Below are 142,934 nucleotides of genomic sequence, written 5' to 3' on the forward strand. Positions count from 1 at the left end.
TGGTGTCTTTGTAGATACCATTATAGTGGAAGTTTTAATCAAATATTAAGAAATTTTCAATTATAAGATTAATTCGGTTTATTATATCGTTATATTGCTTTATGTAGCCTTAAACATCAATCAATTGACTACATTCCTTCCTAATCCTAACTTATCGTGTGAATGGAGGGAGGGTTGACCGATTATAATGCCCAACACCGGTCAACATCATGTAGAACATGCAATTGTATATGCTTTCGATAATGAATATCATTGTAGTATAAATAGCAAATGCATCATATAGGAGCCACATAAGTAAGGGAGAACAAACCATGATTGACGTGGAAACAAAGTCTATAATTTGTATCGAAGGAACTACTACCTTAAATCTTGGGCTTCTTACCATTTGATGATGCATAGGAAATAAGTTGATGGAAGTTGCTCAGATAATATAAATTAATTTGATTCAAATGGAAGACCATGTGTTGTCTTACTATCCCATTGAAGTTGAAAACATCCCTAGTATCACATATGGGTGGAGGTTAAATGATGTAAAAAAAATGTATATCAAGAGGGTTGGGCAATGTCTTGGGATAGTAGAGCTCTTGAATGATCACCTAATCCAAGGAGAAGAATGTGTTTACCATCTTTATGGGGGTCATACATCTAATCCAATTCCTTGCCTTTGTGCTCCTCAACTCCACCATTTGGTATCTTCGAGAAGGTAAGATTGGTATGGGAAATTTAGTGAGTCTTCTTTGGTCTCAACAAGGAAAGAGAGTATGATTTACCTCCACTCCCTTTTTGTTGCTTGAAATCATGTATTTTTATGAGAGTGGTCCCTTATAAATAGGTATTTGATTGTTATCGCCACCTAATTGTATGTCTACGTAAAAGATTACCTCTCACTCATTTATACCAAGCAATCTTAGTCAATGCATCCACATCTAGCTCTTACTCGTGAGCATTGATTTGTCCAATCCACTCGTAAACATGGGTGTTTCATCCATACATTATTTAAGTTTATGTTGGTCTGTCATGATAAATAATGTCACCATTCGTACATCCACACCTACCTTGTGCACATTGTGACAAAATTCTCAACCTGACATTTTTTATGCAACATTGCAATTGATCTTTTTATGGATGCTTCACTTACAACACTATCCAAGTATGTGCATGCATGTGCACGTGTGTAAGCACGTCATTTAATGTGACGAAATTATCATACTATTGTTATTAGTTTGTTCACATATTTGCCAAAAAGTATGATAGAGGTGATAAATAACATGCATAACTATTATGCATCATTTTTTAATGTCCACGATAGACTTATATAGAAAGATGATTCGTCAAGTTTTTGATGGTCATAATTATGTCAATGATTCATTGTGAAGGATACTAGAACGTCCGTTGAGTTCAAAGGCTCACCAATTATTGCATCATATTGACCTCTTAAAGTAAGTAAGAGCATTAACCATAACTCTTGAAACATGTAAGGGCTTGCCAATTACGAATAAGGGTTAATTTTGGTAAGGAGTTTTCACTTAAATTGGACCATCACATTACAATATCAAAACAACCATGAATCTATTGGAATATGCTCAGCCTTATTCAAGTGCGTTGATTGTTTATGTATAAGAATTTGATATATGGGAACTCATGGAGTTTTATGTATTGTGATTCTAGTCATAATATCATAGTTTTACACGAGTAGTGATAAACAATTGTTATCAAACAAAATTAACAAGCTAAACACTCATCCTTGATCAAGTTTTTGTTTATAACTAAAAAGGATTTTTCTTTGACAATGTTTCAACATCTCATATTCAACGTGATTTTTGAGACACAATATGATAATAGTAAGTGTTGTGGAAACATTTTGGGATGGCTCAATTCATAAGTATTTGAGCTAGGTTATCAAATAACCATATCCATTGTTGATGTTGTTAGGCACCTTCATGTCCATCGTCGTTATGGCCTTTGTGTTTATCATTGCCACATCAATCATATCAATCTAATGAAGTTGGCCTTAACAATCTACATCCATGTTTTCTTTGATATTTTGCATATGTTTTTTATAGATTGCATATTGTATTGTTGATCATGCATTTCATGTTATATCAAATATTTCAACAAATGATTATTGTCTATTTGTTCAATATACACTACCCGATAAATTGCATGATCAAAGCTCCATATGGGAAACCACCATTCCATCTACAATTGGAATTTGGAGGCAATCTCAATCCTATAATGTTTGAAGCTCCCTAAGCTTTAAAGTGGCTCATAATTGTACACAATGTACGATTTGTTCTTGTTTTGAGTCTTCACAAGCACAAGCTTTGTTTCAAAGCCATCTTTTGAAGTGTTTAGAAAACAAACCACGCCATTTGCTAAAATCAAAAGCACAATAGCTACAGTCCCAATGGTAAATTCTTCAATGCATTCTTACTATACACAATTGTTGATTGTTTGTTCCCACTCATAAATGCACGAACCAAGTAGAGTTTGTGAGAATGGACACCCTTTGTCCATAACAATTGTGCTATGGAAAAACTTTGGATGTGAACTCCATCTTCGATACACACATGACATATCACTTTCTCATAGATTCGAGAATTTGCAAACATATATTAAGACCCGAGTTATTCCATGTGTTTCCAAATATGTGGCACCATATCAAATACTTTCCCGAGGGATATATATAAAGAGATTTAATTATCATCCTCAAAGGTTGATTATGATGCACGAGACCATGAATGAAACATTTTTACATGGTATGTGGGGAATTTCGTAAAGATTCTTGATGTTCACAATTTTTTCTAATAAACATTGTGTGTGTGTGTGTGTGTGTGTGTGTGTGAGAGAGAGAGAGAGAGAGAGAGAGAGAGAGAGAGAGAGAGAGAGAGAGAGAGAGAGAAAATAAACATCGAGTGCAATCTCGAGTGAAACACATGTAATCTTGAGTGCAACCCACACTGAACATATTGAGGAAAAACAAAAAATAGTAAGATGATCTCCTATATATATTATTCTCCTTTTGGTTGGGCCCAACTTCACATGTATCGGTTTTGTATGCACGCATGCCGTTACTCGAGTAACAATAATCATACATTCAAATTCATATCAGAACAGTTAGATTGTAGCTAATGACGAGTCAAACTAGATATGATAATTAGCTCTCACGATCTTAATTATTGATATCTCTCGTTATCTCCAATATACAACTTTTTTATGACTCTATTGATGCATTTTGTATGTTCTCAATCATGTTTCTTCGTGAAACGAGCATGAAATGCAACCCATTACCAAATTTGGACATTTTTCAACTGATTGTCATCATAAGCAAAAGTTAGGATGTTGATGGTTTTTTGTCCATCCGATAGATAGGGAAAACGTTGCCTTTATTTCTATCATCTAAGTATATTTTGGTTGAACAACTTCTATGGTGCCCAAAGAAGCTAAAAAATCTTTCATGTGGGGAACACTCTTTAGAATATGGATCACAATGTGATTTGCATGTGTTCTTTTGATATCAAACAAAACTAACAAGCATTCATGATGTTCAACGAAATGTTTATGGGGAAAAACTTATGTCCTTGTTTTGCGGTAATGCATACATACATACATACATACATACATATATATATATACGTGAAAAGTGCACATATATATGCAACTTATCTCGTTGAAAATTATATCCAACTTACCTCATTGTAAAGTGTGTATCAACTTATACAGTTACAAGTACATACATGCATATAAGGAAGAACAAGTGGTTCTTATCTCGTAAACACATTGATCACGTTTGTTTTATATTCATTTTCTTTAATAGAAACAGAAAGGGCTTAACTCTATTGAAGTTTCTCATCTATAATGCATGTCCTTGTAGAAACCGAGTGAACAAAATAATAAATTGTTGACCACAATATGAAACCAATTTTTGTTTTAAATAATATATAACTCTTTTGAGATTCTCAAGCTTTAAATGGTTGTGTATTGTAAAGCTCATTTTTCACAAAGTCAAGGTTTTAGGTTTGATGTGACGACTTTCATGTTATTTATATGATAAAAACATTGGTTTACACATATGCATGCTAATCATTCAATATAAGAGCTTTCTTCAAAGTAGAGGTGTGCAAGTGTATTTTCTATGGTATATGCACCCCCATCTTTTGGGGTACTAGGACCGTTTTATCAGAGTTGAGCACCTCCTTTGTATCCCAGTATAGTTTGCCTCTTTTTAGAATGTTGCTACCGAGTGTGGCGAAGTGGGACGCGTTGCTTTTATCTATCACTGCAAGAAACTTGTCTCGAAGAATATATATGTAAAAATGTAGGTACCAAAATGTTCATGTATACACTGAATATATAGAAGAATCTTGACATATTCACGAGGAAGGTGAAGGAAAACCCATACCAAGAACACATCCATCACTCTCACACTCTTGCAAAGATAGTCTATGTGGAACACTTTGTAGAGATTTTAAGAACTTCAATATACAATCGAAGAAGAATGTGACAAAAACACTATCTAGTAAGATAAGAACCATAGTAATATAATTGAGAGTAGGATGCTTTGCTATGTGATAATGAAATGGGTTAAGTCAACAATCTTGATTTCTCTCTTTGATTAAGAGTTGTGTTGATTTTCATTTCTTACGCGAAAAAAATGGCTATAAGACTATATTGCTTTTGTCTCATGGGTTTCAAAACTAACCTCATCAGAGTTGTTAAAGACATTTCTCGTTTGATTCTCCTTTAAACTTGAACAATAACCATATTCCATTTAGCATGTTATTGAGAACGTTGAATGCTCATCCAAACTAGTTTGCAAGGGCTTGGATGAGAATAAAAATGTAATGTATCGAACATATTATCCAGAACAATCAGTATATTGATGAAAGTATTGTGCATTATAATTACATTGCATGCTTCAAACACGAAATTAAGCATGGTATTAAAAAATTGAGCACCTCGATCAGATCATCCACTTTGATTCAACAATAATATGAATATGACTAGGTTATTTGAAACATTAAGTAGCCTAATAGATAGACAGTCAAGCTTTGTCAATTTAAAGAGGGGAAAATCATGTGTTATTCGACAATGAATTGAAGGAGAAACTAGTGTTATGAATTAGATTTTTACCAAGGTTATATCTTGATATTATTGAATATAGGAGGGGTACCGTTTACCATATGTATATTCATTTTTTTGTTTTTTTCCCTAATTAATGATTGTAATGCATTAATATTGTACGTGTTAACAATTCCTAGTATGCTCGAAGGAAATATAGATAGATTTTATTATCGTCCTCGCAAGTCAATATGTGACCAATGGGACCTCCTCCATTCACCTTAAATAAAGTATGTGCAAGCAAAAGAGAGAGAGAGTCAAAATAAAGTGAGAACTTGGGATGGACTGATAAATTATTTACTAATGGAGCAAGTTACACGTCCATTCATTGGGATGATAGGGGAAAACCATATACTTATAGTTGAAAATTGGGTCCCCGATGAACATTTCTAACTAGCATGTCAAGAAGAATTTGACTGTGGGAGATTACAACATCAACTGTCGGATTCTGGGGCCCATCAGCAATAGTTCCAAACCGGCAAGTAAAAGAAAAAAAAACATTCGGTCGACAAATTTACCGAACGAGGACCCGTGAGTGGGTTGGTGGGTAGGGCATCCTTTTCCCCGACGGATCTTCACTCACTCCTTGAGAGGAGGCACTATAAAAACAATAATGTTATTGGAGGGACATTTAGTTGTAAAGAGAGAGACAGAAAGAGAGCATTGATTTTTGATATATATATATATATATATAATATGTATATACATATTTTTTATATTTTTCTTTCCCGTGTTAAAAGGGCTTTTCTAAGGAATCAAATAGAGTTAAAAAATAAATAAAAATCAAAAGAGCAAAAGAAAGGAAAAAGAAGGGAGGAAAGAAAGAAAAAAAGTGGGAACAAAAAGAGAAGAAGAAACAAGGTGTTAAAGATAACAATGAAAATAAAAACATCACTTTCTAGCGCACGTGAAAAAATGGTGTGTGCTGATTTGGGTGGATGTCCGGCGTGGCACAAACCAACGCATTGTTCGACATGGCATAAAAGTTGGAGCGGACACGCCATCGTCCCCTGTGACCTTCCCCATGGACAAGCTAAGACCACACACTCTTGTATATCAAAATCCTCGGACGGCCTGACCCGAGGTCACATGTGATGACTCGCTCAAACAAGGTCAGTTGCCTCCGTCACGTGGCCCATACTTGTAAGGTTAACACGACCACAAACGATGTGAACTTGTCTTTGCATCTAGCATGTCAATATATAGAATGATTTGGGCGGATGTCCGGCGTGGCACAAACCAACGCATTGTTCGACATGGCATAAAAGCTGGAGCGGACACGCCATCGTCCCCTGTGACCTTCCCCATGGACAAGCTAAGAGACGGCTTGACATGAGGTCACATGTGATGACTCGCTCAAACAAGGTTAGTTGCCTCTGTCATGTGCCCCATACTTGTAAGGTTAACACGACCACAAACGATGTGAACTTGTCTTTGCATCTAGCATGTCAATATATAGAATGATGTGTGTGTGCATGTGTGCGAGGGGAGGGCATGCAGAGTGTCTTGCACGCTCTTTTTAGCCGATATGGGCAATGGAGACAGAAATGGGCTTGATAGATAGACGGGGGAGTGGTTCGAAACTTGTTTGGCGAACAAAACCCAAGTGGCTAGTGGCCAGGAAACCAGATATATACATACATTATATATATACAGAGACAGAAGAGTTGGGAGGGACGATGGTTGTGGGCACGAATCCGTCGATCTCCGTTCCACTACACTTAATTAAAAACAAAAAGAACACGAGACCTTGCGACACGTCAGCTGCCACGTCAGATAGCCACGTAAGATGCCACGTGAGCTCTTGCTCTTCGTATTCTCTCTCCCCCTTCTCTTCTCTCTCTTCCCTTTCTCTCTCCCTCTCTCACTCTCTCGCTCCCCCCCCCCCCCCCCCCCTCTCTCTCTCTCTTCTCTTTTCTTCTTCTCTGTCTCTGTCTCTGTCTCTGCCTCTCTCCCTCGAGCATATAGCTATGGTGGGCTCTGCAGCTGGTTAACCTGTCAGCTTTCCTTCTTTCTTCTTAATCTCTGCTATGGCTTTGGCTATGGCGGAACTTCACCTCCCTCCATTCCCTCCTTTTTCTTCTCCTTTAATTACCTTTCACGGTTGCGTATAGATTTCTTTCCATCGTCTCCCTCGCTGCTTTCCTTCTCCTTCTCCGGCTCCTCTTCTTCCATAGCCTCTTTCAGATCAGTACTCTATTTCTGTTATCTCATTCCTTTTACAGAACTAAATATTCCTTCCACAATGGATAGCGGCATAGAAGCTCATAATAATGTAGCCGAAAAGGAGCAGAAGATCATACATGGACATGGAGAGTTAAAGGAAGCAAATGCAGGTATATTTCCAGCTAATGGAAATGGTAAACATGTACTAGTAGAAGAAGAAGAACAATCTGAAGTAGGAAAAGTTGAAGAAAAATCAGAATCAGAAGGAAGAGGAGGAGAACGACTAGACATGTTGGATTTGATCAGCTATGTCGACGGATCTGAATCAATTGAAGTAGCGCATGCTGAAGGAGAGGGAGGAGGAGGAGGAGGAGAAGAAGAAGATGATGATAACGAAGAAGAAGAAGTTATTACAGCTAGGGTTAACACACTAGATTCCCGATCTTCAAGTACGCTAAATTTCAAAGAAACAACTGCAGAAGAAGAAGCCATTATCATGAACGATCCGTCACAAAAAGAGCAAGACTTTGCATCATTCAATCCAGCTATGGAGAAGAAGAACAGCAGCAACAGTAACAGTAGCAATGACGATAACAACAGTAACAATAACAATAAGTCATCTTTGGTGAGGGAAAAGTCATTTCAAAGGAAAGCTATGGCCATGTCCATCCCTCCTCTAGTTGTCAATAGAACTCCAAAGCCTTCAATAAGTCTGAGCAAACTCTCTTCTGCTCCCACGAACAAACACGTTACGCCCTGCTCCCTCGACCCCGCTCACTCCCATGGCCATAGCCATCGATCCCCGCCACCGGTCCTCTTTCGGAACTTCTTGAAGTCTTCTTCTCCTCAAGCCCTAGCAAGACAAACTGAAGACCATGAACATGATGCCTTGAACCCTTCTACTGCTCAACCACCTAAGCGCCGCCATAGTCTTGGCAGCAATACCACCACCAATAGTGTCGCTCTACAAACCTCTAGTACGAAGATTACTACTAAAACTACTAGTCCTAGTGGTTTTTCACCACTGCCTAATCCTCGCCGTGCTTCACTCGACTCAACCAAAACCCGAGTACTCCCTTCTTCTTCTTCTTTAGAAAAACCCAAATCTCGTAAAGCTTCCCGCCCTTCTTCGCCTTCAGAGCTACCTAAAGCATCGCCGACCAATTCTGTCTCTATCCGAGGTTTCTCTTTTGGGAAAGCGTCTCCTAAAGCTTCATTTTCATCCCCGACAACTCCGGATAGCTCGAAGGCTACAACTCCAAGAGGGATTTCTTTAATAAAGCCCATCTCACCAAGAACTCCGGCTTCTTCTTCTTCATCATCTCGAGTTCGAACTCCAGCCAGCAATGGATCTACTAGCACTGATACCACTAGCTATCAGCGGAAGAAAGTTAGCCCTGTTTTTACCCATGGTAATGTTAAACGCTTATCGAGCTTGGGGGACAGTTCTGGGACAAATGGGACCCTCTCAGATCGGCAGTCACCAAGATGCTCTCCTTCACCTGATCATCATGCTGTCAGTAGAAGGAAATCGTTGACATCAGAAAGTCGAGATTCACGGTTCATTGCTCTTCCTTCTGTGGATGTGAAGGCAGGGGATGATGTGGTATGCATACCAGACCTTAAATTCGAAGCCCAATGTACGGATTTGACATGGAAATTTGGATTAACTCATGACGTGTCAAATTTGAATATAGACCCTCTAATCTACTCTTGCTAGTATGATTTGCAATTCTGACTTTTGATCTCGCCCTCAATGGCCTTAACTCTTCAGTTTTTATGGAAGATTTTGTTTTTAATGCAGAGATTGGATTTGCGTGGCCAGAGAGTTAGGAGCTTGGATTGCAATCTAGTCCATTTGACACCAAAGCTAGAGGTATACACTTGTAGAAACATTTGCTTGAATGTTGTGGATATATAGGATCAGAAGAGTCAGCTTTTGAAACACATATGAGCTAATTTTTACTAAGCTTACATGGTAGAGTACCAATCACAAAGCTGTAGAGATCACACTGCTCAAATTTCAACTAGAAGAAATCCCTTGTGGATATTGTATATCATCTTTCAATCTTTGTCTTTCATGGAGCATTATATAGTGGAGTGATGGGGGAAGCATTATATATGGCTTGGCTATGACCTGATTGAATCAACAAGGGGCTTGTGCAAAAGTAGAAATTTCTGAAATTTTAGCAAAAGTTGAATAGGATGGAATTATTTGGATCAATCAAAATGAGAGAAAGAATGGATGCAGGAAGAAAAACTATGCTTTGTGAGGGGATATTGTAATGTTTTTTAATACATGTATTGATATCCACCTTGCAATTGGACATTCTGGCTTCCAAGTGAGTGCAGAGTCTACTATATAAGTGCATGTACATTGGTGTCTTATAATGGAAGCATGTGTATATTGGTTTGAAACACTCTTCTGTTGATATATGCTGCATAACGAGCTGATTTAATAATCTGGATGTGTTCTTCGCAGTTTGTATACCTCAGAGATAATAAGCTCGCAAATTTAGCTGGAATAGAGATCCTGAAGCGTGTCAAGGTAGATGTTGATGGTAAGCTTGAAATATCTAAGAAAATGTATTCTCTAACTACCATGACCATTTAATCGCAGGTTTTGGATCTTAGCTTTAATGAATTCAAAGGGCCTGGTTTTGAGCCCTTAGCAAACTGTAAAGCCCTCCAGGTAAGCTTTTGTTTTGTTTTGCCTCGTAAGAAAGAGGGTTGAAATTAAGTGCAGCTAATTGATCTCATTGAATAACTCCATTTTTCTTCACAGCAACTTTATCTTGCTGGTAACCAAATCACATCTTTAAGTGGCTTGCCACAGCTTCCCAATCTAGAGGTATACATCTTGATAAGCAAGAGGGCAATTGGTTTTTAGTCCCTTTTGGTAATTGATTACGTGTGTTTCCAGTTCCTATCAGTTGCCCAGAATAGGCTGAAATCATTATCGATGGCAACACAACCGAGACTCCAGGTATGCACGGCACAATAGTATGAAATTTACAATTGGCCACAGTAATTAATAAAACTACTTAATGTGTCCTTGAATATTGTTTCTAGTTTCACTACTTTGTTTTGTTTTGCCTACCATGTGAAGGTCCTCGCTGCAAGCAAGAACAAAATCTCTACATTCAAAGGGTTTCCTCAATTGCCATTGCTTGAGGTTCTTGATGCACATCCCACTTAAGTTTCAACTTATAAGATTTTATGCACATTCATTGTGCAGTGTTGAAGATATTAAGATATCTTCAAAGTGTCCTTGTGAAGCTTGGTTTGAAATAAGACTGTTGTTTCATCATGGCTTACAGCATTTGCGATTGGAAGAGAACCCAATACTAGAAATGCAACATGTTGAGGCGGCTGCAATATTGTTGGGTGGTCCAACATTAAAGAAGTTTAATGATAAAGGTGGGATGTATGCTCTTAAGAATTTTTGGTAAGGAAATCTAGCCTCCCAAAGACTACAAATAGAGAACATTGCAGTAAAAGGGACTACTATACATTACTCCTCGTTGCAATGGCTGTAGAAAAAAATGGTCAATAATTGTTATCAATGACTCTTAACTGATTGAATTTCAGAGCATGCTGTAGTAGTGGTCCTCACGAAATTTATGAACAAGCTAGTTGGATACTTACTCTGCTTATTTATGGCCATTTTTTCATAGAAAGTTTGTTCTCCATAACTCTATTTTTAATGTTATCACAGATCTACCTCTGGAGGAGCAAGATCTTGCCCGTTTGTATCCTGCACATACAGCACTATGCATTAGGGATGGCTGGGATTTCTGTGATGTCCATGAAGCTTTTGGTAAGTGAATGTTGATAAACTTTATGACAGTGTGAGCATTGATTTTCTCATTAGTACTAATGGAACAGAATCAAGCATGAGATTCCTTAAAGCACAATGGTCTGAAAAAATCCCTCCTGGATATGCCATCGAGCAAGCCTTGATTGAGAAACCTTCTGAAGAGGATCCTTGCAGCTGTCACTTCACGTTTACTAAGCACAACAGTGAGCTTGAGGACCTGACTTTGAGATATCAATGGTATATTGGGGGTAAAACACCTACGAACTTTGTGCCTATTGAAGGTGCAACAGATGAGGTTAGCTTGCATTTTTGTCAACCATAATGTTGCTACTTTGGATATCTGCTTCTTGTTGTTTGTCTAAACCCTCCCTCTATGATTGTGGACATTTTTCTCTTTTACATGGTGAATCCTTATTGTCTTTGATCAGATACTATTCATTCATGCACTTATAGTTCACATGGAATGACGGATATGTTCTGTATTGTTTATGGAAGATCTACTGGCCAAAGCATGATGATGTCGGTCGCTGCCTGAAGGTGGAATGTACTCCGGTGCTTGGACAAACTGAATATCCTTCAATATTTGCTGTTTCATTTCCCGTCTTACCAGGTACTGTCTTGAATCCTTACATTAGACTCTAATTGATTATCTGAGGATGGGTGGCTAGTTTTTGTGATTAATGTGTTTTTCTGCATAGCAGGTAGTGGATGTCCCAAGGTTATGAGTCTTACAGTGAAGGGAGAATTGGAAGAGGGCCATGTTATCAGAGGGCATGCAAATGTAGCATGGTGTGGTGGGACACCTAGTAAAGGGATTGTAAGGTAGTAATGTCTATGGGGGACATTTTCATTTGCTTACAGTATTGAAACGGGGCAGGCTAACAGTCTCTATTATGTCAGTTGGCTGAGGCGATATGATAATCGAAGCCCGGTTGTAATTGTCGGAGCTGAGGAGTTGGACTATCAACTCACCTTAGATGATGTCGAAGCTAATCTACTACTGATGTACACACCTGTGACACAAGAAGGTGTAAAGGGAGAACCTCACTTTGCTACCACTGCAGTGGTACATGCAGGTGACTGACTACTTTTGACAGATGCTGCTTTCATATTCATTAACTTATTAAGCAAGTACCTAGTTTTAGGTATCATCCTTCGCTGTAAAATAACTGTTGGTACATAAGCAAATGCGTTTGTTACGTATAGTCCAAAGATGAGGGCATTTCATTCATTTTGTACGCGACTTTTAAATAGTTCTAGCCTTGCAGTATTTGGAATAGACTTAGAACTGTAAAATGACACTTGAATTTCTAAACCATGTAGTTCATTGACTTGCTTCTTTTTTTTCCAGCGAATCCTTCTGTCAGCAATGTGCATATTCTTGGAAATCTAGAGGAAGGTAACACTATCAAGGGTGTTGGAACATATTTTGGGGGTAAAGAGGGGCAGAGCAAACTTGAATGGTTACAAGAAGACATCGAGCTAGGGTAAATCTCTACAAAAAGCATGGTTGTGTATTTCAACATCAAATCATTGTGCATGTGAATGTACTTGTCTGGAATCATCCATGGATGTATCTGTTGGAAGCTTTTCCTTGTGTGAGATTTTGTGTAGATCTGTTCCATTATACTTTTCATATTTCCTCAGGGAGTTCAAGCTCGTAGCTAAGGGAACTTATGAATACACTTTGAGTGAAGAAGATATCGGCTCAAGGATCATGTTTTCATACACTCCTGTAAATTCTGAAGGTTAATGCTAAAATCCATAACTATGTATACATATGTTCTATTTGGCGTCGTGATCGTAAGATATCAGTTTAACATCTTCATCAGGTATTCAAGGCGATTCTGTCTCAACAATATCTGCAAAAGTATCTCTAGGTATGGTTTATCTATCTTCAATGCATGTGATCATCCACTCGATACATCTTTTTTGTAAGTTGATAAATTTCTACAAATGCAGCCACTCCAAAGGTCTCTCAGCTGAGAATAGTTGGAAACATATGTGAGGGTAGTAAAGTTGCAATCAGTGCTGTGGTATCTGGTGGAGTTGAGGGTGCTAGTCGTGTACAATGGTTCAAAACTAATATTCCAGATGAATCCCTAGGTGATGCAAACCTAGAAGCAATAAGCACATCAAAAGTATCAAAGGTGGGTGTACATACTTCTACTATTTGTTCTTGTACATAAAAATCCTTGTCTTGTCCAGGCCCTCTAGGCTAAATCAATTGCATTATGTATACTTCTCTTCAGGCATTTCGCATCCCACTTGGCGCTGTTGGGTTTTATTTGGTGGCCAAATATACACCAGTTCGTACAGACGGTGAAACTGGAGAACCTGCACTAGCCTTTTCTGACGTTCCTGTTAAAAGTATGCATTGATTCTTATTCGCAAGTATTTCAGACTAAATACTCATGGTGAACTTGTTTGGATGCATTCATAAAAGCTATTAATGGCGCTCTTCAATATGAGTTTCACAGTTTGTTCTTTCTTCTGAAAACCAGTGCTATCTCCAAGTCTTAGCTTCTTATCGATAACGGGAGACTATGTAGAGGGAGAAATCTTGACAGCATCCTATGGTTATGTTGGAGGCCATGAAGGCAGAAGTCAATATAGTTGGTATCTGCATGAGGTACAACAAAGCTATTGTTAGAATCGTAGAATCTTATATATTTCATGGGAGTTTGTGCAATTTTGTGATGGTAAGATACATTTCCTAGAATGAAAGTGATTCTGGAGAGCCAATCCTGGAATCAGCAGGCCTTTTGCAGTATCACATCACAAAAGAAGCTGTCAATAAATTTGTGTCTTTTAAGTGTATACCTGTACGCGACGATGGTTCAGTTGGGGAAGAGAAAACTGTGATGGGGCAAGAATGTATACAACCAGGTATATTTTGAATGAGCAACTTTCATGCTGAGGTCAAGTTCATGCGAATCACATCACATAATTAAATTCTTGCTGTTTTCTTTTGCCCTTAGGCTTCCCAAAATTGCTATCATTGCAAATACTAGGAGATCCTATCGAGGGTGGTAAACTGCATGTGGAGAAAACATATTGGGGTGGAATTGAAGGGTTTTCAAAACTCCAATGGTTTCTGGTGAGCTCATTTGTCTTCTTTTTTCACTAAGTCGACACTGATTCTTACACCATTTGCACATGTGAAGCAATGTTGATATAATAGTTACTCTTACCACTATTTACAGATGAGTCCTGATGGGATGCAACAAGAGATCAGTAGAGCAACGGACTATACATATACATGCTGTACTGAAGATATTGATGGCCATCTTTGTGTCTCTTGTGAACCTACACGTTCTGATGGTGTAAAGGGTTCAGTTGTAATATCTCAGAATGTTGGGCCTGTTCGATCGGGTGAGTTTCTACTTCGTTAATATTCCTTTGAGTTGAATTAAACGTTTCTTTGACCTATAAATGGTTACATTGTAACAATCTGATGTATATTAAGCAGTTTGTACAGCTGGAATAGGTTTACCTTATATCAGTTTGTTTAGAAAACCTCAAATATTATGGATTCCTAAAGGTATATGTTATTAGTTAGATCTAGAGCAGCTGAGAAGCGAGGGTTGAACTTTTTGCAGCTTTACCATCTTGTAATTCTCTGGAGCTGTATGGTGATCCTATTGAAGGAGAAACCCTCAGCTTTATTGCATCTTACAGTGGAGGGTGAGTTTTTATCTATCTAGAAGAGTGCGACATAAGTTTCCAAGCTAAGTAAAGGTTGTTTTTCCAGGGAGAGAGGAGCATGTGCTTGTGAATGGATTAGATTAACAAAGAGTGGAATAGAAGAATGGCTAAGCTTTGGAGGTATAATCTGTCGTTTCACGACAAGACAAACATGAATTTATGATTATTCTAAAGCCCTCTTGTTTTTCTTGGTAGATGGCTTGAATTTGACACTTGATGATGTTGGCTGTCGAATCAAACTTGTTTACACACCTGTTCGGAAAGATGGGGCCACTGGGACTCCCAAGCTTGTTGTATCTGATGTTATTGAGGATGGTATATTTGATCAAACTACTCTCTTAAACATTATCTGTTTTTTGGGTAATACCATTGCATGTAATATCATGAACTCTCATATAGCCACCTGCAATGAAGATGATACAAAGGATTCAACATTGTGTATGCTTTGCAGCCGATCCGGTTGGTATTAGCTTGGTAATACCAGATTGTTGTGAAGACATAGAAGTGGTGCCTCAAAGATCCTATTTTGGAGGCATTGAAGGCATTGGAAGTTTTGCTTGGTTTAGGTTGCAGAATGAGCTGCAAGGACATAAACTCCCACCTGATGCTGAGTTTCTCGGAGACTCAGAGTAAGCAGTTTTTAAACATCACATCTTTAAGTTCTAGTGGTATATTTCTAATCAGTTTTTCTAATTTCATTGTTCTCCAAGATGAGGCAGCATTGCAGATGTAATTTCATGATGGGAAGGCCTCATTGTCCTTTTGGTCTATTAGAGATCCTAATGCATTTCTCTCTCTCTCTCTCTCTCTTGTAGGACATATACCCCGATGCTGGAAGATGTAGGTTCTTATTTGGCTCTTCACTGGATCCCAACCCGATTGGATGGACAGGAAGGAAGTCCTTGTTTTGCATGTAGCAGTTCCAGGGTAGTGGCAGGTATAATAAACAACCCTATAGATGGGGCTTCATTAGGCTATTATGTAGTTCCTGACATAATGATTTGAATTGACTTCATCTTTGGACTTTTGGTGCGGGGGTTTATAATTCATCAGAATATGGTAATGTGCTTGAGGTAACTTGTAAATAAGCTGCTGAAGTATTGATATTTCCTTTTTCAGCTCCTCCCTCCGTACACAATGTTACTGTCAAAGAGGTGTCACAAGAAAGTTACGTTGGTGAAGGAACTTACTATGGAGGTTTTGAAGGGGAGAGTAAATTTAGCTGGTACAGACAAAAGCCAGATGGTACAATGATTTTGATTGCCAGAGCTAATTCAAAGACCTATGCTGTCCAACATGATGATTATACATGTTGTTTGGTTTTTGGGTAGGTCAAACAATCATTGAATTAAAACATTTTTCTAATTGGTGGTAAACCTTTTGTTTTTCACATTATACATGAGGTTTTGGCTATAGGTCCATGATCTTCATAGAACTTTCTCTTCTATTGTAACTGTTATTCTCAGGTATTCTCCTTTTCGACAAGATGGAATTGCTGGAAACCTTGTATTGTCAGAGCCAACTGCTGTAATTTTACCTGGTGAGCACATACATATTCCAGACTAGATTGAAACAGCCTTTTAATGCTGAAAGTGTTTGTGCAACTTGACTAATGAAATGAACTGAGTTGTGGGGTAAAATGCTAAAAATCTTGTCACAGAAATACCAAGAGTTGAAAAGCTGGTACTGAATGGAAAATTTGTGGAGGGAGATGTCTTGACCGCTTCAGAAGTTATACCTAATTGTGAAAGACAGAAACATGTTTGGGAGCACTTCAAGAAAGAAGTCAAATATCAATGGTTGTTATTTGAAATTCTCAACCCATTTCTATTTCCATTGGGTTACATGAGGGCACATATAATGTTTTGTATTATTGCAGGTCCCGTTCGACTGATCCTGGTAATGCTCACTCGTTTGAATCGCTTTCTACACAGCGGGGTTGCTCATACAAAATTCGAACTGAGGATATTGGATACACTCTGCATTGTGAATGTGTTGTTACTGACATGTTTGATAGATCATCTGCACCAATCTCAGCTTTATCAGCAATTATAGCACCAGGCAAGCATAGTGTTTACATATTTAGATGGTTTCAAAGACTAGAGAAATCATCCAGATACTCTTGAGGGCATGCTCAAGACTGATGTTTTTGGTTTGTGATGAAGAATAATCATTACAATTTGCATTTTCTTTTCGTTTCCCAATTAGGGCTGCCAAAGATAAACAAGCTGGAAATTGAAGGTCAAGGCTATCACACAAATACTTATTCCATTCAAGGCTTCTATTTTGGAGGCAAAGAAGGGAGAAGCACAATCCAGTGGTTTAGAGCTATGGCTGGCTCGCCTGATCTAATTCCCATCGCTGGTAGGATTCCAATTAGGATTCTGAGAGATCCAAGGTGATAGAGAATGATGATGAGATGTATGACATTGTGCTTCTTTGTTATGCTACTTGTACAGGTGAAGTGGGCCGAATGTATGAAGCACATGTTGATGATGTTGGGTATAGGCTTGTAGCTATCTATACACCAGTCCGCGAAGACGGTGTCGAAGGGGCACCGGTTTCAGCTTCTACTGAGCCTATAGCAGTCGGTATGCATAAAATATTACCACGCTTAAAATCATTTTTTTTATTTGCATTGTTATGATCAAGAGTTTCATTTAAGTAAAGAGGTATTTCAGCAAGCTTATGGTATTACATTTTTACTTGAATCATTATGACCACAATTTCTGATTCCAACGAAGAGATTCTACCAATCCAAAATTCTGAACTCTTACTTTCTTCATTCCCTTGCATCCCTACCCCTCCATTGAACACTAGAACCTGAAATTGCGAAAGAGGTGAAAGAAAAGTTGGAGCTAGGAGTGATAAAATTCGAGGTGAGCATTAGCGATCAAACCAAATGTTGTTTTGAACTGATTGATTAACTGATCTTTAGGTTAACAAAGTTATTTCTTGCTTGTTTTTCAGGTTTTGCGGGATCGTGATATGAAGGTAGAATATAGTACTAGAACAAATAATCTCCATGATTTGCATCTTTGCATTACGATTTAGGTTATAAGGATTTATTTTACTATAGTGAGAGAAGACAATTTTATGTCCAGGTACAACAACAGCAGGGTCTAGGAAGCTACGAACGGCGGGTTGTAGATGTAAATCGGAAGAGAGTAAAAGTAATCAAGCCTGGTTCAAAGACGTCATTTCCTAGTACTGAAATCCGTGGCACATACGCTCCTCCCTTCCATGTGAGAGCTTTATTTAAAAACTTTCAGTTTTGCTTTCAAAGGTAAAAATATATGTATACATTTTGACATTGATTCTTACCGAAGCCTATTTCACTGTCTTCATTTATGACCAGATGGAGGTGTTTCGAAATGATCCACATAGGTTCAAGATAGTGGTTGATACTGATAGTGAGGTTGATTTGATGGTGCAATCCGGTCATCTGAGGGATGTCATAGTGCTTGTCATTAGAGGGTTGGCTCAGAGATTCAATAGTACTCCCTTGAACTTGCTTCTTAAGATGTGACCCAAATACCTTTTTTCGGATTTTTAAAATGGTTATTTTGGGGTTCTTTATTTAGTTTTTTGGGCGTTGTTTTTTTATTTTTCTGTTAATTTTTTTATTGTTTTCGAGTTTTAAAATTGCTTTTTTTGGGTTCTGTTATTTTGTTTACAGTATTTTTTTAGGATTTTTTTGTCTTTATATTCATATTCCAAATCCTTAATATTTTTTTTTGTATTATATATATATAAATACATATGATTTTGTAGGCACCCTTTATAAAGAGGTTTGGGTTGTCCATATAAGAAAACAAAACAGAGTATTTTCTTCTTCATATTATTATTCATTCATACTTCCCATTGAAAAATGCCCCTCACTCATCTCTTGTGTGAGCTTTTTTCTTTTGGTTATCCATTCATGCCCTTTGAATTGATCATTTCCCTTGTATACACCACCACCATCACCCCAACAAACTAACAAGCAAGAGACAACTGGAATTGCAACAAAGGCCTTGTCCCCATCTTCAAGTCGATCGAATGATAATCATCTCATCTGTTTTTCTCCTTCAATTTGATCGAAGCACAAGCCCTGTTCGTCTGGCTCGTAGCAGTGTGTTTCTTCATACTGATTTGGTCAGAGAACGAGAGTCCACTTAACTAACAGTCATGGTGAGGAGTATTTTGGTAAATCATTAGAAAGATCGTGGTATTCTCCCATTCATATGTCTTGGAATAGTCTGGTTCTTTGTACTTTTTACTGACACATTCTTGTAAGTTGCTAGAATGTTTTCCTTCCATTTATAATGTGAAAGCATTGCCTTTAAACACTGTATATGATGTGGTCCCATCAAACTATAATGAATCCACTGTTCCCTAATGGATCAAGTCTTTTTATCTTGTGCTTTTGAAGCTTATTATGAATCGACTGTTATCTAATGGATCAAACCTTTCTATCTCCCTTATATATTGCAAAGAAAATCCAAAAAATACTTTTTAGCTTTTCTTTATTGTTGCTTGCAAGTTTTTGTTATTTCCCTTGTACCCTTGGTGAAACACTTGAAAGAGAAATCATATGGTCAATTCACCTCCTTTTTCTTGATTATATATGTTTTGTCAGCTATTATTTTATTTCTAATTCATTGATTTTTATACCATTTCGTTACCTTGTACTTTCTTTAGGGGATGAATTCATGGTGTTTCTTGAGAAATGGAGCAATAAAAAACATGTATGTTTTTTGAAGTGTTTCGAAATATATACATATCTTAATTTTTCTTGAGAAAAGAGCCTTGTTTGGTCATATTCTTTAGAGTTGTCTTTCTTGAGTACATATAGGGGCAAAACATTTGTCTGAGTATAGTGGAATGTGCCATGTTGAGAGGAGCAAGTTGAAATTGTATCAACAGTGGTATACTCTCAAAGAGTGTTAATGCATTAATGTCCCTGTTGACAGAAATCCTAGCCCAAGTCTCAAACATAGGAATATGGTTCTAATTTCACTACTCACTCCCTCTGATGGATCGGTCATTAATTGATCATAAAAACAGACAAAATTATAACATTGGAGTAAAGATCATATATGTTGTATTGGTCGTCAAGAATGGGCATTGTGAACATTTCAATGGGGCGTAATCACCATTTCTGGTTTTCTCATGCTATATCCATCATCTTCCATCCAATGCATTTTTAACATTTTGCTTCAAAATGGTTTTTGCTTATAGGATGCCAAAACAATCAAAGAGTATGTATAAGAGTAATGTGTCTTTTTAGTCTATCAAAAACTTTATTAACAATGGATGGTTGGTGACATGTGCCAATCAGCTAGGTCCATGGCAATGGCAATTCATGAGAAGCTTTTGTTGCATGTTGTGTCAATACAGTTATAGTACGTTAAAGATTCCCTAGGTTTTCTTAAACATTACACTAGAATAGCTGTATTTCAGAAATATCAATATTTTATAATATACATAATTTTCAAATACCATGAAAGGTAGCTAAAGTTCAGTGTGTGCACTATCTCAATTGAAGTTTTATTGAAAGCACCAAACAGGAATAGCTATAGTAATATTCAATATAATTTTGATTATCTGCTTTTCTATTGATGATCAAAGATGAGAGTAATAAAGAAAATGGGCTCGCTAATCCAGATAATGAAACATGAATATAATACTAATAAGACACTTTTAGACTTGAACCCAAAAGGGCTTTGAAACGAAAATTTAATATTATGCATTGAGTTATTATTACAAGCCCTTAAAACCACTTTGATGGACTTATTTTACATGATATAAAATGGGGTATTCCACATTGAAAAATATTTATAAGATGTTGTATCAAAACAAGCAAAATATCTAAGCTTACATATATGTGCATATAATTTTTTGTGTATAACAAAGTCAATTCAGTGCATTCACTGAAGTTTTCAAATACTTATTATGAATAAAGGAAAGGTTCATATTTCTATTATTTTGTATTTACTTGTATTTGAACGTGCAACTTTTTGTTGATCAATCACAATCATTAACCAATACACAAAAGTTCTCTTTATCAAAGTTATCTTTGATAGATATGCATGTGACCCTCAACATATAGACACAAAAGAACAATTGAGTTATTTTAGGTTATTGTCACATGATTCCTTTTTTACACAATTTTAGGCTCAAGATAAGCCCTCAAGTTTTATACTAGAATTTATGATAAGCTATATGTATAACCAAACATTAAACAGATAAGTATATAAATGAAAACCCTCATCAACTTTGTAAGAGCATTTTGAACATTGCCATCTACCTTAATAGCAAATGATGGATCAAATTGGGTCTTAAATCTGGATTCGCAAACGTTGAATTCCTTTTGGAGGATTTGGATTATGGAAAGGAGACCAACATCTAGATTAACTTGGGATCCTGGAGAACTGTATTGGAAGGTGTGGATTCAAGATCAAATAAAACATGTGCCTTTTTTTAAATATATTTGTGAAGGTTGGTAGGAAAATATTAGGTGCAAGATCTCAACATCTCAAACAATTTTGGAAATGGTTGTCGGGCATAAAAATTATTTGTGTTGGTTGTTGGTTCATAGAGCTATTCCAATTAATGGTTAGCGAAAGAGGAATGTAGACAACATGTGCTCTTTTTGTACGGATCAAGTAGAGACTACTAACAATTGTTTGTAGAGTTGGGATTTTGTGATGGAAATATGGAAAAGAACCATAACATTGTTATTGCCAATATATCCTCGACCAATGTATACATGGGGAGCGGTATTATGGGTGACGGTACAAGATAAACCAATGGTATATGAACAAGAGGATGTTGAAGATGTTATTGCTATGAGACATGATTTGATGCAAAAAACATTGATACTTTTGAATCCACAAATAAAGATTAATACACCTAAAATATGGCAATTGGTAAGTAGTATCACAATTTGGTATATCTGGAAGGCTCGATGTTTGAAGGTAATTCAAAATGCAACTGAAAGACCTGCCCAAATAATTTCTAGGATTGTGCATAATCACAAAGGTTCTTTGGATAACATAAAAGCTGATATGCACATGTGGAGCTCAAATGATTGGAGTTTCATGCCACTTGAGACAGAGCCATATTTTATAGACAGATTTCTGATGAGGTGGAGTGGTTCTACTCTACACCAAAGTATTTATTTAGGTTGACAGTTAGAATTTTGAAAAGGGGCTCATTACCGAAAGGTACATCTTATATGTATAGCCTTAGGGCGTTTCTTAATATTGATGTAGTATCGTTTTTTTTGGAAAAAAAATCACTTACATCTACCTTCCATGACAAGGTATTCTAATGAACTAGACATTTGTGAACATGATAAAGTAGCAATGACTCCTTTATTTTCCCCCATGGTGGCATTGTTCAGTAAGGTTTTTGGAGAGCACGTGTACCACTTGTTTATTAGAGAGGTGGATGATTTTGTACAGGATTTATAATCACTTGTTAGCTTCTCTGCATTTGCAGAGTTCAAGGAATTTTTATCTCTATGGGATGCACATTGATATATAGCTTCTAGGGGATTTATCTCTCTTAGTTCAAGGCATTTTTCCAACAAATGGAACAATATGTCAAAAAAGAACTTGGAGTGGATGATAAATACATGAGGCCATTCAATCGATTACCAACATTGTTATTTTTAGGCCATTTGTTAGAGTTGGGGAAGGAACTTCATAAAGTCATAATAGTCGGTTAGTAAAGTATTTGGATATTGTAATGAGTTCATGTAAAGATGCTAAATTTAATTTTTAACAACTAGTTTACATCACTAGTGATTTTGGTTAATAAACCCCTAGGGATGTCCTCTGTTAACCTAAGAAGATGTTGAAATTACGTGTGCACAAAAACAATGGCTATTCTGGAATTACTTTGCACTAACAAGATTTGCCCTCCTCACTTCTTCCAAATGAAATATTTTATTTTTATCCACCAACTAAAATAGTCTTATCTTAAACCAATGGTATATGAACAAGAGGAGGTTGCATATGCTATTATGATGAGACATGGTTTGATGGAAAAAAATTTGACCCCTCTGAATCCACAAATACAAACTGATAAACCTCAAATATGGCAATTGGTAAGTAGTATTACAATTTGGTATATTTGGAAGGCTCGATGTTTGAAGGTATTTCCAAATGTGACAGAAAGACCTACCCAAATAATTCTGGGAATTCGAATAGAGATTGTGCATAATCTCAGAGAGATTTTGGATAGTATAAAAGACGCATCAAGCGGAGCTTAGGCGTGTGGAGTTTCATGCCATTTGGGACATAGGTATATTTTATAGATGGCGTTTTGATAAGGTGGAGTGGTTCTACTCAACACCAATGTGTTTATTTAAGCCGATGGTTAGAATTTAGAAAAACATAGGGGATCGGTGGTATATCTTGTATGTTTAGCCTTATGGCGTTTTCTAATACTAATGTAGTATCTTTTTTTGGAAAAAAAAGGCTTATCTTATATAACATTTATTTAGACAAAACTAAATGTTGTAGTGATTAGTGCGGTTCATGAAAGTAGTCCAATGATGATGCTCATGTAAAATCTTTGTGAATAGGAAAGGGTAAAACCATGGATTGTCTACACATATGTAGTTTTATGGAAAACCATATGGAAAGTTTATTAAAGAAAGGAGTCATATAAGGGTACAAGAGAGTGGGTTTTTTTGCAACATGAAAATAGCTCATTCATCTTCGTCATCTCCTCTAGCATGAGATACTTCTTGCACATCATCATCGACATCAACAACATCATCATCATCATTGTCTTCGTCATCATCATCAAGTTCACGATGTTGTTCCTCGTGACCAGTCTCCACATGCGGAGCTTCCTCTTGCTCTTTGAGCTCTTTTTCCTCATCACCTTCATGTACATCCCCTATAGTTTCCTTCGGTACTTCCTCCACAATTTCCTCTGGAATGTCTTCCTAAAAAAGTTTACTTGTACACAGTTAATAATTAGCTGAAAGTTGTGTCCAACATTTTAGACTCCAAAAAAAGAACTATATATGCTTGATCAAAATTGTGGCTCCTAATAACATTGAAAATTAAGATTCACTACATAAAAAAAAGCAACATTGATCATCACATTAGATCAATATTGTGCATTAATATATCTCATAATCCTAATTAGGCTAACAACTACTGAATTGACCTTCATTGATAGTGAAATCTTGATTGCTATGTCTCTCATTACTAAATGGAATTACAAGAACGTCGATTCTTGAGAATAACAAAAGTGCTTTACTAATGTACTAATAAAACATATTGGAACACAACAAAAGGGTGGTGAAATACCTAGTTACATATTGTCATCCCTATACTAGTAAAAATGAAGATGACTAATTACCCTCCTCTATACTCATCACCATGATCTTGAAATTGGGAATGGTTAATGGAAATGTGTAGGTAGACCAAACCACATCTGCACACTTTTCCCAAGTAAGAATCACCTTGAAACTTTGATGTGGAGTAATATTCAAGGTCTTATATCCTAGGCTCTAACACAACTTTAGTCTTTAAGACTAATGAACGACACTCATCATCATTGACATATATATAATTTTTATCTAGGTATAGGAGAGACCTTAAAAACAAATACACGAGCCTTAGGATGACAATAATGCATCACCACCATCTCATTAAGATTGGTTATCCCTTGTCTAGTTGGTTTTCTAAACCTATATTTTATACTTAAGTTATCTTAATGTTCCATTCTCGAATTTGTTGTTTCTAGTGATTGAAATTAGACAAAAGAAAATTACCTTAGAATTAATAAAAGTTCATAATCAAATCAATCAAGTGTTTACTCACGACACTACTTGGATTAGCATGAATATTAATACCTTTTCATGGGTTGACATTGCTCTTACTTATTAGCTTCCCCTCTTGCAATAATTAAGGATAGCTTACACCATGTGAAATATGTGCCTTATATATAGGTCTTCCAGGTAGTCCATCAATAATTCAAAACCCTATAGTGTATGATAAAAACTACTACTTTTGTGGCCTTTTGATTTCCTTATTCTTGGTTAAGACTCTCCACTAACTTTGTTAAGCCCGATTCAATGATTTTATCACCTTCGCATTGTCCTTTTTGTTCCATAGACAACACAAAACAAGAATAACCATAATGAAGCATCTTTCTTTGCAAAGAAGTGGGATGATATTATTCTCATTTGTGCCTTTCTTACATGTTCTGTACATAAATTGCTTCGACATAAATCACACTTCAATTTCATTGTATGCTAAAGCTCACATGTTGTGGTCAAGCAACATGGAAGTTATTATTAAATATCTAATTGGTAAGGATTTCAATGATGAAAACAATAAACAAATAAATATTGATGACAGATCGATTTGAAATAACTAAATGAAGAGTTGTTGTTTTGTTACATTGTGCATAAAATGGAAAGGCACATAGTTTAAACATTGCATCGTAAAATATTCATTCGCTTACTATGGAACATGTAGTCAATCATTTCTCATTTTGGTTACTATCTTAATTACATTTAACTTTTTGCACCTCATAAAGCTAATACATGGATTCGCAACAACACTGTCACTCATAAAACTTCTCAATCCCGAGTCATATCTCATTGGCAAGCCAACATCACTTCAAATGGATTTCTACTGCATAACTTAAAACATTGCAACATCTATATTAGATTCATTAAAACCTAAGAAGGAAATTCATTTTTTTTTAATAATATATCTTGTAGGTTTTAGGAGCCTTTGCCAAATGTCAATAGCTAAGGTAGGTCCATTTTCATGTAGAGATGGGCATTGCAATTCATCTTGTAGATTCCAAAATGTATTTGAGTGATCATTATGAAATATAGTGTCGTCACACATTGTAGATTGACATTCACATATCAACTAGCGTATGATGTAGAAAGCATATTGGCATTTAACATTATTACGTTACATTTTGTTTAACTTCGTAAGAAGACCTAGCAAGAAATAAAGCATCAATGTGATATCCATCAATCTTGGATCATGAAGAGGCTATTGAGTCTCAAAGCCATTTGACGAGGTAAGGAAAACATGATCGAGTTGTGACCCAAGGATGGCACTAGGGAACCTACCATTTTAGTTCCCATTCATGATTGCCAAGTGCAACAAACTACCCCTTTGACCCCCAAATGGAAAAAAGGAAGTGATTAAATTGAAGCACAGACTCATCCAAACCCTAACCCTGACCAATGTAGACGTACACCCAATAACCGGTCTTTACAATTTGTATCGAGTAAGACAAGACCATACCAAGGTCCAAATCAATGTCCTGGCAAATTGCATTGAGCATGGCGGACGCAAACCAATGCCGACAATTTGTTTCAAGCAAGAGACAAAGCTTGAATAGATCGAATAACACCTCGAATCGACAGCGTGTCTTGAGCAAGACGAAACCTTGACCCCGAACCAAATAAGACCCCGAAGCGAGAGACGTAGGCAAGTGACTAATTCACTTGCGCACTCACTTACGGGATGGCCACGTTTAACATGTCTATGTACATACATACATTACATATGCACATACATTATTCCATACATACATATATGATATGTACATACATTACATACATACATACGTTAATTGAATGCTAAAACCCTCGCAGAGTTTCCCCGACTCTGTTACCAGGCACGGCCATGGCGAAGCTACTGCTCTCGTTGTCATCCAGAGGCAAATCCTTCTCCATGCAGATGTCTTGGAGTGGCGCTTTAGGTTTCCAAAGAGCGTCTTTCCGGCCGGAGAAAACCCTCCCTTTTCATACCTCTGTTTCTTCTCTGCAAGCACGCCAGCGGCAGCGCAATCCTCCTCCTCCTCCTCCTCCTCCTCCTGCCGATTCTTCTTCTTCATCATCATCATCATCATCAGATAGTGATCCTGATTATGATGCGGATTTCTTTGACGACAGTGACGATATCCCGATACCAATCTTCACAAGTAGTGACGATGACACCGAGGAAATTAAAAGAACAAGAACAAGTAAAAAGAAGTAGATTTTCTACACCCTTTGACTCTCTCTCTCTCTCTCTCTCTCTCTCTCTCTCTCTCTCTCTCTCTCTCTCGTTGTGTCTCTGTGTCTATGTCGGATGTATACTGGTTCAAGTCTCATTTTGGCCAAAAAAGAGAAGAAGAAGAAGAAGACATATGCAATTATATATTGGCGTATGTGAAAACGAAGTCTTTTACACAATTGTATCCCATATATTTAATGAAGATTTTTGTTGTTTTCTTGAATGCTGGTTATTCTAGACAAGTAATTGCATATGCGCATACACATGCACATGTATATACACGTACACATACACATACACATACATGTGCTTACAGGTTAGATTCATTCATGCATTATTCTAGACCAAAGCAATAAACCCAAAATGCAGAATAAGCTTGTGAAATCTTGACGTTATTGGCAGAGAACATGTAGCCCCACAAAGGGAAACTTAAAGCCTCACCTGCAGCAAGCTGGTATTTTACAGCTGGTAGATTAGGTTGATATCTCCAACATTGTAGATTATTGGCCAATCTCGTGTCAACATTGGTCGTGCAATGACCTTCACCACCCTCTTGACAAGGGGATAGAATATGAGAATGAAGAAGAGATTTCCAAGGAACTTCTTTATAGTCATTTGGGATGCATTACATTGATTGACCCATCATGTACTTGTTCCTTACATGCTAAACCATTTTTATTTTTTTTTCTGAGAATATATCCTCCATTGGTATTAGAATTGCAATGGCCAGAGGCCTTATACAAAATAGTCCAATATTACATATGACCGTAGTCAATCTTTGTAGGTAAATAAAGTAAGAAACAGACGTAGGCAATCTTTAGACACAAAGAAAATACAATGAAGCCATATCCGTCTCCAAGTCAACAAGATGACTAGTCCAACCTCCAGACAAAAACAAGCAAAGGAGTCTCAATATACATGAAGCATTGAACCAAATCAAGGTCATCAGCCTCAATGCCTCTTTTTACCTTACCTTGCAGTTAAAATCCAACTTCATGAAAGAGCATAGTTACATGCTAAACCATTCACACGTATATGTTATGCTTTTGACATACTCTGTCATATCTCGCTTGCTTATTTGGCACACACTCCTAACACATAGCACACGGTCACTGCATTGGAAATAAAGGAGTACGTGTATCCCATTTCTCTTCTATTTTAGGTTTCAATTGTGATGTGTGACTTTTATGACTCTCCTATTGGTTGGGTTCTTGTCCCAATATTATATTTAGTTGTATTTCAGTGTAATGCAACCTATGTACAAGCCTGTCTTGTGAAGTCTTGCTAGGCGTAAGAGGTGGAAATCCTACATTTAATAGATAATAAGAGGAGAGGAACACGGATAGAAAACGAAAGACCAATAACCATGGATGTGCCTATATCAAATCAACAAAAGGGACAAGTGCCAAGGTCTAATGTAGGGCTTGTTGCATCTTGATCAATCTGGGGGTCACCAATTGCAAAGGTCAAGAAGAGACCCAAGTTTAGTTAAGGAAGTTGTGGGGAAGACAATTAAGCACAGTAGGAAAGAACTTAGTGAATGACCTGCTATTCTCTTCTATTTTCATTTGGAATCCAGACATTTTTACAACTCTTTCCTCCATCCCATGAGTCTTCCAATTATCTTATGATAAACATCATTTATTGATGTTTTGGCAAGACTGCCATTCCCAACAAATATCCCATCAAGCTTTTCTGATCCTAAATCCAAATCTGGGATCAAACCTTGTAATATCAAGAAACCTTGTAACTTATCCCACATATATCTATAACCTCTTGGAATACCAAATGTTGGTTGTGAACTTTAATTGTTTTTGTGTGACTAGTATGACATATTGTACAATAATCAATCCTAATTGAACCATTCGATAAAATTGAAAATGAAGAGCTTCCTTCCCATCCCCTCCATTTGTGAAGAATTAACACACTCTATTCGTAGAAGTACCAATAGTCTCTCCCTCTCTCTCGGATTGTGTGCAGAAGATTCACAATAAATTGTGTCTGATTTGTTATTGCTCTTGACATTCTTAATAGTTGAATCAAGTTTTTTTAATGCGAATTAAATTTAAAAGGTTTTAATAGTTATGTTGCCTTTGGGAGAATAATTGGCTTAATTTACTAATTTGTTAAAAATATCAAGAGTGAAACCATCCACTGATGTTTTATGAGATAAAACCTAGTGAACCTTACAGGGACACTTGGGACATGACTCATGAAGATTATAATGCAGCTGAAACTTTTCCCTAAATCACTTCATTTGATGACTTTCAACCATGTTTATCATCGAGAATTTGCTCAATGAAGTCAAATTGATCTATAAAGGATGTGCTGCATATCCTACCGCCAACATATTGAAACGTATAGTAAACTCTTCTAAGGAATTGTTAGTCTTGCTTTGCTTTAATTGGAAGTGAGGAACTGAAGATTTTATTGTGGGGATTACTAATATGGCCAGAGCATAACTATAGACAGAAACTTTTCATAAAACTAATCAACTCTTAAAGGCATTTTAATTTAACCCCAAGGTTAACCATTGAAACATATAGAAAATGTGAATTATAGATGAATTAAAAAAAAGCCGCCTTGCTCTGCTTAATTTGGAGAGGAACTTCAATATTTTCTTTGTGTTGATTATTGATACAGCAAGATCATGGCTAGTGGCAGACGAGAAAAGTCATAAGTATAATTTACTTATTATCTAAACTTTTCAAAAATCTAACTAAATCTGAAAAATAATTGGCTGTCTCCGTAGTGGTTGACATTTAACTCACAACTTAACCATTTCCTGTTCTTCAATTGTAACTCTTAACGTCCTTTTGTTAGTCCATTTCGTTCACTCTTCATTAACAATAAAACCCAAGTTTAAAGATTTGTTAACACATTTTGTTCTGTCCACATTCCTTTACTTGAAAGACATCAAAATAACTTCTTTTATGTTATTCCATTTAGTTCACTCGTAACTAGCAATGCTCCCCAATAGTTGCAAAAAACTTTTGAAGGATATTGAGAAAACATGCCTCATATCATTTTGCAACTATTGGGGAGCATTTGATTTAACAATCGTAAGTTTAAGCGCTTTGAACAACTTGCAAAATAGACTATTCTAATACCCGATACCTACGCCCAAGCTAAAAATTTCATGTTGAATTTGGTAACACAAAAGATGTGCCATTTTCCCTAAAATGCAAGAAGAGACAGGGTACAAAATAATTTACATGTCAAACATTGGAGACCATGTACAAAGTCTTTTTGAGGGTTTTCATTTAATTTATATATAGAGAATAATCATCACAAGTACTTTCTAGAAAGATGAGAACCAAGCTCAAGGATGCTTCCTTTTTTTGTCTTTCTTGGACAAACTATACAAAGTTGTGATGATATGAGGACAGATTCATGCTATCTGGAGCCAGCAGGTTTGGCTTTACTCAAATCATTTAGTTCTTCAATTAACCTTCTCTCTTCAGCACTAACCCTTTTTGGAATTTCAACTTCCACCTTCACCAACTGATCCCCTCTTATGTTTGTCTTTCCAAGATAAGGCACACCTCGTTTTGCCATCACTAAAGTTGTCCCAGGTTGAGTACCTGATGGAATCTTCAAGTCAACAGCACCATCCACTGTCATAACCTTCACACTAGTTCCCAAAATGGCATCAATGTAGGAGACCTTGCAAGTAACTAAGATGTTATTTCCATCTCTCTTTAACTCTGGGTCTGGACGAACACTTACAAACACATAAAGGTCGCCCGGGGGGCCTCCGCGCTTCCCAGCATTACCTTCTGACCTAACTCTAAGCTTGCTTCCAGTATCAACTCCGGCAGGGACCTTGAGGCTTATTTTCTTAGTCTTTCTAACTCGTCCATCTCCACTACAAGTATTGCATGGTGTGGAAGTCTCCCCAGTTCCTCCACAGGCTGAGCAAGTCGATATTTGTCGGATTTGACCTAATGGTGTGTTTGCGATCATTGTCACTTGTCCCCGGCCACCACATGTAGTGCAAGTAACTGGTGATGTGCCTGGCTTCACACCAGATCCATCACATGTTGCACATACTTCGAGCCGCCTCACTTCAATGTCCTTCTCGGTGCCAAACACTGCATCTTTGAAGTTGAGCAGTAAATCATATCTTTCATCATCGCCTTGAATCGGTCTATTGCGAGCCCCTTTGCCAGCCATACCACCCATACCACCCATGCCTCCCATCCCACCAAAGAATGTTTCAAACAAATCGAATGGATTTGAATAACCCTAGCATCATCATCAACAGCAACAGCAACATCCACATCCACATCAATATCAGTGTCAGTGCCAACAACTTCAACATCAACATCAAAATTAGCATCCACATCAATATCAATGCCAACGTCAATGTGGTTAACTTTAGAATCAAATATATCAAAACAACAAAATTAGGCCAAGAAAATGGCATATAAGCTTTACCGATGGGCCACCAGCACCAGCTCCTTTCAAACCAGCTTCACCGAATTTATCATATATCGATCTCTTTTCATCATCCGACAATACCTATTACATCCATTTCTTCTTTTTAAGATAAAAAAGAAAAAAAATTTATCAATCCCTCCAAACGATCACAAGAACACAGCATGTAATGGTACCTCATAAGCATTGCTTATTTCTTTGAATTTTGCCTCAGCCCCTTGCTCTCTACCAAAACCAAGAAAAGGTAATCTGAGCATTTTAAGTGGCATATAATGTATTTATAAACCCATGAGTTCTAACTAAAAGAAGGCAGAAGGGTATGATTTAAAGTGTGTAAACGTACATAGATTCAAAAGAGGAGAATGGGGAACATTTTGCTCATGAAAACCCTCTCATAAAATCAAAAGACATGTCTGTTACAGAATAAAACATTCCATTGAAATCAAAATATTGATCGTAGACTCACTTATTGACATCAGGATGATATTGTCTTGCCAATTTCCGATATGCTGAAGATCAAATCAACAAAATCAAATCACATCTTTTAACAGACCAAATAGAACATAAAAACGAAATATATTTCACAAAGAAAAACCAACCGCTCTTGATATCAGATTTGTCAGCACTTTTAGAGACCCCGAGGATGCTGTAATAATCCTAGGAAGAAAGAAAACAAAACAAAACACATTCTATTTTTTGTGAGTGTCCAAGACAAAAAAGCAAAAGGTAAGGGTGACTTTTCTCTCTGAGTGCAAAAGCAATTGATCCATGTAAAAATAAGAAGAAAGGAACAAACTCTCGATTAAACATACAGAATCTGCTTGGATGAAGAGTCTGGCACGCCGATTCCTCGACCTTTGTTTTGCACAGATTGAGAATCGCAATGGAGTCGAAGCAAAAAAACCACCGAATGACAAATTGTGACTGTCATCATTTGTCCTGCTTATGAGAAATCCAAGAATTATACCATTATCTATTTCTTCTGATACACAACAAAGAACCTTGCCAACCTTCATGAAAGTCTCACTTAAACGACTCATTCGCTAGTCAAAATGTGCAAAATAAAAGATGGTGTGTTTCAAAAGTATTGGCTCAGATAATCTTTATTGAAAACATGTCTTATTTCCAACCGATTTGGATAGCCTTATTTAAAAGATACGACATCAAATTAATCTTGATTTAAGAACATTAAAGTCAAGTCCACCGCGGAGACATTCATAAACAGCTCTACCATAATTCTTAGCAGATAAGCCCAATTTTGGCTTTATCATGCATCCTAGTAGAGGACGAAGGTGAATTCGTCAAGGTCGATCAGCCTTTGACTAATAATCCTAATGTGGGTGGTTTCGGTCAGGGGGAAGTGGAAATCGTACTCCAAGACCCATTACGTATTCAAGGTCTTCTAGTCTTTTTTGCATCAGTTGCTCTGGCACAGGTTTTTCTCATCCCTTCTAATCTTAACTTTACGCTGAGGACTCTTTCCGCCGCCATGGCTTGAGACCAGGAGAATCTCTATCCCAACCAGTGAGATGTTGCACATCGGAAATTAAGGCATAGCTCGTCACCAAAGTATAAATTCCCTATTTGTGGGTTATGATAAAATGTTAATAAACAAAGTAAAATATAATCGTAGAGTGGATACCCAAAATTAGTATTAAGTATTAGATAAAAACGTACTTAGAAGTGGGTAGGGGCTTGTTGGTGGATCAACTTGTTAAGTGGAAGGGTCAACATAACATGTTTCATTTCGTTTCACTGAAAATGGGTTTCAGAGTTTCATGTTTCATGTTTCAAGTTTCTGTGGTCGAAGAAAGAAGAAATGCCCAAAGCTCTGTCTTTATAAAATCATCAATGCATGCACAAATACCTACATACATGTATATGTGCATGTATGTATGCATGAGTGGGACTATAGGTTATGTAGATATCCAAACAATTCAAGGACGAAACCCATCCATATGCAAATGTGGCACATGTCTCGCGTTATCATCGATTCCTAATTATGGTTAACTCAATTTCAAATAGTGTCAAGACCGTAGCATTGAGTAACTTTCTTCATTTCCTTCACGGATAAAAATTTAAATCACTTTCTGGCATTCCCTTATTTCTAGCTGAATTGCTTTTTAATTGTGTTGAAAATATGTCTTCCAAGGTTTCAATCATGCTGCATATAATAAGAATCATGCTACGCCTAAGACTATATACTTTGTGGTGCAGCTTGAAGGTACAGCTAAAAATATGCAGCCCACCATGCATAAATAGGGAGAAAGTGTTAAAGAAACTATCAAGAAATTTAACTGGAAATGAAGTTGGAGACAGTGAATAAAAGCCAGAGTACAGAGCAAATGGAGGTCATAAGAAACAAGGAGGTCCACAGAGTTGTCAGCAGTCTCGTGTTCCATCTCGGCAAGAGGATTAAGTTCAAGGCCAGAGTGGGGTCTATCATATGAATCAGCATGGTTTGTGGTGGCACTGGTTCACAGAGTTGTCAGCAGTCTCGTGTTCCATCTCGACAAGATGATTAAGTTCAAGGCCCGAGTGGGGTCTATCATATGAATCAGCATGTTTTGTGGTGGCACTAGTCCAATAACCCAGCTTATGTGACATCCTCTCTGTAATATATTGTTTTTAGTGTTATAATTATGTTATTCACTTTGCATAACTTCCGTAACTCTCACTAATTGCATTCTTTTCTCTTAGTCATTGTCAACAAAGAATTGTTTCTTGAAAAAAGTGCTATCTGTTAACGTTCCTCGTTAACAACAATGAATTAGGTATGTCTTGCAAATTGGTAAATGTATGCAATGCAAAAGAGAATATCAGATTGGCATTGAAGGAATTTTGACTGAAAAAATAGCATACAGTATAACTTATACACACCTTAACTACACAAACTAACAGGACTATGCCTCTACTAATACAAGAGGAAAGACAACATGTACATCTCAACATATATATTATGAGCACACACATATAACATTGAAGAGTTATTGACCCATTATATTTGTGGGTGGCCACGTGGACAGACAAAGTCTGGATAGCTATGAGCTGGACATAAACCTAGGGTTTTTCATGCTTAAAAAAGGTCTGCCTGCCCTTATATGAATTACTTTCTTCTCCTTTGTTCCCTCAATGATTAAAACATCCAATCTCTCCATAGAATCACAAGCCACCTCTTATCTTCATCGTGCCCAAAACACATACAATGGATAATGTCATCAATTTTTTCTTGAACCAAAAGTCATTAATTCTGACAATAAATGAATTCCATCTCTTCACAAAAGTCACAAACAAACCTTTTATTGCAATAAAATGTATTCAATCTCTCCAAAGAAACACAAATATACAGCTCATCTTTATCAAACTCAGATATGCATACATTCAGACAAGGGATTATTTCATTAATTTCTTTTCAGTGCTCTGTTGAACCCAAAAGGTCTTCCATCCCAACAATAAATGCATCCAATATCTTAGAAGGATCACCTCTTGTCTTCATTCATATACGGGAAAAAAATGTATTCAATCTCTAAGCTCTGCGATCCCAAGGACACGTGCATTCAATCTCGTCAAAGACCCACAAAAAATCACGTCTTGTCTTCATTCATAAACAACAAGCATTAAAACTCTCCGAGGAATAATAACAAATCCAAGTCTTATCTTCGTCATGGTTACACGATATAGACAAATGGATCGACCTAAAGAAGAAGAAGAATAGGAAGACATGAGGCTAACCTAGAAAACAAAAAAAAAAAAAACAGGGTACTTACCTTCTGTGTAGTACAGAATTGGATGTAGAAGAACAGGAGATTTGTTGATGATTTAGGGGTTGAGATGTTGTAAGAGCCATGGATGGATGCAAGAAGAAAAGAAAGGTTGTATAGCCCTGAGGGCAAGCAAGATGGGTTAAAGAGGGCCAAAAAAAAGGACACTATTCAGGAACATATAAACCAACCATTTGGCCTCTCTAAGACTTGGGAGGGGGTCTCCGTTTGTGGTGGTAGATGATAAGGGTTCCCTGGCCCATATCTTTTTACTCGCGCTTGCTTGTTGGTTTATTATTTACACTCTCGCGTTCATGTGCTTTCTGCACATCCCAATGTCACACATACATGACTGAATGTAGGTTTCATCCTTCAATGGTTCCACCTCATTCATCCATTCTTCATTCTTTCCTTTTGTAAATCATTCGTGGCTTCGAGAACTTCTACTATATTGTCAGCCTCACCTGCCTGGCATATGTTAACTATGCAATATCGAAGTAGATGAAAAAATCGTGAAGAATAGCACTTCATTGATGCTTCCACATCCTTGAAAACAATACTTCAGCCTTGGGAGAAAAAGGTACAAATTTCCATGGAACCTTATGGGTTTGTCGAGTCTTCGATGTTTATGTCTTGCTTCAATTGCATGCCCTCGATTCGAGTGTTCTTCATAATTCATGATATCATATCACTGAGATGCGTATGATTTCATTTTCTTACTAATCGTAATTACCTTACCCTTGTTAGATTGCTAATCCTAAGCCTTGGGTTCGAGGCTCGATTATCACACTTCTCTATTACACCATACATACATGTTCTCTCCCTCTCTCTTTCACGCGCCCACACACAAACAAACAATTGTGTCATCATTGCCAATCACAGAGTCCCTAGATGTTAAGTCATTTATGTCAGAAACGAATGCTAGTTAGGGCTTGTTTAACACGAATACGAGAGTACACATTGCGAAGATATGACACCATTACTCATGTGTTTGGACACTCACGATTGGGTGTGAGCATGGAAGAGTTATATTATATGTAGATATGGTTGGTAAATTAAATAGTCTCATATGGTCTTTTACATATGTTTGTTGACCATACATCCTTGTGAGATTGAGATATTGGTAGGGAGGATATAGCATTGCGTAGAAGCTCTTGGCCATGGCGCAAAGTGAGAACACGGCAAAGCAACAAAACATACAACAGAGAAAAATATGATTTCAAACGCGTGATGAAACTATGGTTAGTTAGTGAGGAACTTTATGCACATGAGGTAAAAAGTCAACCGATATGGATAAACAGCTTCCCAAAAAAACACGCCGCTATTTATAGGTAGCACCAAAAAGGAAGACATATTTGGGACATAAAAAAAAGCATCCGACATTCTTTTGCTTTTTCTCTTTTTGTTTTGCCGTGTTTTAACTATTTCTAGGTAATACAAATATATACTGTATGTATTAACTTATTTAGTATGTAAACAAATTAAAATTCTGTCTTTTCGTGCCTGTAGTCTGGAGTAAATAAATAAAAAATGTCAAAAAATAAGATAAAGTAGCAATACATGAATTAAAAAAAACCGAGTAAGATAAAAAAAAAAATTTTAAAAATTAGAAATGAAACAAAAGATTTAAAAACCGTGACAACCCATTTTTATATTTATTTTTATATTTGCAGTCTTGCGTTTCGCTTTTCGCTTTTTGGTGGGCGTTTTGGGTATATATATGTATGTATGTATGTATGTATGTATATGGGTAGAGAGAGTTACATACATATGTCCGTATTTTTTAACATATGTACATACATACATACAGACTGATACACATACATACGTAGAGCAGCCAGGCGAGGCGGGTTTTAGAAAGAAAGACAGAAAAGAGAAGGATGGAAACAGCTATGGAGGAGGAGGAGGAGGAGGCGATGAAGGTGAGGCGCGAGGGGAAGCAGCAGAAGAAGGAGAAGGAGAAGGAGAAGGAGAAGGAGGAGAAGGTGGTGGGGAGCAGGTATGTCCTGCTGTGCACCATCCTGGCAACAGTGAGCTCGGTGCTGTTGGGCTACGACATCGGCATCATGAGTGGTGCCCTCCTCTTCGTCAGCAAGGAGCTAAGCCTCTCCTTAATCCAGCAGGAGATCATCGTGGGTTCCCTGAATCTGGTGTCCATATTGGGGGCGGCGTGCGCGGGGCGGCTGGCGGACGCGATCGGGCGGCGGCACACCATGCTGATGGCGTCCGCCATCTTCTTCGCAGGCGCCGTGGTGCTGGCGTCGGCGCGCTCCTTCGCCACGCTCCTGGCGGGCCGCCTCGTGGAGGGCGTCGGCGTCGGCTTCGCCATGATGATCGCCCCCGTCTACTCCTCGGAGCTCGCCCCCGCCCGCGTCCGCGGCTGCCTCGTCTCCCTCACCGAGGTCTTCATCAACGCCGGCATCTTGCTGGGCTACCTCGTCAGCTTCGCCCTGGAGTCCCTCCCGCCGCACCTCAACTGGCGCCTCATGCTCGGCTTCGGCGCCATCCCCGCCGTCGTGCTCGCCCTGGGCGTCGGCGTCATGCCCGAGTCCCCCCGCTGGCTCGTCACCCAGCGCCGCGCCAAAGAAGCCCGCAAGGTCCTCTTGGCCTCCTCCGCCGGGGACGAAGCCGAGGCCGACCGCCGCCTGTCCGACATCATGCGCGCCGTCGTCGGCTTCAACGACTACGACGCCGCGCTCGGGGACCACGCCAAGAAGAAGCAGCAAGGACACGGCGTCTGGCGCGAGCTCCTCTTCTTCCAAGCATCGCCCTTCGTCCGACGAATGCTCCTCTGCTCCCTCTGCATACACTTCTTCCAGCAGGCCAGCGGCATCGACGCCGCCGTTTACTACAGCCCCGTTGTCTTCGGGGAGGCCGGCATCACCAGCAAGATCGGTCGCCTCGGGGCCACCGTCGGAGTCGGCTTCACCAAGCTCCTCTTCATCTTCGTCGCCACCGCGTTGCTCGACAAGGTCGGCAGGAGACCCCTCCTCGCAATGTCGGCATGCGGCGTCGTGTTCTGTCTCTTTGCGCTCGCAATCTCCTTCATAATGCTCGGGATCAATACCGCTCAGGGAGACACTCTCATATCCGCCAAAACGATGCCACATGCGGGCTCATCGTCGAGATTCGGGGCCGGGATCACGATCTTCTTCATATGTGCATATGTCGGGAGCTTTTCTATAGGAATGGGGCCGATACCATGGGTGTTTGTCTCCGAAACGTTTCCAGTTAGGCTAAGAGCTCAAGCCATGGGTATGTGTGTGTTTTTGAATAGACTTATTAGTGGCATCGTCTCTCTCACGTTTTTAAGCATCTCCAAGGCCATCACACCTGCGGGTATCTTCTTCTTGTATGGGGGTATAGTAGTGGTTGCCATCGTTTTCATCATGTGTATCATGCCTGAGACCAAGGGTAAGAGCTTAGAAGAACTCAGTGCCTTGTTTGAAGAACCAACCAATGAATTACATAATAATATTGACAACGATAATGTTCCTTCTCGTCCACATGGTGGTCGTAGTAATTGTATTTGTTTTCCTTAAAAGCCTCTATGGACAAGCAAATACACGTAGAGTTATTCTTAACACTTACAAAATGCATACATATCATGGTGTCCCTTTCACAATATTTTCCTTCCTTTTCACAGCTATTTCTTAACAATAACACACATCCATATAATTTATCCTTCCCAACTTTGAGACCATGTAATATATTCTTGTATTCATTTTAAAAGTTCACTATATAATAAGAAAGTGTTAATGTTTTATTCTAAAAAAAACTCCCAAATTTCTTGTTCCATATGAGCTTGTTTCTTTGCAAAACCCCCCAACATCTTTGGTTATGAAGTATATCAAAGTGGCATGATATAATCTCCCATAACATGTCTATGATGAGTTTTTTTATCACGACTATAGGACGTGTGCATTATGGCAAAATATCAAAAATCAAGTTACAACCTAATGCATATGAGTTGGTATTGAATAGGAACCGGCAACGGCTCGACTCAAGCCTAAACCATTTTGCTAAACCGGTTAAAACGACTTAGTAGGTCGGCTCGGCTTGAGCCTTGCCAAACCGGCTCAAACTGGTTAAGTCGTTTATGTGATTTAATTAGGTTAAATACGGGCAGAGGGGTCGTGAGATGTGGATAAACGAGCAACATAGGTAGACCATAGAAGGGAGGGGGGATCCTCATAAGAGTATCTTCATCATTGCTAGAGAGTGAAGGCTCTTGGCCGTGACTATGTGTTTTCCTTCGTCATCATCACTCAGTGTTTGTGAGGAAAATGTGTGTGTAAAAATGGAACGAACACCTAATAAGAAGAATATAGTTTGTTAGAATGAGTGTGAGTTGTGACCTAGGGTCACCGCCAGACAAGGCTCAAGCTCAGGGTTGGGATTGGGCCAGGGATTGGGCTCAGGTTTAGGCTTAGGCTCAAGGCCGAGATCGAGACTCCTTTCCAAACTAATTATTGGCTTCCTCTAGCTCCTGCTTACATATTTTTGTACACAACAGAAACCAGTTCACAAACCAGTTTAGCCTAAACCAGTTTAGGGTTTGGTTTGGTTTAGGTTTGCACAACCCCCGAACGGTTTAGGCTTAACCGGTTTGGCTCGAATAAGGCCAAACTAGTTAAGCCCAAACCAAATTGTTGCCGATCCCTAGTATTGAAGTTGAAAATGGTGTACTTACCATCTCTGAATCGTTCAACACAAACAATGGATGTGATATACATGTCAAATTAATCGAAATAATGATGAGCAATTAGAAGTAATATGTACTTATATCGTAAAGCAATTCCCAAATAAGAACCACAAGATGATTACATAGCCCAATTAAAGAAAGGTAAAGGAATAATTTTGCACATTCAAAAAAGAGAAAGGGAACCCTAACACATCAAACATCTCAAGGTTTCAATAATGGAACAATGCATTGGCATTTGAGAAATCCGCCATGACAGACATTGTACCCCATGTAGTTAGGACAAAGGGCCAAACCATATGTTCATTGCAAAATGGGAACCCCAAACCAGGCCGAATACATGTAAGGGGCAAAACATGTTCTCAACAAACTGGGAACCCCAAACTGGGCCGGATACATGTAAGGGCCAAAACATGTTCTCGAGAAACCGGGAACTCCAAAGCGGGCCGGATATACTGGGCAAGCCATGGTCTCCGGATAGAAACTCTGGGTCGAGTGGGTCCAAAACGGAGGGGCATGTGGTGCAAATATGCAAAACCAGAAGAATGCTAGAAGAGACACCACAACATGGCATTTCTGTTGAGGAGCCTTTGCTCACAGCGATGGAGGAGGTATGCACACTCAGAGTCTCTGCATATGATGACTGAGAAGAAGCTCGATGATCCTTCTTACTTTGGTCTCTTTGATCCACAAAGAGAACAAAACACGATGGCCCAACAAGGAGGTCACGATGTAGAAGAAGAAGAAAGAGGAGGAGGAGGAGGAGGAGGAGAAAGTATTAAATGCAAGGATACAAACATTCCGTGGCAAGTATGTATGGCCTTTCGTGATACATTCAAAGAATGGTCCCGAACTGTCCCGCCTGAGTTTATTTCTCGTCCACCTGCCTCTCCAAAGCTCTTCCATAGAAAAGGAGAACGTAAGACAACCCATCATGGCAAGGGTGACATTTCAAGTGATGATATTGACGACACTGATGATTCTGAGGACATTGATGATGATAGCGATGATGATGTCGAGGACATTGAAGATGATAATGATGATGATGTCGAGGACATTGAAGATGATGATAATGATGATGATGATGTTGGGGACATTGATGATGATGACAACTTGTCTAATGATGAAGATGAACAAGAAAATGTCTCCAGTGATGATGACGTTTTTTCTGATGGCCACCATGATGATCCCATAATTGCTCATAAAGATGATGGTCCAAATGATGAATATGTGGGAAGATCCATTGATGGCATGCCTGATAGAGATAATGAGAGCATGTTTGAGGACATGAACTGGGACAATCTTGAGGGCATTGATGACGAATATGACGATAGCCACACTTACTACATCACTGATTCTGGAAAAGTCAAGTACAAGCACCTTGAAATCCATGCACCAAAAGACGAGATTTATGAGAAGCTCAGTGAAGGTGGCCTTATTTCTCCCAAATTCAAGAAACCCTTGCCTGTACAGAAGTTGTTGAAGAAATCCGATGCTGAGATAGTCGGATGGTTTTACTATTGTAGCATTGAGCTATTGCAATTTTTCCGTATCTGTCACAATCTCAAAGAGGTCAAAGCTATCGTGGAGTATCACATCAGGTACACATATTTTCATACTTGGCAGTATTTTTTTACCGTTCTTGGGGGTCTTGTGGGATTGGAGCACCATCAGCTCTTCACTAATCACGTGCTTAAATAAGGGAATGGACGACAATATTAATTGATTTAAATTAAAATGGGCATTAATACAATCTTAGCAATGTAGATGCTCTTGGATTACTAGAGTAGCTATACTTTTCCATTTTCTTCACTATATATTGAAACCTAAGAACTTACATGTTATATTAGCTTGATTTTAGATGGTGTCTTATATATCTGGATCGTTTCAGATCACCAATAATGTAAACTTGGAATGATATGATCGAACATGTTGTGCCAGGTGGTCAGCGATCTGTACACTCGCAAAGAAGTACAACTGCAATGCGAGGGAAATAGTTAAAAAGTATGGAAGGGACTTAGAATGTGAAGACAAAAAGGGGAAAAAGGTGAGATTGATGTCTAGGCAGGAGATCAAACAAGTGACTAGAGGTGTAAATAAGAGAGTTCAGATGACTCATAGATTTCGGGCTCTTCGGATCTTGGCAGAAATGGATTAATATATATTATGTGCTTTATTCACTTTTCTCTGAACCACAGCAAACTATGGAAGGATTCCTTTTACATCTTTGGAAACTTTTGTATGTTTTGGATAATTGGGTATTGTCAATTTGTCTGTGTTGTACATATGCATGCCTGCGTATATTTTTTGTTTTACAAAGTATTGAAGAGTTTTATTTACTTCTCTAGATATCTTGGTCCCGGCAGGCATGTAAGTTTTAAATTAAAGTTGGTTACAATTTCATCACCCTACACTAGGCTTGTCCATGAGCCCTATTCATCTCGCCTGAAACATTTCTTCTATTTGTTCATTCTTGTTTATCTCATTATTAGCTGAAGATTGTGCTGGCATAATCCGATCCATGAATTTAGGTCACTGAGTATGGAAACATCACCTTTCTCTATGTGGTTTATAAAAACTTGCCACAAAGACGGATGTGGCTTCGGTATCAATTTATATCCATATATATACTTTATGTATCCACTTTCTTTATGGTAATTAGGTATACTGATTGCCCGATGTAGATAAGCCACGCCATTGTGACTCTGAAAGCCTGTTGAGTTTTGGTAAGCTGATTGTACAATGTATCAGAGTATATATCTGCTATACTACACATCTCCCATTTCTATGTTTTGCCCAACAATATAACATCTCCATTTGCAAATAGTGCATCCGAGCTTCCAAAGCATCTACAACTCCGACACGTAACATGCAAGGATCTTATTGTCATCCTACTAGCCGTTTATACCTGTGTTGATTGCCTTTTAGTTGATTCATATTTACTTTTATACTGTGTATACATGTGCTTTCTCTAGTCTTTGTTGTAGTGGAGTACATCCTCTCTTCTCGTTGTGGACTCTGGAGTATGATCCATCTACAATCAATAGATTGTGCATTTAAGATGATGCTCCATTTGAATGCAATGACGGCCTACGATACTTCTTTGATCTCCCAACCTCTGTTAAGGCTGTGCCAATTGCATTTTTTGCATAGTTTTGTTCATGCAAACTATTGTTGACTACATGGAGGATTTGTGTGAGCAGTTTTGTGTCATCTAATTCTGTAATCTCCTTTTAGTGTCCTTGTAATTTTTCAGCTCTTCTGACAAGTTGTCCCTTTTGCGCAGTGATGCCATTTGTCATAATTTCTTTTCCATGTTCAATGTCATTGCACTTTAGTGACAACATCACAATAATTTCTTTCTACATGACAACTAAATTTTATGGTAGGGTCAAAGAACTCTAAATACCACTAGCATGCAATATTGCTATATTGTTAGGTATCATGATGTCAATGGCACTTGGTTGTGGTGAGGATGCAACTTTTGGCTTGGTGTTGCAGATGCATTCTTTTGTGGTGGTCTTTGAGTGCTTTGTCAAAGATACCTTCAGAGAAGCATATACTTGTTGGATCCATGAATTCAAATGAAATAACAAATAATGAATAATTATTGTGTGGATAAGAGAGAGCATGTTTTTGCACTTGAGCACATCCAGGTTGGGGTGCTAGGTTGCAAGTCTCTAAGGCTTATCAACTTGGTAGTTCCAACACTAGGTCATGCAAAGTTTAGTGGGTTATACACAAAGTGGGAATAGATAGATGGATTTCATTACCCTCCTTAGAGGTAAAACATGAAAAAGTAAGCAAAGTGAAACATTTGTGTAGTCTATGTGGAGTTTGTACATGACTCTCAAAGTTTAAGATTTTTACTAATGAATGTTGTAATGGAGAGGTTATGAGAGAGAAGTTTGTGTAGGGATAACTTGGAACTTTGAATGGAAAAGGTTTGGAAAAGAAGTGTGAATGTGATCTAAGCCTTAAGGTGGAGGAACATTACACGAATTTTGAAATTATACATTGAAATATGACTTGTCAATTACACATGACAAAACCCAATCTAGTGTGAACAATGTAGGTTTTGTCACAAGAAGATGTTGACTCTCGTGCCATCCATTGAATAGAGAATCATATTAGGGCACCATGGTCCTCAAATGTTGTCTCGATTTTACAAGCACCCAACATCTCATATGTCACTCACACAACATATTGTATGTTTAATTAATTAACATAACTTGAATGTGCCAACCAACTATGTCATTGTTCATCAAATAATCGACTCTGCTAATAAAAAAAAGATTTACTCAGGAGAGAGGTGTAGGTTTGCAAGTACATCATGAGAAAATTTACATGTAAGAAAGGATACAGAAAACCCCTTGAGAATGATGGATTCAAACTCCATGTTATGCTTTTTGGGTGGAATAAATGAAGTCCAAGCGCAATGGAATACGTCCAAGGGCTTGGACGAAAAATAGAGTGTATAAAAATGAGCATAGAAAGAAAAAAAGATATATTGTTATCAATGGAAACCTTTATCAATGAAAGGTTTTGCCGAAGAGTCCAAGCTTGCTGCCATGGATGGTGAAAATTAACATTGCATTTGAAACATTGTCTACATGTCTGAAAAGAGCTCATGATATTTCTTAGGCTTCGTCCATTGCTTAACATTTGGAGGAGCTGCTTCTTCTGTTGGAGGGGTTCCGAAAACCGGGTTCAGAGCCTATGTAAATGAGTGGAGTGGAGGAGGTTTCCATCATGTTCTACCTACGGAAACGGTTCCCAGTGTGCAGAATGGCTCGGGACGTGAGGTTTCGAATCCATGATGGGATGAGACATACCATCCGAAGGCCGAAACCCGACGGACAAAGAAAATTTAGATGGTACTTGTCGGATGGACGGACGGACGGATGGACGGACAAGAAGCCCATGCGCATGCGCATTCACACATCACCCCCACCCCCCCTCATTTACTTCCTTACTTCTGTTTGCGTTACCCCGATCAAGGATTAGGGTTTCTCTTCTGCCCCTACTTCCTACGTCTTCATCTCTGTCACCCCCCGAGCAGCAGAATCGCCATGGCTATGGTAAGCTCCTCTCTCTCTCTCTCTCGTCGATGTTCTTTTCCTTCCTCATCTCTCTCATGCAGTAGCTTTAACAGATCCGTCATGGCTATGATAATCTCTCTCTTTCTCGGAAATGGTATCATTCATTCCTCCCATCCGTTCGTTTCTACTAACCTAATCATGCGCTTGAGATCCCTGAAATGGCAAGGAAAACCAGTGCTGTAGATTCTCGAGAATCCAATAAGCATTTCCCAAGACTAGATTAAGCATAGTCTTGGAAGGGGCAGATTAAGGAAATTTTGCAAATGTTACACCAAGAATTGACTTAGATTTGCAACCATAAATGATGGGTTTCCTAATATCTTACAATTGTTGTGTATGTTATAAAGACATCTGAAATCACACTAAACATGTCTTCAAATGAGACTAAATTAAGTATGCTTATTATAATTTAAATCAACCCTTACTTTTATTGCATAGATCTCAAAAATGCATAAGATGTGCATACATACAATAACTTTGTTATGAAGTCTATTATAATTTAAGGCAACCCTTACTTTTATTGCATAGATCTCAGAAATGCTTGTTCTAACCCGGGATATGCTTAAATGCAATCGTTTAATACATTCGTATATGGTCTATGCTTATTCTAGCATAAGATGTGCATACATGCAATAACTTTGTTATGAAGTCTATACGTAATCTAACTTTCGTATTAGACATGCTCAACTGTTCATCTATCGAACTGTGATGTCTATGTGATGAATAGAAGGATATATTTTATTTTTTTGATTTACCTAACTGTGACATAAATTGGTCATCTTCAATTATGGGGATACTTGTCTAAAGAAGAAAAGGATTTTGTTGCAGATTATGCACATGTATGGAAACAACAAGAATGGATTCAAAGCTCTAATCGTGGCTGATTACGTTGGAGTGGCAGTGGATGTCATCAAGAACTTCGAGTTTGGTGTGTCCAATAGAACACCTGAATTCCTGAAGATGAATCCGTTTGGAAAGGTTTACTAGAAAAGTTTTTGGTCAATTTTTTTGCTGCTCTAGAATTCATTGCTGACATTTCTCGATTTCCTTTTCTGGACTGCATTTAGGTTCCCACTTTGGAAACGCCTGATGGTCCTCTCTTTGAAAGCAATGCGATTGCACGCTATGGTATATCATTCTTTAAAACATTTTGCGGTTGTTCCTTCTTAAGTATAAATATCTCTTTCTCATTGTACATTATGTAATGCACTTTGATGTTCCTTTCAAGGAATATTCTTAAATATTTCTTGCAGTTTTTTTTTAAGTATACGGGAACTTTTGTTTCTTGTACCTTTTATAAATGCAATCTGCAGCCCCTTTTAATGCGTATATAGTTTCCTCTTCTTTGGTCAACATTTTTCAACTTGTTTTGTATTGTTTTTTGAGTATAAAGGCCTCCCTATTATTTTGAATGAAATTTTCAGTTTCTTTTCTTTTAAATCTTAAGGTCTTATTCTATTGCTCTACTGGGATGCTAAATTTTGACAGTTGCCAGGCTGGATAAGGAGAAGTCCCTCCTTGGAAACAGTCCATATGAATTGGTAAAACACTTCTTTGTTTCCTCCTCCAATATGCACTTATGCTTACAGAAAACACACTGATGCCATTTTATTTTGTTGTATTATATAGGCTCTCATTGAACAGTGGATTGATGTTGCCACCACTGAGATCGATGTCAATCTGGGCAGATGGTTATATCCCTTGCTTGGGTATGGGCGATACGATACTGAGGTTTGTCATCTGTACATTTTACATTTCGATGTGATGTAACCAAGGGGCTGACTTAAAGCACTTGGGGAAATAAATAAAAAACTTGAGGTATTTGGGTGTTAGTTCCTATAATCAGCAAACTGTGTATGATTTTGTCTTCAGTATGTTTTTATTTTGATAAACCCTAAACCCAGGGGCATTCAGGGAAATAAATAAAAAACTTGAGGTATTTGGGTGTTAGTTCCTATAATCAGCAAACTGTGTATGATTTTGTCTTCAGTATGTTTTTATTTTGATATTCAGGTGATAAAATCAGCTCTGGCAGATTTGAAGAAGACATTAGGTGTAATAAATTCTTACCTTGCATCAAACACATATTTTGTTGGAGATTCGATAACGCTTGCAGATATCATCGTAGCCTGTAACTTATTTGTAGGTTTTAAGTATGCTTTTACAAAGGAATTCCTGGCAGAGTTTCCGCATGTTGAGAGGTTCTTTAGGACTATAGAGAATCAACCTTTTGTGAAAAAGTATTTTGGAGACTTGCCAACTGTTGAGAAGGTTCCGACCCCTCCGAAGAAGCAAGCAGTCGAAGCACCAAAGACCAACGAAAACAAGTCAAAAGACGTCACTGTGAAACCAAAAGAATCTCCAAAGGAAGAATCACCTGTTGATGATGAAGAGGAAGAGAAACCGAAGCCTAAGCCAAAGAATCCTCTTGACCTTCTACCTCCGAGCACTATGATCTTGGATGAGTGGAAGCGGTTATATTCTAACACAAAGGCAAAAGACTTCAGAGAGGTAGCAATTGCAGGTATTATATTATTCGATTAGTGTATTTTCTATTGTTCAAAAACTATCTTTGTAGGTAGATTGTTTTCTGTTTGTTGATAGACATTCTCTCTTTCAGTATGCGGACTTGAAAACCAAGAGCAAAGATAAAATGTGAAAAAAGAAAAAGGATAACAAATCAAATATTAAAAGCTATTGAACTTAACAATGTATAGATGTTTCAGTTCGTTGAAAGAGTGCCGATGTATGTGGATGGATTTGAAAAGCAAGAGTAATTTTTTATTTGTTAATATTTTCCTGAGCAAATTATGAAACCAAAAACAAGACTAAGAAACAATCATATGCTTTTTTTGTATTCAGGATTTTGGAAGATGTTTGATCCTGAAGGATACTCCCTTTGGTTTTGTGATTACAAGTATAATGACGAGAACACGGTTACTTATGTGACGATGAACAAGGTGAGTGGGTTTCTACAACGCATGGATTTGGTAAGGAAGTATGCGTTTGCAAAAATATGCATTTTCGGTGATTCGGCTCCATTCAAAATCAAAGGGGTGTGGCTCTTCCGTGGTCAAGAGATTCCGAAGATGGTTCTTGAAGAATGCTATGATGCTGAGCTATATGAATGGACAAAAGTTGATATCACAGACGAGGCCCAGAAAGAGCGAGTTAATGCATATTTTGAGGAGCCCGATGAGTATGATGGTGAGAAACTTCTAGAGGCGAAATGTTTCAAGTGAAAAGGCCAAGTTGGGTTATATCTGTGGGCAGTGGTTGAATAAATGGCATATATTGTTTTTTTGTCACTTTCTCACGCGTTTCACCCAAGATGAGAAGCAAATTTGTTGTATTTGTGGTGCCTTTTGTCGTATTTCAAACTTCGTAAATCTGTATATATGGAAATATGATATGATATATGATTAAAGTTAGTGGGAAATTGATTTATTTGACTCATATGATCCTCGACATCTGTTTGTTGACACTCATTTCTTTAGTTTTGGATGGATTGTGAGTGAGCTCTTCTTGTTTTAAAATGCTATGTTTGATTTCATCGCTAGTACTCAAATTTTAGGATTTGACATGCAACCTCTAGTATCATGGGATCTGTACTTTTTAAAACAGAATGATTTTGTTGGCATGACATTGTAAAATTTTGGGTTATTGCCCAGCATGTATGTAAGATGGTTTTATGAATCTGCATGATTATAGAAAATCTTATGTTTCTCATAGCTTGTTGTAAAGAAGTGTAATGTGCACTGAAATCCCACGTAACATTGTTGAAAAATGATACACGTCATCATGAAAACAAAGATCGAAGCATATGCGCCCATGTGATTTTTATATGTATGTCATGACATATTCATCGATCAACATTATGCTGTTACCAATCATCACTTTCTTTTATTTCGCTAAAGCTTCTAGGCATTTGTACCATGTAGTATGTTTTAAATTTATCTTCTTGGGTGTACTGATGACTACAGACATCGTTGAAATCTGTTGGTTTTGATTGTATTAATTGAAACCATTCTTGTCCAAATCTTTTTGGTGGTACCTCAGGAAAAAAATAACTTTGCAACTTAAAATATATCAAGAGTGATTCTTATAGTGATTACATAATACACTAATAAAACTTCCTATGCATCTTTGATATAAATGAATCTGTGGACACTTGGCATGTCATAGGTTTGTATATTAAAAAAGAGTCAGGAATCCATTCTCCATAAATGTATTCCCAAGGAATGCCAAATGGAGAGTTCCAATAATTGATTTGATATGTTCCTTAATGACAGTAATTTTGAGGTGATTGGATAATCAATTAGGTGATTATTAATTAAGTATGAACTCCCAAATGAAGGGCTATCATAGTTTGTGATCTATTTGGAATAACTTATACAAAAGCTTCCCTATTTCCCCTTTAAAAATTAACTATTTAACATGTTAGGCTCTTTGCACACATGAATAAAATGATTGTTACAACTTATAATGAGTCAATATTCAAGTAAGCTATTGTAACTACTTATATTATCAATAACAAATGAGCCATTAGTAAATAAAATGCTTGGTCGATATGAACAAACAAATCATGAGAATTGTCATTATTAATTAATATTATTCAGAAACCTACATTATATGTTAATATCAATTATGAGATATATCACACTTAATTTTGGATAGACACTTTACAATTACTTCTCTACGGACGATTAAGGTATCCCCTTGATTTACGTTGACGGGCCAACTTTTTTCCATTCAAAGGCTCTATTCTGTAGTGCTATGCCTTAGTGGCTTTAGTGACATGTGAGGTGGTGATAGATTCTGGTGCTTTGGACATACCATTCCTTAGTGGCTTTAGTGACATGTGAATTGGTGATAGGTTCTCATGATGTGGAGGAATTTTGTGAACTCATTGGAGGATTATTCTCCATCGGCATCAACTCTTAAGACATTGGGTCTTTTGCCTAGTCTCTTTTTCACCAAGCTCTAATATACTACGAAAATGTGCAAACACTTCACCCTTTCCATGCATATAGGATAGCCCTACATGTACGAAGGTAATATACTACCGACCTACAACCACCTAGCCCCAAGAAAACCTCAATTATGGTGTGGCAGGGGGAGGTCTGAAAGGGTTGCTTGTCACACTCTGACAGATCACCCAGACCTCTTACCTCTCGGTTAACTGTCCTAACACTGTTCCAACTCAACGTTTTACTTAGCATGTTAGCCAAAAGAAAGAACGAACAATCAATCGTCAAAGAATGGGAAGATGCTCCTTGAGGCACCTTTTTTACTCCTTAATTTTGGTCCCTACCTACTAACTACAACTACTACTTAATACACATTATGGCTTTTTGGCCGCGCTTACACCTGGCCTTGTCAAACTGCCAATAGGCGGCGACATTACCTTCCAATCCCGGCATTTTCTTCATATGCACTCTACGCTTCTGGTTTCGTTTGACTACCACGACTCCCTTGATCACTCCTCCTGATTGCATGGTCCACAACATTTGTTTGTAGAGATCATAGTATGAAGCATACGCAGCATTCGTGCATTCGCATTCGCTAACATTCTTATCATTCGAACATGAAAAACACCCTATAAGTATGGTAAATATCATATTTTTGCATTCATTATTTACATACTATACGGTGATTTTGTTTTAGGGTAAGAAAGTTAAGGTAAAATGTGTTAAAAAAAACTCAAGAATGTTTTGATATCATACGCATTCGTTTTCAAACGTATGAACTCACACCCTATAAGTATGGTAAATATCATACTTTTGCATTCATTATTTTCATATTATACGGTAATTTGTTGTTTAGGGTAAGAAAGTTAAGGTAAAATGTGTTTAAAAAAAACTCAAGAATGTTTTAATAACATACGCATTAGTTTTCAAACGTATGAACTCATACCTGAATGTTTGGGCTAACGAACACGAATATTACGTACCTTAGGTAGAGATGGCCTATCCACTTGTGCCACACATTTCAAAGTCCGACATGACCTTTCGCCCTTTGCCAAATATAGTGGATTTGACCTAGTTGTCGTTGAGGATGGACATTTTTCCCTTCTCTTTGTCAAATATAGGCTACCAATCGACCCTTGTCTTCTAAGGGCTTCCATTCTTTTAGAGCTACCTGTTGACCTTTGTGGTCATATAGGAAATAATCTTGATTCTTGAATGGGGCTTACATTCCTCGCTCTACTATTTGTTTGAAGAACATTTGAGTTAAGTGGGGATGTGCAAGATGTTCTTGATGATCTTTTGATGCCTTTTATTTTTTATGAATTGCACATATTTGACTAGTCATATGTTTGGATGCCTTTGAGCCATCGAATGACATATTGTCACGCTCGCTTGTAGTTGCCAACGTGGAGTTTTGCTTTATGATTAATTGCAAACAATCATTTATTGGAATTTGGATTCATTCTTGGAGTTGGTATAGTTTGTGAGTTGCAATTTCCCATTGATAACATCACGTTTCTTTTTCCTGTAATTTGTCTTTAAGTGGCTTAGCCTTTTGTAGTACGAACACTCGATTCGGTGAATGTTTCCATGACTTTGGAACCTCTCCAAGTTTTCCTTTTCCACTTTCTTGACAGATTAGAAGATCCCCACATTGTGGATGCTAATTCAGCCCTTCGTTATTAATTGGTTTAAGGGAATTGAGATTGCGACATTATAGTCCTGACTCAAATATCTTTGGCATGATAGTGGACATCTTTGTAGGGTTTTGGGTGGCGTTATGAGCTCTTCGTATCACTTTAAAATCTGGTTTTCAATGGCATTTTATTGTTCATGAACTACTACAACTCAATTACATGCAAAAATCTGGTTTTCAATGGCATTTTATTGTTCATGAACTACTACAACTCAATTACATGCAAAATCCTGGTGTGTCAATTGAATCATGAAAATTTTGGACTCAAAATTCGACCTCGTAAGACATGTTATATTATTGCTATGTTTTTGGGCAAAAATGTTTTTGTCAACCAATAAAGAGACATGCTAATGCTAACTTGCTTCCTATGTTTTTAATTTATTGGTCTTGAAAGCTTTTTACTCATTGTAAATGATATTATAAGAGTTCATTTTCTTCAACCTCTTTGACGTACATGTGGATACATGATATAATTACAATAATATATTATTGGTATTGCTAAAGTAGGGGGAACAATAAATTTTGTTCATTTTAAAAAATGTCACCAGTTTTGTAGTTGTAACCAATATGTATAAACATCATACCTGATTTTAGCGAGCTCTCCTAGTGTTCATAAAGTGACCACAACATACTAGAATTTTAATTTACTACATGTAGCTTTTATTTGCCCTGGTTTTCATGAGCTCCACTTGTCTCCATAAAGTGACTACAACCTATTGGAATTTTAACTGGCTATATATAACTATTATATGTTATGTATGAATTTCACTTGAGTAATCCCTTCACACCAAAATATTTACAGCTTGTATGTATTCATAGTTGTACCAATTTAACACTGGGCTTGCTATTTACTACTTTTTTAAAGCTTTACACCCTGTAGACATTTTATCTCTATGTCACTACCAACCTTCAAATAGATATAGCTAAAACATAGAGGCCTCCTTTGTAGTGGAACAAATAATCTTACAATATACTCATAAGAACCCTAAATACTTAGCTTTCTAATTGGTTATAAACATAAATTATTAATGTAAGGTGATACTTTTAGAAACACTCAAGGTACCATCAATGGTAACCCGAGGGCTACTATTGATAGTTTCAATATAATTTACAACATAGTTATAGAATACTCAGCATAGAATATATGTAGAATATGTATGCTAAGTATTCTACCTTTTTCAAAAAAAAATACTTAGGATATATATTCTACCAACAAAATATGTTAAAAATGTATAATATGTTTGTAGAATACGTTAAATATGCATACTACGTGTAGAATATGTTAAATATCTATGATATGTGTAGAATACATTAAATATGTATAATACGTTAAATACTTTGAATATGTGTAAAATCCATTAAATTCTTCTTAAAATTCTAAGTTTAAAAACAATTTAATTTCAAATTTTGTTAAACTTTTTGCTTAAGTTAAATGCTTCAAATACACGTAGAATACTTCAGAGTATTCCAAACATAAAATACACCTCTTTAACAACTATGATTCACAACTTCCCATTTGCCCCGTATGATATACAATATGTTCGGCCCACTTTAATGTAATTTGGAAATTATGGTCATATCATGTTGGTTGCATCGATACATATCATATCAAGTCGCTTCTCAGTTATTCAATTGATAATATATGCTATGAAGTGTGTCTCTTTCTATCGAAAGGTGTGACTGTCTAAGAGACAAGTATACAACACGAGACATTTTATTTCATCTCTCTTTTCTCTAACGCTTCTAATAGACAACATCTAGAAAAGTACATCTCGAGCAGTTCATGGAGGTTAAAAAGTGGAGTAATCACTGACTTTGAACCTTAATTCATTTCTTTGAAGTTCATTGAAAAAACAAAGAGAAAAAAAATCTTATAATTTGTAACAAAAGGAAATAAATAAATAAACGAATATAGAATCCAAAGAATACACATCCAACACAAGCTACATTGCACGTTGTCACCATGTCACATTTAATTCGCTACTATATGATAGTCACATGTTGAGGGGGTTTTGGTGGTGAGACGTACAAAAGTTATTGTGAAGTGCTCCACATACTACCTACCCATTTGACGGGTAGAAAGAAGTTAACAAGTTGATTAGTCCTAATTTCTAAATATAATATAGTTTATCTTGATATGTTTAAAAATAATGGAGGCCTTATTTGTCAATCCATGATCTATATCCAATCTATTCAAATGAAAAGAGTTTGCAGGGGTTAACCTTAGTGGTATGTTTTTTGACCTCTTGTGATGATTAAGGTGTTCTTTTGCAAAGAAATTTATATCAACATCAAGGAAAGGTTCAATTTAACAAACACCAATACTACCAACTCATACTAGAGATGATACTCTAGGAGAGTTCAATCAAGCTGTAAATGAAATAAAATGTGCTACGTTTTGATGCAATTCATTTTATGCAAAACTTAAATATAAATAGAATGTGGCATGTGTAATAACTTTAAATGAATATGCCTCATGATGCCCAAGGCATTTGTGTGCCCACTCCACAAGTATATAATTTGTTTAGAAATATAGAAGCAACATCCATCAAGGAATGAATAAACCTACTCAACCATTGGAAGCTTCAAAATGATGTAATAATTCAAGGAGGTCAAATTGTTCACTGAATATTGACCATAAGTTATAATGTAGTTCACTATTACCTAGAACTTGATTCTCATCAAGAACTTTTACATTGAGTGAGAACTTCAATTGTATATGCCAATTAAATAGAATAGAACATAAACTTCTATAATAATATTGTTGGAATTCGTATAGAAGAGTCATGTGCATTATGAAACTACAAAGCTTCTAATGGTTGATGGAAAACAAATCATTCATCATAGTGCGCTTTTGGTATGTGTTTTGGTAACCTTACTGATCGCTACTTCTTATTCATGCGTTCTTCTTGATAATTGCTTCGATGTTCATGTGCAATAACATACTAGTGTCTATTATTTGATTGACAAGAAGGGCGAGAGTGAGTGTCAATCACCATTAAGTTACTAAAATGTACGTTAACTACTACAACAAACTCTAATCTTAATTTATAACTTAATCACTTAAACAAGATTAATTCGACACTTGACTCATCACATGAGACTTCACTACAATCCAAACTATAGCTAAGATAGTGGCAAGGCAAGAAATCACCAATATGGTTTAACTTCTATTAGTCTAAGCTTACAAGATTTAAAAGGTTATAATGATTACAATGGCTAGTACATTTATAACTTATAATTAACAAATTATTAAGGAATACAATGGATTCTTTATCATCCATGAGAAGACCAAATTTGACCTATGGGACCAAATAAACATATGTGCTCAACCTTTTTGGTGGGGATTTTAGTATGACACTTAAATCATCATGCCAATCTAACAAGTCATCATCCTTCTCACAAATTAACTTCTACGTTGAACATGCGAGAAATAAGTTATATTCATCCTCCACTAGGTTTTCATTGCATATCTTTAATATGTTCATGCAAGAGCAATGATTCAATTGGTCTACTTGTTCATACAATTATGCTTCACATTCTCTATACTCTAATAACATTCTCTATACCTTCAAACATCAAGCCTTCCAAATATACCAATTGCCTTCTCTATACTTACGAATTGCCATATTTGAGGTTTATCAGTTTCTATTTGTGAATTCAAAGTTATCAATGTTTTCTGCATCAAACCATGTCTCATAGCAATAGCATCTACAACCTTCTCATGTTCATATACCATTGGTTTATCTTGTACCTCCGCCAATAATGCCGCTCCCCATGTATACACTACTCGAGGGTATACTGGTATTAATAGTGTTATGATTCGTTTCCATATTTCCATCGCAAAACTACAACTCCACAAACAATGCTTAACAGTCTCTACTAGATCCGTAGAGAAAGGGCACATCTTGTCTACATTCCCTTTTCGCCACCCATTAATTGGTATTGGCTCTTCTTTCTCCCTACCATTCTTTAATATTCATACAATGTTACGGTTGTTAAATTTTTATCTTTTGCATCCTTCATCGGTCCAAGCATTAAATGAGAAACTAATCATCCATCTACAAGTGCACTGACATATTGATGCCCTACCTAGAGAATGACATCCTTTAATTGTTCCCAATTTGTTTTCACATCTTTATTACAAAAAGGTTAATGACATAACTCAACCTCATCTGAATATATATTAACTTTTTTATAACAAGGTTAGATAATGTACCTTTTTTTCCATTTGTACTCTAATGCATTGGTAAATGTGTAAGTTTTGTGTTGTAATGTGGTAAGCCCCATAACTTATCACTTATTATGAAATATTTCTTCTTTTGGTTTCATTGGCTTGTCTTCTTTGTTGTTGCTCCGGTAGAACGTAATATTCGTGTTCGTGCAAACATTCAAACGATTGAAAACGAACACGTTTGAAAAGGGAAAAATATCTACTCGTTTTTATGTCTTTTTCTTCATTCATCGTCATTACAAATTCAGCTCACCATAATGGTAAGTAGTCATGTTATTGTTGGCTACGTTTTGGGTTCGATTCCCAATTTTCTCATCTCTCTCTCATTAGTACCATGTCAAAATTTTATGTTAATAGTATAGTACTTTGTATTTTGTATTTTTTCATTATTAGAACTAAGCACAACCTAGTGGTAAGTTGCTGTCGTCTTGGGTTCAACTCCCAACTTTCTCATATCCTCTTGTTAGTGTCATGGAAATTTTTTATGTTAGTGTCATGTTCCTTTTTCTTTCTTTCTTTGTTATTAGAAATTAGCTCACCCTAATGGTAAGTTGTTATGCTACTATTGCCTATGTCATGTTTTCTTCATATTCTCAAATATATGTTTTATGAGTTTTTGAACGTTTGATTATAATTTATAATAACATATTTTGATTCAATCTCTATAGTTCATACTAATTTTTTTGTAAAGTTCTAAAGTGAGGATGATAGAGATGTCTTGATTCTTAAAAAGTGTCCCAAAGTATGCATGTGATACAATGCAAATATTGCAACGATACTTATGTTGGTAGTTCACAATGGATTAGAGTCCACTTATTGGGATTGAGAGTGAATCAATACATATACAATATAGACCATAGTCAATCCAATCCAACTTTGAAATGATTTACCATACACGTTTGATTGAATCATTCTCGAATGTGAATGCACGTATGGTTCATTCTATGGTTGCTCCTTTGGGCTCCAATCTCCTTTCGCAAGGAAATTCATATATTTCATGTAGACCTTGTCACTATCTAAATAGTAGCTCTTTTCGTATCATCAAAAATTGTGCTAACAATGGCTTAACATGATTCTCCTTCTTTCCTATTCCAACTAACTCTATTTAATAGCAACAATTTGCTTCGTTTTTGTCTTTTATGTAACTCTTTGGCATCTAATGCATCCTTTGATGTGAGTTTGGGTGCACAACACTCATTGACATTTTCTTTCAATGTCTTCTCTCCATTTCATCATGATTGCATTTAAGATTGTTATTTTCGCGCTTAAGTTCAAGATTGTTATTTTCTTAAGTTCATGAGAGAGAGAGAGAGGCGTAAAGTTTAGCTCGAGAGAATTGTAAAATGAGGAAGAACCCCAACAAAAGGTTATAGTTTCACCTTTAACAAAATAAAATAAAATTTAACAAAATAAAATTTATGGCCCTTTAACGATTGGCTAGGTAAAGGGTTTATAAATGTTACCTTTATACCCCAATGCAATGTTATGCATTGTGTGTGTGTGTGTGTGTGTGTGTGTGTGTGTGTGTGTGTGATTGTTGCTCTACTTCTACAAGGAGTCTTTAGTGTATACTCGGACCATAGTGTTGACAAAGAGATGTCAAATGGATACTAAACAATGATGTAGAGTGGGGGAAGTTGCAAAGGATTTGTTTTCGAGATTTGTCCAATTTAGAAGAATTGTACCATGGGCGTGCCATGTTTTACAATTTGCAAAATCTGTGTTTGTCCTAATGGTTGAGGTAATGAAAATTACACCATTGAGTTTTGAGGATTATTACACCACCAAGGGGAAACTAAGGATTTTATGCATGTTTGTAGAAGAACATGCAATATTGAGGGAGCGCTTTATCCAATGTCCTCAAATAATCAAGGTTCACACATGGTAGCGCTACTTCAACACTCAAGCTTCCAACCTTATTCAAATGTCATGAAAATGATTGAGAGCATCACTGTCAACATATAGTTCAAGACTCATGATATTCATTGATCTTGTTTTTAATGATATGATACATTGTGAGGGTGTTCCTAACATATTATGGGCTTTGCTTTCTCAATAATATGTAAACTCATCTCGAAATAGAGTTACGTAGTGAAGTTTTATAATGTGAAAGAAATGTAAATATCCATAGATTGTTTGTAGATCCTAGTGTTGGAAGCTGAAAGAATGATTTTCAAGTACAATTGAGGTACATTTTATAAAATACCCTCATTCCTAATATATATTGAAGTGCTAGTATTGAACTTGCTTAAATGCATTGGATATTCAGAAGGTATGAAGTCCACTGGTTATGATGTTATTCAATTTCACTAAAAGAGTCTACAAGTATTCTCCTAAACTTAGCATCTTTATATTACTATCTTTATTTCTACACTACATAAAAGAAGTTTGCCTTGTTATACAAATCACCTGGTGCAAATGAAGAAAATGCCATGATTGCTGAGCAACAATAAAACTTCAGTCAAGTAGTAAATATTGAAAGCATCAATAGTGGGGTACGGCAATTCATGTGATGAAATCATAATATCAACATGTAAAACTTTATATCCACATCATCAAACAAGTAAAAAAAGGTTTTGAAACGGACAAACAAGTTCAACTCACGCCAACAAAATATGAGCACGATTGTATAAAAAGTCTTGTGGAAGATATCTAATAATACTTAGTTGGATTTATTACCCAATGTGCACATGCATAACAAGTAGCCTTTTATTCGTACTTCAAATAAATATGTCGCCTATGTATCAATATTGGTATATTTACACAACAATTTTAAACACCTCTATTAACAAAACAAAATTTTGAAGCTCTCATAAAAACTTCATATATATATATATATATATATATAGTATTTTGAAACATTTGATTCAAGACTATACATGTGTCGAACATTTTTGTTTATTCCCAAACTTTGTTAATTTGATATGAAGTTTTACCAACTTCATATGAAAACATCCTTTCATTAGTAGACATTTGAATAAATAAATACTCATTTATGTCTACATGATGTTTTATCTGTTTCCCCTTATGTAGAATGCACGTGCTACTAGATAGCTTTCAAGAGCTACTGCTGACATGTGTGTACGCATATGTTGTAAGTTGTGACATGTGGCTAAAAATCCATGTGCATATCTATTATGGTTATCTAATATTAGTCAATACTTACAATTTTTCTTATAAGTATGCATTCATTCTACTTTCAAAGTCATTGTCTGGTGACCTAGCAAATACATGTACCCATTCTATGCCATCACAATAGGATCGTCATAATAAAAAAAACTACATAACAGTTACTTGTATAAGTCTGCAACAATTCATGAATAATCAACTAATTAAAGAGAGCCATAAATTTACTCAAAATCAAATTTAGCGATTTTGTAATTTCAATAATCAATCTTCTCAAGTAAACCCATTCCGATCACAATCACAATCGAATCACACTTGCACTTAAAAAATCACAATCTTATTCTTATCGCAGTGGTCATAAACTTTGAATCTCAAGCTTGTTGCAAAGTATGTTTAGATTCTATAATTTTGTTAAGTATGACCACCTCATTCTAGGTGGCAATTTGAAACTCCATTTCAATGTAGAATTAGATATTGAAGAAAATGAATTTGATGACAAGAAGATACGGTTAAAGAGGAAAAGGCTAGATGTGGTACACTATTGCAAAAATAAACTATATTCATAAAGTAAAATTCTCAATGGCATCTTCCTAGGGTAACTTTTTACACTGCAAGGGTATCGTTAGAGGTAACCCTCCATCGTCTATCCCTGAAACAGTCAACTAATTGTCTTGGATTCAGTATGGAAATGCTCAATGCAAGAGAGAATTGTTAGTGTAACCTAATAATAAAATTGAATATGATTTAGATAAAGTCAACTTTTGCATGTAGCTTGAGCACCAAACTTTGAATCTCTCTGGGCATGGACCTATCGATGAATCAACGAAGTCTCAAGTCAATAGTTCCAAGGAAACCACACTGTCACCAATAACATGATTGCAAGAGTTTAATTATAAGGAACAAGGTGTGTATTTGGATAACATAGTACTATATTCAAAGCTTTAATCATTAAGGCATCACAATATTATATTCAAAATAGAAGTATTACAACCTTGAAGGGCCTTCTCGATGATATATGTAGCACCAATTGTAGAAGCCACAATTTGCTCAATTTTAGTGAATACAAATCCTTCAGACCTTTCTAATATTACCAAATCCCATGAACCCAGATGGTTGTTCCCCCCTCCCGTTAGATGAAAGAGGGGTGTGAATGACATGAGATAATAGAGAACAAAAATGTGGGCTATTGAATGTAGGTGATGTGTAAGATAAATAAGTGATGTCACCCATATGGAAGTAGGCAAGGACTACCTGATAAAGTCTAATTAGGAACATGTACATTACCCTAAACATGTTCTTGAATAGGAAAGAAATTAAACTTTGTGTAAGACTTTAACACAACATGATGCCCTCATCTTTCAAACCACCTCACATATAGTTATCTTTCCTTTTGTGCTAGTTTTCTCAACAAATCACAAATGGAGGCTTTCTATTCTCTATTTGAAAGGAGTTGTAATTTGTGTCTGTGGTTGCCTCCTACTTTTGCAATTTTTTTAACATTCATATTCATCAATGCCCAAATACCTCAAATTTGATTATTGAGGCCTTTCACCCCAACACAAGAATTAATATGCCATTGTCCTAATACTACAACATTGCCATATTTAGTGGTTGACTAGGAAGACTTCTCCAACACATGGTTTGGATGGGGACCCTGGTTGTCAACATACAACAAGTGTGAAAATATCATGATGACCAATGGAGTCGTGCGAAACTATTAATTGCCATGCTTAATAATCCTCAATGCAAGAGGGGAAAGAACTACTTGATAGATATTTTAAATATGAATCAAGAAAATTACTATTGTAACTTGATTACAAAACCAAATTTATGATTTGATGCAAGACTTGATACCGATTGGAAGTTAATATGTATGTTTATTGGGTGGGGGGTGGAGCCAAGAACAACTCCACCCCCCTCCCAAGGGGAGTTTTGCGTGAGGAAGAGAGAAACAATGACACAGAAACGAGAGGGAAAAATTCTATATTTCATTACATGCCCCATAGAGGGTTTATATAATGTGACTGTTACATTCTTGTACACATGCAAATAATTGTGCATGTATTCATACACATATTTATCCTCACTCACACTCGTATACATTACACATATACCACAACCCTTTTATCGTGTTTGACCCTTACTTTGCCTTGTACACTCCTATGAGTAAGAATGTATGCAGGGCTTGTATGACTAAACAACATGAATCTTCATGGGCATTGTAGATTGTAGTCCAAGACTCACTACTCATCTTTTGTGTGAAGAGGTTGACTAAATACATAATGTCCTTCTTGAAATTCAACAATTAAAGGAGGCTTGAAATCTTCTAGATCTTGGTGACAATGATGTTGCAATAATATAGCAATAATGAGCTAAAGTTTGAAAATTTTGATGTGGGCCTTTCAAGTTGATAGTATAGTCTCCTAGGGAAGACTTTTTAAATTATCATACACATTTCTAGAGCATTCAAATAAATTCCACTATCTATTTAGAACAATCAAGGACTTACGAAACCTTTACCTATATACTTCCTCAAAACAAAATCTCGATCTTTTTAGAAACTTCTTGGAATCAAGTTATTCCAAGCAAGAATGATATCATGTTCACCACAATTGTTACGAGAAATGCATATAATTAATCGATAAATCTTTCATGAATTTATACATGAACTCCATTTACATATTGATTCTATATTATGCATTTTGTTAGTTGATTTGGTGAAATGAATCCTGCATCCATGCAATTGGAATAAGTAGTCACAAGAAAAGTCAATTTGAGATGCCACCATGATATCTTTGGGAGTTTTAAGCCTTTAGGTTCCACGAAACATAATCATACTAATGTGAGTATGATGCGAAAAATCATTTCATGACTCTATGTTCAATCATTCTCTACTATCATTAGTCAGTGTGTACCTAATGTAATGGAATATGTGGAACTCTTGCTCTTTGCTCTTGTTTAACAACATTAGTTAAGGCCATATTTGATGTTGAGATTGATTTTTGAAACTTGCATTGAGAAATATATCATTGAATGTATATATTATGATTCAACACACATTCGTTTATGAAGCTAGTGTTAGAAGCTCATTGAAGAACGTACATTATCGGCTGGATGTCAAGTTTCGACAAGTTGTATATCTGTATTTATAGAGCCATAATGAAATTTTGTATTTGTGTGTTCATGATGTTATAAGTGGCCCATGGATTGACATAAACTTACATTGTAATAAAATGGCTAGTAGACATAGGTAAGATGCCTCTTACCCTTGCCCCCTGCCCCACTATTTTTCTTACCCTTGATTGGAGTTCACTTCATATGCATGTTTGTCTCTATGTAAAGAAATCTATATGAGAGAAAGATATTGCACTATATTTAGTAACTCTAGAGTATGTGAGGTTGATGGCTCGTGAGTTGTCCTAGGTGTTGGTATTCAAAACAATTTTATGGATGTTCGGATTAATTCCTCCCTTTTTGTGCGAGCCTACCAGTAACTTTACCGAGTGAACCGAAAGTTTTCGACATCCAAATGGTATTATGCATGTTCCAATACAACAATATGCCAGAACACAAGTTTTGACATCAAAGTAGTAGGCATATTCACTCTATGTTGGAAAGTAAATGATCTCAACATGCTTTGTTTCCCTTATGGTAGACAAATGCTATCAATCCATGTGGATAAATAGATTTGCAAATTGCTATCAACCAATATGGATACATAGATTTGCAAAATTCTTTTCTTGACCAGTAATAGTTATAGACCTTTGTTAAGCCGACAACTATTAAGGTCCTCTAGGAAAAAGGGCACTGACAAGAGAAAAAGATGAGTACCTTCTTTCGTTGACTAGATAATAGGTAGGGAATTTTGAGGAAACATTGAAATGTAATAACCGTGCACATACATTACCTTAAGGACCAAGCTAGGTATGAAAATAGGAAAAAGGGGAAAATTTTACTAGGATTCTTTTGTAGAAGTAAAGAAGACACAGTGTTGGCTTCTTGTCTTACCTTTTAAGAGAAAGTAGTGATGGGGTTCCTTGCTCAAGTAAAGACAGAAGTGTCCAAAAAAATGCAAGGGTGGAGAGAGAGTGAGAGAGAGAATTGAGCTCCCCAATACTAATTATTCCTCAATGCCGCATATAAAATTTTACTCACTCTCTATACTCTTAGACGTTATACTATCTAGGTCTTATTAATTTCCTTCGACCCATCCCCAGAGCACATTACATCGAATGACATTGACAAAATTAATTACCTTTTTATATCTTTCTTGGTATCTGAGTGGAGTCCTTAAGCTTGTGTTTGAACATGATCGTTGAAGGCCATGTCTTCATATAAATTATTATTAGTCTTTCTCATGGTTCACATAATCTATACCTATGCGACCTTTGCTAATCTACAGGGTAAGAGTGTATATGAGTCGGCATCTTTACTAATTTTTTTTAACAAATTCGTATCAACATAATCTCTCTTATATGATTTCTTGTTACCGAAGAAAATTAAGAATATTGAAGTGGCCTACACCCACATCCACATTCTCTCGAGAGCGTGGGTGTGGATGTCAATAACTTCACATAAGCAATATTTGTTTCCTTGTTCCCAACAATTGGCCTATACTGATGTAGGCTGCCGTTATTTTCAATTTACTTGTACTAATTCGTATCATACATGCCCAAAATTTTGCAGAATCAAGTTTATCTCATAACTCCGAATCCAATAACATGCAACAAGATATCATTTATCAAGGGAAAACTAAGGTAAGTCATCAATAAGGTATAATCAACGTTCACATGGTCTAATGATGTCTTTATTAAGTGAAATGAAATGTTGAAATGATCGAGCTATGTAATATGAAATGAATTAATATGGACAAGAGTTACCATCAAACAATATTAATTACGTGTCACAATGTTGATGACTGCAAAGAAGGACATCATGTGCCATGGAATTAAGCATTGTCATGAGCGCCATCAAATAATTGACATTAATTACCATGTGAGCATTTGACATAATCTAGATTGACTATAAATGAGCTACATTTCAATTATGCACATAGTTTGCATTTATCATACTTTGTGTCACACAATCTAGATCATCTTTAAATGGTACTCAAAACGAATGCAATGTGAGAATGTTTAAAAAGTAAAGTACATTAGTATATTCAATTAAGCTGTAATAAAGATGACCCATGGATATTAACTTCAACACACACCTCCAAACTACATTACATTGAATGGCAAATGAACATTGGATTTATTGTGCACTCCATGTTAAATTGATACAATCGTGAGGTGACTAAATATGAAAACTACATCAAATTAAAGGTATACTTGTACATATGTCAAAAGATCAAGTATGGACAATCTAGATTGTTCTATTGAAATTGCAATGAACAAGATATGATTAACATGGTTGTTTTGGCGTAGTGTAGCTAAATGCAATGAGGAAGAATATGATGATACCTTTGCAAATTGCTATGGGGGAAAAGATCGGATCACGACCGCCATTATGTTTTGGGAAGTGTAGTGGATGTGTGCCATGCAATCCTGTGCAGGTGACAATGCCGCCTTCTCAACATGGAGGGCCAATAACTAAACCTAGTTTAACTTTTACACAAGAATCGTCAGTGTACCATGTCCAAGGGCCCCCTTATTACAATGTTGCTTGGAGATGTAGATGTAAAGGCAAAGACTATAGCCCTTGATCTAACCTTAATCCCTAAATAAAAAGTCCCATTTAGCCAAACATCCTTGGATAGTATAGATGGGGTCTTCTCCTACTTCACACCCCTATTCAAGCTCACCTAAAGTACATTTTTTACTTCAATCCCTACATCGACAAGTATTCCACACCGTTTTCTTGACATTTTAAACTAATTTATATAACTGAAGCTATGATAATATTAGATTTCTGACTCGCTCTGCCCATGTCCTTTCATGCATCTCTCCTCTAATATATTATAGTACTGAAAGATCCTTATACCATTATATTCTTTATTTCTTTCTCGGATCATGTTTGCCATTAATAGAAAAGACCCTTTAATAACAATTTTATGGGGTTCCATTAGATTATTTTACTAACCTCCCAAGGACAATAATGCATCGAGAGAATGCTACTTCTTTAATATACACCATGTTAACTTGAGATTGTTTGTTGCTATGTGACTTTTATTGGCATATAGAATTGTAAGATTACTTTCCTATCAATTCTTACACTATGGTTTCTCTTGGTCAATAATATCCTTTTGTTCTATTTGTTGTGAATAACCACAAAATGTCTCTAACTTATTCCCTTCATGTACTTGATATTTTCTTATTCTATCAAAGAAACGAGTTTTAATTGGTACCTCTAACTCTGCATGCCCTACATCAATATTTCCTATTTTGTCACCAAGGCCTTAACATCAATAATCACTAAATTACTCTTGATTAATTAGTGTTCCTTTGGGTTATCATTGCTAGCAAAAAAATGAAAAAAAACAGCTATTTAGATAATACAAATAAAGATGGAGCATAAATATACTAGACCAAACCATTGCCTATGTTTAGTTATAGTGTCTTCTTTCTCGGATTCATATAGATTGAGGAACTATACAATCGGTGCTTCACCAATATGTTTGTCTTCACCATCTCAAAGACATCTCAAACACTTGGAGACATTATCGTTAGTTGGATCTCAAAATTCCGTGGGATAGATGATGAGTTACTAAATTCGCAACATACAAACATTTTCTCTTTTTGTCCAACTTTCGTAGAGAGATAGATGATATCCAATGGGATCTGAAATTGACTTACAAATTAATCAAATGACCTAGGACACTTTTACCTTTTTTTACATTTTCTAATAAATCTTTGGAATATGAAGTTCGAACCAAGCTAAACATGGCCAATTAGATGCTTATGATTACTAATAATGTAAATGGAAATCACACTCACAAGTAATCATGAACCACATCTAGAATCTTCGACTATATCTATCAATGAAATAAGATTTTTACCAATGACTATTGCGAACACTAGAGTTGATAGATTATTCAAGAGGATGTTGTGTCAAGGGGAACTCTTGATCCATGAAATAGAGCTCTTGAATATAAGAGAGTGAAGCTTGATGATACCTATATGTACTAAACTTAGCTCATACAGTACAAAGTTTGCAAATAAGATTTAACGGAATAGAAATAATAGTAGGAACTAGCTCTTTATATCCTAGATTGTCCAACCAAAGTTTTAATTTTGGCTGGAGTTATCTATTTAACAAATCTTGTAGTTGGCTCAAACCTTAAAAACTATTGTTGTGGGTTGGGATTGAGGCCTACAAGGATTATGAAAAATAATAAGAGAGATGAAAACATGATTGTCTTTTTTCTTTAGTAATTCTTTGTATTAATGGTGGGAAACCTCAAGATGAGGCAACCCCACAAAAATATACTAATGTCCAAAGTCGCTCTAAAAAGCATTAAAGTAAAATTCAAAAGTTGTCACTATAAATATCATGGGACCAAAGATAATCATACAATTATTGCCTCAAAGAGTGCTTGACAAAACTGAATTCATTAAAAACGAATTGATCAAAGACTGTGGTTGCGTGATAACCATGTAGTGCATAATTCCCAAAATCTTACCCAATTTAGAGATTGGATTTATAACTAGGCAGCTTTGCAACTGAGACCAAATATGTAGAAATACTTACCAAAATGGAGTCCTGGGGGAGAACGAGAGAGGTATTGCCTTAACCCCCTAGGAAATGCTTCGTGCTATGGCTGTTCCATAGAAGATGGTTAACAGATTCTAAACTATGCTTGCATTATTAGTATCTTTGCCATGGCAAAGTTAATATCATGGCACTATGATATGATGTCCATTCTCTACAAAGCTAATTTAAAATTGGACGAATGTCACTTCACCATATACACTGGAATAGAATGTGGCATTCAGCATATACACTGGAATAGAATGGGATCAATATCTACTAGTTCAATGCAAATGGAGAATATTCATTGGAATCATCTTTTTCATTCTACATCTACGACCCATATAGTCTGATTTCCTAGAGTGATTTGCAGCTAAAAAATGCAATAAGATGATAATAGTAAAGGAAATATACATCCATATATTTTAGCTTTAACTTTGTTCCTTCAACAATCTACAAAGTTAAAGAAAGCCTGATCAGCTGCATTCGAGAATTCTTGAACCTCTTGTTAATTGAACCAATGTCCTGACTAACATTAATATTTCATTCCTCTTTAACCAAAAATTTAGGTTCCGAGGCAAATAAAAGAATTCGATGGTCTTTGCTACTATTACCAGCACTACAATACAACTACCTTTATTGCCACCACTACTTGGGTCAAAGCAAAAAAGGCTGCCTAACGTTTTGGGCTTATTGGGCCATGGGAAGAGAGGCTACTTAGCTATTTGGCCTTCTCGGGCTGTGGCAAAATCGGCATAATTGCGATCATTTAAAGAATGGAGAAAAAGGGCCATCTGGCCCTCTTTGTTTTCCATTCCTACAATATGCTCATACACAACCTCGTGCTTGAAGATGCGTATCTCCTCCTGGTATCCTTCCTGAGAAACCTCTTCATGTATTCCAAACCATTTTTCATTATATGTTGAATATATGCACTCATCAAGAAACAATCCAAGCTCTGGTGCCGTGGGAATTGTGACATTCAAATCCCTGGGAAATGTTGGTAAAAACAAATAGAAATGTGTTTTACTGAAAGCTTGACTATTCTTAAATCATTGATATTAAGTCATGGCGCAAATACTTAAAAACATAATATGAAAACAATGTAGATACAAGAAATCATCGAGACTTCACACAATATTTCATTGTGAGCTGAAAATTTTCACAAAGGAAGTAAAAGAACAAGTGACTCCAAAATACCCGAGTTTTTCTTTATTTCACCTCGTGACATTACCCTAAATGCTCTTGGTCCAACACATCTGGAGGAATCAAGCCATTATATTGTCACTTCATCTCCTTCTTTGGTGTTGACCTGGTGTACTGGGGGCCAATGGAGAAAAACTCAGGTATTTTGGAATTTTTTCCCGACTCTTCTTTTTCCATGTGAACTCATACCTATCCATCATCTTTTAATCTCTTCAAATTCTTTCCATTATTCAGATCAGGTGAGTGATACAGTTAAAACAAAGCATACCTTCTCAATGCCATATCTATGATGGACTCAGGAGCGGAGCCTCGGAAGACAGCTATAGCAACACCTATCATTTTCCTTATCTGGTGAAGCATAAAGCTTTGTCCTACTACAACACAGCTTACCAACTCCATATCTCTTACATTCGACACAGTTCCCACCTCAAAAGAGATTACAGAACGCATTGCACGAGGGTCATCTGGCCTTATCCTTGAAGTGAAATTATGGAAATTATGAACACCAACGAATCGATTTAAAATACGATTTAATCTTTTCCTGTCGCATTCTCTGAAATTGAAACTACTTACCTTTTTTCCTTCAACTAAACAGTGAAGTTCTTCCACATTTTCTACTGAAGAAAGGCTAACACTTTCTTGAACGACAACTGACGCCATACCAGGGCTTAAGCTATCATCAACACAATCCGAACGAGAACTATGGTTTCCTTGCTTTTCATTCATAGCTTGTTTACTATCCCATCCATTGGCAAAATCCCTTTGTATTTTCCTGCCTCTCTCACAACACTCCACGCATTTCATAAATGACCCTTCTTTTCCTTCACTAGCTATCACACTCTCTCTATCTCTGTGAGTGGTCGGGTCCAATGCAAAGGATGGAATAACATACTCATACCTTCTTCGATCACAAAACCTTTTTGCACTAAACGATGACGTGACATTCTTATATCCGAGCAATCTAATCTTTTTAGGCAAATAGCTATTTACTCTTTCAACAAATCCAGGCGGATCTACAAAGAAAAGTCCAGATACAACTTGACAAACAGCACTAACACCTTTATCTGTTCTAGCAGCTCGTGTCCAATCAACTCTTCGAGGATTATCACCATAGTTATCAGGCATTGCCCCTGATCTTATAAGGGCCTTTTCTAACTCGCCCTCAATTGTTATAGCCCCAGGATTCTTTTGCATACCTTGAAACCCTCCACCACAATACGATAAAAACATCGCAATCTTCATTCGCTTTTGTGTGCATCTCAAGGTAGTATGTCCATCTTCATCTTGGCTGTCCGTTTTTTCCATTTTTATACCTTGACCACTGCTGCATTGATTATCTTTGTAGCAATTAGCTCCCGTTTCCATGTCTCTCACATGACTGTCTGCGGTTTCCGACTCTATGCCTCGATCATATGCTTCTATGAATTGGCTGTCTATGGACGGACTAGTTACAATTTCCATGTCTATGTCTTGACCAACTATGCATCAACCATCTGTTTTTCCCATGTGCATACCTTGTTCATTGACTCCTTGACCATCTATAGCTTGAGCATACAGGCCATGACCATCTACATCTTGAAAAATTGCAACTTCCATGCTGGCTTTGACTATTTATGCCTTGAAAGTCTATTCCTTGAACATCTAGTATTTCACCATCGATGACTTCACCATATGTCATACATTTCTGCTTTTCACTTCCAGCTTTGTTCTGTTCTGTTCTGTTCCATCATTCTTGTTAGGAAACGGTGATACCCTTCCTCTAACTAGAAGCCGACCTTGAACCCTAGTCTGAGGAGGTTGCTCTTCATTGTTCTCCTTCTCAAATATGATGGGAGCAGCTCCCAGACCATGGTCATTCTCAATGAGAAGAAAAGGGCCATCTACAATTAATTATATCAAGCAGAGGGGAGAACGCTTACTTACTTGATCAATTCGGCCATGGCTGTCTACAGTAGGCTTTGCTCCACCGTTGCAAAGTGGAGGCTGGGCTTCAGCAAAGGAACCTATAAATAGTATGTATAGACCCATTGGAGCCTTCTTTTGGTGGGCGATTTATGAAGATACCCACCCTGACCCTGACCCTGACCCTGGGTTTTCTATAATTCCTAAAATGCCACTCGGGTTCTACGGCATATCTTGACTCTGGGTTTTTACCGAAACTCCTCTTGACACGCCACTACGGTTCACCATGACTATGAGGAATGCATCCCACTCCACCTTAATTCCTCCACTTGCATCTATTACTCTTCTTACTTACATTCATTCGATCACTTCGATAGCACGTGCAGTTCAGAAAAAGGAGGAGGTGCTTGAACCCAGGGCGTTTCAAGAAATGATGAAACACTCTCAAGTGTATCGTGGACATTTTCCATAACCAAATTCGGTTTCTTACCGTTCCTATAAGATTCTTATCATACGTTATTTATCGCATACATTCCATGGGTTGGTAATTTCGAGCAGTTTCATCAACATTGCATCTATGACATTCATAACCTATTTGCATTTCTCGTCCAAATGCAAACTTGTGCATCAAAATACCTTTAGAGCATTAGAGCATCAAATACACCGGTTGACATGCATATTTAATGGAATGTGATGCCAAACTTGTCTTTATAAATAACTAAAAAACTTTGGCAATTCTTGCTTTTTAACATCTTGGGTTGGCAAACTTGTTTCATATGGAGTTTCTCTCAAATTAGTAGTTGTGTAGTGTCTCTTTTTGTATGTTTAACCTTTCCAACAATATTTCCAAGAAACCAATGTTCATGAACACGACTCATCCAAGGGCCACATGCTTCGACATGTTTACTTTCCCAATATGTAATCACTATCACTAGTTTTAGTTAGAAGAGATGTAACTGTAATATATGTAAAATTATGTTGATAACTCCCACATCCAAATTTGAATTATTTGGGATAGGTTAGTCATTTAGAGGGGTTTGAAATCTTTCTAATGCATTAGACATGTCACATTTTATCTAATTATGAGCAAAGCCTTGGCGACACAACCAAAACCTTTTAGTATCAAGGTCGCGCCTTTACTTTATTTTGTTTGACCTCTCCACTTTTGTGAGTTTCAAAAATATCAACGTCTATGACATTCTTGTCGTCAAGAATGGCTCAATTCATCATCACCATGGAATAAATTGTAGAAGATCCAGTCTGGCTTCAAGACAATTTTGTTTGGAGACCTTGCAGGAGCTAAGGAGGCGTGGGATGGCCCTTTGCCAACCAAAGCATTTGTTATTCCAACACACTAACTTGTTGAATCCTTTGGAAGTTTATAAATAAAAAATGCTATTTATTATTCTCTTTTTAATTGGGAGGATGGCAATTAAGTATGTATGTATGTTCAAACTCTAAGAGTATGTAGAGTTCCACTTTGCTACTTGACGCTTTTGTTTTTAGAGTGTAGCTATAAGAATTTGATAAAACAAGACACCATTACTAGAAAATTCGTTTATGCATACATGTAGAGACCGAATGGTTAAAAAATCACCATTAACGAAAAGAAGTGAAAAGGTTTATGCATTGAGCATGCAGATATTAACATAATACAGGATTTATTTCCAAAGAATACAGAAGCAAGAAGAGACAGAAAGAAGAAAAATATCTATCTATATATATATCCTGCTATAATCTATTGTCGCCGGACATATCTCTTTTACCGAGTGAGCATTTCTTTCGGACTCACTGCAAAATATAATAAGCGGGTACTAGAAGGAAACAGAGATAGAAATAGAAACGGGGAATTTATATTTCTAATTCATTAAATTATAATTACGAGTTACTCGTGACAGCACCTTGGATCCGTGGCGCAATGGTAGCGCGTCTGACTCCAGATCAGAAGGTTGCGTGTTCGATTCACGTCGGGTTCAACATTTTTATTAAACTGTAATCCTTTGCATATACCATGATTTTCCCTGGAATGAGGGAACTGAAAAATGTGGCTGCAAAATCAAAAGGTTACACGTTCCATCAACGTTGGCTTCATTTATTAAAAATTTTGCAGTAGTATAATATAAGCATTCCCATATTTGTCCAAGTGTGGCTGCTGGGATTCGAGCCCAGGTCTCCACGGCCACAACGTGGAATTCTAACCACTAAACTACAGCCACTGGATGTTAGAAATGTCTAATATATTATATAAACTCTAGATTATAATGTCCCTCAAAATTCAAATTGCCTGAACTAACCTGAACTGAAACAAAACAAATACTAGAGGAGACTGGAACACGGTCATCATTGTCATGTTTTATTTTGATAAGCAACAACAAATTAAACGAACGCAATGGCAATGGGATTGGAAATTGAACCATTAAAAGAACAAGTGAAATGCTATGAATAGATCAAATTAAACGTGTTTGCCCGACACTCTTACTTCGAACCTATGAAGCAATTGTACCTGAAATTGGAAACTGAAACGTCTCTATCATTACTCTTACCACAAGAAGCGATTAGAGAAGTGAAAGCTAAAGAAATTGACTATGATGGAGAAAACATTGGTGATTAAGATTAATGAAGAATAAATAACCTTCAAATGAGAATTTCATGTGGCACTCAAGTAGTCGCAAGCTCTACTATACTGCAGTAACTTTGTCCATGCTCTGTCTGTTAACTTTAAGAAAATATTTGTGGTTTGCTTTAATAGTCAAAACGGGAATATATTTGCATTATGTATCAAAATGAAGACATATTTGCAGTATATAACAAGTTATTAAATATGGAAACAATGTGCCGAGCTTGCCTCTTCTTGGAATCCTCTTTGCAAATCCTTATGGTACAGGAAAACCCAAACTCTAGAGATTTGTCCATACCAACAATGCTTCCTTCTTTTCTTACTTTAGAGATTGTTTAGAGTGTCTGATCAAGAAATACCAGAAAATAAACAGAAGCAAATGAAATAACTAGTTCAAACTCTCCATTAACATATACCTTCATCAAGTCTATGTACCAGCATAGATATGAGACATTAATACATATGCTGCAGCATCATTCTTATCCACACATATCGCTTGTTCAAAGGCCTGTTCCCCAAGTTGCACGTTTCCAACTTTTCTACAAGAACTTAGTATTGTATGCCAAACCACAGAATCTAGACACAATGGCAACTTCTTCATCCCCATCATCATTATTATGACCTCAGTTAACTGCCCTACGCAACACATGTGATCAATCATTGTGATGTGATGTTTAGGAATAGGAGAAATTCCAAAGTCTTTACTCATTGCTTCAAAGTACATTTGGCCCTTGTGAAAAAGCCCAGCTCTCCTACATGCATTGAGAACAATGATAAAAGTCACTGGACTTGGTTTCACACCTTCTTCCACCATTTTATCAAAAAGATGGAATACATTTTTGGTTTCTCCAATATGACAATATCCAGAGATTAACGTAGTCCATGTAATTAGGTCTCGATACTGTATCTTCTCGAATACATTCCATGCTAGAGAAGGAAACCCACATTTTGCATACATGTCCACCAAAGAAGTACCTAGAAAATGGCTGTTTTCTAACAGCCCTTTACACTGAATATCAGCATGTATTTCTTGGCCTTTTCTGATAGCCCCTACACTTCCACAAGCTTTCAAAATGTGAACAAATGTCCCTTCATTAGGGTGGATACCTTTGAATTGCATTAGTTCAAGACAACTCAAGGCTTCCTCACCATGACTAGATTCCACATATAGAGATAGTAATGCAGTCCAACAAACTATATCCTTGACTGGAAGTTTATCAAAAGCTTCTCGAGCTTCGCAGAGCAATCCACATTTTCCATACATATCTATCAAGCTCGCTTCCACCACAAAATCAGTTCTCAGCAATTCTTGTTCTTTGATTTCTTGATGAATTTGTTTTCCTTTTGCTATAGCTCCTATGCTCGCACAAGCTTTTAGGACACTAATGTATGTGAGAGAATCTGGAAGAACACATTGGAGTTTCATCTGATTAAAGCATTCTAGGACCCTTTGCAAGTTCCCATTTTCAGCATATCCAGTAATCAATGCATTCCATGAGATGACATCCCGAACCATAAGTTTGTCAAAGTTTTCTTGTGCATTAGCGAGTAGATCAAATTTAACATACATTTCAATCAAGGTGCTCCTAACAATGCTTTCTTCCTCAAGACATCCACTCTTTTCTATAAGAGAATGGAGTTCTTTCCCCTTCTCTATGGACACAACGTCACCACAAGCTTTCAAACCACAGACAACTGTAATGACATCAGGAGCAACACCTTCGAATTGCATTTGTTCAAAACATTTTAATGCTTCTTCACCACATCCATTTTCAGTGTATCCCATTATTAATGTTGTCCACGTTGCAACGTCCTGAACCTTAAGCCTATCAAATACTTCTTGTGCTTTCCTAAGCATACCACATTTCGCATACATATCAACCAACGCAGTGGTAATATTAACTTCTACATCGAGAGAACCTTTGCTTTCGAGTATCGCATGCACTTCTCGGCCTCTTTCAATGGCTCCTATGCTGTTACATGCATTCAAGCTTAAAACAAAAACGACTGAATCAGGAAGAATACATTCAGATTGCATCTGTTCTATACACTTGAGAGCTTCTTCACAATGCCCATGTTCGGCATATCCACCTATAAGTGCAGTCCATAATACCACATCTTGAACCATAAACTTGTCGAATATTTCTCGTGCCTTGTTGAGGAAACCACATTTAGCATACAACTTGACTAAACTACTGCCAAGCTCAAGATTTCCTTGAAGAAAACCCCTTCTTTCAACCTCACAATGCATTACTTGGCCTTCATTGATTGATCCTGAGTTACAACATGCTTTGAGAATGCTTATAAATGTAACAATATCAGGGAATATGCCATCAGATTGCATCTTTTCAAAGCATTCAATTGCTTCTTCAGATTTTCCATTCTCAGCATATCCAACAATCAATGAAGTCCAGGAGATTGTATCTCTAACATGTAATTTATCGAAAACCTGTCTAGCTCTCTCAATTGAGCCACATTTTGCATAAGTATCAACCAAAGTGGTAGCCAATGAGATATCACTATGTAGGAAACCTCTCAAATCACATTCTACATGTACATGAAGACTTGTTCTCATGTCTCTTAACCTTATACAAGCCTTAAGCAAAGCAACAAAAGTATGTTCATTTGGATGTGAAGAAGAAACATCAACGTTTCTCATCATTTTGTATAGATCCAATGCTTTCTCTGGTTGACCACAATTGTTGTAACCTGATAGCATGAAATTCCATGAAAGCTCATTGCGAAGAGATATCCGATCGAACTGATAGAGAGCATCAAGCATACATCCAACTTTAACAAACAAAGGAACCAGATAGTTTCCTAATACATTATCACATTCAAGTCCTTTTATACAGATGCACTCAAAGAGTTGCAGAGCATATACTCTGTTTCTGCCATTCCGGCATTTGCATAAAAGCCTTGCAAATTCTTCAGCAGAGGAATGAGCACTCAAAAGAAGAAGGTCAACTTCTAACTTATTATGCATCTCTTATATATACAGATATACCATTTCTTCTTCACGCTCCCCTTCTTCTTCTTTTTCTTCTTCTTGTTTATCAGAGAATAAGTGTGGTATTTCATAGCCAGACTGATAATGTTTTGCATACATTGGAGGGTTGAAACTCACTTCTTCTTCTTCTTCTTCTTCTTCTTCTTCTTCTTCTTCTTCTTCTTCTTCTTCTTCTTCTGCTTCTTCTTCTTCTTTATCGGAGAATAAGTGTGATATTCCATAGCCAGACGGACAAAGGCATGCATACATTAGACAGAATACTCCTGATGTTTTTAGTGTAATATCTAACCCCAAGCATACACCCGGAGCAAAGAATAAGTGCATAGCCAGACGGACAAAGGCATGCATACATTAGACAGAATACTCCTGATGTTTTTAGTGTAATATCTAACCCCAAGCATACACCCGGAGCAAAGCATTGAAGGACGCGGCGAAGCAATGCAAGCTGCTGCTCCTCATGGAGAATTGGAGGTGTTGGCAGAGTTGGAGCAGGAGAAGGTTGTGGCAGAAACTGGAATGTGCAATGCAGGCAGGCAGGCAGGTAGGCTAAGAAGGAAAGAGAAGAGAAGAGAAGCAGGACAGCCCCATTGGTCCAAAAGTCCTGAGGTTCTATGTATGTATGTATGTATGTATGTATGTATGTATGTGTGTATGTATGTGTGTATGTATGCATGCATGCATGCATGCATGTATGTACCTTAGCCTCAGCCTTTAGGTCCCGACTCCCTTCCCATGGAGACAACTCACGAGGCGGTGCGCGCACCAAGGAAGACCATCATCAATCATTGATCCGTAAGTTGTCCTTAGGTGCCTTCGAGCCTACCCTCAGAAAACCGCATCTTTTATTTACGACACAATTGGTTCAACTATTGGCACAAAACTACACCTTTCATTTAGGATATAAGTGGATCAATTGAACATTGTACTTTATACCATGCTCGATAAGCATTCCTTTGAGTAGGATGACGTCATATTCCTTGGCTATCATTTCGCCCCTCATGGCATCAAATGAGGGGCACAACATGAGGTACACACAATCACACATCATTCACAAGAGTTCCATATTATAGAAATCAACTATCCTACTTATGGTAAGGAACTTCTAGCAACTATTAACTCCTTTTGGGAATGGTGATGATTTCTTGAAGGTTCCCCTCGTAAGGTAACAATGTACACGTATCAATGAAATTCTAAGACTTTAGTGTAGACGTCAAGTTAAATTATATAATATCTCAAGTAGATTTTACATTGTAGCCTAAGATAGGGGAACCAACAATTGGTCCAAAATGTCAAGTAATTCTTGGCTTCAATCAATTTCAACTTCTTGCCGCTTGAGTATTCAAGACCTCTCATGATAGCAATCCACTAAGGCAATTAAAATTGCACATGTGATCGATTCCTTGGCATAGGATATTTTTCTCAACCAACTTAGGGTCTTCCTCTCACACTTACCCTTAATGTTCGATCTCTATGTTGCTTTTGATGTTGGTGATGATTTAATTTTCCGGCTCAATTATCTTGTATGTTTCTAACAGTGCTCCTCAACATCTTCTATTGCAATGTCATGATTCCCCTCTTCACTTGGTGTGCGACCATATTGTTGAGAATATGATGATTTTCAAGTTCCTAATGGCTTGATTTTTCGGCATCATATCTTATATGTTCCTATTGATGTTGATCCTTGACCTAGAAGTTCTATAGTGTTTTCATCTCTCGTTGACTTTTTGGAATTGCCAAGATTCTATAACTCAATGTTCAAGAATAATGGTTGAAAATTTTCAAGCATCGCCAATACACTCCACCTTTTGAAGTCAATGACCTTGGTTGGCTCTTACACCAAGAATTGTTGATGGCTCATCCAAATAGCAAGCTTCACAATCAAATCTTGGGAACTTACCAAGTCATTGACCAAGTTGTTGATGTTGCTTTTCATTTGTGGCTTCCACTCTCAATTCAAGTTCACGTAATTCTCTCTTTCTTTCCATCAAATTGGATAGGGAAATTTGCATATGCATTAGATCTAACTACACATGAAAAAAATGGGCTACATTGACAGATCTACATCTAGGTAATTGGAAAAAGCTCAATACAAACTCTCATTCAAGTTAAATTGCAATACTAGTATCAACCCATTAACCATGCATAAACTTGAAATGCTTTCTTGCCCTAGCCCACAATCATACAAACATTGAATGAACCTTCTAGCAGAGACGAATCAACATTCGTGTGTTTCATTATTTCATCAACAATGACATTTCCCAAATAGCAATAAGGTATAATTACAAACAGTAACAAAGGTCTAGAACCACCTTTTTCTACTCTTTTCTGCCTCTCTACAGCACAAGCTTAAATGTGAACAATAACCCATTTGTAACATCGAGCATCAATTCATATTAAAATCTAGAAAAATCTAGAATTTATTTACAATACAAATCTAAAACTTCACTTCTATCACATCTCATGTCTTTAAGCACATATAATGAGTTTTCTTGAAGTGAGCAATGTTCGCTTTAGTAATAATAAGTGTGTGAATTTGCTCTTCGAAAACTCCAACTGCAAGTAACCTTACACAATATAGGCTTTGTCCGAAACAATAAAAGCTCCCATGGAAAAAACTTTATATGCACCACTAATGAAGGCATGAAATCATTTGTGTGGAACCATGACTATAATTCAGTGCAAGAATAATCGCCACTCATCCTTCCAGTTTGATAAAATATCGAAAACAAACCTGTCACACCAAAGAGAACAGGAAAACGTAGGGTGTCCAATAAATATAAATAATAGAGACAACAGTACACAACATTCATAATTATTCTGTTTATTTATTCAATCAGTACCCAACACTAGCTAGGCCTTCCCAGCGAGCTTCTTCAGGTGCTGAAAAGCGCGTTGCTTGATCCACTGCCGATCATAAGGAAGATATGCTTGAATTGAAGGATCGAACCTAAGGAATCTCAAAACAATGCAAAAAGATAAGAAACACTTTTTAGAGATAATGATTACTAGTACAGAACACAATATGGAAAATCATAGAGATACTATACTGGTCTTCAAGGAAAATGATACATACACAAGGGCACTCATGTCCACCTGCCCATCAATGAATTTGTAGAGATCAGTTATGTCATAGCTAATATTCCTGACATTCGGGTTCAACTCTTTAAGTTTCCTCTCAAATAAACCACATATACCTAGTTTGAAAACAACACAATGTTAGTATCAAGTCTTAATTATCATTCTTTAGTTGAAACAATGTGTAAACAACACAACTGCAAAAATGATCCCTAAATGATGGCTTACCATCTATAGCCTGAGCTACAGTGTCAAAGTCCATAAATGTCCGAGTAGCTCTGCTCGGATTAGGCTGTATTAAAATGATAGTGTGCTTGTTTGCCTGAGAGACACTAAGATGCAAATCATTTAGGAAACCAAATCCTCAAAGAGAACTAAAGCAAGTCTAACCTTATTCAAAAGCTACGAGATTAAATCTGTGCTCATACTGGTATAGAGTGGTGCATGCCACTTTTATTACACCATTCACATACCAAATAGCACCCTATCATTTATTTTAAAACGCGCATCTCCATCCTTCAATGCAAACAATATCTTTTAGCAAATATATCAATGTGTAATAAGTAGCCTAGTACCACCCACACTTGTCTAAGATAAGTAGAGCATAGAAGATCATAGCCTAAGGTAAGGAAAGCATGTATGTATATCTGTCAATGCACAACAAATCTCTTTTGCAAATATACCAATACGTACTACTTAGCATACTATGACCTGTACTTGTCATAGACAAGTAGAGCATAGAAGCTCATATGCCCAATGAAACAAAGAGACAACCATATCATCATTCATGATAATGTGATTTCATTGCGTATAGGGATAGGAAACACAATTTTGGTGCCAATAACAACAAACACAATCAACGGGAAACATCCTTTTGTTCAGATAGAATCATAGATATAAACTTAAACGCCAAAATAGAGGGTTGGCACCACTGAGAGTTTCCAATACCAGTGTAAAGGGGCGGGTCGAGCGGACAGCAAGAACCTAGAGTGGCTATCAACGGCATTATAGTCTGACAAGGATCATGAAGCCCACATTTTTTGCGACTAATCTTCAAGTTGCAAAGAACGCATCCTTCTACATAGCTTCCCACTAGATACTTCTCAAGTTCTAGATTTTCTACCCTGGGAGGGAGATGCGTGGAAGATAATGAATGACGGCAGATGCAATAGCATCACCACATAATACATTACCAAATGAGAGGGCACAATACTTGATATTATGAGAGGTAATATAACACAGGATATTCATGCAACAAACAAGGGAAAACAATTGTTTACCTTAGCTTTTCAGAGGTTCTATATAGCCTTCAGGCACAACCGATTTGGGCCAAAACAAAGGGTGGAAGGGGAGAAAGCAAAGGTTAAATCTGGAGGTAAAGTTGGCATAGTAAGATGATGACCTTGTCAAAACATTGACCAATCACCATTTTGCTTAGGGGACATCTCAATGTTAGTGGAAGTAGACTATAAGGCAGCATGCAGTACAAAATGAGAAGCAGCGTGGCTAAGAAAGCTCCCAGCATAAATCAGAGTGCAGATTGAGGTGACCTAGCACAGATCAGGTGTGACAGACAAAGTTGCAACGGTATCACAAAGAATCTTGTATTCCATGATCCAATACCACTTCATGCAAGAACTCATTTCAGATGAGAAGGTGAAGTCGGAGCACGGTTTGATGGAGGACAATCGTGTGGGTATCTTCACAAATTCCATCGAACTTCAGTGGATCAACTACAGATGAGAATACCAGTTGGAAACATCCAATATGGAAGATGCAAAAGTTAGGGCAGCTGAAGAATGCAGGAATGCACTCACAGATGATGTGTAAGTTTGGGCAACGAGCAATGCAGGAACATACAAGCAGACAACATGGCACTTTGGCCAATTGACCAACATGGGAATTTGCAAGCAGACAATGCAGGATTTTACTATACAAATGGAGAAGTCAAATGAATGTGGGAGTCTGTACGGTTGGGCAGTGTGGGAGTCTGCAATGGATGATCTGGAAGACACAGAAGCACGGTGCACAAATAATGGGGCAGAATCTGAACCTGGATCAGTTGACATGACGTGGTCAGTACAGAAAGTGTTTGAGTGGAGTGCTGGTGTGAACACCAACAACACTCATATGTGTGGTTAACAACAGAGAGGGGTGGGTGCATTTAATACGGTAGACGGATCAATCTTTATGTTAAAACAACCTATTGTATAAAAGATAACCTTAGCAGAAATTCTATAGTTTATCCTTCACTGAACCAGGTCAGTTGTATTTGTATCTGCTCATTCAGGGGCACATGAGGTATAGCGATTGTTGTAACATATCCTACCATTGTGTCTGAGTTGTATTCCACCAGATTTAACTTTTGTTATTAATTCATTGAACCAGCTGAGCTGTATTTGTATCTGCTCTTTTAGGGGCACATACAGTATAGCTCTTGTGGTAACAAATCCTACCATTGTAATTGCGTTTGAGCACCCTATTATCGCTATAAAACAGTTTTTCCTCTCTCCATTCTATGCTCTGTTAAAGCAACTATTTCTGCACACCTTATAGTAACACTTCTATTGAGATAATCTTCTCAAAATCACTGAGAATGGATTTACACTATGATCGAGATATAATGGATATCCAACCATTGGACAGTTCACAACTAATATCATCAGGTGGAGATGGAAATACATAGGTTATGGGCATACCTCTTGTTTCAATACCAATAGAATTTAGATGCAAGGGTCACCTCCATCTAGGAAATAGTATGTTTGTGTATGTCTCCAACAATGCAGGCAAAACTAGTAGAGAGAAACTTTGAAACACCCTTGGATTCTCTTTTACTTCCCCGAAACTACAAGATTACTAAATTGAGAAAAAGGGAATGAATTAATAATGCAATTTGCTTGCTTGGATGAGAATGGGGTTGAGAATGTCATTTGGAGGAAATAACAAAAACATAGGAAACTAAAAGAAAAAATCAGACCTTTCGGTGTTTTCCCAGTTATGTCTCACACTTAAATGTGACACAATTTTAGTGAACTTATATGTAACAGAGATTAATTTCTCTACACACATCAGAATGCTTGAAACGATTTTGATCAGTTCAAAAATATTATCAGCCATCTGGAAACATTATCATCCATAGTCTATACGAGAATTGTTCAGCCTCAACACATCAAGTGATTTTTACATCATTCCAAACCATGCGTAAAGTTCCCTAATCATCTGGAAACATTATCATCCATAGTTTATACAAGAATTGTTCAGCCTCAACACATTAAGTGATTTTTACATCATTCCAAACCATGCATAAAGTGATTTTGAGGACGTTCGAATTAATACATATTTATGAAAAGGAAACAAGTTTTTGCTACAGCAGAATTTTATTTAAAAGATCAAGTCCTCAAAATGTTGAGTCATAAACCCTAATCACAGATACCTGAAACCCTAAACAAGGATGAGAATACCATCATTGCATCCTCATCATCTTAGATGACATCCTCCCAATGTTGAATATCATAGAACCTAATCAGGGAAGCCTTAAACTCTAAACAAGCATCCACATAACAGAATACAGACATATTCGTCTTCATCTATCAGAGAACACAGAACTATTTTTCAGAATTTTGAAGTTAAACCCTAATCGCAGAAACCTGAAACCCTAAACAAGGATTGATAGAGCAGAATATCATCGTCATCATCGTCATCAACATGAAAAACATAACAGAGAGAGCACAGGTTTTCATTTTTCACAGAAAGCAGTGGAGAAAAGAAGTAGGGAACACGTACCATGGAAACGAAGCTTTCCCTGCCTCCGCAACAGAGTTCCTCTTATTTGCTCTGTATATTCAAGCCCGAATCAAATAGGCTTGGGTTAAGCGTTAATCGTTAATCGTTAATCGCTAATCGTTTACTGTTTATCGCTAATTGCTAATCGTTAAGTGTTTAATCGCTAATCATTAATTAGGTTCCGGAATTCACCCTTGTTAAGAATGGTTTCCACACCTCATCAGTCGATTGACATGTCGAACACCGTCTAGACTTTAGAAGTCAAACAACAACCTATACTTCTGTTGCATTTTTTCAAATCTTGTTTGATTTCAGCATACCATCGAAAACCACTCATTCATTTTAAGCCATTATGTTTTAATGTCGTCATGTTTGGACTTACACATGATAGTGTTGCATACTAGAGTAACGCCAATACGTGGTATTTGCATGGAACGGTCGAATAAGGTAGATTTTGAGTTTCTCACAAGGAGATAAAGGATACAAACACAAAAGAAGAAGAGAAGACACGAGAAAAGAAACACAAGAAGTAACATTCATCCTCCATTACCGGTAACATTCATCCTCCATTAGGTATTCATTGCATATCTTCATTCTTGGGTGATGGTGCCATGCTCTTTATCTAATTTGTGTAAGTAAGTTCAAAAAAGTGTAAGGGCTCTCCGAGAGCCAAGGGTTATGGGGGTTGTAAGATGCGATTGAATACATTATGAAATGTATACCTTGTATTGGGGTTAACATTTGTAATGTAATATTCCAATTTTGACATTTTAGTATCTTATGACTTCATCTTAGTAGTTACTAGTAATCAATCCCCAATTTCATAGCATCACCTAAGAGCTCCAATGTGTAGTCTACTCTCCCATTTTCAAATCATCTCATGATATCAAAGCACATAACTAGGTGAGTGGATTTTGCTCTTGTTAGTTTCTTGTGTCCTCCAAGCATGTTTTGGCAATATGTGATTGTGCATATTGAATTTCATAATATACTAGTATATGTAGTGCATGGCTAGTCTTCTCTATGGGTTGGGCAAATTTTCTAATAAATAACATGACAAGATAGGAAGTTGAGAATTTAATTCTCAATTGTCTACATATGAATTTTTTAAATTTTTTTTCTATTTCATTCCATACACTAAGTGAGATAGTGTCACCCGTGACCCCACCCTTCCACTCCATAAAGCAACACATGGATCACATTAGCATTGAATAACATCAATCTCACTTCCCATCCTACAGTATCTATCACTTTGGCTGCATTGATTGTCAAACATATGTATAATAACTTTTCCAACATGTTGGAAGTTTATACTCATAGCAAACATTCTTGATAGAAAATTAATACCACCGAATTTGAAGCTTTGCACCACTTTTATATAAGAGTTGGGCAGTTTCTTGCTTGCAGTCTAACGCAACAACCATCAAGTTGTTGTTGCAACCAAATTAGGTGTTAGACAATCACCCCCTGCCTACTCTTGTATTACTTGAAGTCTCAAACCAATGAAAGAACAATAAGCAACGTAAAAGTGTGCTGGAATCCATAGAGATATCCTTTAGAGTTTATCTCTATACTAAAGTACCCATATGCATTGTCATATTCCTTGTATCATTTGCTACATGCATCAATATACAAATCATACCAATTTCTCTACATATTTGACACAAAATTCTATCAAGATTCATTTGCACATCTTTTTTGTGCTATGAGCTAGCTAAAAAAACATTAAATTAAGACTGATTTTAGGGATATTTTCGTGATCACAAATCTCCAGCCAGGTTCATTTTCCCACTGCAATTATTAGCTTGTAAACCATCTCTTTAAATCATGCATTTTCAACCGTTTAATTTGTGTTAATCTCTCTTATGTCAAACAAATATAATATTGATAAGACCATAGAACGATGAACAAAACCATTTCTCTAAATCATTTACTGATAGACCATCTCTTTAAATCATGAGACCAATGTATTATTCACGAAAAATGTTCTAACTTTGTGGCATTCAGACAATCATGATAATATATATTCCTACCAAAACTTCTTCTAGCCATATGTAGCTAGATAGCTAGTAACAAAAGCCTCACACTAGCGGAGAGCAAAATATTGCCATTGAGTAGGACGGCCATTCTTATGTTTACTAATCAGACCTTTATGTCTTTATCCATATGATGCCTTAATGGCTAGTATGGTCATATATATATAATATATGTCTTGATTGAGTGGGATTTTCCGTTCTGTTTTTCTTTCTATGTTGTATTATAGGAATATTTTAGCTATACATTCCAAGTGGGATTTTGCTTGACCTTGTCATTTTTTTCCTCAAATCATGAATATTTTTTGTAGATAAGTTTGGAAGGAATTTCCCCAATCTAACGCTAGATGCAAACCTGTTTTTCATCTCTGTACAGAGGTCTTATAAGCTCACAATAATGCTAGAAAAACCCAGATTTGTATACACTAAACACCTGTGTGTTGTGTTTATAACCATCTTTTTCATTGTTCCTCTGCTCTTTTTGGTAGATTTTGTTGCATTATGCAAACAGCCATCTTTTGGAGTAACAAGTTCCATACTAAGGCTTCCTATGTTTTTGTTTAAGGGCTAGACGATCAACTCTTGTTCCTCAGATAAAGAACTTTTCGTGAAATGCATAATGGTAGAAGTAGCAGCAGCAGCAGCAGTAGTAGTAGTAAACTTCTCAGTGAATAACAAACTAGTACTTAATCTCATTGTTTTTGCTGGATGTGATACAAAAACTTCATTCCTATCCTTCACAACCAACTCATTCTTCTCGGCTTCGGTAGCAATGCATATCTTCAAATGCATCAATTTTTCTATACATTGTTTTGGTCTTGAGTTGATTCGATCTCGATGGCGAGCATTGCTTCCATATCCTCTGGTATTATTTCCGCTTCGATGGTTATTAGTATCTATTGCCAATAATTTCCTCTCAAAAGGGGACATCCATTTAGAAGACATGTATTCAAAGGTTCTCCACGGAGGCAAGGGCATTGAATTCTGTCCAAGAGATAACTTTGCAGCTTCGGCCATCACTTGCAAAACTTTCTTGAGCTTTTCTATTTTTCCGACAAATATCATTGGTAGAAATTTCAAAGCATTTGCATAAGAATGTGTTGGCCGGGCAATCTCAAACTGGCTTTGAAAATCCAGATCTAATATTAAACGTTCAGGGTTGCAGACCATTACATCTTCTTCGAAGAGGAAATCTATATACTCATACTTGCCTACAACAATCCAACAGAGTTTCAAAGTTGTTAAGGTTTACCCACAAAATAACACGTAATAAGCCAAGGAAAACAGATATTACACGTACATTAAGAAAATAATTACTCTTTCTCTACTAAAGTGACGCCTCACATACAATAATCCTACGCGGTTAAAACTAAGTGTAGAAACTGATCCACAAGACATATAATAAGCCAAGATATGCCATGCATATAAGGAATTATCAGTATTTCTCATTCATTTCTTGCATAGACGAGATAGTCTAATGCTTAATGAAACGCAATATGATAATTTACATCCAAAAAATACAAATAATTCCTTTCAGAAGTTTGACATAAAGATCGCAAAACAATCCTTGTGTAATCAATAACTTTCAGAAATGAGCATCTTATAAACACTCTAAACCAGATCGTATTAAGACTTTCTTCTACATTTATGCAAAACATCAACTACTTCCATTCAAAAGTTGAGCGAGAGTCCTCAGTAAACATATACTGATTTCTCTCCAGAGATTGATTGAATAATGCTTACCCCCTGGAACGTTTCCCGAGTTCGACCACTTCGAGCTGCATATGGCAGCATTATATCCCAAGACTCGCATATGTTTGACCAGCAAGCGACGAACACACTCACCTTTGCACCCTGACATAGTGTTGAGACACTCCAAATCCATCTCTTTAATAGAAAGGGAGACTTTGAGAAGAATTGATATTATCTCTCTCTCTAAAGGAGTAGCATTGAGTTTCAAAGCCTGATAATACAAAAAAACGAATGGTACAATATACCATGAGACAGGATTTAAAAAATTGCTTGATTGTTCACGTAATTGGTATGGTTGTTTAGTTCCACGTATATTACAAATGATTGTTCAAGATAATACGCATAATTGCTCCAAAACTTGACGCAAGATTGTTCAACATAATAAGCATCATTGTTTGACAAATTCATGGGAGGAGAAAAAGGATTTGCTTGTTGAATTGCACTCACCTGAAGCATCTCCAAGGGTTTGATACCATTGTTTAGGCCATTTTCACCATCGCTGCTATCATGAAAATCAGATCCATAGCTCCCATTCTCCATGAAATCATGAACCATGGCTGCTAGGTCATGCTCGCTATCAGCACTACCATGACTAACATAACGAGTTATCTGAGATGAAATATGACCACCATGAATCTGTTGATTAGTTGAGACGCAATCTGAAGGACGGACTATATTCGAGCAATTAAAGCAATGACATGCCAAAATGTTGTGGAGAGGTAAGCGTTTGACTCGCTCATTGGATACATTAATGGATGTTAAAACTCTAGGAGGTAGACATGTTCCGTCATGTGCCTCTGAAGAGAAGAGTTTGCCATCACTTCTAAGCTGGTTTAAAGGGAGGCCAGGCATATCTCACAGACAAAGCACAAAGATGAGGGTTTCTTTTCCTTTGGATGAAATGATAGGTTAAGGAATTTATGCGCTGGTGCTGTCACTTTCTACACCTAATAATGATGATCGTTGAAGGTGATCATGATCGTGATGATAATAACCATTACGAACTTTATGTTTGTTCAAGATGATGAAGATAAGATTTTGTTTCCTGTTTGGTTAGGAATTTTGCTGTTGTTGTCCAAATGATCTCAGATAATGATGTTGAAATGGTGTAAATGGTGTGGGAAACAATGATAACGATAACGATAATCTGATATTCTGAGTTTCTTTGACAATGCCAGACGATTCTCACATCTGTACTGCAAAAGCTTAAAGTCTGTGCAATAATGGTCCTTCAAAAAAATCCTGTTGATAACAGACAGAAGCGAAAGGTTCTGAGTAGAGAAAGAAAGATGAAAAGCAAGACAAACACGAAAAGAGATCAGAGAGAGTAAGAGAGAACAAGGTGCGCACGCGCTGATAACACAGTTTACACTCATTCAATGACAGAGAGGCGAGCGCGCAAATATGGACGTACACGCAAAGGAGGAACGAGAGAGTGACACGCTTTAGCTAACTTCTTGAACAAGCCATATTAGCAGAAGAAACCATAGAAGAAATCTCCCTCCCACTCTCAACCTCTCGTTTGATTACATTTCACTCGCATTTACCCAAGATCATCTCGGTCCTTCAGCTTCATCTTCTTCATTACTTCTACTAATATTCTCTGATCTGATGGTGATCAATAATTCCGCATTTTTCTTCTCACTAACTACTGTTTCTGATTGTTCCTTTTTTTTTGTTTTCCTGCAGCGTCTCCAGAGAATCCTAATCCCTGGACCCTAACAAAGCGCGCAAGCCTTTTCTTTAATTTTAGTTACCCGTGCCGTTTAGGATTTGGAAATCAGTCGCGTTCGAATGACAATTCTCTCAGATCTCTTATAGAATTTGAACTGTAAAAAGGCTTTCTCTACCTCTCTAACAGTGGAACCTGAATCGTAGTGACTCCAACAATTGAGTTCGAACAGAATGTCAGAAAAAACATCATATCCGCTTTGCTTCTATCCTACGTCATCTCCTTCTTTCACAATAAAACTGTTCTTTTTTTTCACCTTGCATCTACCTGTTTCACGTTACAGTTCTAGAAAAAGAAAGTTGGTCTTTCTCCAGTGACCCTTCCACTTCTCTAACACCTTCGTTTCATCTTGATCGCAGAGATAACGAGTAAAAATAAGCAAGAAGGAGCAATGCCACTGTCTTCCGTCGCCATATCCAAAATATGATCAGCTTTAATAACATATCGCAAAAGAGAGAACACAACTCATTTTCTGTATACGATCCCAATGTTCTCTAACAAAATTGAATCATTCATTTCGTCTATTCGCAGACAAAGAACATCCAGATTCAAATTCCAATCAAGAAAGAAATCATTTCTCTAGGTTTTCATGACCGAATCCTGAGGTTAAGAAAAAAGAACAGCAAATAGTTGACATAATCTCCAGAAGAAGAAAAAAACTACAAATAAGAATCAAGAAGGAAACTATATACCTCAAGTCCCTTACGATAAAGCAAAAACAAAAAGAATCGTATTGTTTATGATCACATGCTACTGGTAACTGGAATTTTTATATGCGTTCGCTTGAACTTATTCGTGAAAAATAAATGCACGCATTGAGTCAGCCTTAATGACTACAAGACCATGAAGGATTCAGAGTATGATATATCATACACAAAAGGCCTACACGACTACGATCGGAAGCTAGGTATTCATGATCAATGGAGGAATCGAACTCTGCTGAAAATGGCGACAATGACGACGACGACGCAGGAATAGAGAAAGAAAGAACCTGATAAACCAATCAAAAAAGATGAACTGATACCAATACAAATATCATGAATGACCTACAATGACCAAATACTCATCAAACCCAGGAGGAATCCGAACAGTGAACAAAACATATATTGAAAGAATCTGAGAAAAAAATACATGAAACACAAGATACTTCAAAAATGGAATGAATAACTCACCTGTAGTGAAAACGAAGAGAGGTGAGTCACAGAAAAACTCCGTGAAAATCAAATTAATGCAGGAAACAGGTGACAGGTGAGAGCTGAAGAAGGAAGAAAGAAAAATAATTGATGAAAGAAAATGAGGAATGAAACGGAAGAGATATCAGCGATGGTGTCAAGTGTTCAGAAAATGAATAAAGGGCGAGCTTCAGAAAATCCGTTTTTGACCAAAGCAATGTAGGATGCAGGATATAGTTCAGAGACGAAGGAGGACGGCGGGTGAAGGAAAGAAGACGAAGAAAAAGTTCTGACGATAGCGATGGAGATGATTCTGTATAGATAAAATCGACGTATGGAAGAGAGTGGAGGTGGGAGAGAAAGAGAGAGAGAAGAGGGACGGTCTAGCGATGGCGACGGCGATGGCGATAAAGCCGTTTAGATCGATCAAATGAGAGTGACTGGGGGTGAGAGGCGAAGGTGGATGGAAGAGTTCCGGGGATGGCGAAGAAGCCGCTGCTTGGATGAAACGGACGAAGGTAGATACAAAGAAGAAGAAGAAGAAGAAGAAGAAGAAGAGGGAGAAGCTGTGGCGATGGAGAAACACGAAGCAGCAGAGAGAGACTGAGAGAGAGAGAGAGAGAGAGGAGATGAAGCTGGCGGGAGCAAAGCTGAGATAATTAGTTATATATATATATATATATATACACACACACATATAAATAACACAGAAACAGATATGTACATACATATAGGGGATCCACATAATCAGTGGTTTGATAAAAATCTTTGGCCGCTAACTCTAGGTGAGGTTTTGGGCCCCCTCCTTGGTGACCGGCACATATCTCCGTCCCTCTCAACGGACGGACAACAATACATAACCGTGATTTCTCTCTTGCCCTCCTAAATGACAACCCCGAAAGAGAACATGCATCGTCTCGACCGGAAACCCATCTCTCTTTGCTTGGATCCCTTCAATTACTAGTGTAAGTTTCGGTAAAGATTGGTCTTGTGGTAAACCGTTTGGGATATGTGGTATCCAATAGGGATCAATGCCAAGGCGCATTGATGTTCCTTCGTTGGAGATCTCTTTCCAAAATCCGTTAATAAATCTTAACTTCTATCAAGAATGGTGTGGGTGTTAACGATCACCCGTTTGGATATAGGAAATATCCTGTAAGAATCGAGAGAGGGAGTCTTTCGGTCAAGTTTTTGCAAAATAATATTAATGTCCCTTCCTATTCCAAAATAATAAAACATTGGGGGTCATGTTTTTGCCAAGCATCCTTTTTGAGAAACCTTCAATGAATCCTAAGTTTTAACTAGTATGGTCAAGTGGTGACACCTTCCTATAAAATCAAGAATAAGTGTTCATATGTCCCTTCCTCATTTGTTATCCCCTCCCCTCACAAGTGTCTACCTCTTTCATGGCCTTCTGACACCAACAATACTTAATGAAGATCAAATATTAGTAGGGTTATCTCATTTATGTGTGTGTATTGGTAACATAAAGTGAGTCTAGTGCAAATTATGAAGATAGGTATGACTTGATGGAGAAAGATCAGATGCACGTAAAACCATGGACATGGATATCTATGAAGGTATGAATAGGGTGTGGCAAGCCCATTAACGACAAGGAGCATGGGTGAACTTAAACATGCTTCAAGACAATAAGGCATTTGATATACTATGGTGTTTGAAGGAATTGTCTTCAAGCTTAGTCACATGGTGCATGTCATCCAATCAATTCCAGTCTCAGCTTAGGCCATTATACTTATACTACTTCTCTCTTAGTCGAGTATTATGATGTAACCCTATATAATGACCAAGAGAAGGATAATAGAAAATGAAGAAGGTTAACACTTAGTTAATCAAATGAGATATCTTTATTCAAACTATTGGTCATAATAATCACAATCCTCTAACTATAGCAGTTACATTAGTTTATAGGTTGGTCGTGTGGATAACATTTATGTGATTTAAATATGATCTTTGAAATCAAGAAAGTGGAACAACTTAAGCTTGATTGGTCTTCACACCCATTGCGAATTTCACATGCAAGTTAGGAATCCATTTTGATCTATTGACAACATAAGTCACAACTCTATTTGGTAGTGATTGATGGACTTGCAAAAATGAATACATTTATTGCCGCAAAATGATATGCTACAACCTAGGAGGTAAGATGCATTTTTGAGTTGTATCGTTTGCATGTTGTATCTACCAAGGTTGTGAACAAAATCCAATCATTATTTTGATTTGGATGTCAACAGAATTGGACAAAAAAATGTTCAATGCAATGAATCATCTTGAAAATTTTGGTCACACTTACTCATCACTGAAGATTAGAAAATATTATTCGTGCATATGTAAATACCAATAATATGTGTGCATAGGTTTTCATGCATTCATGTAAAATGTTTGGTGTTCAACCTTGATTACCTATCATAGTTGCATTACAAAAACAATGTTTTCTAATTTTAAGGCTTTGAGATTAGATCATAATAATATGTTCGGTATTACACTTCCGATACTCACAACCTCAATATCACATACACAAAGTATGGTGATGAGAAGTGCTCAGAATGTGCCACCTTCCAAGAAAGTGAGCATGTGCACGTCAAGGTTAATATGAAACTCTAAAAGTTTCAAAACCATTCATTTTCACATTATTATAAAAATTGGGGATGGGGAATCAAACAATTTCAATTGACATATGTATAGTCAAGTTCGTCTTGTTTTTGACATTAATTGCCTTAAGGTTTGTTCTCCACGTGATTCACAAGTTACAACCATTATTGTTTGATTTTTTCTTTTTTCTTTTTTTTTCCAAAAAAAAAAACTCCTTCCATTAGTTATAAAATTTTACAAATGAGACGATTATGTACAAATCCCTATAGGGACACGATAGTTCCGTCTTATGTGGATGCCCATTGACTCAAGAAAGGGAGAGGACGACCATTGTTGGATGAAGGTTATTCGTTGTCTTTCAACTCCATCGGAGCCGCCCTTGAGGCCATCATATTGGCTGTTTAGAGTGGCTACAATTTCACTCCATATCTCTTGTAGTAACCTTGTTGGATGCGCGGTTTGGTTGGAGAAGACTCGTCTACACCGTTGTTCCATAGAATCCAAAGAGTTATTGGGATGACTAATTCCAACACATCTTGAGATTTGTTATTAAGAGTGGAGTGGACATTGCCGTTGGAGGAGAAAAAAACCTCTTGTGCTTTTATCACCAAAGTCATCCCCTCCTCTTGATGCTCGTATCTGCCAACTGCGGTCTGCCATGATAGCCAACATATATTTCCCCACTTGATTGAGCCTTGCACCTAGCATAATATCAACAAGCGGCCAACCCCCCGTCATATTCGATGGGACGTTGGGCAGTCCCACAGAGCGTGTCATATTGATTCTTTTAGTCAAGTAGTCTTGAGTTCAGATAATTATTTCTTGAGAGCCACCTGCATGACATAATATGTGTTTTATATTGACACTTAAAACAAATGTAATATGATTACTGGCATAAATACTTATTCAAGTAGTCTAGATTTATGCTCAATGGACTCCAAATCAAAAAGACCATCCAACAATCGACAAAAGATATTCTAAATTTGCGTATGATCATTTAAACCTTTGTCAACATGAACAAAATGTGAGGATTGTGGTATTCTCGTCAAACAAACAGGACAATCTTCTATTTGTACTATGCATTGGAGTTAATGTATAACCCCATGTGGGAATCATAAGAATAAAGCTAGGGCATGATGGATGACTTTGTATTGGATAATTAGGATGTTATTGAGTCTCATGTTAGAGACACTTGAAGTGCAAAGCCGTCATCCCTCCCTCCCCTCCCCCCAACAAGAAATAATAATAATAATAAACATCTCTCCATATATTGTGAATATTGTAATCTTATATTGTATATAAATTTATTGTGTTGCCTTTTAACTATCTCTTCCCTCTTTGAGCTTATCATCTCTACCAAGGACTTTGCTATCCCAATTTGCATACAAATACAACGTTATTTGCCAATATGAAGCATCTCTTAGACTAATGGAACGACCATTGTGAATGTGGTTGTCTTAACTCTTGTTTCACTGGATGGCCCAAACCCAAAATCCTTGAGATTATCTAGAAACTTATTGTTGATGGCTTTAATTTTTTTGACAAAATTTAAGGGAAACATGCAAGCATTCTACGGCTTTGTATTTATCCTCATTGTGCCACATGTTGGTTCGTTCGGTCTATATTGCATGTTGGGAAAACTTTTACGTTATAGAATTTAGCTTTTGCAAGGTAAGATTGAATAATTTAGGTCATGTCTCGATTTCCAATCAAGTAATTGCAATTTAAAACACATGATCAAGTTTCCTATAAATAATACTTAGATGACACTCCATTTCCACCCTTGACTTACACACGTACACTTTCAATGATACATACCCATGCCATAAAATTCCACCTTTAAGGTATGAAATGTGCATTCATGCAAGGCTTTAGTGCCATGAGATTTATGAGGATAAACACTTGTCATTTTGGGTGCAACATAATTAGTCAAATTATGATTTCCTTAATTAGTTACAATTGTCATATCAACATGCTCATAATATAGAAATATATATCATATCGTGTGCATGGAAGCAAGGCCTTTTAAGAAAATTAGCTATTTCACGTAAGCTATGAAAGTGTTGAACTCACGTGGTATATTGACAAACTTATTATCACTTACATCTCGAATTTCAATATGACACTTTATTATGTACATTTCAATATTTCGATAGGTTATGTAGCTTTTCATACGCAATGTTCAACCATGATTTCATACGAAATATTCAACCACGATATGCTAAGTATCACCTTGTTAGAAATCTTTTTGCAAAAAGTGCAAGAAATCCCTATGAAGTTTGAAGTAACATTACTTAAACTTTGTGTTTTTAACTGTTACTTTGAATGTCAAACACTTGTGAAAAGTTTAGTTATATAGCATGGTTTTGAAAATGTTACGCCTCGAAAAGGCCCTTGAAGTATGCTTATTATGAGCATTTGATATAATTTTATATTTAATCACATTAAAAGTTCAAGTGTATAGAGTGTTTCTTAATGTGTATATTTTTATTGTATCATGTGCATTAAAATTAAAAGAAGAAATTGAACAACGCTATATACGGGTCTTCTCCAACCAAATCGCGCATCCGACAATGTTACTGCTATGGAGTGAAATTGTAGCCACTCTAAAGAGCCAATATGATGGCCTCAAGGGCGGCTCCGATGGAGTTGAAAGACAACGAATAGCCTTCATCCAACAATGGCCGTCCTCTCCCTTTCTTGAGTCAGTGGGCATCCACATAAGATGGAACTATTGCATCCCTACAGGGATTTGTACACAATAATCTCATTTGTAAAATTTTATAACTAATGGAAGGAGTTTTTTTTGGAAAAAAAGAAAAAAGAAAAGAAGAAGAAGAAGAAGAAATTGAGAGCCGGCAGCTTCAAAGATCTAGCACACATATCATGCTCCTCAAACAATTATATCCAAGTATTGGCAAAAAATCTGGAAACAACATCATGTGGGGCGAATTACCACGTTCCAATGGCTATTAATATATAAGGCCCTATCGGTTGGAGCATGGGAACCTTAACTCTCCTAATTGTGTAGCGTGCCCAAATGCAACAGAATCAATCTACCATGCTTTGTGGGAATGTCCAGAGACCCATCGAATATGGCGGGGGGTTGGCCGCCTATTGCAATTATGCTAGGTGCAAGGCACAATCAAGTGAGGAAATGTATGTTGGTTATCATGGCAGGCCCCATCTGATAGGTACGAGCATCAGGAGGACGAGATGACTTTGGTGATAAAAGCTCAAGAGGATTTTTTTTCCACCATCGACAATTTCCACTCAACTCTTATTACTTCCAAATCTCAAGTTGTGTAGGAATTGGTCAACCCAATAACTCATTGGACTCTATGGAAACAACAGTGTCGACGAGTCATTTCCAACCAAATAACACATCCAATAATGTTAATGCAAGATATATGGAGTGAAGTTGTTGCCACTGGAGAGAGTTAATATAATGGCCTCAAGGCGGCTTTGATGAAGTTGAAAGACAACGACTAGCCTTCATGCAACAATGGTCGCCCTATCCATTTCTTAAGTCAGTGGGCATCCACATAAGGTGGAACTATCACATCCCTACAGGGATTTGTATATAACACTCTCATCTGTAAATTTTTATAACTAATGGAAGAAGTTTTTATTGGAAAAAAGAGAAAAAAGAAGAAGAAATCACATGCATATAGAAATTTATTAGTGTTTGTCTTTCTAAATATCAAAGTCGTGGAAATTTATAATATTGAGGAGTAAAGATGGTCTAGGTGTGGAATACCCAAATCATACATTTTCTTGTTTGACGTTATACAACATAACCTTGTTACAATGCAATGGAAGAAATCTAGTCTCCCAATAACTTCTTGAATGTTGAACGAAACATAATCTCATGTAATTTTGCAGTTGCATTATCTTGAACTTAAAATCAAGACAAGTTGATGGCATTGTGTAAATCTCTATGGCTCAGAGCTCCATGCATTTGACTGAACTTGTTATTAAAGTAAATATATTGTAATAATTTGATAGAAGGATTGTAAAGAGTGTGAGACGTGGGTGGTGTTGTGCAACAGAAACGAGTTGTGTGTGTGTGTGTGTGAGAGTGCATGTAAGGCAAAACAAAGAGAGAGAGAGAGAGAGAGAGAGAGAGAGAGAGAGAGAGAGCCTGAACAAGAAGTTGTATATGTAAAAAGATAAATTACATCCAACAATAACTAAGTTGCAACGAGTTGGTTTAAATACCAAGTGGTCTAGGGCAATTGCACTTTCTACTAATTACAAAACTAGCCTAGTATGATGTCCACTTACTAGTGTGAACACTTTCTCTAAGGGAAGTTGAGTTTGATTCTGGACAAGGATACAAGATGACCACGAATATTGTAGGATAATGCATTATCATCTTCTACCATCCACAACATATGTACAGTTGTCTTATGTAATGATGTAAGTTAGGTTATTTATTTATTTAAACGTACAATGAAGTACTATAATCCTATTTATTACAACAAAATATTGGTCACCAATACAATGCACTCCCCTTAAACAATATGAGCTTGCATTTTTAACTGTAAAAAGGCATAGAATAGAAAGTTCACATTTAATTATTTTCCTTAACTGTACACATTTTGTCTTCGTCTTATGATGATCATTATAGATTGTATTACTTGTCTTTTAATGTGGATTGTCTTGTGACATTGTTGTAACATTCAACTTAGGAAAATTGTTGAGAGACAAGCTCAACATCGGCCAGATCGGCTGCGCAAGCCAAGGACCGGATCGGTTGGGACCAATCGGTTAGGCCGGACCGGTGCGTAAAACGGATGCGTAAACCGGTACGCAAACCGGTGCGTAGGAAGGTCGTATCGGTGCGTAAACCGGAAGGCCGTTAGAAAGATATTCCTCGTAAGGAATAGTTTTGGGAGTAAGTCGAGGCTCATTTATGAGCAGTCAAGTACTGTCAGTACTTGTGTCAGCCCGATTGTCAGGGCTTGTATAAAAGTGCTCACTGAGCACAGCCTATGTACAGATTGAGTATTATCTTTTTGAATTAAGTTCTTGTGTTTACTCTCTCTCTGTCTCTCCTGTGCGTACTGTGCAAACCTAAGCTATCCATTAAACCTACGTTTTCTGTTGTTCATTTTTTCTATATTGCTTCCGCACGCCATTCTTTTCATGGTATCAGAGCACGAGGGTTGAGAACCTCTACAACCAACTTTGCTCAAAGGAAAAACCAACGAAGAAGAACAAGAAAACCGATGGACAGAGGAATGGCTAGCTCCCTTCCGACGGAGAAGCTCGACAAAAACAACTACGCATCTTGGTCTTACAAGACAGTACCTGCTTGGACACGGTTACTGGAGCTATGTCGATGGTGTCATGATATGGCAAGACTCGAACCCATGACCTTAGGTTATATGGGTCGAGCTCTTGACCATTAGATCATCTATTGTAATACGTAAGATATTATTTTCATTTACATTTTATTATAGGAAATTAGTGTATATTCCAGATTTCTCTGGAACATTCTAGAAGCTTCAGGATTACTCCTGAAAACACTATAAAAGAGGGCACTAGGCATTATGTTGAACCAAATTGGTTCAACGCCAGTCTTAAGCCTTTTAGCCACCATTGTATATTCTCTTCATATAATACATATCTTTCTTATCATCACACACACTCTCTCTCTCTTTCTCTCTGTCTCGCTCACTTCTTCCTTCTCTCGAAGAAGTTCCACACCTCTCATAGTACTAATCCTTCGTTTAGTACTAATTCCTTCTCTGTCTCAGTACTGTTCATGACAGTTTGAACCAATTTCCCCTACCTTCTGTCTCTCTCATTTCCTACTAATCTTTTATTCCTCTTTTCTTTCATCCCATGGCCACTGTTAGCGCTGAAGAATATCAATCTGTTTTCTCGGAATTTCAATGCTTGAAGGAGAAGTTCCATGCTTTGGAACAAGAAAACCAACGGTTGTTAGGGGATCTTCAGCAAATCTCCTTAGAAAAGCAGCAAACGCAACAATAACATGGGGAACTTGCGTTACGCGTGCAACAACTCGAAGCAACCATTGTAGCGATGCAACAACAAGGGCCCGGAACACAAGGGATTCATAAAGAACCCAAGATTGGCCTTCCCACGAAGTTCGATGGAACGCGATCGCAGTTTAGAGGGTTCCTTAACCAGGTACGATTAGTTATTCAAATGCATCCTTCCCGATATCCTACCAATGCATCATGAGTGGGTTTAGTAGGCACTTTGTTAAGTGGCTCAGCGTTGTCATGGTTCGCTCCACTATTAGAAAAGGAATCTCCGTTACTCAACAATTTTGAAGAGTTTCTAGGTGAGTTTAAAGCATGTTTCGGAGATACTGACAACATCAGGACCGCAATCAACAAAATCCGGCGATTACGCCAAGGTGACCGTCCTGCCTCCGCATATGCTGCAGATTTTTGCCTACTCGCCGCCGATATCCTTTGGGATGATCAAGCGTTGATGGAGCAATTCCGTTATGGTTTACGCAATGACGTCAAGGATTTACTATTGACCTTCCCCGAAGAGCCAAAGTCCTTAACAGAAGCAATCAGTCGCGCGGTGAGATGTGACAACCGCCTCTTTGAGCGACGTTCAGAACGACAGCTACAGATGCCGAGGGCAAGATCAGAGCCCACCTACGCCTCAGTGGTAGCAAGACCTTTTCCGAGGGAGTCATATAATGCGCCTCCAACGAATACTCCGACTCCGATGGAGATTGACACTAGACGTCGTCGAGGGCCATTATCCGAATAAGAAAAGCAGCGACGCCGTACAAATCGACTATGTCTTTACTGCGGTGGACCAAGACATATCGCAATAAATTGCCCCCATAGGCCAAGAAAACAGGTAAACCAAATAGTCGCTAGTTCTAATTGTACTAAATCCGAGCCTATTTCAGTAGGGATATCTGATAGTCCTAATAGTACTAATATCCCAGATCTAGCAAACAAATTTGATGTCCTTAGTCAGTTAGAAGAAGAGTTAAACGACTAAGTCCAGCCAAAATAGGAGCCGTTTGGTTGGACAACCCTAGATCTGTGCAGCCCATTAGTGGTTCCATTCCCTCTGAGCAAGTTAGTGATGTGTTCATAGCCCAAGTAATAGTTAGTACTAAAAGTACCCCTCCAGTACAGGTCCTAGCACTCCTAGATTCCGGAGCTAACTCTTGCTTTATGGATAAGAAATTTGCTCAAGCTCATAAGATATCCCTAAGAAAACTCCAGTGTCCAACCTCTGTAGTAGTCATTGATGGACGTTCCATTGCTTCCGGAAATATCATAGAAGAGTCAGTGCCCATTAATATTGTCCTAGATAACTTAGCATGTGTAGTGTCATTTAATATTATTAGTAGCGTGCGGAAGCAGGTATGAAGACGGAATAGAAGGAAGAAAACTCAGGTTTAATGGAGAGCTTGAGCTTACGCAGTATACGCGGGAGAGAGAGAGAGAGTGAGAGAGAACACAAGAACTATATTCAACAACGACAAAATCTCGATTTACTACTCTATACATACGTGTGTTCCATGAACACTTTTATACAAGTCCTCGAAGGACTGACTGAAGTACTGACAGTACTTCAAGGCTCATTAAGAGCTCCTACACTAACTCCCAAATATATTCCTCACGGAATATCTTTCCTAACGGCCTCCCGGTTTACGCACTCGGCCTAACCGATCGGTCCCAACCGATCCAGTCCTCGGCTTCTTCAGCCGATCCGGCTGATGTTGAGCTTGTATCTCAACACTCCCTCTCAAGCTCAACTCGAGGCTCGTCGGGATCCTCGGACTCACAGCTCTGGTTCCTCCTGGCTTCACGCCTCGCTCGCGCTCCTCGACTTGTTCGACTTCGCGCGCTTCGACCCTTCCGGTCGGCTTGTCTGCTCATGCAGCCTTTATCAGCTCTTCTGCTGTTGCGGTGTTGACGCTTCTCTTGCTGCCTTTTCTTCCGCTTGGGCCTCGGTTGATTCAGCATATCTGAATCAAACATCCGAACCGACTCGGCTACCTCCGATCGGTTTTCGCTCTCGTCCGAGTTGGCTATCTCCAACTCGTCTTCGGTCTTCTCGCCCTCGATGGCGTCATCTTCCCAATTCGTGGTTGGCTTCGTCTCTCTCCTTTGGCTGCTCCCCTTCTGTCCACTTCCGGACTTTTCTGCTATCTCGGTGTCGCGGTCTCCGCTCCTTTCCTGCTGCCTTGCTTGGTCGTTCGGGACTGTTCTCCCCCTCAAGTTTGGCACGTCGAGGTGATGCAACCGAGCGCACCGGAGAATTGCCGCAACTTGTCCAAACCAAGAGGCTTAGTGAAGATGTCGGCAGTCTGTCGATCCGTCGGCACGTACTGAAGTTCGACTTCACCGGAAAGGACACGCTCACGGACGAAATGGTAGTGCACCTCAATGTGCTTGGTCCGTGCGTGGAAAACGGGGTTTTTCGTGAGCTGGATGCTGCTGAGGTTGTCACAGTAGATTGTCGTCGGATCTGACACCGCCTCTTGCAGGTCCTTAAGTAGCCGCTTCAACCATATGGCTTCGCATGTCGCGACAGCCGCTCCTCGGTACTCAGCTTCGGTGCTCGACAGTGCAACTGTCGGCTGCTTCTTACTGCTCCACGCGATTGCGGCACTCCCGAGAGAGACCGCGTATCCGGACGTGGATCGGCGATCGGTCGTGTTGCCAGCCCAATCAGCATCGGTGTAGCCGACTAACCGCGCGGCTGCACCGGTCTGATATAGCAGTCCCCGGTCCTTAGTGCCGTTGATATACCGAAGTATCCATTGCGCACACTGAAGGTGCTTCATGTCCCAGATCCTTCATGTCGAACGATGCCGCAAGTTGGAGCTTCACGCGGTCGATTTCACCTAGGTCGGCGCCGGTGATGACCAAATCATCAACATATAGTAAAATACTAACCGGTCTGAGTCGACCTTTCCGGATGAATAGGGAAGAGTTCGATTTTGACGTGACGAAGCCCATCCGACGCAGTTGTTGCGTGATCTTCGTGTTCCAGGCACGCGGGGCTTGCTTCAATCCGTAAAGGGACTTCTTCAGTCGGCATACTGCCGAGGAGTTCGTTCCAGAGTGAAATCCGGGGGGCTGTACCATGTACACCTGTTCCTCAAGGTCACCTTCCAGGAATGCATTCTTTACATCTATCTGATGTAAGTGCCACCCCTTCACGGCAACTACTGCGAGCAAAACACGGACAGTCGTCATTTTCGCGACCGGCGCAAACGTCTCATCGTAGTCGATGCCGTGTTTCTGCGCGTAGCCCTTTGCCACTAGCCGAGCCTTGTACCGGTTGACCGAGTCATCGGTGTTGTACTTGACTTTGTACACCCATCTACACCCGATCGGCTTCACACCCTTCGGTGCGTCAACCAGGTCCCAGGTCTTGTTCTCCGCCAATGCGTGCATCTCTTCCTCCATTGCGGCGCGCTAATTCGCGTCCTTCGCCGCTTCTGCGTAGCTCTCCGGCTCACGTACTTCCGCTACATGGGTCATGTACGCATAATGATGCGCCATGTACTCGTTGTATCCGAACCGCAAAACTGGATTCTTCTGGCGGGTAGATCGGCATAATCTCACATTAGCCGATGTGGAGGCCTTCTCAGTCGACGCGGCCTTCACCTTTAAAGACCCGTCACCGGTTCCCTCGGAGTCGGATTCGCGTCGGTCTGACTCGTTCTTATCCGTGCCGGAATCCGATACCTTCTTCTTCCCTTTCTCTTTGCGCGTAAGCCGTCTCCTCGGCTTCCTTCACGGGGAATGCACGGCCGAGTCTCCACTACTCGTCGGCTCTTCATCAGACTGATCGTACCGACTCAGTCGTCCAATCGGTCCACTTAAACGGAGTGAAATCGGACTCTCTTCGCGGATCTCAATTTCGGGCTCATCCGGAGGCAACTCGGCCTCGCTGACCTCATCGTCAGAACACGGATTGGAGTCGGGGTTCGTAGTCGGGGGCTGGTACCAGGACGCGGACTCGTCAACCACAACGTCGCGGCTAACACGTGCTTGTTTGGTGCGAGGGTTATAACACTTATAACCCTTCTGCTTGTCCGAGTAACTGACCAAGATGCATTTCTCGGCCTTTGCGTCCAACTTCCTCCTTTTCTCCTTCGGTACATGCACATACACAACGCTATCGAACACCCTCAAGTGTCGTAAGTTCGGCTTCGTTCCGAAATATAGCTCGTGCGCCGACACTTTGTCTCCGATTCGGTTCTGGATGTATACCGCGGTCCTTACCGCCTCGGCCCAATAGAACTTGGGCAAGCTCTTCTCCTCCAGCATTGCCCGTGCCGCTTCCACAACTGATCGTATCTACAACTGAATTCGTGGCGAATTCCCATTTGTTGTAGGTAACCGTTGAATTGACCGGAAAAGTACTCTTTCCCGCCATCCGACCGCATGCACTTGATCTTTCGTCCCGTTTCCGTTTCCACAAACCCTTTGAGGTTCTGGAAACAGTCGAAGACTTCGCTCTTCCTCTCAATGAGGTAGATCCACGTGTGCCGCATGTGGTTGTCGATGAAGGAGACGAAATATCGGCTCCCGCCAAGACTAACGTTTTGTGTCGGCCCCCACACATCAGAGTGTATAAGGTCGAGCTTGTTCCGGCTCTGGTTTCGCTTGTTGGGGAAAGGAAGTCGGTGTTGCTTCCCGAGCTGGCAGGCTTCACAAATTTGTGCCTTCCGGCCACTAAATTTGGGCAATCCGAACACTACCTGTTTCGTTTGCAGATCTAGAAGCCGCTGGTAGTTGACGTGGCCTATCCGCTTGTGCCACAAGTCGATGTCCGACTCGGATTTGTGTCCCTTCGCGAACATTGCGGTGCCGCCGTCAGTGGAGTCGAGGATGAACATCCTCCCGTCTCTGCGCCCTTGTGCAATCACACGACCTTCTTCCTCAATGAAGCACCCGAGGTGTGTAAACCGAACCTCCATCCCTTGGTCGACCATCTGTCCGACCGAGACCAAGTTCTTCGTGATTGTCGGAACGTGCAACACGTTGTCGTGAAGAATTTCGGCCAAAGGCGGAAACCGAGAAACATTGTGTACATCGGCGGGGTGCAGCGTGTGTACGCACCCATGTACAATTAGTGTGAATATCGAGGGCGCCTTTATGGCACCGAAGAGTAGTCAAGTCGGGGCAGACGATCCCATGTAAGTCGGGATTTGTCCCACATTGTAATCCATCCCTTTCCTTGTTCTATAAAAGGAAGGGAACGCCCTTTGTAAAAGGGTTGCCCATTTTGCATTAGAGGGTATACCGTTAGGTTTAGAGTTAGTTTCTTCTTCTTCTTCTCCTTTGTGTTCGCTTAGGGTTTGGTTCAGCTCATCTCCTGCGCAAGACCCCGCTCGGTGCGACGAGCCCGTGAGCTCCCCAACGATGATGGAGCGAATGGGCTTACGGAGGATTGGTCAAAGGTCGGAAGGGTGTGCCAACGGCTAGACAACGAGCGAGCCGAGAAGGCTGAGAGGAAGGTATGCGACGGCGTGCCATCACAACGAGAAGAGGCTGAACGGCAAAGAGAGTCGACAAGGGTCGGCGTTGGGGCCAGGATTGCGGAGGCGTACGCAGCTCTCGAGGCGATGCTCGAGGAAGAGGAAAGACGGGGGGCCACAAGCCGAGACTGAGAAGATGGACTTGCCCCACGCGACGGTGGAAGATCGGTACATCGGTACCACGGGAGAGGGTGCGGAACGAAACGCCCTCTCGACTTGCGGAGAAAGAACGGCCAAGGACGAGGCCGAGATACAGATTGCGGAACCGGATCGTTGGGACCAACGGTTTCGGGCGTGTCAGCCCGAGATCCCGGTCATTGGAGAAGCAAGCCCAGACAGGGCTTGCGCGATCGGTAAAAAGACGACCGCCGACCACAAAGAGTCAGTGGCTACGGACAAGGGCGTAAAACGGACGGCCGATTCTTTGTGTCTTCCCACACTTGCTCCCGGGACGATGGTACTCGGGCCCGAGTGCCCACGTGAGTCCCAAGCGGGGGAAGGCGGCGGCGATAGACCAAGAATCACATGCGAGACGATACGGGAAAGGAACGGATGAAAGCCCACGGACCCGATTCCGGAGAACTCGGCATCCGGGCCCGTATGCCCATGTAAGACTGAGGAGATGGATGACGGTACCGAGGAGTCCTGGCACGATGCCAGCGAAGATGGATGGGAAACGGCCTGTGAGGAGGCCGAGGACGGAAACAACACGGTGAGATCGGCATTCCGATACGGGTGGAGCGTAATCCGGTCGTGGATCATTCGATCGGGGCCGGATTCGGCATGAAAGTGCCGATATGGAAGGGGGTGCGGGACGAGCCCCCCTCTTTTACATGGGGAGAAAGACCGACTGAGCGAAGGTCGAGATTTGGAAGGGGAATGAAAGCCGGTCCTATGAGATTCCTTACATCGATCCGGCTGCAGGCCCGAGTGCCGGCGTGAGTCCGACAAGAGAGATCGGTGGCGACAAGAGAACGGGGCTCGGCAATCCGGAGAAAGACGAACAAACCCGAGCGAGAACCGGGCGGAGCGGACTCTCGGATGACCATTCCGGGAGGGAGGAAGAGAGCAGGCCTACGAAGAGGCCGAGGTCACGGTACGTCGGTACCACGGGAGAGGGTGCGGAGTAAACCGCCCTCTCGACATGCGGAAAGGGACGACCTGGGACAGGGTCAGGAAGACAAATCGGAGGCCTACGGAGGATCCTTCACACCGGTTCTAGAGACTTCGGCAGTCGGCAACGCGGTCGACGTAAGACCAAGATACTGACGGTGGCGGCGAGGTGACGAAGGCAAGGGCGGAACGGAGTCCGGTCCTACGGGATCCCCACACTTAACTAGAGACTCCGGCAGTTCGGCCAACGTGGCAACATGAGACCGAGAGAGAAGGTTAGTGGCGGCGGGAAACGGGACCTGACTACGCGGAAGACACGAGGAGAGTCCGGGAGGGACTCAAACAAAAGACACCCGAATTACGGCAGGCATAGAAACGGAGTCCGGTCCTATGGGACCCTCACACCAATCCGGAGACCTCGGCTGATTGGCCAACGCGGCGATGTAAGACCGATGGAGAAGGACGGTGGCGGCAGGGAACGGGACCCGACGACACGAGGTTTCGGAAGGAGCCAGTAGGGGCAAACACGGGGAGGTGTGTCAGGCTGGAAAGGCCCACCTGGGACAGAACAAGGGTCTCGCAAGTGGCCATCGCGGGCCGGATCGAAGTGTGACTATGGGACGGTGTTCGGCGCGGTGTTGTGAAGATTTTCGTCCACAGGTGGAAACCCGAGCAATGAGAGCCAAAGAGCGATGTGCAACGTTGCACACGTACATAATGTATTTGTAATAGTAATAAAGGTATAAAGGTGATGTGGTTGTACGCACATCCACGCGAGAGAGAGAGAGAGAGAGGTACTATGTGGTACATAGGTACCTAGTTGTTTGTGAGGACGTGGGAGTTAAGGGGCCATCAATCTCACCCTCCCCCAAATCAAGGCAAATATCCCCTTTGAATGAAAGGGGATATTTTAGTCTCACTTTTGTAATCGGTCTTCCCTCCTTGTGCTATAAAAGGAGAGAGAAAGCACCATTGTGGGGGTTGCCCATTTTGCATTAGAGGGTATACCGTTAGGTTTAGAGTTAGCTTCTTCTTCTCCTTCGTGTTCGCTTAGGGTTTGCTTCAGCTCATCTCCTGCGCAAGACCCCGCTCGGCACGACGAGCCCGTGAGCTCCCCGACGGCGGCTTGGCAGCTGACGACTACTGTAACCTGCCTTGGAACGGCTCGAAGCCGGGAATGTATTCTTCTTCTATATATGTATATATATATACGTTTGCGTCTGTCTGTGTATATTGGCGTTTTTTTTGGTGTCGGGTGCTCCCCCTTTCTTGCTTTTCCTGTACATGAGGGCGTGAGTTGTGTGTGTGTGGGTGTGTGTGTGCGCGCGTGCGCGTGAGTCGGTGTCAAGCGCGCACTCCCTTTCTTTCTCTCTCTCCCTTCGGTTGCTTCCGGGGTGTTCCCGGGATGCCCCAGAAACAGTGAAGCACGACTTCCTACGCTCCGTTGCTCCCTAGTCCAAGACCCCCTGTGGTCCCGCCTTTCCCCACGCACACACGTAACAACGCGACATATTTGGTGAACCGACGTGAAGGGCGGCAAGGGAGCATGGAGATTGAAGAAGACTTGAACTTCGAGGAGATAATGGCAAAGATCATGATGGATGCACGATGGAAAAAGGCGAGGCGAGATGCGGCTCAACAAGCCGTCGAGAGGGTGGTCGATCGAGTCGGCCGATTCAACGGGGACGATGTCCCGAGGTACTTCGAAGCGTACGATGCCGAGATGGTGAAAGGGGACGTAGACGAGGCGATGCGGCTAGAGTATTTTCCTCGAGTGGCGGCCGTATCGGTGCACAAGGAGGTCAAGGAGCTACGAGAAGCTCATGAGTCGTGGGTGTCCTTTGAGGGAGCCCTATTGGAGGCGTACGGGTACATGGAACCGGAAGGAAGAGGTCGACATGAGTTCGATCGGTGGGGGTGCCGGCAACATGATACGAGGCGGTCGGCCACAACACGGCCCGCGAGCGGCGGAGAAGAGAGAGCGGTGAGTGGGTACGCACTACCGCCGGAAGAGAGCTCAACGCAAAACAGTTTGGAGGAACTCGACTTAGAGGTGCTAATACGGGAGGCTTGCGAGCTTGTGAAGGCGAAAATCGGAGCCGAAGAAGGGCTTGTTATGGAGACGGGCCGGAGGCGATCGGAGGATGCGGAGGATGCGGCCTCCCTAGACGTAGAAGACGGGGCCTATACGGAGGCCGGGAGAGCGTACGATGGTGACATGGGAGAGGGTGCGAAAAGAGCGACTCTCTCGTCTTGTGGCGAATGGACGGCCATGGAGGCCGATAACTACGGATTCGGGACATGGCGGCCCGAAACATCGAGGGAGGAGGAGACAAGCGGCGGTGCCGCGACCTTACACACACCGGCCCTAGAGGCACCGGCGGTCGGCCCGATTGCTAGCGTGAGACCTAGAGCGACGGGCGGTGGCGGCGGCAAGGCGGCAAGCATAATTGATGCTTGCATATACGGAGGCGGGGTAGCCACGGACGACGATGTCCGAATGGAGGTGGCTACGGGCATAGCATCGACGAGCGGCGGCGTTGCTACCTTACACGCACCGGTTCAAGAGACCCCGACGGCCGGCCCGAGTGCCCGCGTGAGACTTAGGGTAATGAACGGTGGCGGCGGCAAGGCGGACGACCACGGCGACGATGTGGGGGAGGGTGCGGAGTGAGCGACCCTCTCGACTTGTGGAAAGAGGACGGCCATGGATGAGGCCGATATCTACGGAGCAATGGACGCCACTTCGAGAGTGGGCGAAAGTTTCGGGACACGGTTGCCCGAAACGTTCTACGAGGATTTCGTGAGCATACTCGAGGCTTGCGAAATCGAGGAAGAAGAGGAGACAAGCGGCGGTGCCGCGACCTTCCACACACCGGTCCTAGAGACTTCGGCAACCGGCCCAAGAGCCGGTGTAAGACCTAGAGAGACGGACGGTGGCGGTGGCAAGGCGCGCAACCGAAATGACGAAGAGGAGGTTTGTAGCGCACGGAGGCGAGATCCCTCGACACTGGGGCCGGAGACTTCGGCGGTTGCGCCTGAGCGCGGACATAAGACCGGGGAGATGGGCGGTGGCCGTGAGGATGAGAGGCCCAGAGTGGGCACGTGCGAAAAGACCGAAGGAGAAGTCCGGAGCGGCATCGAGGAGCGAGTTGGGAACCGACCCGACCGAAAGATGAGTCGGTCGGTAATCTAACTCGACCGGGAGGCGGAGCGGAAGAAGACTGAAGCGGGGGCCGGTCAACCGGGCACAAACCGAAGGAAGCCGGCAAAACCGGGATTGTTTGATCGATTTGTAGCCGGCCGGGTACGGTTACGGTGGGAGCCGGTGAGAGCGAGAAGGAGGCCTAGTGGCCACGGTGATCACGACTTGCTAGAAGACCGAGAGCGAGAGGGACCTTCCACACCCATTCTAGAGACTTCGGCGGTTGCGGATCAACGCGAGACCGGAGAGACGGCGGGTGGCGGCGAGGAGTCGGAGGCCGAAGCGGACAAAGTTATCGGAGTGGGTATCCGGTATGAGATGATGGACGAGCGGGTCCAAGATGGCGAACTCGGGTCGGAACGGGCTACGATGACAAAGGAAGAAGTGGCCAACGCGGAGGTCGGGTCTACGGCGGATGAAGGGCGTCACACGAAGCATGCACTACGGTCGGTGAAGGGCCCAAGAACGAGCATGCATCCGAGAGAGCGTCAACGAGTGACCGGAAACGGTGGACCGATTGAGCCTTTGAGAGGCGAGGACTCGGTGCTGAACCGAGAGTGGGAGGAACCCTCCACACCTACCCGTGAGGCATCGGCGGTCGCAGATCGAAAGGAGAACGAAGAAGCGGTGGGTGGCGGCGAGGAGTTGGAGACCAATGCGGAGGTCGGGTCTACGGCGAAAGCATGACACGAGACGCATGCAATACGGCCGGTGGAGGGCCAAGACACAAGCATGCATACGGCGGATGGGCGACAACGATTGACCGACGATGACGGTCGGGGCAAGCGCGAGACGAAGGACGGCGTGGCGAAACACCAAGATCGACGACATGGGCCGAGCGCGATAGGCATGAGTGGAGAGTCGTATCTAGGAAAACGGAGGAGATGCGCGGAGAACAACGGGGTACATACCGGGAAGAGAAAGCGCGGCGGCTTCCCGGAGGGCATACAAGGCCAAGAGGGCCAAGAGGGTGCAAGTCGAGGCGAGGTGATAACGAGAGCCTCGAGGGACACCGACACGGAGGTCGGGATGACGATACGCTCTACTACGAGAGAGCACGGCGAAAAAGGGGAAAGCGAAAAACGCGTGATGGGGTCATCGAAGGACCGAAGCACGAGCACGCATTTAGAGGGCAACATCGACATACGGGGAAAGCCTACGGAAGGCAAGCGCGGAGCGGAGAGAGTCGGCACACCGAGGTGTGCGGCACACAAAGGGCGGAATCCGGCATGCGACCGGGAGCACATCCGGAGGATATACGAGGCGGATAAAGGAAGAGCAACCGGGTAAGCGACGGCGTTCGGGAGGACCGAACGGGGAGGAAAGCACGGGCATCGGATACGGCGGGTCGGATGTAGTCGGTGGTTCAAGGACCCACGGTGGATGTGGCAGATCGGGTGGAGGCAACGACTCGGCGAACATCGTCGAGTGTGGCGGATCGGATGGCGCCGACGGTTCGAGACCATTCGGCGAGGATGGTGGGCCGGAAGGCGGCGGTGGTTCGTGTGGACGGGGTGGTCTTGCTCGATGTGGAAGACAAAGCCAGGCGGGCCCACGAGGTCGCTAAGGACTCGGTTGGTCGTCGGGGCCGAAAATCTCGTGTTCTCTCCCCTATGTTTTGGCACATACCGGAGGATGTGCGGTTAGGTAGGGGCGGATATCGTGAAGATTTTCGTCCACAAGCGGAAACCCGAGCAACGAGAGCCAAAGAGCGATGTGCAACGTTGCACACGTACATAATGTATTTGTAATAGTAATAAAGGTATAAAGGTGATGTGGTTGTACGCACATCCACGCGAGAGAGAGAGAGAGAGGTACTATGCAGTACATAGGTACCTAGTTGTTTGTGAGGACGTGGGAGTTAAGGGGCCATCAATCTCACCCTCCCCCAAATCAAGGCAAATATCCCCTTTGAATGAAAGGGGATATTTTAGTCTCACTTTTGTAATCGGTCTTCCCTCGTGCTATAAAAGGAGAGAGAAAGCACCATTGTGGGGGTTGCCCATTTTGCATTAGAGGGTATACCGTTAGGTTTAGAGTTAGCTTCTTCTTCTCCTTCGTGTTCGCTTAGGGTTTGCTTCAGCTCATCTCCTGCGCAAGACCCCGCTCGGCGCGACGAGCCCGTGAGCTCCCCGACGGCGGCTTGGCAGCTGACGACTACTGTAACCTACCTTGGAACGGCTCGAAGCCGGGAATGTATTCTTCTTCTATATATATATATACGTTTGCGTCTGTCTGTGTACATTGGCGTCTTTGTTGGTGTCGGGTGCTCCCCCTTTCTTGCTTTTCCTGTACATGAAGGCGTGAGTTGTGTGTGTGTGGGTGTATCTGTGCGCGCGTGCGCGTGAGTCGGTGTCAAGCGCGCACTCCCTTTCTTTCTCTCTCTCCCTTCGGTTGCTTCCAGGGTGTTCCCGGGATGCCCCAGAAACAGTGAAGCACGACTTCCTACGCTCCGTCGCTCCCTAGTCCAAGACCCCCTGTGGTCCCGCCTTTCCCCACGCACACGCGTAACAACGCGACAACGGGCGGGGCCGAACGAAGGAAGCGGAAGACGGCACGAGGGAGGTACCGGGAACGAGGTGACAAGTGCCTAGTGGACTGCACAGGTTCGGAGTCAGGGGATGGCAAGAGAGGCCGGAGGAGGATCCTCCACACTCGCTTCGTAGATCTCGGTAGCTCCTCGAAGTAGCGAAGACTGACACGGCAAGCCGGGATGACAAGCTGGTGGGAGCGAGGGGACGACGGCAAGCGGAAGACTCAAGACCTATCGCGGCAGCACGAAGATGGGAAGGGCCAAGCGGGCTACTACAGGGTGTTCCTCGGATGCAAAGGACACCGGTATGCGGGTGAGCGGCGACGCACGATAAGGCCGGAAAGGGGATCCTCCACACCGTTCCGGAGACCATGGCGGTTCGAGCCGACGCGGCAATGTAAGACCATGGAGAAGGAAGGTGACGGCGAAAGGACGAGGGCAACGCGAAACGACATAGGACGGCATCAAAACGACGCGATTGGACAACGGAGGCCAAGCAGGCCACTACGGGCATGCCTCAAGCACAGGACATCGGGCATACGGCGGGAAGCGGGGCGTTCATACAGCCGAACAAGGGCCAACGGAAGTACGCGTACTACGGAGATCGCGGCAGAGGACCCATCGACGGGTTGAACGAGCCTACGGGGAGGTAAGCGCGAAGGAAGAATCGAAGCCGACGGATTAAACCGGCAGCGAGCCGGGATCCAGATCACGGAAGACCGGTTTCTCACCGGCCGAAATCTCTCACCCTTCTACCAGACTTGGCACATACCGGTGGATGTGCAGTTAGGTGGGGGCGGATGTCGTGAAGAATTTCGGCCAAAGGCGGAAACCGGGAAACATTGTGTACATCGGCGGGGTGCAGCGTGTGTACGCACCCATGTACATTTAGTGTGAATATCGAGGGCGCCTTTATGGCGCCGAAGAGTAGTCAAGTCGGGGCCGACGATCCCATGTAAGTCAGGATTTGTCCCACATTGTAATCCATCCCTTTCCTTGTTCTATAAAAGGAAGGGAACGCCCTTTGTAAAAGGGTTGCCCATTTTGCATTAGAGGGTATACCGTTAGGTTTAGAGTTAGTTTCTGTTTCTTCTTCTCCTTCGTGTTCGCTTAGGGTTTGGTTCAGCTCATCTCCTGCGCAAGACCCCGCTCGGTGCGACGAGCCCGCGAGCTCCCCGACGGCAGCTTGGCAGCTGACGACTACTGTAACCTGCCTTGGAACGGCTCGAAATCGGGAATGTATTCTTCTGTTTATATATATACATTTGCGTCTGTCTGTCTATTCGCGTCTTCGTTGGTGTCGGGTGCTTCCCCTTTCCTACACTTCCTGTACTTAAGGGTGTGAGTCGGGTTGGCCTGTGTGTGTGTGTGTGTGTTTGTGTGTGTGTGTTTGAGTGAGTGTGCGTGAGTCGGTGTTAAGCGCTCTCTCTCTCTCTCTCTCTCTCTCTCTCTCCCTTCGGTTGCTTCCGGTGTGCTTTTGGGATGCCCCGGAACCGGTGAAGCACGACTTCCTACGCTCCATCACTCCCTAGTCCAAGACCCCTGTGGTCCCGCCTTTCTCCACGCACGCGCGTAACAACGCGACAACATTCATGAGTTTCCCTTTTTGCCCGACATGACTAAGGGGAACTTCTCCGACATTCGCGATCGGATGCGGAGTGTCGTCTCCAGTTGCGACTACTCCAGGTTGTATCGGGTTTTCAAGGTACGAGAACCACTCCTTATGGCTCGTCATGTGGTTTGACGCGCTAGAGTCTACGTACCACACCTCGTCCGATCTCGGGGTGGTTTGTTTCATTGAGTTTGCTTCGTGTCTCATCACGAAGGCAAACCCTTCTCCGGCTCTCTCGGAGTCTTCGGTGTAGTGCGATTGCTACCGATTTCCCTTGTCGGTATGTCTAGAGCCGTTTCCAGAACCGGTTCTCTCCGAATCGGCGCGCTTCTTCCAGCACTCACTTTCCCTGTGGCCTTTCTTGCCACAGTACCAGCACTCCGCGATGGCCTTCCCTTGCCGGTTCTCCTCGCTTTGACTCCCCCTGTTTCCGGAAGGTCCGGAGTTGCTGTCGGCATCACTTCGGTGCCTTCTTCCTTGATCTCGTTGGCAGCTTCCATTGCGTACCGACTCGCCTCATCCGCCACGACCACGGGGCCTTTCTCCCTCCGTATACAACATCTTGATGTCGGTGTGCGTGCTCGTCGACGCACCCGCGTGGTTCTCCTCTACCAGGAGCATCGATTGTAAGTCGAGAAAGGACGGCGTATTCTCCTGGGTACACACAGCCGTTCGGAACGCTCCGAACTTCGACGTCAAACCTCCGAGACAGATCTGGACCATCTCGCTCTCCTCGATGTTCACCTCTATGGAGGCGAGGGAGTCGCAGATATCCTTGATCTTCGAGGTATAGTCCGCCACCGACAAGTCGCGTTGTCGTAGGTTGCTCAACTCCTGTCGGAGCTGAAGCTTCCTGGCTGTGGTGCTCGCGGCGAAAATCTTCTTCAGATTTTCCCACGCACCCTTCGGCGTCTTTGCATCCCGAACATAGCTCAATAGTTGTTCGCTCACACACGACGCGAAGAAGTACAATACCCTGCTCGCCGAGTGCTCCCACGACGGGAAGTCTCTGTGTGTCGATTCGGGTGCCGCGTCATTAGCTCCTTCGACATAACTCCAGTAGCCGTGCCCGAGCAGGTACTAGTGCATCTTGTAAGACCAAGACGCGTAGTTGGTTCTGTCGAGCTTCTCTGTTGGAAGCGAGCTCGCCATGCCTCTATCCATCGTTCTTCTTGTTCTTCTTCGTCAAGCTGTGTCGGCTGCAGAGAGGTTCTCAACCCTCGCGCTCTGATACCATGTAGAAAGTAGCGTGCGGAAGCAGGTATGAAGATGGAACAGAAGGAAGAAAACTCAGGTTTAATGGAGAGCTTGAGCTTACGCAGTATACGCAGGAGAGAAAGAGAGAGTGAGAGAGAACACAAGAACTATATTCAACAACGACAAAATCTCGATTCACTACTCTATACATACGTGTGTTCCGTGAACACTTTTATACAAGTCCTCGAAGGACTGACTGAAGTACTGACAGTACTTCAAGGCTCATTAAGAGCTCCTACACTAACTCCCAAATATATTCCTCACGGAATATCTTTCCTAACGGCCTCCCAGTTTACGCACTCGGCCTAACCGATCGGTCCCAACCGATCCAGTCCTCGGCTTCTTCAGCCGATCCGGCCGACGTTGAGCTTGTCTCTCAACAAGTATCCCTGAACATCTTATAGTTTTAGGATTACCGTGGTTCGAGTTACATAACCCAGACATAGATTGGAGAACAAGAGAAATCTGGTGTCGACAAACCCAAGGGTCAACTCAGAAGATGGCAACCATTTCGCTATGTCAGTTGCGTAAAGAAGGGCGCAAGGAGGAAATGTTCCTCTTTGCAATATCAGTAAACCCCTCCAGCACCACTAAAGAAGAATCCACCGTTCAACTTCCCGAGAAGTATCGTCATTACGCCGATGTGTTCGATAAAGTACAAGCCAACACACTTCCTCATCATCGACCGTACGATTGCCCCATTGATTTACAACCGGGAAAAGAGCCGCCATGGGGACCGATCTACAATTTGTCACCAACCAAGCTAGAAGTCCTTCGTGCCTATATAGAGGAGAATTTGGAAACTGGTTTCATTCGGCATTCAAAATCTCCAGCCGGTGCGCCCATTTTCTTCATAAAAAAAAAAAGATGGATCGCTTTGTCTCGTTGTAGATTACCGTGGCTTGAATAAGGTTACAATCAAGAATAGGTATGCTCTTCCCCTTATCTCAAGTCTTTTAGAACGGATCAATGGTGCTAGGTTCTTCACGAAGATCGACTTACGGGGAGCATATAACCTCGTATGGATCCGACCAGGAGACGAATGAAAGACCGCGTTTCGCACCAGATATGGGCACTTCGAGTATACGGTCATGCCGTTCGGCCTAACTAATGCGCCGGCAGTCTTCCAACACATGGCTAATGATATATTCCGAGATCTATTGGATGATTGTTTGATCATCTATTTAGATGATCTACTGGTTTATTCAAAGACCCAAGAAGAACATGATTCTTATGTACTATTAGTACTAAAACGACTTCGAGAACATGGTCTGTATGCAAAGCTGGAAAAATGTAGTTTCGGGTGCAACCAAGTGGAATTTCTTGGCTACATCATTTCGTCAGAAGGCATCTCCATGGACCCAGCTAAGGTCAAAACGGTGGTAGAATGGCAGACTCCGTGTTCGGTGCGGGATGTGCAATGCTTCTTAGGCTTTCCCATTTTTACCGGAAGTTCATACAAGATTACTCAAAGATCGTTCTACCTCTCACACAACTTACCAGGAAGGGACAACCGTTCATCTGGCCTGAAGAAACAGACATGGCTTTCGAGAGTCTTAAAAAGGCATTTACATCGGCTCCAATTCTAGCTCATGTCGATCCGGAAAAACCATTCATTATCGAAGCTGATGCATCGGATTTTGCATTGGGGAGCATTCTGTCACAACAGGGGAATGATGAGAGGCTACATCCTGTGGCTTTTCACTCACCAAGTTTGACGCCGCCGAAATCAACTACGAAATTCATGATAAGGAGCTATTGGCAATAGTGGATTCTTTTATGCAATGGCAGCATTTTCTGGAGGGATCCTCTCATCCAGTCACCGTATTTAGTGACCACAAGAATCTTGCCTACTTTCAGGATGCTCGTGTGTTGAATCGACGTCAAGCTCGGTGGGCCCACTTCCTCACGCGTTTCGACTTCAATATTACATATCGTCCGGGGAGGCACCAAGGGAAGGCAGATGCATTATCACGACGTTCGTATCTAGCACCCCGTCCCGGCGAGCCAGCTTTCGATAACCAAAAGCAAGTCATCTTGGGACCGGCACGACTACAAGCAACACAGATCTTTGACATGCCTATGGATTCCTGCATTATCGATACCATACGTGAAGACTTGAAGACAGATGCGTTCGCCCAAGCTATACTAGCACAAATTGATCCCTCTCGAGCGTCGTGTTCACAGTCGCAACCACCAGGTACGGACTATCGGCAATTCAAATACCATGATGTATTACTCTTCTTTAAAGAACTTTTGTATGTTCCTAATGGTTCTTGCCGCCTTCGAGTAGTACAAAACTGTCATGACACATATACAACTGGGCATTTTGGTAGTACTAAAACATTACATTTAGTACAACGAACATTCTGGTGGCCCTGTATGCGACAATTTGTCGAGGATTTTGTTCGGACTTGTGATACATGTTGCAGAGCGAAAATGCCAAGGCATCATCCATATGGTTTATTAGAACCATTACCAATTCCAAGCAAGCCGTGGCAATCCATTGCTCTAGACTTCATCACAGATCTTCCAGTCTCTAAGGGGTTCAATGCGATTCTAATGGTGGTCGATCGATATACGAAGATGGCTCATTTATTGCCATGTACTAAGGAGATATCCAGTGAAGACACTACCGAAATTGTCATGCGTGAAGTATGTCAGCATCATGGACTTCCCGATAGTATCATCAGCGACCGTGGACCCCAGTTCGTGTCAAAATTCTAGAAGCACCTTTTTAACATGCTCAAGGTCACTTGTAACCTCTCCTCCGGCTACCACCCACAAACCGACGGCCAAGCTGAACGAACAAATCAAACGTTGGAGTAGTATCTGCGGTGCTTTCTCAGCTATCATCAAGATGACTGGGCAGATATTCTCCACTTCGCCGAATTTGCCTATAACAACTCTATCCACGCATCCACTAAAGTTACGCCATTTTATGCTTATACGGGATGTCACCCCCGGTGGAGTGTACTTGAAACCCCAGAGGTGTCCACAAATCCGTGCGCGGAGGATCGTTTGGAGCAGTTACGCAAGATACAAGCGAATTTATCTACTCATCTCCAACAAGCTCAACAAACACACAAGGTCTACGCGGATCGTCATCGGCTTCCATCCAGTTTTAATATTGGAGATCGGGTGTGGCTGCTACGACGACACATCAAGACTACTCGTCCATATGAGAAGTTAGATTATCGGCGATTAGGTCCTTTCCGTATTATTGGACAGATTAATGATGTTGCTTTTCGTCTCGATCTACCTCCTCAACTTCGGGTACATCCGGTGTTTCATAGTTCTCTCCTTGAACCCTACCACGAGAGCACCATCCCAGGACGTCTTATCCAACCTCCACCCCCGATCGAGCTTGAAGATGAGCCGGAGTACGAGGTTGCCGCCATCCTTAATTCCAAGATTGTTCGCAACAAGCTCTACTATCTAGTCGATTGGCTAGGCTATAGCCCCAGCGAACATACTTGGGAACCGATCGAGAATGTGACCAATGCTCGTGCTCTTCTTGAAGACTTCCATCGTCAATATCCACACAAACCAGGTCCTCAATCCAAGACGACTCGTGACACTCGTCGTTTTAAAGGGGGGATAGTGTCATGATATGGCAAGACTCGAACCCATGACCTTAGGTTATATGGGTCGAGCTCTTGACCATTAGATCATCTATTGTAATACGTAGGATATTATTTTCATTTACATTTTATTATAGGAAATTAGTGTATATTCCAAATTTCTCTGGAACATTCTAGAAGCTTCAGGATTACTCCTGAAAACACTATAAAAGAGGGCACTAGGCATTATGTAGAACCAAATTGGTTCAACGCCAGTCTTAAGCCTTTTAGCCACCATTGTATATTCTCTTCATATAATACATATCTTTCTTATCATCACTCTCTCTCTCTCTCTCGATCTCTCTCTTTCTCTCTGTCTCGCTCACTTCTTCCTTCTCTCGAAGAAGTTCCACACCTCTCATAGTACTAATCCTTCGTTTAGTACTAATTCCTTCTCTGTCTAAGTACTGTTCATGACAGATGGTGCAAATGACACAACACCCGATTCGACACACAAAGACTTCCCGGCGTGGGAACAATCGGCGAGCAGAGTGTTGTATTGCTTCGCGTCTTGTGTGGGTGAACAACTATTAAGCTACGTTCGGGATGCAAAAATGCAGAAGGGTGCGTGGGAAAATCTGAAGAAGATTTTCGCCACGAGCACCATAGCTAGGAAGCTTCAGCTCCGACAGGAGTTGAGCAACCTACGACAACGCGATTTGTCGATGGCTGATTATACCTCGAAGATCAAGGACATATGCGACTCCTTAGCTTCCATCGATGTGAACATCAAGGAGAGCGAGATGGATCAGGTCTATCTCGGGGGTTTGGCGTCAAAGTTCGGTGCGTTCCGAACTACTGTGTGTACCCGGGAGAATACGCCGTCCTTTTTTGACTTACAGTCGATGCTCCTGGTAGAGGAGAACCGCGCGGGTGCATCAACGAGCACGCACACCGACAGCAAGATGTTGTACACAGAGGGAGATAGGCCCCGTGGTCGTGGCGGACGAGGCGAGTCGGTACGCAATGGAGGCGGCCGACGGGATCAAGGAAGAAGGCACCGAAGTGATGCTAACAGCAATTCCGGACCCTCCAGAAACAAGGGGAGTTGAGGCGACGAGAACTGGCAAGGGAAATCCGCCGCGGAATGCTGGTATTGTGGCAAGAAAGGCCACAGGGAGAGCGAGTGCTGGAAAAAGTGCGCCGAGTCGCAAAGCACTGGTTCCGGATCTGGTTCCGGACATACCGACAAAGGAAACCGGCAGCGATCGCACTACGCCGAAGGATCCAGAAAAGGGTAAGTCTTTGTGACGAGACACGAAGCAAACTCAATGAAGAAGATCACCCCGAAGTCAGAGGAGGTGTGGTACGTCGACTCTAGCATGTCAAACCACATGACGTGCCACGAGGAGAGGTTCTCATACCTTGAGAAACCGACGCAACCAGGAGTAGTCGCAACCGGAGACGACACTCCGCATCCGATCGCGAATGTCGGTGAAGTTCCCTTGAGCCATGTTGGGCAGAAAGGGAAACTTATGAACGTGTTACACGTCCCGACCATCATGAAGAATCTGGTGTCGGTCGGGCAAATCGTCGACCATGGGATGCAGGTTCGGTTTACACACCTCGGGTGCTTCATTGAGGAAGAAGGCCGTATTATTGCGCAAGGGCGTAGAGATGGGAGGATGTTCATCCTCGACTCTTCTGACGGTGGCACCGCAATGTTCGCGAAGGGACAAAAAGTCGAGTCGGACATCGACTTATGGCACAAGCGGATAGGCCACGTCAACTACCAGCGGCTTCAAGACCTACAATCGAAACAAGTGGTGTTCGGATTGCCCAAATTTATTGGCCGGAAGGCACAAATTTGTGAAGCCTGCCAGCTTGGGAAGCAACACCGACTTCCCTTCCCCAACGAGCGTAACCGGAGCCGGAACAAGCTCGACATGATACCCTTCGATGTGTGGGGGCCGGCACAAAACATTAGTCTTGGCGGGAGCCTATATTTCATCTCCTTCATCGACGACTACACGCGGCACACATGGATCTACCTCATCGAGAGGAAGGGCGAAGTCTTCAACTGTTTCTGGGACCTCAAAGGGTTCGTGGAAATGGAAACGGGAAGTAGCAATGGGCACGGTTTCGGCTCAAACCGAACCGAACCGTTAAACCGTGGCTTAACGGTTTATCGGTTCAAAATTAAATAATGAGTTTGGTTTGGTTTAAAGAATGAAAGTTCGGTTTGGTTTCGGTTCGGTTCGGTTTAACATTTATCGGTTTATCGGTTTTATCGGTTTAACGGTTTCTATTAATTTGGTTCGGTTTATAGGTTTATAGGTTCTTACCCTAGCCCTAAATTTTCAATTTTATAAATTATACCCTTCCTAAATTTTCTATTTTATAAATTATACCCTTCTTATTTTTACTATGGACCTAATACTAGTTAGTAGTAGTAAGTACATACTACAAACTACAGTGTATCTACAGACAGACAGACACAACTATCGAACAGAAAGGATTCAGGAGGCGCACTACACAGGCGGCATTGTGCAGGCTGAGGCGGCAACCACCAATCACCACTTCCAATCACCACTTCATTGCTCTTCAAACTCCAGACTCTCCATAACACAGGTATGATCCATAACACAGGCTAAGTTTTTCCTTTTAGTTAACATGAAAAAATTGCAGTCTTCTCTTTGACTGATGAGTTGAAGATCATTTTAGACATGTATGAGAAGTAAATCATGCTCTTGATGGTGGAATTTATTATCACATCGTTTTTAATAAATTGGATTGAAACCTTATCATTTCTGGGTTTCATCTGCATTACATTTGTATAGTGCACCATAACATATAGTTCCATTGCATTTAATCGGTTTCTCACAAATTGGGCCGAACCCTTATCATTGTTCCCAGTACTTTACTTTATATTTGTATTGTATTGTGCAGCCAGAACTTCAGTGCATGGGATGTTAGTTTCATTGCGATTTACTGCTCTATGGAATTATTTATATATACAAGATTCCTCTTGACATTATCTTTATGCTTATTAGACTCGGGATTTGGCTTATGGTGCTTCATAAAATAGGTCCAAAATTCTCTCTCAGATTTAATTATAACTAAATTTGATTCAATCACATAACTTAACATCTTCCCTCACCTGCTTTTGAAAGGCCATTGGCAAGGAAATTATAAGTGTTTATGTTGGGCACTTCTCCCTTTTCTTTCATCATCTTAAATAATGCAACATCTCCTGGTTTCTCTTCTTGCTAGAAGGAATAAACAAGAAGGTTACATATATACAAGTTTGTTAACAAAACATGCTGAAGCATTTTATCATACATCCCATAAGCTTGCTTTGGAAACCCTGCTTTCACCAATGCATCAATCATTATGTTAAATGTATGGGAATTGGGAATACAGTCATATTTCTCCATCCTTTCAAAGGCTGTGACAGAAGCTTCAAGCATTCCAACATAAGCATAGACCCTGGCAATAGCTGTGAAAGCATTCGGTCTCAAACTAACTTGATCCTTAACTATGTCTTCCATGAGAAATTCTATGGTCTTGAAATCCTTTGCCTCCCCAAGAATCTCAAAAAGCCACCAAGTTGAGCTAACTTAGCAATGTAACAATGTATCTTTCTATGTTAACATGTCTATCTTTCTATGTTTGCCATTAGACATAATGGTTGTTTTACTGTTCTTAGCTAACTTAGCAAACTTTCTACTTCATTTATTTTTCTCATTATAATGTATTTGAAATGTGCTAATTGAGTTAATTGAATTTTATAGGACACCATAAAATGGAATCATCATCTCAAATTGATGCTGCAATGAACTCATCTCAAACTGATGCTGCAATGAACTCATCTTCAATTGATGTTAGTCGTGGGTCAACAAGTAGCTCAAGAAAAAGGCTACGCACATCATGGACAGATGCTCACATCATATTTTATATGGATAATGGCACACCTCGACGACGATGCCATCATTGCCATGTTTGTTGGTCTTCTACAACATCCACAGGCACTATAGCCAAACATTTAGTAGAAAAGCATCGTTTATCAAGCGACCCAGACCAAAATTCCGGTATATCACAGCACATTCAATCTTCAATTGAGTCAGCTAGAGTATCTCATGTTTTAGAGAAGAAAATTGATGCTGCCATCGTGAAGTATATTGTGAAGGGAACATTGCCCCATGCACATGTGGAATCACCTAAATTTAAGGAGTTCATGCAACAAATTGTACCTGGATATCAAGTAAAGTCAAGACGCACAATTAAGCGTTCTATCCTAGAAATGTATGTGGTGTTGCGTCGTCAGGTGATAGATTTGCTATCGAAATGCCAATCAAGATTTTCCATAACATTTGATGGTTGGTCAAATAGTAGTTTGAAGGGCTTTTACTCAGTGACACTTCATTGGGTATGTCATGAAATAGCAAGGTCAAGGTCAATGTTATTGGATTTTGTGCATGTATTTCCAGGTGTTGGATCAGGGAAGCGTTGTGCACATGCCCTTTTTGCTCGACTTCGATCCTTTGATATTTCTAGTGGACACTTAGCTACAATTTTTGATGGAGCGAGTGATGCACAAGTAGCTGCAAAAGAGTTGAGCATGTTGTTACAAGATGAGCATGGTAAGGAAATTTTGGCTCCATCACATATGTTAAGATGTATGGTTCACACTTTTCAGTTGGGTATCAAGGCAGCATTAGAGGTTATCTCACCCTCAACAGAAAAGTTGAGAACAGTGCTCCATACTATTAGATCTAGCAAGGTTCGAAGGGAAGTGTTTAGGAAGTATGCTAGGATGGTTGAGCATCATGAAAGGGAACCCCCAAGGCTCGATGTTGTTACAAGATGGAATTTTACCTTGGAAATGTTTAGGCAATCTATCAAGGATAAAGATGTATTGAACTTTACAATTTCAGATTTAACAATATCAAGTGATTTCAATGGTAATGTCTTGACCAGAGAAGATTGGAGTCACATACATGCCATGGTGGAATGGCTAGATACACCGGCCGAGGTTTCTACTTTTCTGGGAGGCTCAAGATATCCTACATTATCACTAGCATCGCTAGCATATAATTGTTTACTAAATCATTGTAATCAATTTTTAGATTCTTCGCTTCCAGGATCATCTAGATTCACACAAGAGGTGCTTCAAAGAGCATCTGAGAACTACTTGCAATATTTAATTAAGTATCAAGAATCGTTAAAGTCTATTCCATCTCACATAGCAATGTTTCTTGATCCCAGGTAATGCTTACCTTTATATCGTACAATTATCATCATGATTTCTGATTTTTTATTTGAGTTTAAAACCGTTTTATTTGTTTGATAGATTGCCTCTTCCAAATAATCATACAGAAAGAGAGTTAGATATTAAGTTGGTTGAAAGCATGATTGAGTCCCACTATCACTCGTTCTCGAGTGATGTTGAACCACCTTCGGCTTCAACCACAATACATGAAAATGATAAGAATTCTAAATTTTGGACGTTAATGGGTGTAAATAATAAAAGTCTTATTTCCGATTCATAGTCAGAAATTCAGCACTTTATGAGACTTCCTTCGGCTAGCACGGACAAGGATCCTTTACAATGGTGGAATGATAATAAATCGGCAATGCCTTCACTATATAGGATGGCATGTGATTACCTCAGTATACCAGCATCATCAGTACCTGCTGAAGAGGCTAATTCGGCAGCAAAAATGACCTTTGATAATAGGATAAAACTACATTCATGCACTTTCAAAGCTGAAATGTGCGTTCGATCATGGATGAATGTTTTAAAAGAATGTAATGTTCAAATGTTAGATAATTTTCACATCAGTTATGCGGAACTAACAATGAATTTGGATGATCTTGTTGCTGAAGACGAGGTAATAGATTACATATCGCATGATAGTCAAAGGAAAATTAAGGTATGCATACTTGTTACTTTGTTGTTTTTTATTTGAGTCTTTACTTAAAGTATTTTTATTAATAATTACTTACTTGTTTTTATGTATTTTATATGTACAGGAATCATGTTGATTTTTGACATGTTAACGACAATAGTGGTTGCAATTGGAGATCTTCAAAGTCATTGTAATTTTTATTACATGTTGTTTACTATTTTGTTTTTAGTCGATTCTTTAAATTTGTTATTATGAATTACTTAATTCTTTTGTATATTTTATACTTTCAGGAATCCCTTATTCAAATATTGGAAACAAAAAGCTGGATTAAGTTTACATATATGGTCCTATGGATTTGGAAAATTGGAACTCTATTATATGGATTGTTGTTCTTAATTGGAAATTTGGAACTCTATTGTATGGAATTTTGGAACTCTATTGTATGGATTTTTGTTATCATTCCAAAAAACATTTATCTTTTTATGTAATATCTTATCATGTTTCACAAATTAACAATTTTCAAAAAATGTGTTGTGAATTTCTGTTATTTTATAGTGTTCTAGTCTTTGATTTGGTACAATTTATTGTTTCGTGTTGCTTGGATTATGTCAAAACCAATTTGGTTTGGTTTGGTTTTGATGTTTGATACACTGGTTTGGTTTTGATTTTTGGTAAACCGGTTCAGTTTGGTTCTACATTTTACATAAACGGTTTGGTTTTAAATGGTTTGGTTTCTCATACCTATTAAACGGTTTGGCTTAAATGGTTTGGCTTAAATAGTTTGGTTTAAATGGCTTCAAATTTTTTAAATGGTTTGGTTTGGTTTTTATTCTGAATAACCGGTTTGGTTTGGTTTGGTTTGGTTTCAAGGTCAAGAAACCGAACCGAACCGAAACCGAACCGCGCCCATTGCTAACGGGAAGACAGATCAAATGCCTGCGGTCGGATGGCGGAAAAGAATACTTTTCCGGTCAATTCAACGGTTATCTACAACAGATGGGAATTTGGCGCGAATTCAGTTGCAGATACACACTGGAGCAAAACGGCGTGGCCGAGAGGAAAAATTGGTCAATTGTTGAAGCGGCACGGGCAATGCTGGAAGAGAAGAGCCAACCCAAGTTCTACTGGGCCGAGGCAGTAAGGACCGCGGTATACATCCAGAATCGCATCGGAGATAAAGTGTCGGCGCACGAGCTATATTTCGGAACGAAGCCGAACTTGTGACACTTCCGAGTTTTCGGTAGCATTGCGTATGTGCATGTTCCGAAGGAGAAAAAGAGGAAGTTGGACGCAAAAGCCGAGAAGTGTATCTTGGTCGGCTATTCGGACGAGCAGAAGGGTTATAAGTGCTATAACCCGCGTACCAAACAAGCTGACATTGTGTTTGATGAGTCTGCATCCTGGTACTTGCCCCCGACTCCGGACCTCACCTCCAATCCGGGTTCTGACGATGAGATCAGTGAGACTGAGATGTCTCCGGATGAGCCTGAAATCGGGACCCACGAAGAGAGTCCGATTTCGTTTCGGTTAAGTGGACCGAATGGACGACTAAGTCGTTTCGACCAGTCCGATGAAGAGCCGGCGAGTAGTGGAGACTCGTTCGTACATTCGCCGTGCAGGAAGCCGAGGAGACGGCTTACGCGGAAAGAGAAAGGGAAGAAAAAGGTGTCGGATTCCGGCACGGATAGAAACGAGTTAGATCGACGCAAGTCCGACTCTGAGGAAAGAGGTGACGGGTCTTCAAGAGCGAAGTCCGCGTCGGCCGAGAAGACCTCGACATCGGCTAAAGACCGATTACACCGATCTACCCGCTAGAAGAACCCAGTTGTGCGGTTCGGATACAACGAGTACATGGCGCATCATTATGCGTACATGACCCGTGTAGCGGAAGTGCGTGAGCCGGAGAGCTACACAGAAGCGGCTAAGAACGCAAACTGGCGCGCCGTAATGGAGGAAGAGATGCACGCATTGGCGGAAAACGAGACCTGGGACTTGGTTGACACACCAAAGGGTGTGACGTCGATCGGATGTAGGTGGGTGTACAAGGTCAAGTACAACACCGACGGCTTGGTCAACCGATACCAGGCTCGGTTAGTGGCAAAAGGCTACGCGCAAAAACACGGCATCGACTACGATGAGACATTTGCGCCAGTCGCGAAGATGACGACCGTCCATGTTTTGCTCGCGGTAGCTGCGGCAAAGGGGTGGCACTTACATCGGATGGATGTAAAGATTGCGTTCCTGCAAGGTGAGCTTGAGGAACAGGTGTACATGGTACAACCCCCCGGATTTCACTCCGAAACGAACACCTCGGCAGTGTGCCGATTGAAGAAGTCCCTTTAGGGATTGAAGCAAGCCCCCCGTGCCTAGAACGCAAAGATCACGCGGCAACTACATTGGATGGGCTTTGCAACGTCAAAATCGGACTCTTCCTTGTTCATCCGGAAAGGTCGACTTGGGCCGGTTAGTATTTTACTATATGTTGATGACTTGGACATCACCGGCGCCGACTTGGGTGAAATCGACCGCGTGAAGCTCCAGCTTGCGGCATCATTCGACATGAAGGATCTGGGGGACCTTCATTACTTCCTCAGGATCGAAGTGGTCCGCACCCCCAAAGGCATATTGATCAGCCAACATCATTACGCATTGAATATGCTCTTCAAATTCGGGATGGCAGACTGTAAGTCCGTCTCGACTCCTCTTGATAGAACCGTCAAGCTTCGCCCCAATTCCGGAAAGGTGTGCGACCCGACGAGGTTCCGACAAATTGTCGGAAGCCTTATTTACTTGACAATCACCCGACCCGATCTCAGTTATCTGGTCGGGGTGATCAGTCAGTTTATGGCGCGACCTACCGAGGAGCACCTTCAGTGTGCGCAACGCGTACTGCGGTACGTAAGCGGCACTAAGGACCGGGGACTACTATTTCGGACCGGTCTAGCCCCGCAGTTGGTTGGCTACACCGATGCTGATTGGGCTGGCAACGCGGCCGATCGCCGATCCACGTCCGGATACGCGTTCTCTCTTGGGAGTGCCGCGATAGCATGGAGTAGCAAGAAACAGCCGACAGTTGCACTGTCGAGCACCGAAGTCGAATATAGAGGAGCGGTTGTCGCGACATGCGAAGCCATATGGTTGAAGCGGCTACTTAAGGACCTGCAGGTGGAGGTGTTCGATCCGACGACGATCTACTGTGACAACCTCAACAGGATCCAACTCACGAAGAACCCCGTCTTCCACCCACGGACCAAGCACATTGAGGTGCACTACCATTTTGTCCGTGAGCGTGTTCTTTCTGGTGAAGTCGAACTTCAGTATGTTCCGACGGATCGGCAGACCGCCGACATCTTCACCAAGCCTCTTGGTCTGGACAAGTTGCGGCAATTCTCGGGTGCGCTTGGGTTGCATCACCTCGACGTGCCGAACTTGAGGGGGAGAGACATCCCAGATGACCACGAAAGGGAGAGGAAAGGAGTGGAAAAGATCGTGGCGCCGAGTCGGATGACGAATTCGATTTCGGATTGGCTGAAGAAGCCAAGGGCAGATCCGCGGAAGAATCCGAAAGCGGATATAAGGGGAGCAGCCGGAAGAAAGAGCCAAAGCCAAGCAAGCATGGGGGAGATGATGTCGTCAAGGGCGAGAAGACCGAAGACGAGTTGGAGACAACCAACTCGGACAAGAGCAAAAACCGATCGGAGGTAGCCGAGTTGGTTCAAGTGTTTGATTCGGATACACTAAATCAACCGAGGGCCAAGCGGAAAAAAAGGCAGCAAGAGAAGCGCCAACACTGCGACAACAAGGGAGCTGTGAAGGGCCGTACCGACCGAAAGGGTCGAAGCGCACGGAGTCGAAAAGGCTGAGGAGCGCGAGCGAGGCGTGGAGCCAGGAGGAACCGGAGCGGTGATCCGGAAGATCCCGAAGAGCCTCAAGTTGAGCTTGAGGAGGAGTGTTGAGAGACAAGCTCAACATCGGCCGGATTGGCTGAGCAAGCCAAGGACCGGATCGGTTGGGACCGATCGGTTAGGCCAAACCGGTGCGTAAAACAGATGCGTAAACCGGTGCGTAGGAAGGCCGTATTGGTGCGTAAACCGGAAGGCCGTTAGAAAGATATTCCTCGTAAGGAATAGTTTTGGGAGTAAGTCGAGGCTCATTTATGAGCAGTCAAGTACTGTCAGTACTTGTGTCAGCCCGATTGTCAAGGCTTGTATAAAAGTGCTCACTGAGCACATCCTATGTACAGATTGAGTATTACCTTTTTGAATTAAGTTCTTGTGTTTACTCTCTCTCTATCTCTCCCGTGCGTACTGTGCAAACCTAAGCTTTCCATTAAACCTGCGTTTTCTGTTGTTCGTTTTTTCTATATTGCTTCCGCACGCCATTCTTTTCAAAAATGTCCACAATTCAAGTATTCATAGATGTTATGAGTATCAACGCAATGTGTGTATGTGCCATATATTTTGCATGACAACCTACGGATCGTGTAATTATCATAATTGTTGTAACCTATAAAATGAATTGTTGCATTCATAAGGATTTTTCTATTATGCTTTTTGTATGGACCTTTTAGGTTATCATGGAGTGTGTGTGCAATATAGAAAATGCATTATGCCCACATGCAAATAAGTTGGCTAGAATTGGATAATACAAGCGAACTTGTATGAGTTACAAAGTCACATTTTGAAGCTTAACATTTATAGCTGCTTGCAAGTGTTCCTCAAGCCATACACTCTACTCCACAAAGAGTGTCGTGCTTGTTTTCAAACATATTGGTCATCTTGATGAGTTCTTTGATTAGGTTTTGGTGGCCATGTGTGAGTTGTTGCTCCCGAACATTGGAGTTCCACTTGGGTGCTCTCTCTTGCATCATCATATTCTGTTGGTGTTTGAGTTACTCACAATAGAGGTTGGTGGTGGAGAAACTAGCTAGTGCATATGTCAAGATCTCATGTGGTTGCTCGTGCTTCCAATGTAGCAATCATCCCCAATGCAAATTGGATTGCCAATGGGGTGACATTGAATAAGGTTAAAAGTACCTTTGTAGGAGTGATGATTTGTAATCGTGGTTACATGTATGTTTCTAGATGGAGTAGTTTGTACTTCTATTCTCTCTAATTACATTGTAATAATGATTGTAATCGTGTTAGCTTGCTCAAGACAAACTCAATGTTCCTTGACATATCATAACATATAGAGATCCAATACCACTTCATTAATGAGACAGTCCCATCGGATTATTGTCGAGTAGATTATCAAGCTCAAATCAATGAATTCAATCATGATTGAGGTCATATAGCAAATGACTTTAGAACTTTTAAAGTAATAAAGTCATGGGGAATGTAGAGCATTGAAGTTGGTATCATTTTTCATAACCATAGGTTCCTTTTTGTTGGAAGTCAACTATATGAGTGGTGATCACGTGTTTAATCTATGGAATGCAACATCATATGTCAATGATGTCATAAGATTTTTAGAGTGCATGCAAATTCAATAATGGTCATTTTGTCAAAAATATCAAAAATGGTCACCAATGAAAGGCATTTGATTAGTTCCATTTTTGCATGTGCCTATTTTTTATGTTTTCTTATATATCTATGTTTATATATTGCATAAGTGTAGAATAAATCTCCATCATTTTAAAAGGATATGGACCTTTATGCTCATTTTTAGGGAAGATGGAGATCACATAATTTGGATGTATATTGTTCCCGTCATTTTGGGAAACAATGTCTGCTAACTTTGTCTATGGACATTCTGTTGTTACAAATTTAGGATGCTATAGGTTACATTGCATGCTCAATTTCAGTTTGGGAGGAGTAGATGATAAAAACCTTGGAGATATGGTGTACAAATATGACATGTAGTTCTTGTATATACACATCAAATCAGCTATTAGGAATGGCATTGGAACGTTGTTGTTGTTACACAAGTTGCAAGATGGATTATGAAAGAGAGACATCATACAAAGTTTGAAAAGCAGAAATCTAGGAACAACAACAACAAATTGCTTGAAGTTTAGCTAAAAACATTACTAGTTTCTGGCATTCAAGTGAAGCACTTCTTAGAGATGTTGTTAGAATGATAATGTTTCAATGTCAGTTTTATCAAGCAGTAATTCGGAAAAAACAACCATTATAAGGTATCCTCAATGTTGTGGCATTTCTCAAAATTTGTGCTCAAAGGAAGGATCTTTGTGAAGGTTATAGAATACATGCATATATTGTGAGAAAAGGGTTGCTTGAAAAAAACCCGTATCTAGCGACCGATTTGATCAACATGTATGCTAAATGTGGTGCTCTTTTGAAAGCACAAAAAGTGCTTGAAAAGTTGACAACCCGAAATGTTATATCGTGGAATGCGTTAATTTCATGTTATGCACAAGAAGGCCGAGTTTATGAAGATTTAAAAGCTTCGAAACGATACAAAACGACGACATCTCTCCTCATACCATCAACTTTATTTGCATTTTCAAAGCAACATAGCAAGAGATGTAGAAATGGGCATAAAAATTCATTTAAAGATTGTTTCTAAGTGCTTTCCATTAAAAGATATCGCACTTGGAAATGCACTAGTGGATATGTATGCCAAATGTGGTTTGATTATTAAAGCGCAAGATGTACTTGAACAGCTTCCAGTCTGAGATGTAGTTTCTTGGAATATTATGATCAACGGATGTGTGCAAAATGAACAAAATAACAGAGTATTGAGAATCTACGAACGAATGCGAAGTCAAGGTCTTGTTCTAGATTCATGATGAGGTCATGAAAAGGAAATTGTTGGAGAATAAGGTTTTCTTGCCACTACTTTGGTTCATATGTATGTTACCTATGGTATGCTTGAGAAAGAAGAAAAGTATTGGAATACCTTCATCTTCGATATGTGTTTGCTTGATCGGCCCTTATTGTTGGCTATGCTCTACAAATCGGTTATGATGAGAGTACAAGGGAATCGGTTGGTATATTTGTTTATCCAACACAACTTTTGTATTTCTTATGATTTCATAATACCAAGGTGTATCTTTTTAGGGGGAAAAAAAACTCCATCATTTTACTAAGATATTTTTTACATGAAATAATGGAAGTGTGAAAATATTCTTGCCTTGTGACTATGAATATATAAACAAATGCGAAAACACATTTACAGAGGCAATCTTTACAAAATTCACAATTAATGAAAAAACACAAGTAATTAATGAAAAAAATAATGTGTGGATAAAGGGGCATACCAATATGTCTAAGCACATAGTACAATGTCATGTGGAAAGAGAAATTTCATTTAGTTGATTTTTGAAGTTCCAACTTAATGTTGTTCAATAATTTTACAATGAACTATGTATATAGATTTGGGATGCTCTCATTATCATCATAAGAGCTTTGGTCGACATAGATTGAGATTGTTGCTTGCACAGGTGTGTCACTAGTTACCATGATGTTATTTTGAGTGACTAATTCAAGGGCATGGTGGGGATAGGACTTCATACCAAATGGGGTATTGTCATTATGGTTAGTGGTACTAGGTGAAGCAAAGAAAGAATAGTGAACATGAGCAAAAGAGTTAGGAAAGAGAAGTGTTTGCGATAGATCAAATGTCCAGTTAGTACCAAATCCTATTGTGGAAGCTCGTGCTCGAGTAGAACGAAGTGCCATACCTATCACTGAATTGTCAGCAATAGATGTTTGTTTGACTTGAGAAAAATTTCCAATGACTTGAACTATTGGAACCCCATGACCATTCCCAGAGAACATGTTATGGGCAATTGAAAGGCCAAATACAACAGGTTGTGACGAAGAAGGTGGAGCTTTCAATAGAACATATGCATCACCTAAGAAGAAGCTATTAGTGATAGTGATTTGTTTACTCTCTTCGAGAGTGATTCCGGTGTAATCCATGTAGCAACCAAGCATTCTAGTTTGGTCAGCTCCTTGTCTAACAATGATGCCAACACCACCCCATCGTGTTGCTTTATTATAGAAATGTACACCTATTAATATTATACAAGAAAATATGACAGCATGGTTAGTTTTTTTTTTAAGGAAGATACACCTTAGTATATTACTTGAAAAGTCTACATAAGAAAAACAGAAGGAGACATTTCATCTTACTTCTTTTTGTAAGATACAAAACCTAGTACATCTGATGATATAGATGATGTCATATATGAAGACATGGTTAGTTAACTTGTATGGAATGCTTTTCTAGATATTTTAAACATACATGAGTCAATGATCATAATGGACATGATGAATACATAATCTATCATTAGTAAATTCATTTTGGATAAAAGTCTTAAGCTTAATGAAGAACTGCTTGAGGAACCATCGTGATTGTCTATATGTCCTTTTTTCAATGAGGCATTTTGTATTGTGAATTCCAAAAAGGATTCCAAGCTCGATAAGTGAGGTAGTGTAAAGAATATAAATCAAACTTTACTGTATAAAAAAAGCTCCAAAAGTTAGGGAATTGAAAACATAACTTTATTATATTGTGTCAAACTTTTGTTTTGGAGGCTAGTTTAGAGTTTTATGATTTGGAGGCTACTACCCTTACACTCTCATAGGGAATGTCAAATAGTTGCAGGTTCATAGGCTACGATCCTTACACTCTCATAGAGAACGTCAATTAGTTTAAGCAACATGTTGGTGTTAGTGTGCACATGTGTTGAATTTGCCATTCTTGCATCAACATGACAGTCATTGTTCATTTACGATGTCAATATGCATCATGTAACAATAGCATGAATAAGGTGTTAGATATTTGGGATGCCACAACTCCATAATAGAGTCCTCATCCGGATTTCCGATTGATTCCCGAGGGCACTTTAGTTAGATATTTGGGATGCCAAGTAGGTTTGAATATTTCTTCAAAAATTCAGATTACTTCTTTCCTATTGAAAATTAGGAAAAAACTATTGTTTTTGAGTAAAGCTAAACTATCATTTGCAGGTACAATGATAGTAGTTAATCAAGTTTTATTGTCTAGCCTCTGGTATATTATGTCATGTTAGAGTTTTTCCAGATAATGTATGGTACTATTACAAAGATTGATCCATAATTATTTGTGGTCTGGTAATGATGGAAGCCACGCCAAGGCAAAGGTCTCTTCGTCCACAATTGTTAAGCCATTGGATCAGGAAGGATTAGGGATTGATGATCCATTACATCAATCCAAAGCTTTGATTGCAAAATTGGCGATTCGGGGATTGTTGCCAAGATCAGAACCTTGGAAACAATTGTTGTTTTATGAATTGCAAAAGTTTTGTCCCAAAACTGGTGGCGATTGGAGGCCTAGTTTTAGATGGGCTTTTATGGAGCATAATAAGTTGGCTATTGCAACAAACTGGGAAGACATATTTGCTCAATATGTTGTTAATGCATGGAAAGTTGTTTCTCTTAATTTAGTTAAGAGATTGCCAAAAACAGAATCTGAATTCTGTAGACAACCCCTGATTTAGAATTCATGGTTGACTGACCAAAGAGGACAAATGTTGGGAAGACATACTAGATGTGCATGGGCAGAATTAGATCATGGCCCAGCACAGTCTATATGTGCATGGACAACATTTCTATCTAAACCTATAGATCAACAAATGTTACTGATTAGTAATATAAGGGTGGGAAGATAATGTATTATGCAATACAAAATGCCCTTTTTAATATTTAGATGCAAACTGGATCTACTGCACAAAAGTGGATGGGTTTATTTACTCCATTGGATGTTTTAATTGGAGTTAAAGCCTATATTGGGGAACAAGAGTGTATGATTTTTGATGTACAAGATGATGGTAGGTTATCTTAGAGCTAAGGAACATAATTTGTTTAGGTTTTGTTTGCATAAAGAAGTGACGATGATTGCAAATGATGGATCAAATTGGGTCTTAGACCTGGATCCTCAAAAGGTGAATTCTTTTTTGAGGATTTGGATTATGGAAAGGAGACCAATATCTAGATTAACTTGGGATCCTAGAGAACTATATTGGAAAGTGTGGGTGCAAGATCATATAAAATATGTGCCTTTCTTTCAATATTTTGTGAAGATTGGTAGGAAAATATTAGGTGCTAGATCTTGGAAAGAGCTAACTGCAAATGTTTTTTGGAAACAAAATGGACTTTCTCCACAACATCTCAAACAATTTTGGAAATGGCTATGGGGTATAAAAATGAGTAGGAAAATTGTTTGTTTTCGGTGGTTGTTGGTTCATAAAGCTATACTAGTTAATGGGTGACGAAAAGGAAATGTAGACAAGATGTGTCATTTCTATACGGATTTAGTAGAGACTGCTAAACATTGTTTATGGAGTTGTGGTTTTGCTATGGACATATGGAAACGAATAATAAAATTATTAACTCAAGTATATCCTAGAGCACTGTATGCATGGCGTGTAGTATTACGGGCGGTGGTACATGATAAACCTATGGTATATGAATAGGAGGAGGTTGCACATGGTATTGTGATGAGATATGGTTTGATGGAAAAAAATTTATCCCTTTGAATCCACAAATGCAAACAGATAAACCTCAAATATGGCAATTGGTAAGTAGTATTACAAATTGGTATATTTGGAAGGCTCGATGTTTGAAGGTATTTCAAAATATGATTGGAAGACCGTCCCAAATAATTTCGGGAATTTGGATAGAGATTGTGCATAATCTCAAAGGATTGTTGGATAGTATAAAAGGTAATACTCACCAAGCGGAGTTTAAGCGTTTGGAGTTTCATGCCGTTTGGGACATAGGTATATTTTATAGACGGCTTGTTTATAAGGAGCGGTTTTACTCAGCACCAAAGTATTTATTTAAGCTGATGGTTAGAATTTAGAAAAATACAAGGGATTTGTGGTATATCTTGTATTTATAGCCTTATGGCGTTTTCTAATACTAATGTAGTATCTTTTTATCAAAAAAAGAAAAAGAAAAAGGATGAATAAGTTGTTACAATAAATTAGATCCATACTACAATTAGGATTGCAACCTCAAGCCCTTACAAGTGATAAATTGGACCATCGAGAGAGCATAAATCAAGTACGATTCTACCATATCATGCATTCTGCTAATACTCTATTATTTTTGTCCCAAGGTGTATACCAACCTATGAGGGACTAGAGCCTCAAGATACCCATAACAAGAGAAATGTGCCTTAGGATAAAGGAAATGTCCCATAGATTGCCATTAGTGTGAAATTCTCACTAAAATATCGTAAATGTTTCATCTTTATTTAATGATTTTTTTTATTGTTTAGGATAAATAGCCATGTAATAACCTCAAACCATAAATACATTGGCCACTAAAATAGAATAGAAAAAAAAGGTATAGGTTTTATGTCATCATGATAATGGAACTTCATACATCCCATCCCCACCAATGGAAAAGGCAACATGACCACACTAAATTGAGACGGCACATTAGCATAAGATATGCTTAGCACACCTAGATTTTGTGTATCATTGTTGATGAGGAATCATAGGAGCATGGTTCACCATTGAAGAATGTGCCATGTCAATGTACATAGTACACCCTAAACAAAGGTGATACATATGTTGTACTACTATTCTTGGTCAGTGTGAAGGAGATGGAGCTACACTATGCAACATATAGGCCATATCATCAAATATATTTGGCGAATGGAGCTCACATGCTCCATTTAGCCAAGAGGTATATTCAAGATGTGTGCATGTAGCATGTCCATTATCTTATAGAGATATTATTGTAGAGCATGTTTGTAGGTGTATGCTATGGAAATGTTGTACATATATAAGCTAATAGAATAAGATAAATGTTTCGATTGAGGTACAAAACATTCACTACAATGTCTTCTTTTAAAATTGGACATGTGATGGGTTATGTCAAAGTTTTTCTCAAACTGCTTTACATTAGTACGTGTGAGTTAGTGTATGGTTGCATCTCAACAATGCATAATTTCATAATTCTGGAATTGCGGGACAAAAAAGGAATAGGTAACAACCAATGTTCCAAATGTATTGATCACAACTCTACCAACAAGTTTTGTTGACTTGGGTTTCATTAGAGTTCAAGTATCAATAACACTTCAATGGGTTTGTCTATCCAATGAATATAGAGAAGACTTGGCTAAGCCAAAAGAATACACATTATGTGTCGAGAAACAATTGTACACAACAATTTCATTTACAAGTGTTGATGAAGTTGTCATGAAAACAACATAATAATATATATCTATATATTTGATAAAACGTGATGTGAAATGTCTTCAATGTTATCAAATTAAAGGAATATACACATAAGTTAATAATGTGAGCAGTAGTACCTGTTATGATGTTGGCTTGGCCAGCAATTTCAACACCAATAGCAGCTGAGAAGATGACAACATCAGTGACGGCATTATCATTACCTGCAAGGAGGATGGCAGTGCCGGAGAAAGAGGATTCCAAGGGGTCAGCGCCAATTGTGATATGTTGACCCAAAAATGAGTGATGGATGAGTGTCTCATGGCCACCTTGAACGTTGATACCCACACTTGACTTGGCAAAATGCATGAAGTAGCAATTGCTAATGGTCGTGCGTAGTGCATTCAACAACAAGATACCACCTGCACTATAATTTCCATCCAACAATAAGTCCTTGAAGTGTATGTTCTCAAATGCTGCAGGTGTTTGCCATGCTTGTACACCTCCTCCTGTGTTGTCCTTCTTCTTTCTTTCTTCCCACTCTTCCCTCAACTCTGTTGTTGCCACCTCAACTAAATACCCATCTAATGGAAATGTCCCTGATGCCCTTATAGTTCCTCCATGCACCTATATTATTCATGCACAAGGAAATCAACTTCTAGCATTTTTTACATTGACAACATTATGTGCTTCAACCTTGCTAGTGTGTTTAAAGCTTTTTACCTCAATATTGTGTGCAACATTAGAAGCATTTTAAAAAAAGAAGGAATAATGTTTTAACATCATAAACCTCTTAGATCATGCAACATTATACTTTTGTCTTTGTATCCTAGGAAAGGTATTGGCCACCCCTTCCTCCTACCTCTTCCTCCTATGCATATACATAGATACATTGCACACTCATTGTAAGATTATAGATGTAGTTATGTCCCAAAGTGAGTTGCGGGGCAAAGGTATTCGATGTTTCTCGATGTACATCTTCAAAGCTCATAAAATAAAACAATGGTTTAAAATATGTTGAATGTCCTTTTACCCATTGATATTATTATGATGCATTCATCCACATCAAAGATGCAACATGTCTTGCCTACAAATCTTGAGCATTAAAATTATGTTGACTTACCACGACATTTCCTCCCCCAGAATCTGGGAAAGTTAGAGGTTTGCTAATAACATATTGACCCCCTCCTAAGTGAATCTCAACTCCACCAAGGTCTACTATGCCAGGCATGAGGACATGAGTTGATGCAACATCAAATGCTTGATTGATTGTTTGTTGAAGTGCAATTGTGCTATCAGATCCACCAGTTGGATCAGCCCCATTATCTGTAGGGAAGAAAATCCTTGGGTTGTTTGCCAATATCTACCATATAAGCACAATTTGCTATATTAGTAAGGTGTTGATCAAAACATTTTCATCTACATATTAGCACAATTTTTAGAAATTTATTATAATAAAATATAACTACTCTTTTTTATCAAATTTGTGAATTAAATAAATTAAATAAATCATGAACAATGTTTCTTGTTAGCATAACACATAGTAATATCAATTATTGAAGGGTCATTTCATTGAAATATGGGCTTATTTTCTTCTTTATAGAAATGGTATCACTTACGAATGTATCAATTCATGTGGTTTAGGGTTTATTCAATATGATGTGTATAATTCAAACTTCTATTAACTAGTTATAACATTTAATTGATTAGTCTAAATTTTGAGTTTCATATACATACTATCAACCGGAGGTTGGAGCATTAATATGTGCAAGTTGCAACTTAACATCTAGCCTAACATATCACCGAACTATCAAAAACCTAAACCATGAACAAAGGTGGAAAATCAAGCTTAACTCATTTGATTCTCAATTGTATTATAATCACTTAAATTTTCAATGGACCTATTTTTTCATGTTACCTATTTGGCCAATGCAAATGTTGGACATGATTTCCTAAACGGAATTAAATTGCAAATCAACTGTTTATTACATTGTGGTTTTCTAATGGTGTGCTTTCAGTTTCTTTATATTGTTTCACTAATATTTCATTGGATTCTGAATAACGTGGTAGGTAGTGTCTTCAATGAGCATTGACCGAAACTTTTTACATTGGACCGAAATTCAAATGAAGATATGAACCACGATAATTGTATTGTCGTGAAAGAGAACAAAGGGAAGAAAAAAAGGTACATTATACCCTCATGAGTCCTATTTGATTTGTATCAAAACTTCATGGTTAAAAAATGCAACATTGAGATACACACTTTGCTAGGAAAATTAAAGGAAAAGGAAAAGGAAAAGGAAAAGGAAAGTGGAAATATATCATTTTCACTAAGAAAAACAACTAGAGCACGCCGCGTATATGGTGATCCCCTTTGTGTATGACACCACTCCTCAAGTTTGCCAATAAATAAAACCAGCCTAAATTTCAAAATATATTGTTTTTATCGTTACAAAATTGGTCTTAAGTAGACTAATAAAGCAAAACTTTCAAAATAAATTGAAATCTTGTGTCAATACAAAAAATGTTAGCTAAATAAGGTCATACATGTAATTCCTAAGTCAATGAAAAAAGTTAAAAGCACAATAGAATCATGGGTGGGTATATGTCCACATTCAATCAACATTATTCACATGAAATCTAAAAGTATTTTACCATTCAAAGTGAGACTAACATAGGTAAAAGTATTCACATTTACACCACAAAATTATGAAGCTACGAGGAGATACAAGCATGTCGCGATATGATTTTCTTTGTTCCTTACTAACTATGATTTGACTACCCATTGTGTTGGTATTAGAATGATTCCATCAAATGAAAAAAGCCAACCTTTCATTGAAGAGATTAGACCCAAGTTAAATAAAAAGAAACTTCAAAATATATTGAATTTCTTTAATAATATTATGTCTGAGTTGTTGTAAATGTAGGTGCCTAATTTGAAGTTCAATGCTCACCCTCTACTTAAACATCACTATGGATTAACTTGGAGTAACTTGGCCTAGAAGTGTCTGGAAAACTTTGAAGTAGATAATGGTGTTACAACATTTTTCGGAAATGGATATTAAATGTTTCATCCCTAAATACTTACACGATTTATGTTCTTCCAAAATTCTAAGGTATCGAAGACACACATTTGATCATCTTATGTCAATTTCCTAGTGGCATTGAACATTTTACATCTACTAACCACTGAAACAAAGTATATTTATGGGATGAGAGGGAGTTTTTGTGCCCAAACATTCTGACTATTGCAGAGGGGCCACATGTGTGTACTAGCCTAACTAGATTAAATGAATATTGAGTGTGCATGTGTGTACATGCCATGCGAGATTAGGACAGTGACTAATTATCTTAACATAAACATATTTTTGTAATAGATAAGATTGAGGGACAAATATGCATACCTGAGAGCTCTTGGACTGGGTGTGATGCCATTGGGAAGACACGAGGAGTTGAGCATTTTGTATGTTGAGATGTCCATGATGTTTGTTAAGCCAAATACTAGCACAACTAGAATATTCCACCACCACAACCGGCAAAAACAACAATAGCAATGACACAATTCTTGTCATCACTCTTCTTCCCATTTCTCTACTTCTTGATTAATAAGGTTGAGAATAAACGTATCCTTCAATTAATGTGCACCTTGCTTATGTAACCCAAAAAACATAAGAAATCAATCATTAATTAATTATAAATTGATCTAAGTTGGATTACCAATTTAGACCAATAAAGATGAATTAATTAATATTAAACTATGATTAGGGAATTAATTGAATTTGAAACATGGTTAGGGAGCTCCTTATGATTTAAATGCATGATTATAGGGAGTTAATTGGTCTAATAACGTGATTGGAGAAGGTTAACTAGGGAAGAAAGAGTAAGTAAAAGAAAATACCATGGAATTGGAAGAGCAAAAAGAAAGAAGATGAGTCTTTTTGTGTTTTTATGTCATTTTTTTAACCCAAAACAAAGATGGTTATGTTTGGGGACACCTCTCCTCTTTATTTTAAGAGGAAAGGGGGTGGGGAGGTTAAAAAAGAAAAGAAAAGAAAAGAAAGTAAAGTTTTAAAAAAAATTGTCATGCAAAGGGAATGAATCTAACACTTCCAAACTTACTCTCTCTTCGGTGCATATCACAAATCCATCTACTTAGCATGTGGAGGAGGAATGCATAACCAAAACAATAATAGTGACCTAAAACCTACAATACATGCATGATTTTCTCAAATGGACATGTGTATCTAGGGAGAGAAAAAGAGACATACGAAGAGAGGCGGGGTGTGTATGTTGTTCACACGCATGTGTACACCAAGCAACCAATGGGACCATAGTCTCCTCGAGAGTATCATGAGGTTTGACCCACTCATATGTCATGTATGTTGAGAGAGGGACATGTGTCTATATGTTCACATGAACATGCACAAAAGAGAGATATACGTTTCTATTATCTTCTTTACAAGTCAAGCATAACTTGTAATACCAAATTGAAACATTTTGCGTTGAGCTTATAATTGTATTCTCTCTCTCAAACATACAATCATATTAGTTGCATACAAAAAAACAATATAATGACACTACAACTAATTTAGTGTTGTTGTTACATAAGTAACGGGACACATTGAAGCATCAATAAGTAAGAATACTCATACATTAGAGAATTGTTTTCTTGCTCCAATCAACAAATTTGCCACCTCAATCCTCCCTTCAACTTTCATGGATGTGCTCAAACCCCATGCCTACTGTCAAAGCCTGGAAAACATTGAACATATCCCAATTATGTCACAACCTCTAGTAGCTAAAAAACAAAAAAAAGTCATGGATACTCACGGAATGTGTGCATTGGCATATTTCCACCTCAGACTAGAAGTTGTATCCAAAAATAAGTGAAGTCCTTGCGATTGTTTCTTAAAGGCCACTTGACGTTGCCATAGAACATCAATCGATCCCTGCAAATCATCATATTGACCATGTATTGTGTGGACAAATAACATCCAAAATTCAATAAGCATGGTGCGGAGATGTATGCGAGCATTGTTAAAAACAACATCACATCTCGCTTTCCATATTATCCAAAGATGCATAACTTGTAGTTATTGCTCCACTTGTTTCATATATGTCATCATCTGTTTGATCAGATTCTTATACTAGCCTTTGTATCACAATAGAAGTGAGATGAAATGTCTCCTTTTGTTTTCTCCATGTACAGTTCTCAAGTAATATACTAATGTGCATCTTTCTTTTAAAAAAGAAATGTGTGCATTGACATATATGGGATAATCAATGAGCTAGATCTTATACTTGTGTTGAAACTTCAGTGCATTTTTTCCAAAAACATTGAACTTTAAATGCAAATTCACATACTCCCTAAAGGATTCTAGGTTGGAGCATATACAATGTACTCTCCTTGATATGAGCAAAAAGCCAAGACAACGAAGAGGACAAAGGGGGAAGCATGCTTGGATAAGAAGTCATTGGATGATTCTCTATTGTTAAAGATGATGAGCATGAATACTACATGTAGCATAAACTAATGACGCCTGATGATGTCCCCACTTTTATAGTTGAATGAGGCATTCCTCATCATGATTCTATGTTTATGCTTATTTAGATAGAAGCCAATGTTTTGTCGATAAAGAAGATGCTATTTCTTACTTCAAAGACAAGGTAGAGGTCATTATCTTTGGTGACATGAATACTCACACAAGAATTTGGCTACAAAATACACAAAAATCGTTTGTGTCACGTAGATCAAGGATTCAAGAGGATATAAACATGGATTGTTGCTCTTCTATGGATGAGAAGGATCACACTCAATATGGAAAGCTACTTCTACAAATGTGCAAGAACATCGTAATGCTTGGTGTATCAATATGGAATAATATCAACAGTTTTACGTGTGGAAAACATGAAGGTAATAGTATGATTGCTTGTATGATATTCTCATAAGGTATCTCCATGCATAAAATTTTCACTTGGACAAAACTCCAAAACGGGATCATAGGACTTTATATACTGATCTAAATGTATGGAAGGAATTGAGCATATGAAGTTAAACCATAGAAAAAGAAATATATTTCAGCATAGACTTTAGAAGAGCATATATGTATGCCAAGTTTCAAATGAAGGATATATGATAATGAAGGATAGGCTATATAAGGCAAAGTTTCAAATGGTGTTGTTGAACAAAGTTATTTTCAATATTTTATCTATTGGAGCATTTGGAGATGATCTCCTTGACATTGTGTTCTTTTTGCCTCTTGATTCTTCAACATGTCCCATTACCCATGTCACAGTAACACTAAAGTAGTTGTAGTATAAGAGAGTAGTGTTCGCAGAGAGAGAGAGAGAGAGAGAGAGGTGAGATGAAATGTCTCCTTCTATTTTCTATACGTACATTTCTCAAGTAATATACTAAGGCGTATCTTTCTTAGAGAGAGAGAGAGAGAGAGAGTTAGGAAGTTGAAGAAATTAGACGTTTGGAATATATTTTTGTTTGTGCCATTGGAAAAAGTCTTCTTAGTTGGGTGTCCTTGGGTTATATTTGTCTGCTTCCAATACTTGCCCATTTAGCAAGCACCTCAAAGTTACTTTTTGAAGTCTTCTTGCATACAATTGGTATAAGTTTATAACTTAGTGTTTTCATGAAAAAAGAGAGGCAATGACTTGTTGTTTGATAAGTTCTCATAATATATCGACTTGAGAACCATGAGGTAATTGGTACAATGCCCAAAACGTAATCAACGGATGTCTAATATGGTGGTCTATGATAAGTATAACTTTCCTTTCACTGTCATGGAATCCATTCTTGATTACAAATTTGCCGTCCATCACGTGTTATCGAATGATCAAGAATGTTGTACAATTTTTATTTTTATTTTCCAAAAAAAGATACTACATTAGTATTAATGTTGTACAATATTGTTTCATCGACAATAGAAATTGTAGTTCTATGAAAAGTAGAATGCTCAAGGAGCATTACAATGCAAGTAGGGAAGCATGATATTTATCAAATCTCTGTTTGTTAAATTGAGGTATTTGCATGGCTTGCCTAGTATATCACAACTTGTAACATCTATAAGATTGAGGGTTACAAATTGCATATTTATGAAAGGTGGGGACATAGAACTAGGAATTCTCATGTAATTTGGCATGCATATACATCATAGAGACAAATTATATATGTTAGAAACAAGGAGAAACTACTGAAAGCTTTCTCATGAGTGGAGATTGTAGGCATCAGTATGGTCCATCAAAAGTTTATAGCATGTAGGTTGAATCTACAAACAAACTACTATGTTCCCTCGAATCTTTACAATTATAGGATTATGAAGAGAGGGAAGGAAAAGACGTCGTATGTGTTCATTTCGAGAGGATGTGTTAGGATTTGTTACATACATATGAATGATTAGGAATTTAAGTACATTCAAGCAATAATGTTGTTAGGTTGATACCCATATTGTAGAAGTCCACATATTCTAAGTCATTTGACCTAAAAGGCATCGATGTCACAATAATTAAGGAGACGCGATGAAATTGAAGTTCTCATTTGAAATGAATAAAGTATTAAAAAACTTCATATAGTTTATGATTCTTCTATTGAAATATTGTAGTCATGACATTAAAATTTAAACCATTACAACATTTAAAAAAGGTCGTCATTCTAAACAAAGCTACTTTGCCTCCAAAAGAATATAATTTAGTTCCCCAAGTACAAATATTGTGTATTAAAGATAAGAGATGGTAGAGGGATAGGTAAGGAGGGAATGATGTTCTATTTACATGATGGTAACAACACTTTTGATCATAACCTAAACGAATGAACTTGTTATAATATTAACATAGATTAGAAAAACAATTGTATAATGCACTTATTCGAAATTCATTACTAAAATAGTCAAATGGAATATAAAAGAATGTAGAAGGTGTGTGACTTCCTTTTACTTTACCTACCTACTCGAGGACCCTGACTTTACCATGCTTCTTCCAACCATGTGAAATAAATTTCCTTAAAACGTCAATCAACTACTCTGACTAACGTTGAGAGAAACGTCCAAATATTCAAAACATTGTGTGTCATCATTTGGGGTTACATATTCAAGCAAGAAGTTGATGTGATTTAACGAGTACATATTTTAAAAGAGAAGTCTCAACTTTATTTTACTAAGCGCTAAAATCCAATAGCATATTATTGCATGTTATCAATATTCTAAATTTTTTCCTTTAAAATAATGGAATTCCTAATGACTACCAGTCTACCCTTCCCAAATTCTATTAGGTGTTCTATATTTACTCGTACATGTGTCTTAGCATGATACTACATTTTTCATCTCTATAAGAAACTATCTTCCATGATTTCACCTAGCTTATACCTTAACCACATTCAGTTTACAAATTTCTCCAAGTATTTGCTCAAAACAACATCTTGCCTTAGAAAACTTGCTTATCACAAGAACAATGAACAGAGACTAGGAGAGAAAAAGTAGGAACAAGTTGGCCAAGGATAAGGATGAGAGACAAAAGAGTAGGAGGGCTGATACATATGCAATAAGCAAACATGAAAAAGAATTTAGGAAGATTATGTAAAAAAGTTGTTTACGTGAATTTATTATATAAA

The 142,934-nt window shown here is 39.4% G+C and overlaps 11 protein-coding genes, 1 long non-coding RNA gene, 2 other non-coding genes and 1 pseudogene across 16 annotated transcripts; 6 read left to right on the top strand and 9 right to left on the bottom strand.

Moving 5' to 3' along the window:
• The first annotated feature begins 7,047 nt into the window (after positions 1-7,047).
• On the top strand, positions 7,048-19,216 carry LOC147868156 (187-kDa microtubule-associated protein AIR9-like). Its single transcript, XM_087315953.1, has 37 exons — positions 7,048-8,893; positions 9,092-9,163; positions 9,770-9,835; positions 9,908-9,979; positions 10,073-10,138; positions 10,211-10,273; positions 10,397-10,462; positions 10,608-10,707; positions 11,006-11,107; positions 11,176-11,402; positions 11,603-11,717; positions 11,809-11,929; positions 12,008-12,183; positions 12,459-12,594; positions 12,755-12,855; positions 12,940-12,987; positions 13,070-13,257; positions 13,360-13,477; positions 13,612-13,739; positions 13,828-13,996; positions 14,089-14,207; positions 14,314-14,482; positions 14,710-14,794; positions 14,862-14,935; positions 15,011-15,130; positions 15,267-15,444; positions 15,631-15,752; positions 15,935-16,142; positions 16,282-16,355; positions 16,476-16,614; positions 16,695-16,876; positions 17,024-17,179; positions 17,275-17,406; positions 17,636-17,694; positions 17,786-17,809; positions 17,920-18,060; positions 18,174-19,216. The coding sequence occupies exons 1-37, from the start codon at positions 7,367-7,369 to the stop codon at positions 18,342-18,344; spliced, it is 5,814 nt and encodes a 1,937-aa protein (XP_087172079.1). The 5' UTR covers positions 7,048-7,366; the 3' UTR covers positions 18,345-19,216.
• A 4,068-nt stretch (positions 19,217-23,284) lies between these two features.
• LOC147868157 (uncharacterized) lies at positions 23,285-24,826 on the bottom strand. The gene is made up of 2 exons (XR_015529407.1): positions 24,681-24,826; positions 23,285-23,762 (listed from the first exon to the last, which is right to left on the bottom strand). It is a non-coding gene; the product is annotated as an uncharacterized LOC147868157 (long non-coding RNA).
• Positions 24,827-30,093: 5,267 nt separating this feature from the next.
• On the bottom strand, positions 30,094-35,203 carry LOC147868158 (chaperone protein dnaJ A7A, chloroplastic-like). The gene is made up of 7 exons (XM_087315975.1): positions 35,064-35,203; positions 32,109-32,235; positions 31,896-31,953; positions 31,763-31,805; positions 31,473-31,521; positions 31,297-31,380; positions 30,094-31,104 (listed from the first exon to the last, which is right to left on the bottom strand). Exons 1-7 carry the CDS (start codon positions 35,141-35,143, stop codon positions 30,253-30,255), a joined length of 1,293 nt encoding a protein of 430 aa, XP_087172101.1. The 5' UTR covers positions 35,144-35,203; the 3' UTR covers positions 30,094-30,252.
• Positions 35,204-36,949: 1,746 nt separating this feature from the next.
• On the top strand, positions 36,950-38,599 carry LOC147868159 (putative polyol transporter 1 pseudogene; annotated as a pseudogene).
• A 1,704-nt stretch (positions 38,600-40,303) lies between these two features.
• LOC147868160 (uncharacterized) lies at positions 40,304-42,027 on the top strand. Of its 2 annotated transcripts, XM_087315991.1 has the most exons (3): positions 40,304-40,483; positions 40,517-41,360; positions 41,701-42,027. In XM_087315991.1, exons 1-3 carry the CDS (start codon positions 40,327-40,329, stop codon positions 41,915-41,917), a joined length of 1,218 nt encoding a protein of 405 aa, XP_087172117.1. In that variant the 5' UTR covers positions 40,304-40,326; the 3' UTR covers positions 41,918-42,027. The 2 variants fall into 2 exon arrangements, with proteins under 2 accessions (XP_087172117.1, XP_087172114.1); XM_087315988.1 differs by having other exon boundaries at positions 40,304-41,360.
• A 2,701-nt stretch (positions 42,028-44,728) lies between these two features.
• Positions 44,729-48,172, top strand: LOC147868161 (elongation factor 1-gamma 1-like). The gene is made up of 7 exons (XM_087315996.1): positions 44,729-44,840; positions 45,690-45,839; positions 45,929-45,989; positions 46,350-46,402; positions 46,491-46,592; positions 46,875-47,385; positions 47,724-48,172. Exons 1-7 carry the CDS (start codon positions 44,832-44,834, stop codon positions 48,101-48,103), a joined length of 1,266 nt encoding a protein of 421 aa, XP_087172122.1. The 5' UTR covers positions 44,729-44,831; the 3' UTR covers positions 48,104-48,172.
• A 14,782-nt stretch (positions 48,173-62,954) lies between these two features.
• LOC147868162 (EPIDERMAL PATTERNING FACTOR-like protein 6) lies at positions 62,955-65,031 on the top strand. The gene is made up of 3 exons (XM_087315997.1): positions 62,955-63,290; positions 63,574-63,644; positions 64,319-65,031. Exons 1-3 carry the CDS (start codon positions 63,212-63,214, stop codon positions 64,589-64,591), a joined length of 423 nt encoding a protein of 140 aa, XP_087172123.1. The 5' UTR covers positions 62,955-63,211; the 3' UTR covers positions 64,592-65,031.
• A 1,823-nt stretch (positions 65,032-66,854) lies between these two features.
• Positions 66,855-69,773, bottom strand: LOC147868163 (uncharacterized). Of its 2 annotated transcripts, XR_015529427.1 has the most exons (3): positions 68,051-69,773; positions 67,777-67,896; positions 67,432-67,566 (listed from the first exon to the last, which is right to left on the bottom strand). XR_015529427.1 is itself a non-coding variant. In XM_087315998.1 (2 exons), the coding sequence occupies exons 1-2, from the start codon at positions 69,241-69,243 to the stop codon at positions 67,290-67,292; spliced, it is 1,470 nt and encodes a 489-aa protein (XP_087172124.1). In that variant the 5' UTR covers positions 69,244-69,773; the 3' UTR covers positions 66,855-67,289. The 2 variants fall into 2 exon arrangements, 1 of the variants encoding a protein (XP_087172124.1); XM_087315998.1 differs by lacking the exon at positions 67,777-67,896 and having other exon boundaries at positions 66,855-67,566.
• Positions 69,774-71,588: 1,815 nt separating this feature from the next.
• TRNAW-CCA (transfer RNA tryptophan (anticodon CCA)) lies at positions 71,589-71,660 on the top strand. Its single transcript has one exon. It is a non-coding gene; the product is annotated as a tRNA-Trp (tRNA).
• Positions 71,661-71,828: 168 nt separating this feature from the next.
• On the bottom strand, positions 71,829-71,900 carry TRNAH-GUG (transfer RNA histidin (anticodon GUG)). The gene has a single exon. It is a non-coding gene; the product is annotated as a tRNA-His (tRNA).
• Positions 71,901-72,728: 828 nt separating this feature from the next.
• On the bottom strand, positions 72,729-73,727 carry LOC147868166 (putative pentatricopeptide repeat-containing protein At1g68930). Its single transcript, XM_087339448.1, has one exon. The coding sequence runs from the start codon at positions 73,725-73,727 to the stop codon at positions 72,729-72,731; it is 999 nt and encodes a 332-aa protein (XP_087195574.1).
• Positions 73,728-73,731: 4 nt separating this feature from the next.
• On the bottom strand, positions 73,732-75,287 carry LOC147868167 (pentatricopeptide repeat-containing protein At1g11290, chloroplastic-like). Its single transcript, XM_087339458.1, has 3 exons — positions 74,176-75,287; positions 73,815-74,127; positions 73,732-73,749 (listed from the first exon to the last, which is right to left on the bottom strand). The coding sequence occupies exons 1-3, from the start codon at positions 75,285-75,287 to the stop codon at positions 73,732-73,734; spliced, it is 1,443 nt and encodes a 480-aa protein (XP_087195584.1).
• A 2,457-nt stretch (positions 75,288-77,744) lies between these two features.
• On the bottom strand, positions 77,745-80,470 carry ER (enhancer of rudimentary protein). The gene is made up of 5 exons (XM_087316004.1): positions 80,358-80,470; positions 78,615-78,718; positions 78,385-78,505; positions 78,152-78,258; positions 77,745-78,042 (listed from the first exon to the last, which is right to left on the bottom strand). The coding sequence occupies exons 1-4, from the start codon at positions 80,453-80,455 to the stop codon at positions 78,162-78,164; spliced, it is 420 nt and encodes a 139-aa protein (XP_087172130.1). The 5' UTR covers positions 80,456-80,470; the 3' UTR covers positions 77,745-78,042; positions 78,152-78,161.
• Positions 80,471-84,117: 3,647 nt separating this feature from the next.
• On the bottom strand, positions 84,118-87,673 carry LOC147868169 (uncharacterized). Its single transcript, XM_087316011.1, has 3 exons — positions 86,402-87,673; positions 85,946-86,165; positions 84,118-85,413 (listed from the first exon to the last, which is right to left on the bottom strand). Exons 1-3 carry the CDS (start codon positions 86,804-86,806, stop codon positions 84,770-84,772), a joined length of 1,269 nt encoding a protein of 422 aa, XP_087172137.1. The 5' UTR covers positions 86,807-87,673; the 3' UTR covers positions 84,118-84,769.
• Positions 87,674-129,391: 41,718 nt separating this feature from the next.
• Positions 129,392-137,946, bottom strand: LOC147868170 (polygalacturonase QRT3-like). The gene is made up of 4 exons (XM_087331976.1): positions 137,722-137,946; positions 135,441-135,680; positions 134,458-134,944; positions 129,392-130,159 (listed from the first exon to the last, which is right to left on the bottom strand). Exons 1-4 carry the CDS (start codon positions 137,902-137,904, stop codon positions 129,507-129,509), a joined length of 1,563 nt encoding a protein of 520 aa, XP_087188102.1. The 5' UTR covers positions 137,905-137,946; the 3' UTR covers positions 129,392-129,506.
• Positions 137,947-142,934: the final 4,988 nt, after the last annotated feature.

Source organism: Azolla caroliniana, unplaced genomic scaffold (assembly GCF_043228905.1).
Source record: "Azolla caroliniana isolate FFs.n. ecotype wild unplaced genomic scaffold, voAzoCaro1.0.p SCAF_1, whole genome shotgun sequence".
NCBI classification, from domain to species: Eukaryota; Viridiplantae; Streptophyta; class Polypodiopsida; order Salviniales; family Salviniaceae; genus Azolla; species Azolla caroliniana.

Excerpts from the sequence above, each read along its gene's own strand:
- LOC147868156 (XM_087315953.1), top strand. The coding sequence starts at position 7,367 with ATGGATAGCGGCATAGAAGCTCATAATAATGTAGCCGAAAAGGAGCAG. Across the intron at positions 9,836-9,907 it reads AGATCCTGAAGCGTGTCAAG|GTTTTGGATCTTAGCTTTAA; the intron begins GTAGATGTTGAT and ends ATTTAATCGCAG. Across the intron at positions 9,980-10,072 it reads CAAACTGTAAAGCCCTCCAG|CAACTTTATCTTGCTGGTAA; the intron begins GTAAGCTTTTGT and ends TTTTCTTCACAG.
- LOC147868158 (XM_087315975.1), bottom strand. The coding sequence starts at position 35,143 with ATGGCTCTTACAACATCTCAACCCCTAAATCATCAACAAATCTCCTGT. Across the intron at positions 31,954-32,108 it reads TCTTCATCCAAGCAGATTCT|GATTATTACAGCATCCTCGG; the intron begins GTATGTTTAATC and ends CTTTCTTCCTAG. Across the intron at positions 31,105-31,296 it reads CTGGTGCTGGTGGCCCATCG|GGTTATTCAAATCCATTCGA; the intron begins GTAAAGCTTATA and ends TGATGATGCTAG.
- LOC147868160 (XM_087315988.1), top strand. The coding sequence starts at position 40,327 with ATGGCATTTCTGTTGAGGAGCCTTTGCTCACAGCGATGGAGGAGGTAT. Across the intron at positions 41,361-41,700 it reads ATCGTGGAGTATCACATCAG|GTGGTCAGCGATCTGTACAC; the intron begins GTACACATATTT and ends ATGTTGTGCCAG.
- LOC147868161 (XM_087315996.1), top strand. Across the intron at positions 46,593-46,874 it reads ATGGGCGATACGATACTGAG|GTGATAAAATCAGCTCTGGC; the intron begins GTTTGTCATCTG and ends TTTGATATTCAG. Across the intron at positions 47,386-47,723 it reads CAGAGAGGTAGCAATTGCAG|GATTTTGGAAGATGTTTGAT; the intron begins GTATTATATTAT and ends TTTTGTATTCAG.
- LOC147868162 (XM_087315997.1), top strand. The coding sequence starts at position 63,212 with ATGTCTTCATATAAATTATTATTAGTCTTTCTCATGGTTCACATAATC. Across the intron at positions 63,291-63,573 it reads GACCTTTGCTAATCTACAGG|AATCAAGTTTATCTCATAAC; the intron begins GTAAGAGTGTAT and ends AAAATTTTGCAG. Across the intron at positions 63,645-64,318 it reads TTTATCAAGGGAAAACTAAG|CTAAATGCAATGAGGAAGAA; the intron begins GTAAGTCATCAA and ends GGCGTAGTGTAG.
- LOC147868163 (XM_087315998.1), bottom strand. The coding sequence starts at position 69,243 with ATGGAAATTGTAACTAGTCCGTCCATAGACAGCCAATTCATAGAAGCA. Across the intron at positions 67,567-68,050 it reads ATAGATATGGCATTGAGAAG|GGATTTGAATGTCACAATTC; the intron begins GTATGCTTTGTT and ends AACATTTCCCAG.
- LOC147868166 (XM_087339448.1), bottom strand. The coding sequence starts at position 73,727 with ATGAAACTCCAATGTGTTCTTCCAGATTCTCTCACATACATTAGTGTC.
- LOC147868167 (XM_087339458.1), bottom strand. The coding sequence starts at position 75,287 with ATGCATAATAAGTTAGAAGTTGACCTTCTTCTTTTGAGTGCTCATTCC. Across the intron at positions 74,128-74,175 it reads ACCACTGCGTTGGTTGATAT|GCTTAAGGTTCAGGACGTTG; the intron begins GTATGCGAAATG and ends AGTATTTGATAG.
- ER (XM_087316004.1), bottom strand. The coding sequence starts at position 80,455 with ATGTCAACTGATCCAGGTTCAGATTCTGCCCCATTATTTGTGCACCGT. Across the intron at positions 78,719-80,357 it reads GACTCCCACACTGCCCAACC|TGTCTCTCAGGCAAACAAGC; the intron begins GTACAGACTCCC and ends TTTGCATCTTAG. Across the intron at positions 78,506-78,614 it reads TGTAGCTCAGGCTATAGATG|GTATATGTGGTTTATTTGAG; the intron begins GTAAGCCATCAT and ends TTTTCAAACTAG.
- LOC147868169 (XM_087316011.1), bottom strand. The coding sequence starts at position 86,806 with ATGCCTGGCCTCCCTTTAAACCAGCTTAGAAGTGATGGCAAACTCTTC. Across the intron at positions 86,166-86,401 it reads AACCCTTGGAGATGCTTCAG|GCTTTGAAACTCAATGCTAC; the intron begins GTGAGTGCAATT and ends TTGTATTATCAG. Across the intron at positions 85,414-85,945 it reads CTCGGGAAACGTTCCAGGGG|GCAAGTATGAGTATATAGAT; the intron begins GTAAGCATTATT and ends GGATTGTTGTAG.
- LOC147868170 (XM_087331976.1), bottom strand. The coding sequence starts at position 137,904 with ATGGGAAGAAGAGTGATGACAAGAATTGTGTCATTGCTATTGTTGTTT. Across the intron at positions 135,681-137,721 it reads CCCAGTCCAAGAGCTCTCAG|ATATTGGCAAACAACCCAAG; the intron begins GTATGCATATTT and ends CTTATATGGTAG. Across the intron at positions 130,160-134,457 it reads CCAAGCCAACATCATAACAG|GTGTACATTTCTATAATAAA; the intron begins GTACTACTGCTC and ends TAATATTAATAG.